This window comes from Lemur catta, chromosome 1 (genome assembly GCF_020740605.2).
Source record: "Lemur catta isolate mLemCat1 chromosome 1, mLemCat1.pri, whole genome shotgun sequence".
NCBI classification, from domain to species: Eukaryota; Metazoa; Chordata; class Mammalia; order Primates; family Lemuridae; genus Lemur; species Lemur catta.
In genome coordinates, this window is record NC_059128.1 from 121,860,982 (window position 1) to 121,964,544 (window position 103,563).

At 39.2% G+C, this 103,563-nt stretch overlaps 1 protein-coding gene across 1 annotated transcript; it reads left to right on the forward strand.

Moving 5' to 3' along the window:
- The first annotated feature begins 12,410 nt into the window (after window positions 1–12,410).
- On the forward strand, window positions 12,411–58,219 carry KIF5B (kinesin family member 5B). The gene is made up of 26 exons (XM_045554111.1): window positions 12,411–12,970; window positions 20,948–21,035; window positions 28,690–28,763; window positions 29,576–29,680; window positions 30,171–30,219; window positions 31,075–31,130; window positions 31,227–31,314; window positions 31,482–31,606; window positions 33,095–33,199; window positions 33,512–33,657; window positions 34,298–34,446; window positions 36,328–36,521; window positions 37,326–37,394; window positions 39,498–39,704; window positions 42,614–42,757; window positions 46,856–47,044; window positions 47,692–47,809; window positions 48,344–48,405; window positions 48,503–48,612; window positions 49,405–49,506; window positions 51,126–51,186; window positions 51,296–51,367; window positions 51,545–51,649; window positions 52,563–52,779; window positions 53,295–53,445; window positions 55,696–58,219. Exons 1-25 carry the CDS (start codon window positions 12,845–12,847, stop codon window positions 53,423–53,425), a joined length of 2,892 nt encoding a protein of 963 aa, XP_045410067.1. The 5' UTR covers window positions 12,411–12,844; the 3' UTR covers window positions 53,426–53,445; window positions 55,696–58,219.
- The last annotated feature ends 45,344 nt before the right edge of the window (window positions 58,220–103,563 follow it).

The following is a 103,563-nucleotide window of genomic DNA, read 5'->3' on the forward strand; positions in this document are numbered from 1 at the left end:
GGATTCCCGTGATCTGTGTTGTTGCCAAGGTTTGCAGGAAAGAGCCAGGCGGCTGAGACCTGAGTCCACCCTCTTCTCTGCTCCTTCTTAGCTGAGCTAAGCAGCTATCACACTGTCGATTGCAAATAAGCAAACTTGATGAGTGCTGGCAGTTGTCCTAGACTACTCAGTGGCTGGCAGAGCTCCCTTGAAGACTTGCTTGTAAACTCAGACTTGCTTTGGCTGTTTGCTCTTCCTAAGGTGGTAACAAATGGGATAGGGAAACAGGGTTTGAAGAGGGATAAGAAATACTGATGTAGAAATAAATGATAGACCCCAGTTGCAGATTATATACACATATAGTATATATTACATATAGATGTATTATAGATACGTGTCTAATATATGTTACACATATATATGTGTATGCGTGAATGTGTGCATGTGTGTGTACATAAAAAGATAGCAAAAATGTTTTACTATGAGCTTAGTCAGATCTTATACACATTTTCCTTATAGCCCTGAAAAAGGAGAGCAAATTATTTCACAATGAATCAAATTTGGCAAAAGGCACTTTGAACTACTTTCACATATTGATTTGAAGATTTTGTAGTCAGGACACACATTGTACTTTGATTCTGGTAAATCATGTGCTTATTCTCAGCACACCAATCATAAAGTGAAAAGGCTGCATTTGAATTATACGTAGCATACTTAGAGTTACTGTTTTGACTGCTAAATCAATCATAGTGTTTTGTTCCATTTTACCATCAACATTGATATATACATTTTAATATAGTTGAACATTTTTTTACATCTGCCAAATCTTAAAAGACAAAGGGCTAAATTAATTAAGGTGCTTTATAGATCTTTAGTTTTCCTCTAGTATAAAATAAATACTATAATATAAAGTGGAAACTTAGCAAACATTCTATGTATTACTGTGTATTATATAGACTCTGTTACATAAACAACTAATATAAAAATGTATGCTTTCCGCAAAAAGAACAGGAGCCCACTTTGCCTTTGCTTAGATAAGCCATAAATGTAGCATTTTATTTAAATACATAAATTCAAATATTTTTAGAATAAATCAAAGCAGATGAAGTGTGACCCATAAAAGAAATGCCTAACAACAAAGATTCTTCCCACCTAAAATCTGTGTTTTTATTGTTGATCTAAATGAAATATTAATAACACATTTTCCTTCTAGTGGTTTCCTTATTCATCAATAGTAAAGTTGGCTCTTTAATCTTATGAACATTAGAACTACTAACTGCAGACAGGCTGAGTACAATCATTTTCAGAACCATTGAACATTCGCATCCATTTTAATGTTGTGAATAAAAGATATGATGCCTAACAGCTTCATCTAGCAAGCAAACCATCATAACACTCTTTTACTGCCAGCTCTATTCAAGTACCACCCATAAATAATATGTTAATATTTATAGTTCCAGAACCCTTACAAAAATTGTGTTTATACATCTTTGCCGTAGTAAATAACTTAATGGTTACTTTGGGTATTTGTATAGCTAAAACTAAGGTGTGAGGCTTTGGTTGTTTTAATTAAGGTAGTACACTCCTGCAAAAGGCTGCATTAGAATAGACATGCTACAACATGCTTATGGTTAGGATGAGAGAAACTTCACCATCTTGACTTAAAGAGTCTGTTTTAATCCTTTCTATAACAAAGATGTCTACAATAATATATCAGACTGCACTTTGACATCACACTTCAGGGCCTCCAAAATAAGAAAGAAATTTTCATTGCCTTTCTAAACAGGCTTTGTCCTGATTCCTAAACTTGTAGAGTGACAGTAAGAAACAGATCTGAAAGGGAGGTGGTCAGTGGTGACACATTGATGCTCAGGGTTCCAAAGGTTCTTCAACATGAAGAAACACACTTAGAAGGAGTTTACCATGCCTACCAGTCAGAAAAACTAGAAGTACCTGAACTCTGGGAAGGTGTTCGCTGAAAATGAATTTCAAGTTGTCTGCTTTTCAATAAAGCTATTCAGCTGCTTGGTTTTGGTTTTGTTTCGTTTTTGATAAAGAAAGAGCAGTTGATGCAAGGGCATAGACTGATGGTTCTTACTACATTAAAAATCAAGCGTTTGCAGAAATAGACAATACAAAATTTTCCGGGCCAGGCTCAGTGGCTCATGCCTGTAATCCCAGCACTTTGGGAGGCCAAGGTGAGAGGATGTCTTGAGGCCAGAAGTTTGAGACAAGCCTGGGCAACATAGTGAGACCCTGTCTCTACAAAAAAAATTTTTTTTAATTAGGCAGGCATGGTGGCACATGTCTGCAGCCCCAGCTACTTGGGGGGCTGAGGTGGGAGGATCCCTTGAACCTAGAAGTTTGAGGGTGCAGGGAGCTACGATCACAACATTGCACTTCAGCCCAAGTGACAGAACAAGACCCTATCTCTAAAAAAACTAACTTCCTAAGTGTCCTGCCCTGCAACATTGGTGTAGTAGATGCTTTGATGTGCCACCCAAGCTCCCAAATCCCCCGCTTATGACCGAAGCTGGTGGAGGCTCACAGCCTCCCTGGGAATTGCCTTCCACAAAAGGGAGCTGCCTCACCAAAAATTATGCGCCTTCCCCAGGAGCAGCAGCCTCCAATGATTAGCCCTTTGTCTCCATCAGAACAGCCAGCCCTGCTGCAGAGCTTCCCCATAAGATCAGCAGGGGCTTCCATTCCAGCTGCATCATAGTCCACCTTCTCTGCGTACTCCTGCTTCCCTCATTCCTTTGTAGATGGTGTTGTTGACAGCTCTCCCCAGTTAACCTCCTGCAAGCAAATTTCTGAACTCTGGGAAGGTGTCACTGAAAATGATGTTCAAGTGTCTGCTTTTCAATGAAGCTATCCAGCTGCTTGGTTTTGATTTTGTTTCATTTTTGATAAAGAAAAGAGCAGTGGATGGAAGGACACAGACCAACAGTTCCTGCTACATTAAAAATAAAGTCTTCACAGCAATAGACAATATAAAATCTTCTAGGCCAGGGAAAAAGAGACTTTTCCCCATGAAACCCAATCTAAGACATATGGCAAAATTCTTTGGTACAGTTAAACATATCATAAACTATGTATGACAGTGTAGATTAGTGGCTCTGTTAATTTGGTTTGAATGAATGGACTGGTTGCAATAAAATAATTCCTGCCAGTTTTTCCTGTGGATCAGTCTACTTAATCCAAGTACAGACTTGGATGTATATATGTTAATTTAAACAGTGTGAAAAAAAAGTAAAATGTTTTCAAGTCCGTTTTTTAAAAAATACAATTAATAAGCTTGCCAAATCACAGTAAATATATTAATAAATAGGAGATACTCTTTAGTTTCTATTTTCTCAATTACGTCCATTCTCCTTATAATGTAATTAATTGTTACTACTGGGTGACTTGCTGAGTAAGAATGAACCTTGGTTATAGAAGCATAGGGAGAGCTGCTACGCCGGGTCGAGTCACAGCACGTCCCAATGTTCCGCGTACAACAGGCAGAGTTTGAGAAAGATCTTGACAGTCATCCATAGTATCACCTTCAAATGGCTGGAAAGTTTCCCCAAAATATTCATTCTCTGAGCTCTCATGGCACTGCTTTTGTAGAACCTATCCCCGTGATTTATACCCATTCTAAGTCCCCGGCTAGAGTCCTGGCCTTCTTCAGTGGGAAGCTGCTCACATTTGTATCCCAGCCTTCTTCAGTGGGAAGCTGCTCACATTTGTATCCCACCGTCTTTGAGCAGATCACAATAATTAATAGGTACTCATTGAATTCCAGTTTCAATCAGTAAAGAAGATTTATTAGCACTTACAAGACCCTGAGGGCTGAGCTAAACATTGTTGGAGAAAATGACTCACAGTGACTGCCTTCAAGGAACTTACTGTATTCATGAGGAGACAATATCCTTAAACAACTGGAGACCAAGACATAAACTGTGGCTGATTAAATATAGCAGACTGAATATTTACATTTATTTTGATCCCCCCCCCACAGCACCACTAAAATAACAGTAAAGAAATACAAAAGTCCTAAAGCCACAAGCGTAAAGAAAATTTGAATGAAGAACTTCAGCAAACAGGGTTTTAGCAAAATGTTGGAAATGTGTAACTGCCTAAATAGGCTGGGGCATGCTAAAACCTAAGCTTGCAGGGCAGGATGTCAAGAAGTCAGTCAATTCTCTATATGGAACACCAGAAAGCCTCAGGAAATGTAGACACCAGGAGGCAGGAGTACAGGATAGAGCTGAAATTAGGAAAGTTTAGTTAAAAGTTTATATAAGGAGCTGTTAAAATGCAATTCCCCCACCAAAAGTGCCAGAAGATTGCCCCTGCGCCAAGCACAACAGAAGGGAGGAAGCTCGCTGTCTACAGGAAGTGAACCAGAGAGGCTGTGGACTCAGGGACACATCTGAAGAGAGGGGTGTGTTGCCTTACTGCAAACGGTGAAATACGGTCTACAAATAGAATGTTGCGATCACCCAACCCCACTCACTTCAAAGGAAACAGGCACCGTGCAAGAAATTAGAAAATTCCTCCTTGGGGAAACTAATAAGTCCAAAAGAAATGTTATAAAATGACATTTAGGTCTATACTACCCAAAGCAATCTGCAGATTCAATGCAATCCCTATCAAAACACCCATGATATTCTTCACAGATAGAAAAAACAATCCAAAAATTCACATGAGCTGGGTGGTGGGGTGGTATGTACCTGTAGTCCCAGCTACTCGGGAGGCTGAGGTGGAAGGACTACGTAAGCCCAGGAGCTCTGGGCTGTAGCGTGCCATGCCAAGCCTCTGTGTGTCCGCACTAAGTCCAGCATCAATATGGCGATCTCCCAGGATGGAGGAACCACCAGGTTGCCTAAGGAGGGATGAACTCATCGAGGCTGGAAACGGAGCAGGTCAAAACTCTCATGCTAATCAGTAGTGGGATTGCACCTGTGACTAGCCACTGTACTCCAGCCTGGGCAACACAGTGAGACCCCACTTCTTAAAAAAAAATTCATGTGGAACTACAAAAGCCTCCACATAGCCAAAGCAATCTTGAAAATGAAGAATAAAGCTATAGGCATCACACTACATAACTTCAAAATACACTGCAAAGCTGTGGCAACCAAAACAGTGTGATACTGGCATAAAAACAGATACATAGACCAGTGAAATAGAATAGAAGCCCAGAAATAAATCCATGCATTTACAGCCAACTGATTTTCAACAAAGGTGCCAACAACACACAATGGGGAAAAAACAGTCTCTTCAATAAATAGCACTGGGAAAACTGGATATCCATATGCAAAAGAATGAAATTAGACCCTATCTCACACCATGTACAAAAATCAACTCAACATGGATTAAAGAATTTGGCCAGGCGTGGTGATACTCTGGGAGGCTGAGGCGGGAAGATCACTCGAGGTCAGGAGTTCGAGACCAGCCTGAGCAAGAGCGAGACCCTGTGTCTACTAAAAATAGAAAGAAATTATCTGGACAACTAAAAAATATATATAGAAAAAATTAGCCGGGCATGGTGGCTCATGCCTGTATTCCCAGCTACTTGGGAGGCTGAGGCAGAGGGATTGCTTAAGCCCAGGAGTTTGAGGTTGCTATGAGGTTGCTCTGATGCCACGACACTCTAGCCCGGGCAACAGAGCGAGGCTCTGTCTCAAAAAGAAAAAAAGAAAAAAAAAAAGATAATTAAATGTAAGACATGAAACTATGAAACTACTAGTAGAAAACATAAGAAAACAGCTCCGTGACATTAGCTGGGGCAATGATTTTTTAGCTATAACTCCAAAAGCATAGACAACACAAGCAAAAATAGACAAATGGAATATATCAAACTAAAAAGCTTCTGCACAGCAAACAATCAACAGAATGAAGAGATAAGTGACGGAATGGGAGAAAATATTTGCAAACTATACATCTGATAAAGAGTTAATATCCAAAATCTACAAGGAACTCAAACAACTCAATAGCAAGGAAACAACTCAGGTAAAAAATGGGCAAAGAATCTGAGTAGACATTTTCAAAAAAAGACATACAATGACAAATAGGTATATGAAAAAAATGCACAACATCATTGATTATCAGGGAAATGCTAATTAAGACCACAATGAAATACCTCACATTTGTTAGAATGGCTATTATCAAAAAGGCAAAAGATAAGAAGTGTTGGACAGGATGTGGAGAAAAGGGAACCTTTGCACACTATTGGTGGTAGTGTAAATTAGTACAGCCATTAGGGAAAGCAGTAAGGAGAGTCATCAAAAAATTAAAAACTACCATATTTAGCAATTCTCTTTTTGGGATTTGTTTGTTTGTTTGTTTGTTTTTTGTTTTGGACACAGGGTCTTGCCCGGGCAAGAGTGCAGTAGAGTACAGTGGCATCATCATAGCTCACTGCAACCTTGAACTCCTGGACTTAAGTGATCCTCCTGCCTCGGCCTCCCAAGTAGCTGGGACTACAGGTGTGCTCCACCATACCTGGTTAATATTTCTATTTTGGGGGTTCTCGAACTCCTGGCCTCAAGTAGTCCTCCCACCTTGGTCTCCAAAGTGCTGGGATTACAGGTGTGAGACACCATGCCCGTTCATGATCTAGCAGTTCTGAATGAAATGCAGAAGATGGAACTGACAAAAAATGGATAGGATTTGGACAAGCATAAGGTACATACATGGTGAGATCAGCATGACTACGAAATTAGCAAATGATAAGGAGGGAAAGTGAAAAGGCCAGTTTCCAGGAGTTCAGAAAGTAAGCTGTGCAGCAGTGGAACCCCCTACGTACGTAAGGGGAAGTCAGGTGATAGAAGGCCTTGGAATGCAAGCAGAGGAATTGGAACTTGTTTGAATAGGAAAAAAGGGAGTTGTGGGTTCTTGAGCAATGAAATGATGTAATAAAAGCAGCGTTTTAGGAAAGTTAATCTGAAACTTGCAGGCAAAATAGTGGACATGGGAGGAATTATTTAGTTTTTTCACAATTGTATCCCCAGCAGCTAACTCAGTACCTGGCCCATAGTGATAACTCAATCCATATTTACTGAATGATCAAATGGGAAAGAAGATGAGAGCTTTTATGCTCTAGGGCTAAAGTAGTGAAGCCCTGGACTGGGAAGGGTTAGTGGAAATGGAAAGCAACAGGTGTGTCTTTACACGTTTGAAAAAGAAAGATGCTATAACTTCCTATTCTAAAAGAACATTTTAAAAAAGTCATTTCACATGAAATATAAAACAAATTTTCTCACGCTAATAATGTTATCAATAGTGGTTATGTTCTTAGATCCCCTCCAACTATTTAATTTATAATTAATCTAGAATATAATACAATCTAAGTACATTATGCATAAGTAACATTTCATAGGATTATTTCCAGGAGATGAATTTTAGGTTCCAAGTTTTAGGTTATTATTCCAGGGAGCTCCTGATAGCTAACAAATTATTCAAAACCGAGCAGCTTAAAACAATAACCCTTTTATTATAATCTCATGATTTTGTGAGTCAGAAATTTGAGCAGGCCTCAGCTGGGTGATTCTTCTGCTCCAAGAGTGTTAATTGAGATTACTCACTGGTGTTCAACTGCTGGGTATGCTGGGGTTCAAGAAGGCTTCACTAACAAGTCTGTTCCCTGGGTGGGGATGGCTGGAAGGCTGGAATCAGCTAGGGCTACTGCCTAGTGCCTACATATGGCCTTTCCAGGGTGCTTGGTCATCTTGCCAGTTCAGAGCTCCTAGAAAGAGTGTTCCAAGAGACCAGGGTGGAAGCTTCAAGGCTTCTTTTGACCAAGTCTCAGATAGCATGTATTGTCACACTTCTGCCACATTATACATGTTACAAGTGAGCTATAGGGCCAAGATCCAAGGAGAGAGGCTACACACAGGTGTGAATCCAGGGAGGCATGGTTCGTTGGTGGACAGTCACTGGATACGAAGTTCCAATTAATGTTCTTAATCTGTATAGGTGAAAGCACCACTCACATTTTCATAAGAAAAAGTTATGTTAATGAGTCTCAAACTGTACTGCCAAGGAAACCTACTGTTTCACTGCTAATGTTGAATAATGACAGTCTGTTCTATATTTGGAAGAAAAACTAGGATTAACCAGGGCTTTTTTTTTAATTCAATCTTTTGTTTCCCCATGAAATTGTTTCTTAAACTCTTGCTGCCTGATACCATTATTCCTTAGTGGTAAGATAGGACACGTTTTAGAAATATTTTGTTTTTCCCACAGCATTTTTCTCCTTCCTGGTTTTGTGATGACAGTCAGGCTGTTTGTGTTCCCTTGCCCAGGTCTGAAAGCAGAAGGCTCTTGCAGACACTTCCCTTTCTGGCTTTTATTTTCATGAAGCCTGCACTTCCAGAATCTTTTGTGTAGGAGGATAGGATGGAAGAGGCAAGAGTTGAAAGGCAACAGAAGTTAGCCAGTGCCTTGAGCAGGTAGGTTTCCAGAGCTTTGCTCCACCTCCTTTCCATCTACTTCCTTTCCCTCCCCATACTCATGGAGTCTCCCAAAGCCACCTCTTTGGAATCTCTGTTTCTGTGGAGAATAATTTGAAAATCATTGCTCTAGATCAGTCATTCCTCAGCTCCTCTGAGTTGGGAAACATAGGGGAATGGCAGAAGTTGGGGAACTTCAGATACAGACGACCATGTTTCTCTTTTGCATGTGTAGGGGATAAAGAAAATAGTAGAGTTAAAGGTGATTGCAACTTTTTTAGCCTGGACATATGGAAGAACGCGGATATTTGAAATACCAGCGAGTAATCTTGCTGCTATTCAACTGGTGTCATGGAAACTGGAGAGCTGAGTATTCACTCTTGAATATTAAATATTGGCAGGGAGTGAAGAATAATTAATTTCATTTCTGTAATACTAAGTTTGAGGTTATGTTACAACACCCTAAACAAGGTAGCTGATAAGCAGCTGGAGAGATGGAATGACACACAGATGAAAAGGTCCGAGATGTAGATGAGAGATTCCAGCCACTGCTGAAGAAGTGAGCACAGAGATAAGAGAGCAGAGACTGAGGACAGAGGCTTTAAGACATCCTGCAAAGGTTGAAAACTGGGGGCCCACCTGCTCCAGCCAGTGCACAGGCATGTTTTACTTCGTTTAAACATTGCTTAAATTATTTTTAAATTAATGGTTAATTTAACTTAATATAAAAACTGGGAGTTTTAATGAAATCTGGATGCCTTTTCTGGAAAATAGGAAGACTTGACAGTGTTGGGCCCACATTCTCCTGTGGCGAGAGTTCAGTGGCCTCTGCTGTGTCAGATGGCACTGCCTCTGAGTGGTCAGACACAGTCCCTCTAGTCAACTTCACCCATTTAACGGCAGCAAGAAGTGACAAAGATTCTCTCCCTGACCAAACTCTAGCCAGGCTCCTATGAACCCTTTCTCAACTAGGCCTCAAACTTGGCCCATAAAGACTTGAACAAACACTAACATAGTTTCTAACAGCTTAAGACCACATCCCTGGGATGACCCCAGCCTCCTTTAAAGTGCCTTAATGAGAAAAGTCAAGATCACCAAAAAAACACCGTTTATTCCAGCCAAACCTGAAGATAAGATTCCAGCCTCCCAGCCTCCTGGGAGGGCAGGTACCTAACATCCATTAGTGCCAGTCAACAAGCCCAGATGGGTTTCACATGGACCAACCTCTCCCCCACTTCTCTCTTTTTGTAATTTTTCACTTCCCTGGCTCTACTGGGTCCCAGTTCATCCCCCTCTGCATCCCTTTCTCCCTTTTTCAACATCCAGTTATCTCTGTACAAATCAATGCTGAGTTAAGTCCACTCTGGGCTCTCTTCCCCCTTGCAATACTTTCTTATGATTAAAATCTGTCCTTACCACTTGACTGGTGTCTGGCTCTGTTTGTTTTTGACAGAAGGCTGCTAGTCAACCGAAACCAATGAAGGGGTTAGGATTCGTTGTTGTTTTAAAGATGAGGAGGCGGAGCATATTTGTTTCCTTTTTTTGCCTTCCAGGAAGCTGAGAAAATGGAGAAATCAAAGGTGTAAAAAGATGTTGACCGTTGATAGGGTCCAGGTATTGGATGAAGTTGGTAAGAATTCCAAAGGTAACTGAAAAATCAGTTATAGAGAGGGAGAGAGCTGTCTTCTTCTGAAATTAGAGATAATGATGACAGGATGTAGATATGATGAAGAAACCAGATGAAGAATAATAAGACTGAAGGAGTGAGAAGGTAACCTACCCTTCATTCATCAGACTGGAATATAACAGCCACAGATAAAGTCAGTTACAAAGTAAGCAGGAAAAAGTATTTCTTTCAAGGACATGCTACATCCATAAAGTGTCACAACAGCCTTCTTTGAGTGACTACTGATTTCTTACTCACGGAGAAACTTGGTTCTGTAAAATCATAGAATGTTAGAAATGGCTCCTTGAGATTGTATCATTACGAATAAATAATCCCACTCTTGCCTGAAGGATCTGAGACTTAGAAAAGAAGCCTGGATTTCCAAGGCAAGTGAAGAGTTCAGAAAAAGGGGTTTCTGAAGACATTTCACATCTATCTTAATTTTGTAGTATTCAAGGAAATAGGACCTGGGGTCTCGTGTAGTCCAGACATGACGTTGATGCCTTTACTCACAGATCTGCTTTGCTTGGAGCTGCTTAAAACACTGCTTCATTTAAATTTTCCCAAAACTCCACACTTCCCCTAAAACCCTGAGATAACTCAATCTTTTCCTTTGGTGAGATCCTCCAGTTTTTCTGGTATGAGCTCTTTCTCATTGCAGTGGATCTTTATTAAACCTGAATCTGTCGAACTGTGGATTTGTTTCTGGAGGTTATTACAATGACTGGGTGGGAGGGGGGAGGCATTGGAGGTTTTCATAGCCCAATCTTTCATTTTACAAACAAAAACTGGGGACTAGAAGAAAGGTTCCCAATTGTCATTGTGATACTGGTGCAGACCACCACCTACCCTGGCAGAGAGGGATCTTGACCTCCACACAGAAAGGAATTCAAATGCAGGCGCACAGTGAGAGAAAAGAGTTCAGACACGAGATAGGAGTGAAAGCAGAGAGGTTTATTGAAAGCAAAGTACACTCTTACAGAAAAGAGCTGAGTGGACTGACCCACAAAGGAGCAGTGTCCCCTAGGGTTAAGGTCCGTTTTTTTTTTTTTTTTTTTTTTTGTGGAATCTTAATGCTTTGCTAAACCGTGGGCAGAATATTAATGGATTTTCTGGGAAAGGGGTGGACAGTTCTTCGAACTTTTTTCCTCCATATAGGGTAATTTCTAGGGGTTGCCATGGCATTTGTAAACTGTCATGGTGCTGGTAGGTGTGTTTTTTTATTATGCTAACGAATCTAGTTCATTCAGGGACAAGTGGCCTCCAGGTGCACATGCTCCAATTAAAGGAATTCCCCCTTTTACCTTAAAGATGTTATGGCTAAAGTAAAACAACTATTGGTTACATTTATCTTAGCTAAGCATATTCACATTCTTGTGACTTTCTTTTCCCGTTGGCCTTCTTCTGACCCCTCCCCTCCTTGCCCGCAGGGTATCTGACTCCTGTCTCAATTGCAGTTCTCCTTACCCCAGACCCACTTCCACGCGAAGAATTTTCATGGTACCCATCTTCTAAAAATATACGCTGAAGTCAACTATGGAGTGGTTTTCCTTAAACATGTAATCCACAAATCTATCTAGGCCTTTTAAGACCATCTTTAGCCCCAGGTCAGTCATTCCTGCGGTATCGAGACTGATGAGTTCCACGTGTTCATCATCGGGAGGTGAGACCTCTGAGTTCCCGCGAGTGCAGGGCTGGGATGCCAGGCCAAGGCAGCTGAGGATGACAGCGAGGACACAGGGGTTCTCCTCCCACCTCCCCCTACTGTGCCACATCTCTCCAGCAACCTTCTTCACTCCTTAGGAGAAACTTCCTTTCACTTTCTTATTCCTGTCTCCCCAACCCACTCTCTCAGGAAGGCGCCACCGGTTCGACTGGAGAGCCACGTCCCACCTGTCATTCAGATCCTCCTTTTTTGCAAACCTGCTCTAAATACGTGGGCCCGGATTGATTCCGCACCCCCGCCCCCTACCAAACTGAAAGCACACACTTCCTTATAGGAATATAGCAGTTTATTTAAACGAACTACAACATTAAGAAGTTACAACAAACTCCTTCTCCCCCAAAGAAAAGAAAGCTAAGCGCGTCCGCCTTAGCTCTGGGGAATCGTCCGGCGGCTCAGGATGGTGGCGGGGAGCGACCGCGCCGAGGCCGAAGGCACCGCCGCTAACCTCAGTCCGGTAAAACTTGAATCTGCTACTCGGGGCGAGGAGCTGCCGCCGAACCGACGCCTGCCGAACCGACGGCGGCCCGGCGTGCGCGCTGATTGGTCGTCCGGCCGCCCGGACCCATGCGCCTGCGCAGTCCTCCTCCCGCGCCGCCCAGCCCGCCGCCCTGCCGCGGGTCTGCAGTCTCAGGAGAGACCGGGCGGTAGCCGGCAAGCGGGCAGCAAAGCGGACGGACGGGTGGGCCCGCCCTGCTCTTTACGAGGAGGAAGGAGGGGGCCCCTTTCCCGGCCCCCAGAATCTCCCCAGCCCCTTGCAGCCTGCGAGGCCGGCGAGGGAGAAGGTGAGGAGCTGCAGACGCTCTACCCGGTGCCGCCGCCGCCATGGCTGCCATGATGGGTCGGAAGTGAGCCTCAGGGCGACGGCTGCCGGCGCTTGGAGTCCCCGGTCCCCGGCCGCCTTCGCCCGGGGAATCGCGGCCCGCCGACTGCTGACTCGCACGACCTCGCGACTCCAGGCTCTCAGCGCCGGCCCCCTTCTTCCGAGACTGAGAGGCGGGGAGTGGTTCCCGGCTGCCGGCCCCGGCCCCGAGGAAGATGGCGGACCCGGCCGAGTGCAACATCAAAGTGATGTGTCGCTTCAGACCTCTCAACGACTCCGAGGTGAACCGCGGCGATAAGTACATCGCCAAGTTTCAGGGGGAAGACACGGTCATGATAGCGGTGAGTGACCCTTACCACCTTTGCCCACCCCCGTTTCGCTCCTTCGGGCCTGGCTGGGCCGGGAGTTTAGGGAAGTAGCGGGTGCAGAATCGAGAGGCAGCGGTGGTGTCCCCAACCTTCCCTCGCGGGGTTTGCCGGCTCGGATAACCCAGGGGAGGGAGACTGCGCGGCTCCACGGGCGTTCCTGGATCGCCCCCACCCCGGTCTCCAGGGCCGTGAGACAGGAAGCACCACTCGCAGGCTGGGACACTCCCCCACCTGGGGCACTGGAGGAACCGTCCGGGAAGCAAGTTTAGTGCCTGTCTGTCTGTGTTTATGTGTGTGCAGTTACGGTTGCTGATGCTTTTGGTGTTTTGGACTACCCTCACGTTTATCTACTCATAAGATAAGGGAGAATAATTTCAAGTTCAGCTGGGAACATTGAGCTCTGAGACCAGCCCTACTATACCTTAAATAGTAAAGATACTTAGTTTTATGGAAACACAGAACTAGGTGTTGAACCATATTGTTTTCCCCGGGGAGAAGAAAAAGCCACCAAATAACTGCAGCTATGCTAATACCTCAAGTGTTCACCCACTCGCCTTTTGAATGATGAATGACTTCTCATGTTAACAAATGGCAAATCGAGGACTGTAAAAAGAAGTAGTTGAGTTTTCTTGTGAAATGGGAATGATCAACTTTGTTTAATCTTCTAGCAGTTCTGACTGATTCTGACTGGGTCAGTCAGTAAGTGCTCAGAAAGATACAGAATCTCCAGTCTTACTGGGTTTTATGGGATAACAGCTTAGGAAAAAGTGTTAACTTTTTGTGTATCAGACAGAAAGTATTATAAGAGCAAGCTTACAAAAAAGATAAAAATTGACCAGTATTAGATTCATACTTACACAATTAAGACTTACCTTGAAGAATATTGATTTTGATAATCCTAAGAATAGTGAGATATTGTTCTTTTGTAGTGTCAGACTTAACCAGAGTTGGCTGATCATTGTCAGGGAGACCAGAATGTGAGGATTTTTGAGGTCTAATCTCTGGTATTGAAAGGACTCTGAATATAACACTCCCTGGTTCAAGGAGATTAAAAAATAGGTAGTAAGATACTGCATACAGAACAGTGAACTATGACTAAAAATTAAATTCACCTTTGCTGGTAATGCCGTATGGCAGAAGTTTTTTACGTTGTTGTCATGGTACAAAATTTTAATGTGCTAATTTTCCCTCTAATTGCATTCTATATCTAGTACTATATGGTTAGGGCCATTTAATTTGGAAATAGGGCAGAGGGGTCACAGGAGATGGGACATTGAGGACTGAAAGCATTGAGATCTAAGACCAGACTAAAGTTCTTTAGGATTTTAATGTAAAGGTTTCCAAAATTCACCTCTAGAAAATGAATATCTTAGCTCCACATCGCGCTTGGTAGGCTTTTGGCAGGCAAGTTATTAGGTCCCTAAGAACTGCCAGCTGCTACTACTGTGTGAAGACTGTCAGGCAGGTTCTTTGTTAACAAATCCACAAGAAAAACTCTTCGCTATAAATGATGTCATATTGAGGCAGAGGTGGAGACGTTAAGGGTAGTAATCCTTTTCCTTTAAGATGGCTTATTTTGCATGGAATCATGAAGAAAGAGCTAAAAGAAAACAAATAATTACCACAGTAACAAATTTATTCTAGGTTTCCATTGGAGAAAATTATTTGTAAGTTCTGTTTCAAAATTTCTTCAGTGGTGTAAATACATTTAAATTATATTGGAAGTAATGGACAGGTGATTGGTTTGTGAATCGGCAATGAACAGTTAGTTGTTAGTTGGCCTTTAGGTAAACTGATAAACATTTTAGTCTGTTTTTTTAAAGTGTAAGCAAAAATACATTACAACTGAATAACATAGCCTTAAAAATGTAAGGCAACATGTTCATGTTTAGTTCGTTGTTTTCAGGCACTGGTTTCTTGTATATAGTGACTAATTACTCTGAGGGTTTTTTTTTCCAATTTTTTAAAATGAATTATTTTATTTTTTAAAAGCTTGTTTGGGAATTTATAAGGGCAGCTGGGAGGATCGGAATTAGAAAATCTCTAGGTAAAGTCATCTCTTAATTTGTTTTGTTCATTTTCCTGGATCCTGATTCATAATAAATAGAGAATTGCTACAATGAAGCATTTAAAACTAAATTTTTAAAATATGATTTAAGAACATTTGTATACAGTCTTCTATTTAAGTCAAAATTTAAAGAATAGTTTATGATGTTACTGAGTTAAAAACATAATCAGTGCTCATGGAGAAAATAATTTTTAAGGAGCCTGATTTTCTTCTGATTCAGTTTTTAATACTTTGTCCAAGAAAAAGTACTTTGTCTAAATTTTTTCCCTGTCACTCATGTAATCAGTGATTTTTAATATAATATGACCCCGTGACAGTCAAGTCTTTCAATTTTATGGTGTTTCTCTGTGTGTTGTGCAGCCTTTAATACAGATTTATTTATAATGGGGTGGCGCTTAGTGAAGTGCTAACATATCGAATGAAATAAATGGATTATTTTACAAAAACTTTTAAGTGATACAGATATAACCTAAACCTACTTGCTTTAAATTAGAGAACTTGTTATCCACAAAACAGGGAGAACAAAGGAAACAACCACTTAAGGTTAAATGAACTTGCTGAAACTACTAGGAAAAAAGGAATAGAAAAAATTACTTCTACATCTGTTTATGCATTATGAAAGTAGAACGTGCTCGTTTGCATTGTTGAGTATCTTTACTAATCATAGAAATTAGAAGAGAATAAAACTAATTAATCTTTCCCAGTTCCTTGCCTAAAGCAAAACATGATTTTCCTTTTCATTTGAGTGATGATTTGGTGTTTGAACCTCTTTGATTACCTTCAAGAGTGAAAATTAAAAGAGAAATACCTTTACACTTGTGGAATGTTAGCCCACAAGCAGTGACTAAGGAAAATCTAATATAATACCATCCCATGTGATCTGAAAAGATTACTATTCAAAATTGCGGAGAAAGGCATATCCCTGCCAGAAAGGTGTCCTTCGTAACTAAATTTGGTGTTCAGCCTGGTCTGTTCAGACTCAAATAGGAATCACTTCACTTATGAAATCTAAGGTATGGTTGCAGCTCAGATAATGTATTCCTATTTGGTTTGTCCCCTTGAAGCCTAAGTCAAAAGTGAATGCATTTTGTGACTTGGAGTTAGTAAAATTGAAGTTTGAAACTTGGAATATATTTGAAGATACATAGAATAAAAGGCTGCATGATGTACATTTCAAGGCTAAGAACCAGGTGTTTAAAATATAGGTGTCCAGATATTGAGTTTTCCTTTGTTTAATTTATTTGAAAGATAGAGATAGAAATAATGCCTTAGTTATAGAACATTAGAAATTTTTATGTTTCACGGAGTCATGATATTTATCCCAGGAAGCCAGGGTCAGTTGGTAACTTAGGGCTAGATCTTTAATCAAAACATTTACCTTATTTAATATACTGAATTATGATTTTTTTTTTTTTTTAAACAGAGTCTCACTTTGTTGCCCGGGCTAGAGTGAGTGCCAGAGTGAGTGCCTTGGCGTCAGCCTCGCTCACAGCAACCTCAAACTCCTGGGCTTAAGCGATCCTACTGCCTCAGCCTCCTGAGTAGCTGGGACTACAGGCATGCACCACCATGCCCGGCTAATTTTTTCTATATATATTTTTAGTTGTCCAGATAATTTTTATTTCTATTTTTAGTAGAGACGGGGTTTCGCTCAGGCTGGTCTTGAACTCCTGACCTCGAGCGATCCACCCACCTCGGCCTCCCAGAGGGCAAGGATTACTGGCGTGAGCCACCACGCCCGGCCTATGATTTGGTTTTGCAGTCAAAATAAGGAGACTTTTGTAAACTTGATGCCAGGTACTTCTATTAATTTTTTATTTAACAATGTTATAACTTCTACAAAAATACTCACTCTCAAGTTAGGTATTTTCATGTTTGTGTGGTGCCTTTTAATAATTGCCATTTATATTATTTTAGTAAGGTTGTAGTGATAGTTTTCGTATTTGCTGTAAGATGATGCTAGAGTAAACAGCTGCCCATAAAGTATTAAGGCAGGCTTTATTATATTATTTTTGGCATATCTCTTTGTAAATGGTTTAGGAGCACTATTTTCCATTGATGTAAAAATCGAAATATGATTCAAAGCTCAGTATTGTTCTTTCTATTCTTTTTTTTTTTTTTTTGAGACAGAGTCTCACTTTGTTGCCCTGGCTAGAGTGAGTGCTGTGGCATCAGCCTAGCTCACAGCAACCTCAAACTCCTGGGCTTAAGCGATCCTTCTGCCTCAGCCGCCCGAGTAGCTGGGACTACAGGCATGCGCCACCATGCCCGGCTAATTTTTTCTATATATATTTTAGTTGGCCAGATACTTTCTTTCTATTGTTTAGTAGAGACAGGGTCTCACTCTTGCTCAGGCTGGTCTCGAACTCCTGAGCTCAGAAGATTCACCCGCCTCGGCCTCCCAGAGTGCTAGGATTACAGGCGTGAGCCACCGTGCCCGGCTGTTCTTTCTATTCTTTAAATGTGTATTTTAGTAATATCATTAGACTTATTTTGTAGGGATGCATTTGTCTTCATACTTTTACCTGTTTTCTATTGAGTAACTTGTTTCTTCCAAGCAAAATTAGAATTAATAATTTTTTTGCTTTTGTATTATTTTTACACATTCATTAATATATATTTGGGCTAGTTACCATCTCTTCTCGACTTCTTTACCAGATTATGAGTTCTTTAAGGCTAGAGGCTGCCTCGATTTCAATTCATTGACATTGTCACTTGTATTAGATCTTAGTATATAGCTTCTTAGCTTAGTATTCAAGACTTTACTCTGCCTTATCCTCTATTACTGTTTGAACCCTACAGCCTGAAATGATATTTAATGATTTTAGAAATATTAGTAAGATTAATTAAATGGTCTGTACTAACTAAAATATTTATAAAATGATAAATGAATGTGTTATTCATCTATAATATCTGATACAGTTGCTAAATAAATGTTTGCTATATAAATAAAGAGAAAATTACTTTCTTTTTGCATAGAAAAAGAGTATGGTTTATTTCTGGGTGGTGATTGTTAACTTTGTACTTGTATATGTTTTTACAGTTATTCACCATTAATATACCTTGGATCATCAGTAAAATAATAGATTACGGGTTTTTTTAGCCACACTTATAGAATTGATTGTTAATATCTCAGCATCTGAGTAAAAAGATACTTTCATGTTTGTCATAGCTAAAGAATAATCAGATGTTGATGCCTCTTTTAAATTGATGCCAAGGTGAGGTCATCTTAGTATATCTGTCAGGAATGTTTTCAGCTTCATAGGGATAACAAACAGTTAGTAGTGGCTTAAATAAACTAGAAGTTGTTTTTCTCATATAACAAAAAGCCTGGAAATAGGTCCTACTACTACTACTTCAAGGACCCTAACTCTGTTACACTCTGTCATCCTTAGCTGTTGACTTTTCATCATCATATTTGTCATGTTTGCAAGATGGATACTACAGCTCCAGGCATTCATCCCAGGAAGGAGAAGGGGCAGTTTCAGCTGAGATGGTCCCTTTTATCAGGAAAATAACACCCTTCTCAAACACCTCCTAGCAGACCACCACTTCATGTTATCCAGAACTTGGTCATCTGACCACTAGTTGCAAGGAGACTAGGCTAGCAGGCATTTGGCTTTCCAGCTTATTCAGTGGGAGGTAGCAAGGCAAAGGGGAACTGGGAGTGGCTTTGGATAGCCTTTCAGGAGTATCTGCTTTATTATTGCTGCTATTCCAAGCTTTGGGTGGGGCAAGATTGTGAGGTATAGTATCTAAAAGGTAGACCTTTTTCGGCTAAGACCTGGGAAGTATTCTATAATATTAAGGTGTTGTTTTGTTTTTTAAGGCCCAGCTGCTTTCCTTTCCTTTAGAAGAAACTAGAGAACAGGCAGATACTTGCAAATACCTAGAGTCTCCTTGCCTTGCTTATCTTCAGATGCTCATTCTGTCTCCCAGATTATCTTTCTTTCTTTCTTTTTCCTTTTCTTTCTTTTTTTCTTTTGAAACAGAGTCTCGCTCTATCGCCCCAGGTAGAGTGCAGTGTGTCATTGTAACTCACTACAACCTCCAGCTCCTGGGCTCAAGCGATCCATCTGCCTCAGCCTCCCAAGTAGCTGAGACTACAGGTGCACCCAGCTAATTTTTTTCTATTTTTAATAGGGGTGGGGTCTTGCTCTTGCTCTGGCTGGTCTTGAAGTCCTGAGCTCAAGCAATCCTCCCACCTTGGCCTCGCAGAGTGCTAGGATTACAGGCGTGAGCCACCGCGCCTGGCCTCACCTATCTTTAAAACAAAAAAATCTTTCTTGGATCCAAAGCCAAATTTTCTGCTCTACTTGGTTACCTACCATTATGTTTCCAACCCATTCCAGTCTTACTTTTGTCATTGGATATTTTTCAGTTCTGTCTTGACCTCACATAATCACTCCCTTCCTGAAAATTTTTTCCTTGACTGGCATGGACACTATATTCTGATTTTTTTTCATTCAACGCCTCTGGCTCCTCCTTGGACTATATTAGCATTTCTCCAAAAGTGGTCCATGGAGTCCCCAAGATCATTTGAGGGGTCTACAGGGTCAAAACTTTTCAAAATAAGATGCTATTTGTCTTTTACGCTATTGACATTTGCATTTGATCCTTGCTCCTTGTATTAATACATTAAGCTTAACAGCTTCTTTTGGTTTCTTGAATGCTGTAAGCATCCTAGTCCCAACATCTAGACTACTTTCCCACATTAAACCTCCCTCCCCCTTCATGACTAATATTGAAAGAGTTGATATTGAGCTAGGTGCTATTCCTTAGTTCTTAAATATCCCTTAACCTTAAACATCCCTTCTCTGAGAGTGTTTCTCTGACATACTTCCGGTCTCCCCTAGACTCAGGTTCTCTTCTTATATGCACTCTGCAATTTTCATAGCACTGAGTTGCATGAATTAGAATTCTATTCACCTAATTGTCTAACGTCTACTCCTCTGTTACTGAGGTCCACTAAAGCAGAGAGTGACTCTGTCTTGGTCATCATTCTAGCATGGCGCTTTACATTCCATAAATATTTGTTAGACGAAAGAATGACTGGAAGGCTGTTGCAGGCCAGGCACAGTGGGTCATGCCTGTAAACCTGGCTCTTTGGGAGGCCAGGACAGGAAGATCACTTGAGGCCAGAAGTTCAAGACCACCCGGAGCAACATAGCAAGACCTAAAAGTTTTTTTAAAAATTATCTGGGCATGGTGGTGCACACCTGTAGTCCCAGCTACTTGGGAGGCTGAGGCAGGAGGGTTGCTTGAGCTCAGCAGTTTGAAGGGACAGGGAGCTGTGATCATGCCACTGCACTCTAACCCAGGCAACAGAGCAAGACCCTGTGTCAAAACAAACCAACAACAAAGAAAACAAGAAGGAAACGCTGTTGCAGTAAATTGAAAAGCTAACTGGAGTAGTGGAAAGAGGCCTGAACTGATGATCTGGGTTTGAATTTTAATTTAGTTTTGTCATTAACAACTTTTGTACCTTTTAAGATTCTGGGTTCTTTTTTCCCCACAAAATTGTATTAGTATTGAAAATAGAGTCTCGATACCTACCAGAGTAGACACTTATTTTTAAAAAATTTCCTTGGCGGTATTTGAGTGGCTGACATAGTAGTGCTGTTTATAATTACTATGCTACCTCGGAGAATACAGCAAAGACTGAGACAGAATTCTTGTTTTCCTGGAGTTTATAGTAGTTGATTTGTACATGATGACCCTCTAAGGTCCTTTCTACTCAAAAGATTCAATGACATGAAGTAATGCATGTTAGGTATACTATTTTGAAGATTAAATATGTGACGGTATCTGTAAAGAAGCTTAGAAATGTCTGTTTACCTTTAATTTGTGTAGTTGAAATATTTTTGTTTTTGTATTTTTAGTCCAAGCCTTATGCATTTGATCGGGTGTTCCAGTCAAGCACATCTCAAGAGCAAGTGTATAATGACTGTGCAAAGAAGATTGTTAAAGGTAAATATATTTAACCTGCTGAGTTATCCCAGCAGTAAGTAAAATTTTGTGATCTTTACCACTCATTCAACATTTTCTTTTTCATTTTAATGCCCCTTTCTTCTAAGTTAATTGCAGAAGAAAATTGTTTAATAAAAAGGTCAAATACAATTAGTAAACATAACTATCTCACTCAAATTCCATAACCTAATTATATACAGTACCTGGTGAAGGACATTATAAGAATTATGTTACACACTTATTCTTGAAAGATAATTTCTATTAGATATTCCCGGGAGTTTCCAGGGTGGCAATTCTAGAAATTGAACACCATGAGAATGAAAACAAAATGGCTAGACAAGTTTCTAAAATGTAGTAGAAAATGGCAGCCTGTCACTCTTCCATTCCACTGTCATTCTCTCCCCAAAGACTTATCAGAGACTCTCTTGAGAAATTTAACACGGGTTGCCGAGGGTGAGAAAAATGTGTGTATTCCAGTTAATACTATTAACTTAGACTACGGTATTATCAATTTTATATTTTCTAAAACCATAGAACTCCAGAGCTGAGAGGGTGCTAAGTGATTATCTGGAGTTAATTCCACTCACTATGCAAATGCCTTTTATCAAAGGAATCTTAACAGTTAAATGGCTGTTACTTTGTGATATGATTTATTCATTTTTTGACAGCTCTAGCTGTTAAAAAGTGCTTCTTATTAGACTGAGACAAAATCTGTCTTGTGGCATTCACCAGATTAGAGGGGTTGGGATCCAGTATAAAAGTGGACGGGTTAGGATAATATAGGAGCACAGACAGTTCAACCTAGTAACAGGAGAGGGAGAATTATAGAAGCAGGTTTATAGATGTGATGGAGGGGAGATGTAGACGTTCTCTTTGTGTTAATTCTGTCTTGTCTAATATAGGGAATAAAGTCATCACAGAGATTGAGGAATGGGGAAGAAGTTCTAGGAAAAGGCATGAAATGGATAGATTCAGGAAATGTGACAGTATTGCTGGGATGTATTAAGGGCCCACTTGAGGGTAGCTGCTGGAAGAAATGAATTTGCCCATTTGGAGTTTTGCCATGGAAGTATGAAAGAGGGAGAGAAGGGCAAGAGAATTGAGAATATTGTCAAGGGAGTGATTATAATGGTGGACCATGGAATCTAAGGTGGGTAAGTTATAGGAAGGAGGACATGAGGAAGGCTGAAAGATAGTGGGAAAAGGTGCTAAGATTAGTGGGTTATAGATCTCTGTAGGGTCAAAGGTTTTTGGAATTAGTGTGAGAAGAAGTAATAGAAGGTGGATAGACAGTCTCCAACTTAGGATATTTCAGTTTAAAAATTTTTGACTTTACAATGGTGCAGAAGTGATGTACATTCACTAAAAACCATACTTGGAGTACCCATACAACCAGTTTTTCACTCTCAGTACGATATTCAATAAATTACATGAAACTTTCAACACTTTATTATAAAACAGGCTTTGTGTTAGATGGTTTTGCCCAACTGTAGGCTTATGTAAGTGTTCTGAGCACATTTAGGGTGGCCTAGTCAGTGCCATGATGTTCAGTAGGTTAGGTGTATTTAATACATTTTCACCTTATGATTCATTGGGATGTAGCCCCACTGTAAGTCAAGGAGCATCTTCCTTACACTTGAGATTATTTATGGAGGCAATGCAGTTAGCAATGAAAAGGTCAGGGTATTACCATGGAGTTGGCATCTGAAGTAGTAAAGGATACGATTGTGGAGAAAAGTAGATTAAAGATCTGAGAGAACAGGGTATTTTAGTGGGGTTATCTGCTACATGGATGTTAAAACCACCAAGAATTGCAACGGGAGTGGTGTTGGTGAGAGATAGTGAACTGGGTCTGAAATCTTTATAAAATGAGGGAGAATTAACTTGTGATTCTGTAAGTGACTACAACAAAGAGGAACAGGCAGTGTCATCTTAGGTTGTAAGCATCAAATAGTTTTCTGTATGAATCTATCATAGAGTCCAATTATATTACATTCTTTGATTATGGTATACTTTTGTCACCTGTTTATAATTATGGATTACCTTTGCTTTTTAAATAATAAAGAGTTATTGATTCATGAACTCATGGGCAATTTAAATGTACATACAGGTCTTTCTCATATCTGTTGCAGTCAGCCTTAAACCCCATGCCATGCTTGGGCTTTGGAGTGCAAGCATTTAACATGCAGATTCTGTTTTGTTCATTTTAGCTCTTGATCATGTTTTAACGTTTGTTTTTTGGTTTTTTTTTTATAATTATCTTACTAGAGATCCACTAAGTTGGCTTGCAGCATATTTGATGAGTTGATTAGTATCAAAGACATTGAGGTGTGAAAAATACTCTTCTAAGTCATTTATAAAATGTTTAATGGGCCATGATCCTTAGCTTAATCTTCTAAAAACTGAATAAGATTGTTGGCAATTAATTAAATCCCACAGTTGGGTATTCAACCAATTCAGAGCCTCTTACCTGTGCAGTTATCTAGTTCTTAGTTTGTCAACACGCCCAGAAGAATATGATGAGAAACTTGAATATTTTTATGATACCATGGTGCATGACTCTGGTCTTTGACCAGAGTACCAGTTGAATGACCCTGTACAAACAGGAATTGAAGTTAGATCAACCGTAGTTTTTCCTTAGTGAAATTTTAATATACTTATTCCCATAATCTATCATTTTTCCCTTTTTGAAAATGAGATAACAGTTGCAAGTTACTCACCTTCTTTTTGTTACCTTTGTTCTCTCTGACTTTTAAAACTTAACCTATAGTAGCTGTGAGATTTTTCCCTGGAATGCAGTTCTTTTATAACTAGAAACTTGGACTAATTTAAAACCATTCTTTTGCTGTTGTCCTACCCACATAAACACTCAACAGTGTTTATTCTGTCTGTTGGTCTGTTGTGAGGATCATGTTTGTGGAAAATGATGTGGATGATGTCTTAATATTGTCAGTTAATATTTTATCATCTTTTCTAGGCAATGCAAGTTTATTCGTTATTTTTCTGAATATGACTTTAAAAGTTCTTTTTAGGGCCTTAGTTTTGATTTTGTTTTGCTTTTATAAGACTTATTTATCCTAGGCTTTTACCTTTCTCCTACTATTCTAGAGGAGTTTTATCTGATTTTTATACATCTTTGGTTATAAATAGTCTCTAATTATAGGCTCATACCCACCTTTTTCAGCACTTTTTGAAATCTATTGTCCTGACGTCTAGGATATGTATATTTACTACTTTTGTTCTATTTTATTACTATTCACAATTCTAAGATGAAATAATTCATTTCCTGAAATTTCCCTCTTTTTCTCAAAATTTCAGTCCCTTCTTCTCCAGCATGTTTCCTGCTTTATTTTTTGGAACCGCGTGCAGGATAATAGTTCCTTTCTTTGCAGCGTGGTAAGAGTATAGTCTTTGCAATCATACAGATCTAGACTGAAGCCTAGTGTCTAGTAGTGTGACTTTTGGCAAGTTAACTAACCTGAGTCTCCATTTCTTCTTCTGCAAAATAGGAGGTATCAGGAGTATTTAAGCACACATAGATATTAGTCATTAATTGTTTCTTCTTTCTTCTGAGAGAGGAAATCATTTTCTTAATTTAATCAACCACAGTTATGCTTGAGATAAACTCATAGTCTAAGATATTTCCACTGTGTAAAATTAGACTTCCAGTAAGTGTTAGAATAGAAAGTTTCTGTCACTATCTCTTTCCTCTTCTCTGCCAGCTTTGCAATTTATATTATGTCAGTATCACCTGGCTGTGACTTTTTCCTTTTTTCTTCACCCAAATGCTTTCTACCATTTTATGTAGTAGCTGGGGGGACTTGCCCTGGACAAGGATATGAATGTGACAGCGTTACCAATAGATACATAGATTTAAGGAGAGAGTTGGTGTGGGGGTAGGTGGTGGGTGTCTAGTGAGGTGAGAGGACAGGAAACCAATTAAATACATGGCAGGTTGGACTTGGGACAATCATTAATAAACAGATTAGGTGGGAATCCATGGTTAGAAACTGTTGGTAGGCAAGGATCAGCAGAATGATGGGCCAGCTGGGATCTCTTTTGAGATATGGATTTGATGAGCAAGCTTCCAGGAATGACCTGAAAGCAGATAATATTCTCTGGGCCCCTGCCAGTTCATTGAGGTTGCATTGGTTTCTAAATTTCTGTACAAGTGTGTAACTGTATTATGTATAGGGCTGTCACCCTTCCCTTTTTGTAGATTCATCAGATAGAATTGTTTCCTTTGCACAAGGTTCACCCACTTGTGTTCTCTTGAATTCCAAATCTAAGTGATTTCTGTAAGTTTGTTTCCTCTGTGTTGTGTGTGTTTATTCAGTGCCTACTGTATGCCAGGCATCATATCAAGCCTTCGTAGATTTCCTAGTTTCCACCATGGCTTCCTGACCTGAACTGTCTACCATAGTGTCACCTTTGGAGGAGGATACTTTGGTTTTTCCAGATGTGGACTGTCATATATTTATTTTTGTTCCCAGGAATATAGTACAGTGGTTAAGAGCATGTCTTGTGCCAAGACAGTGTTTGCGTCCCAGCTTCATCTTACTAGCTGTGGAACTATAGGCAGGTTATTTAACCTCTCTTTGCCTTAGTTTTCTCATCTGTAAAATGGAACTGCTAATAGTACCTTGCATAGAGTTTTGTGGTGACTAAATACAATAATATATGAAAAGTGTTTATAGCCTGGCACATAAGCTCTCAAATAATAATTTTATGTGATATTTCTGATTCTCACAGCCTTCCCCTAAGCAGACAGATATTTTGCTGATGAGAAAGCTGAAGTTCAGAGAGATTAAGTGACTTTTAGAAGGTGATGTGCTCACTAGCCAAATATATTTTTCCTGTTTGTAGAAAGAAGTAATCCTTATCCATAGTTGTTTACTTGTCTGTTTCTCATAAGAATGACAAAAGTATAATTAAGAGGGGGAGGGAGGCTTTAGAAAGGTGCTGTGTATTAGTGATGGTAATGATCATTCAGCAAACATTCGAGTTCCTACTGAGTGGCAGGCACTGTGCTGAGAGTTAAACGCAGTCCTGATCTCAGTAAGTTGACTGGCTGGTGAGGGAAGCAGACCAATAAATTGACAGAATGCTCAGTGATGAGTATTTTTATTAAATGCAGATATTATAAGAACACATAGAATGAAACTTTAACCCAGATTTGTTTGTGGTGGGTTATTTGTGGAGCTGAGTTAGAGGAAGAAATAAAGCCAGAGCACAAAGGATGCACAAAAAGTAGCAAAAAGGGAGGGCATGTCTTCCAGGCACAGAGATGACACCTGGGCAAAGGCATGCTCACATGCGAAGGGTGTATTACATGTGTGAGGAGCAGCATACATTATGGTATAACTGTGGGGTTGAACCATATGAAATCATTAGACTTGACTATCAACAAAAACAGCAATGTGAGGACAGAGATTATGGGGGATGGAGCTGAAAAAGAAAGGAGAGCCAGGTCAAAAAGTGCCTGATTTTATCTGATTACAGATGCCCACTCACTAGGTTTTTCATACTCACTAGGCTTTTCAGAATATTCAAAAATGATTATTATTCATATTTAGAAGATCCATGCTATGATATCTGCATTTCATTGTACATTTCACCTCAGAGGAAAAATATAAAATACTGAATTCTAGTTAATGATATATACATGGTGAAGGATGTAGGTGGAAATGTACTGATATCTACAATTTACTTTGACATTTATTTTTAAAAAGATGGATGAATAGAGGGATGGATAGATATAGATACATGATTAAAATAATAAAATGATAAAATGTTAGGGGTAGAATCTTTGTAATTACAGGAGTGTTTACTGTAAAATTCACTCAATTTTTCTCTACACTTATATCTTTTAATAATAGAGTTTAGGGGTGATTTCACTATGGAAAGCAGTCAAGAATAGATTTGAAGATAGGGGAAAAGTGATTATGTTTCTAGTTGATAAAAATGTTACTGCTGTAGTTATGCATGGCATACCCAGAAATCACCTGATCAGTTGTATCCCTTGCACCCAGAGCAGAGCATAGATCATAGCAGGTGGTCAGTAAATATTTTAATGTTGAATATTCCATAATCTCTGTAATCATATGAAAATTTTAAAGTTATGTGGCAGTAAATATTTTAATGTTGAATATTCCATAATCTCTGTAATCATATGAAAATTTTAAAGTTCTGCTTGAAGTCCCTAACATGTTACATACATGCATTTATTCTGGGAGCTCTCATATACTGTATATTAATAGTTTCACATGGTGCAGATGTACCTGTTGTGGTAGTAGCTACATAATTGAATCATATCATGGATCGTATGTTTTAAAGATCTGACAGAAATTTGAATTTTGTGCTTAGATTTTATGTGCTTGATTAAAAGGTCTTAAGTAGGGGCCGTGACATAGACATATTGAGAATGATTGTATGTAAAGGAAGGGCATTTGAATGGGCCTAGTGCTTTTTTCCCCAGACGATTTCTTCTTCAGAATTGTAGACAGAAGTGCTACAATCCCATCTGTTGGAAATGTGATTTATGAAATGATTTTGCTTCCCTTCCTAAAAATGAGAAGATTTTGAAGGAAAGTTTCAAATGTTTGGAGTCTCTTAAGATCTTAAAATCTTCCCCGGAAAATAAGTACTGATGGCTTCTTTTTCTCATTAATAAATGTTTCTGTAAGAAAGCTATTATCTAGTTAATTGTGTCCAGTGTTGGGTTTTTTGTTTCTTTTTTCTTTTTTAAATAATCTGTAAAAACAAGGATTGGCTTGCTTACTGCTTTACTTACTGTTATCTACTGTTGCCAGCAGAGCCTTCTCTTTTTAAATTGGCTTCCTCTAGAATGGAAATTGATTTCATTGTACCTTTCTTGTCACCTTGTTTGCCCACATTCTTTTATTTTTCCCTTTGACCTAATTAAAGGCATATACTTAAATGTTAATGACAAATCTTGGGGGTACACTGAGGGCTAGAAAAGATTTTTTCTTTAATTTCATAAGAACTTTCTGAATAATTGATTTTGAGGTAGGACTGAGCATGGGATAAAGAGGAAGGTAGGGGTTTGTGAGGTTTAACCACCAGTTAACCACCAATTAGTCCTGTTTCTAAAATCTTAATTCATGTCTATACGTAAATTGGCAAGCGATTTTTTCTTTTAGGTCACATAAAGCTTTGGAATACAAATGTAATGACATTTGAGATGTAGACTGATACAAGAGATTATTGATTATAAGCAGTGGAATTTAAAATTTCTTAATTAACCACGGAAAGCAATCTGGGTCCAAGAGAAAGTAATGCTTAGATGGATGGATCATCACTAAGAAAATTACTATAAAATATTAATATATTGTTTCCTTTAATGTCTTTATAAATCCTTTATGTACTAAACTTTGACCTTAATGGATCTTTCATATTAGTGTAAAGAAAATCTGAATCTTTGTCACCATTCTTTGCACAAATACTTAATTATGCAGAATTGAGTATGCATGGATTAGGAATAGGGTTGTGTGTGTGTGAATTTATTTTAGAGTTTTTTCCTGCATCACTAAGGATAAACATATGATGTTTTCCTATAACATTCTTTAAGTAATTTCTTATGAATTTTAAGGAAAAAATTCTCTGAAGTTTAAAATCTCTTATTTTCTCCTAGATGTACTTGAGGGATACAATGGGACAATATTTGCATATGGGCAAACATCATCTGGAAAGACACATACAATGGAGGTAATAATGTTGTATAATCTGTATTTTGATGTAGTATATTCATTCATTTGTGAAATTATTTTACCATGCTGAAACATCTTTACTCTTTATTGCGTTTTCTCATACAAATAATATACAGGTGACATCATCAGATAACATCATTGTTAGAGTCTAACCAGTTCCTGAGTTTGAATAGTAAGGGATACCTATGTTTGAGATTATATATAGCTTTGTTTTATTAGTTAATAAGCACAAAATAATGGACATTTTAGAGTTAAACATGAACTTTCTGTGACCCTGTTATATGGGAAATTTTTGAATGCTTATGTGTTATTGCTTGTATTCAGAATGATTAATTTTTTCCTTTTCTTGGCTCCTCCCAAAAATACCTGCACTCTTCTCTAATAAGAATATTGCCACAGTTATTGGTGTTGCTGTTAATCCATGTGGACCTGCTCTAGCTTTTCTTCTAGAAAACAACCCGTGATGATCTTCCACTACTACAGAAGAAAATAACTGCTTATTTTAGCGTGATTTGTATTACTCATTTTCACAGTTTCAGAGAACAAGGACATTGTTGGCATTTGCCTGAATTTTACATGAAATGGAAGGAACAATGTAGCTTTATATGGAAAGAAACTCAAACTTTTTTGAATATGTTCATATATATGTCATCGTTGAATTGAGTTTTTAGGCATTTGTCAGCCATTGCCACAAAAAATAAGAATTAAAATTCCTATCCTTTATTGACTGTAAATTGTAGATGGGAAGTTTTTGTTTTTAGTTCATATTTTATAATTTGTTCAAGAAATCTAGTTTTGTTTCCTGTTTAGGGTAAACTTCATGATCCAGAAGGCATGGGAATTATTCCAAGAATAGTACAAGATATTTTTAATTATATTTACTCCATGGACGAAAATTTGGAATTTCACATTAAGGTAAATATTGTATTTTATTTTACAACTAGAATAATTAAATGCTAGTTTCTTAAAGTAATTTTAAAAATTATTTTTATGGACAAGCATAGTTGAAAGATCGTTAGAATTAGTAAACTTGGATTCTTGTTCATCTGCCATTAGATGACCTTAAATAAGTTAGCTAAGTTTTTCTTGCTTTTAGCCTCCTTCTCCGTAAAATAAAGGAGTTTGCTTTACTACAGAACACGAAGGTTCCTACTCTAACTATTCTGATTCATTTTAGATGAGGATGTATGATGGAAATGACTTTTAATTTTAGTTATTTAAGGAGTTTTGCTAATTTTTGTCTTGCCATTAGAATGTGAGCTATGGCTGGTATGTTGATAACTCTGTCCTCCTAGTATAGACAGTACCTGGCACTTAGACCTCAATAAATATTTAATGAATAAATGCATGGGCTGTTTTGTAATTTTAATTGGTTGACCTTTTTTCCTTTTTTATTGCCGTTTAGGTTTCATATTTTGAAATATATTTGGATAAGATAAGGGACCTATTAGATGGTAAGTTAAATTCTTACTTTTCGATCAGTTTTGACTAGCACCTGTTACTTCTTTTTTTAGAGACAGTGTGTAGCTTGTTGCCCTGGCTAGAGTACAGTGGCATGATCATAGTTCACTGCAACCTCAAACTCCTGGGCTCAAGCCATTCTCCTGCCTCAGCCTTCCAAGTAATTGGAACTACAGGCATGCACTGCCATGCCCAGCTGATTTTTCTATGTTGCTCAGGCTGGTCTTGAACTCCTGGGCTCAAGTGGTCCTCCTGCCTCAGCTTCCCAGAGTGCTAGGATTATAGGCATGAGCCACTGCCCCTGGCCCCGTTCTTCATTTTTAATTGTAGATGTGAGACCATTTTTGGTAACCTATATGAAATTGTCTTAAACCATAGGAAACAGACATTTAAAATTTTATATTTTAAAGTTTTAGATGACTGCTTTTTGATATGTAGAATAACTTGTTTAAAGCACACATTATGAATACTTGTTTTAAGTAGTTATTAGAGCATTGCATTGGAAGTTAGAGAACCTGAGCCCTGAGTTCTAGTCTTCTGTCATGTGTCAGTTGGATATATTGTCCTTGGGCAAACCATGAACCACTCAGTCTTAATGCTCTTATTTATAAAATGTGGGTAGTAGAGGTTGGAGTAGACTTAAAATTTATGTGTTCTTGCATTGGTTTCTGTTTAAATCTCCTACTACGTCTACAAGGTCTGCTTTAAAAAGCAATGTTTCTATTTTTCTTTAAAGTTCACTTACTGCTGTTAGGCTGCTTGGGAAGTCTTTCAGTTGAATTATTTATTTCACAGCCAGTATTATAGTTTAGGAGAAGTTGCTAATAGTATTTATTTTTCTTTTTCAGTTTCAAAGACGAACCTTTCAGTCCATGAAGACAAAAACCGAGTTCCCTATGTAAAGGTACTTTTAAAATAATATATTAATAGCTGTTAAGAAAAGCCATGTAATAAGTTTTTTAAAAGATATCAACGTAATTTTTTAAAAATTATTTCACAGGGGTGCACAGAGCGTTTTGTATGTAGTCCAGATGAAGTTATGGATACCATAGATGAAGGAAAATCGAACAGACATGTAGCAGTTACAAGTAAGTAGAGTATTTAACACTGGGGCTAGGGTATAAAACAACCTTAAAATATTCTTATCCAGTTGATTAATTATAAGTTTTTTATTTATGTAAATTAATGCTGCAGGAAAATTGTTAGTAAAGGAAAGCCATGTTTGTTTATAGTTGTTTGTGTAATTTCATTGCAGATATGAATGAACATAGCTCTAGGAGTCACAGTATATTTCTTATTAATGTAAAACAAGAGAACACGCAAACGGAACAAAAGCTGAGTGGAAAACTTTATCTGGTCGATTTAGCTGGTAGTGAAAAGGTAAATCTTTATACATTTTGATAAATATTTAAATATTTTTATAAACTTTAGCTTGAATTGTGACTCATGAAGGATTCATTGTTACATCTTGAAAATTTACCAAATTGGGTTTGGTAATCTGAGAATTTACAACTATTGATACCAGTGCTTTGTGATTATATAAACTGAATAATCAGTTCTAAATTACTGTTATTTGACCATAGTCCAGTTCAGCCAATACGTGCTACCTTTTATTTAAGATGTATATTTTTATTGAGCATTTGTTTGTCATATGTCATTAAAAATTTCATTAGGTATCCCTTTCTTAATTTTTGCTATCTATTTTATCCATATTGCAGTGGGCTCCCTGTTACAACTGGTAAATATCCGTCAATCCTTTCTGGTTTGGTTGTACTTAATTCTTTCCTTTAGATGATTATTTCGTTTTTATAGTTCTACACAGTCTGATTCTAGTTTATATTGAAATCAGAATATTCTCATTCAGAAGTCTGTTTTAATGTGGACTTCTGTGACCATTTTTGTTGTTCTGCTAATTTTGTTTCTTCTGCAAGAATGATGTACCTAGGCCAGGCGCGGTGGTTCACGCCTGTAATCCTAGCACTCTGGGAGGCCGAGGCGGGTGGATTACTGGAGCTCAGGAGTTCGAGACCAGCCTGAGCAAGAGCGAGACCCCGTCTCTACTAAAAAAAAAATAGAAAGAAATTATCTGGCCAACTAAAATATATATATAGAAAAAATTAGCTGGGCATGGTGGTGCATGCCTGTAGTCCCAGCTACTCGGGAGGCTGAGGCAGTAGGATTGTGTAAGCCCAGGACTTTGAGGTTGCTGTAAGCTAGGCTGACGCCACGGCACTCACTCTAGCCCGGGCAACAAAGCGAGACTCTGTCTCAAAAAAAAGAATGATGTACCTATTTCATTTTACTCAAAAGTCTTATACACGTCTTTCAAAGATCATCTCTAATCTTGTGAATTCTTAGAAGCCATCTCTTCTGCCAACATTGCTTATTTATTTGTCTAACCTATCTTTAACATAGGTATTTATACATCTTATATTTTTAAAAAAGAAACAAGTTTGCTTATGTGTTTAAACTCAGTCTCCGTTTTCTAACAATTATATCAACATTATGTGTTTGCAAGTTTTAGATTTCTCTCTTCTAATGTAGCAAAAGAGGACTACAGAATTAATGAACTACAAAATTTACATGTAAATTGGTTATTTTAAAGAACACCCACAAATTAAAAATAAGATTTGATGTCTCTTTAATCATAATCTTGTCATATAACTAGTTGCTTGACCAAGTTCTTAGAAGAATAGTACTCAAGAAATAGTGGTACCGTAGAGTAAATGCTTGGCAGATAACATCATGAAGCTTTTCATGTTTTTCTTTCTTTTTTACTGGTTATCAATGATGTGTGAACTTTTTAGAAAACTCAACGTTATCTTAAACTTGTAATTTTGTTTCATTCTTTTAAAATATTATGTATAGGTTAGTAAAACTGGAGCTGAAGGTGCTGTGCTGGATGAAGCTAAGAACATCAACAAGTCACTTTCTGCTCTTGGAAATGTCATTTCTGCTTTGGCTGAGGGTAGTGTGAGTATACATGTCTTCTATTTCCCCATTATCTTATGGGAAATTATTTAAATACAAATGTATATGTATGCATGAATGTGTGTGCACACTCATGAGAGAGAGATTCGCTGTGTTTGAATCAGTATGTGTAAATTAGTTGTCATTTAGGAGTTTATTTTATAGTATTAGTACATATATCCTACTTCGCACCTGAACATCAAGCAGTTAAAATAACTGAAATAATTTTTTATTTAAAGTAGCATATTTATATAATAAATTTTATTATCCAGAAACCCACTGATCCTTCTATGTTTTCTTTGTTTTTTTATGCAGACATATGTTCCATATCGAGATAGTAAAATGACAAGAATCCTTCAAGATTCACTAGGTGGCAACTGTAGAACCACTATTGTAATTTGCTGCTCTCCATCATCATACAATGAGTCTGAAACAAAATCTACACTCTTATTTGGTCAAAGGTTTGTTAAGAAAATACAAAGCCTAAATGTAGATGGCCTTTTATTTATTAAATCTAAGAAAATGTCAGGTAGTTGTTATTCAAATCAGTGTATGTTGTTAGTTTGCTAGACACTCGTTTTTAATTGAAAGATAATACAAGCAAGGTCCATTTTTTTAGGCTGCTTGGTTTAAGTTTCAGTATATATTAAAGTCGGATGTTAATTTAGGCAAATTTTTGTGGCAGTCTTTAATATTAAAGAATATAAGTATTTGAATCAGATGATAAAGTAAAAGCCTAGCAAAAACAATCCTGTTGACATAACTGACAGGTTCAAATTCTATGAGATGGTTAGCCTAGGAAAGTCAATAATTTATCTTTGGCTTTCAACAATAATTTCTTAATTTAGACTTGCAAATGAATAGGAAAAATATAGGCCTTTTTTTTTTTATTTTCAGTGGGTTGTTCCTTTTTTTTTAATTCAGATTTTGGGGGCTGACTCAAATTTAGTTGAATTGTGAAAAAGCACTATTTTTAGTATTTAACAGATAACTGGACAAGAATAGTTAAATTATGTAGCCCTATATACGTATGTTACATAGGATGTCAGTTAAAAATAATTTTAGTCACATCTTTTTTTCCCCTCCAATTACGTCTCTTAGGGCCAAAACAATTAAGAACACAGTTTGTGTCAATGTAGAGTTAACTGCAGAACAGTGGAAAAAGAAGTATGAGAAAGAAAAAGAAAAGAATAAGATCCTGCGGAACACCATTCAGTGGCTTGAAAATGAACTCAACCGATGGCGTAATGGTAATAACTTAAGAATTTGTCATCTTAGGTTTGTTGGATACAGAGTTGAGCTAATTTTTAAATTTGAGATTTTGACATGATTATAAATGAAAATAACAGGCCAGGTGCAGTGGCTCATTCCTATAATCCTAGTACTTTGGGAAGCCAAGGTGGGAGGATTGCTTGAGGCCACGAGTTCTAGATTAGTTTGAACAACGTAGTGAGACCCCCATATCTACAAAAAAATTCTTGAAAGTAGCCTGGTGTGTTGTCCTAGCTGTAGTCCTAGCTACTTGGGAGGCTGAGATGGGAAAATCTCTTGAGCCCAGAAGTTTGAGGTTATAGTGAGCTATGGTTGTGCCACTGCACTCCAACTTGGGTAACAGAGTGAGACCGTGTCTCTGAAAAAAAGGAATGAAAAGGAAAAGAGTGGGTGCAGTGGCTCACACCTGTAATCCCAGCACTCTGGGAGGCTGAGATGGGAGGACTGCTTAAACTCAGGAGTTTGAGACAGCCCGAGCAAGAATGAGACCCCATCTCTACAAAAAATAGAAAAAATTAGCTGGGCGTGGTGGCGTGCACCTGTAGTCCCAGTTACTCAGGAGGCTGAGGCAGGAGAATCACTTGAGCCACCAGGAGTTTGAGGTTGCTATGAGCTAGGCTGATGCCACAGCATTCTAGCCCAGGCAACAGAGTGAGACTCTGTCTCAAAAAAAAAAAAAAAGAAAAGAACAAAGCATATCCATTGTTACTTTTTATGCACTTATGCATTTAGGGATCATCAAAAATGAATAAAATCTTTTATATTAAATTTTGATTTTACCTGAAATAACAAGTATAGAGGCCCAGAGGCCAATTAGAAAGTCACAAGATGGTAGGGTGGTAGAATAGGATTCTCTAGAGATCACACCATGCAGAAACATCTATTTGAATAACTAATCCACACAGAAAAATACCTTTGGAAGAGCCAGGAAAACCAGGCGAGCAGTCATAGTACCTGGTTGTGGCACAATAATAAGAAAAGATACATTGAAAAGGGTAGGAAGGATAGTTTTACACTACCCACATTACCTCTCTGCCAACTCCAGGCAGCACAGCATGGAGAGAGATAATGTCCACTTTGGGGAAAAAGGGAAGTGAGCACAGGACTTTGCCTTGGAGCCCACCACTGGGCCCACCACAGTAAAACCCAGCATCACTGGGAGCCTGCAGTTCCAGGGTTGAGGCCTGCAAGGCAGACTTTATCTTAGACTTCAGTGGCCCTGGACTTCTGGCCTGTTCAGCACTGTACCACTGCAGTGGCCCTGGGCTTCAGAACCATACCAGATGGCCTGCCTAGAATCTTTGGATGGGCTGACTATTGAAGGGCTTCTTCAGACAAAGCCAGTCTGTGAAGACTGGAATAAGTACTTAGGTCTTCAAATGTGCAGACATCGACACAAGCCACAATGTTAAAGGACAGTCAGGGAAGCATGACATCACCAAAGGGATAAAATAAAGTGCCAGCATGGACTCTGAAGAAATGGAAATGTGTGCACTACCTGACAAAGAATATGAAAAGCTTTTAAGGGAGCTCAGTAAACTTCAAGAAGATACATAGAAACAGTACAATGAAATGAGGAAAACAATAAATGACCAGAGCAAGAAATTTAACAGAGACATTGAAATTATTTTTAAAAATCAAACAGAAATCCTGGAGCTGACAAATACAATGAACAAAATGAAAAATATAGTAGAGAGCATCAGCAGCAGAATTGATCAAGCAGAAGAAAGAATCTGTGGACTTGAAGACAGGTTATTTGGAAACATACAATCAGAGAAGAAAAATGAAAAAAAGGAAACTAATTAAAATTAGTTTTAGACATGGAGATTTCTATTAACCAGTCTGTGGTCTTATTTTAGGGGAGAAAGTGCCCATTGATGAACAGTTCGACAAAGAGAAAGCCAACTTGGAAGCTTTTACAGTGGATAAGGATATTACTATTACCAATGATAAACCAGCAACCACAATTGGAGTTACAGGGAATTTTACTGATGCTGAAAAAAGAAAGTGTGAAGAAGAAATTGCTAAATTATACAAACAACTTGATGACAAGGTAGGTATTGTTTGTTTTAGGTCTGTTTTGAGAATATTATTGATATAGTTGCTTTTTTCTAATTAATTTCAGTATTGTGGGTACTATGGTTATACATCTTCTTTGGTTTCTGTTAACCTTTTAAAAATCACTGTATTAACAGAAAATGTAAAATAATTTCAGTTTCTGTGTGTACACTGTATATGAGGGCATATCCTTTTATTCCCTCTTTTTTAAGCTAATAGAACTTTCTAAAGAAAATTTGGCATTAAAGAGCCTTAATGATATGACCTCCTAAAATCAGATCTGAGGACCCTCTCAAAAGATGAGGAGACAAAAGACTAGGGGAACACAACAGCATGGAAATCATACGCTGCTTTGCTCACGTCAGTAATGTTAGTAGTGTGGAAAAAATTATGAACAGAAGACAGGGACAAGAGCAAAAAAGAGACAAGAGAAAAATCATTTTTTTTTAAGTTGATATTTTTAGTATTTTAATTGGAGATGGCAGGTACTGAGTAGTTACATGACCATTATTTTCAATATTAGCCTTAAACATGTTATTTTTTAGCATTTAAAGTATTTAATGAATGAATGGCTTTCATAAACATAAGCCTTTTGTCTTATTGTGTGAAAAATAAGTTACACTTACTGATAATTCCTTCTGTTTTGTCATTTACTTAAGAAAGATTAAAATACCTATATTGAATTTGGAGAAACGGGTTTGAAGTATCTCTGGGGGAGTAGTGGTCTTACAACTTGCATTAGGAAACAATTAGAACCAGGTTGTGGGCTACATTGTTAACTGGGTATTAAAAATTCTAGGATGAAGAAATTAACCAGCAGAGTCAACTGGTAGAAAAACTGAAGACACAAATGTTGGATCAGGAAGAGGTGAGTTAAATAGCTTTCATATTGCTTCCAGAAAAGCTTTATAGTTTATCATTATGATTTAAGCATAAACGATGAAGGAATCTATAGTGCTCAGAATGTGCTGTTATATTTTAAAAAATTTTAAATATCTTCCTGCTTTATTGTGGATATCCTATGAGATCTAGTGGATTGAAGCAAAGATTGTTTCTTTTTTATTTTTTTGAGACAGGGTCTTTGTCATTCAGGCTGGAATGCAGTGGCGCTGTTGTAGCTCACTGCAGCTTTGAACTCCTGAGCTCGAGCCTGCCTCAGCCTCCCTAGTAGCTGGGACTACTACGGGTGTCACGCACCACCATGCCTGGCTGTGTTTTTGTCTTTTTTTTTTAAGAGATGGTGTCTCACTATGTTGCCCAGGCTGGTCTTAAACTCCTGGTCTCAAGTGATCTTCCTACCTTGGCCTCCCAAAGTGCTGGGATTGTAGGTATGAGCCATCATGCCTGGCCCCTGATTGTTTCTTTTTGAAGTTTGAGTTTCTTCTAATCCAAAGGGGAGAAAAACTTTTAATTTTATTTACCTATTTCAAAGTACAATGTTGTATATCACCTTATTCTCCCCTAAACATTTTTTATTCATCTGTGGGCTGAAGCAATCTTAGATTTTCCCTCCCTCAATGAAAAGTATTTACATATGGATATGAGGGAAGAAATATGAAAACATAAGTTTTTGTGTTTGCTTAAATCCAAGATGTAGGTCTAAAGGATTATAAAGAAAGAAGATACTGGTTTCTAAATCCCATTGACTTTGTCTTTAATAATTGTCTTATATAATTTCGTGTATGACTTTTTATGAGAATGAGAATTTCTTCTTAGTTCTTACACATTTGTCTTCTTCTCACCTACTTTAGACCCTTATTTTTATCTCCCTGGGCACAGCATGGGGATAATCAGTCCTTTGTTTAAGGTATTTTGGGGGGTGGGGGAGTGGAGACAAAGACTATAAAGCTTTAGTAGGAAAGAATTACTATCAGTGAAATTAATCTTGATAAAATTATCTTTATACTTATGTCAGCAATAGCATTGTTTTTCAGAGGGGCACCGTTGACATTTTGGGTTGGATAATTATGTTCTGTCCTGTGTGTTATAGAACCTTTAGCATCCCTGGCCCCTACTCCTAAATGCTGTTAGCATCCCACCCCATTTACAACTCTCACACCCATTTCCAAATATCTCTATTGAAGAGACACTGGCCTGGATGATTGCAGTATCCTAATCAGTCTCTTGGCTTCCCTCCAGTTCAGATTTTGTGTTTTTCTGAGGCATAGCACAGATGCCATCACTTCTTGCCATAGCAGATCTAAACTTTTAAGCACCTCTTCTACACATCTAATTTCATGGTTCTATACACACCATTCATGGGCCTAGAATGCCATGTTCTTCTATCACATTAGTTTACACATGACTAAATCTATCTGACCAACTTCTCCATGAATATTCTCCAGAAATATCCTCCTTTCTTATACTGCTAAGCACTTTGTCTCGTCCCTCTTTTGTGGCTCTTACATTCCATCTTGTATTGCACTTACTTATGTACCTGTCTTCTCTTTGACTTCGGTTCCTTGAACATAAAGTCTTAACTGGGCGCGGCGCCTCACATCTGTAATCCTAGCACTCTGGGACACCGAGGTGGGAGGATTATGTGAAGTCAGAAGTTCGAGACCAGCTGGAGCAAGATTGGGACCCTGTCTGTACACAATAATAGAAAAATTAGCTGGGTGTGGTGGTGCACGCCTGTATCTACTTGGGAGGCTGAGGCAGGAGGATTACTGGAGCCCAGGAGTTTGAGGTTGCAGTGAGCTATGATGATGACACTACTGTAGCTGGGGTGAGAGTAAGACTCTGTCTTCAAAAAAAAGCAAAGTCTTTGACTTCGTTATTGTCTTTCAGCATCCAGCACTGTGCCTGCATATAGTAGGCATTCAGTAAATCTGTTGAGTAAATGTTGCCACACTTAATGGTATCCACATTTCACTCTCTTTGTGCTTAGCAAATGGTGAAACTTCATTGATGTTTTTTAAAAACCTGTATACTTTTGATGAAAATAAATATTTTATACTCTTTCTTACAGCTTCTGGCATCTACCAGAAGGGATCAAGACAATATGCAAGCTGAGCTGAATCGCCTTCAAGCAGAAAATGATGCCTCTAAAGAAGAAGTAAAAGAAGTTTTACAGGCCTTAGAGGAACTTGCTGTCAATTATGACCAGAAGTCTCAGGAAGTTGAAGACAAAACTAAGGAGTATGAATTGCTTAGTGATGAACTGAATCAGAAATCGGTAGGATATAGTTTTGTTTCCTTTCTTAATACTTTAGTACAAGTATTCTTAATTTAAAATTTACTTGTTACTTCTTTCTGTATAAGCCCAAGAGTGATAGTATTAATTCTCCAGGGACTGGGGTCTCAATTTCCATTCCTTCTGTATATGAAGCCTTAGAGATGAAGGAAGACAAGTTATCTTTTTAGTTCCTAAAGATCGTTAATTATCTAATTTAAATGCTATTTTAAAAGATGTTACCATTCCTGATGTTAAAGAGAAAAAAATTAAAAGTTCAACCTTTGGTTGCTCAGTAAAGCTGAGTTGGATCATCTCTAGTTAGATGATTTTTCAAACTATAAATTAATAAACATGAACCGAAAAATAAAAATGTTGTTTGATCAACTACGTGAATTATTTGGAATAGCCATAAGGATGTATAACTTTATATACTTTGTGTTTTGTTTACTGTTTATTCCCACCACCTGAAACAGTGCCTTCCTGGCAAAATGCAGTAGGGTCTTCCTTGTGGTTCCCTGCTAGATGGGGATTTTTACTTTTTATCGTTGCTGTAGGACAGGGATTGTAAACCAACAATGATGCCAGAGATAGTATAGAGCTACGATTGTTTCAACACTGTCATTTTATTTATTTATTTATTTATTTATTTATTTTTATTTTTTTTTTTTATTTATTTTTTTTTTTTTTGAGGCAGAGTCCCGCTCTGTCACCCTGGCTAGAGTGTCGTGGCGTCAGCCTAGCTTACAGCAACCTCAGACTCCTCGGATCAAGCCATCCTCCTGCCTCAGCCTCCCAAGTAGCTGGGACTACAGGCATGCGTCACCATGCCCGGCTAATTTTTTCTATATATTTTTAGTTGTCCAGCTAATTTCTTTCTATTTTTTAGTAGAGACGGGGGTCTCACTCTTGCTCAGGCTGGTTTCGAACTCCTGAGTTCAAACGATCCGCCTGCCTCGGCCTCCCAGGGTGCTAGGATTACAGGCGTGAGCCACTGCACCCGGCCTCAACACTGTCATGAATGAGCTGTCTTCTTTTGGTTTTGTTGTTAATGTTAGCTGCTTCTTTAGAGATCAGTACCTAGACTTGCACTCAGGATCTGTGCCCACCACTTACTTACCTATCCATGCTCATTTGTATGAAGGAAAGCAGTCAACAGTATGAAATAGCATTTGCAAAAGATTTACTGTACCTGATGGGTTGACTTTCCCTTTTTAATCTACAAAGATACAGTTAGCTTGAAGTTAAAATTTAATACCCTGGAGATCCAAGACACTGTTACAACTCTTACTGAGTTGCATTATTAGCAAACCTATTTGCTGCTTGGAAAAGCAACAAGACTTTCTTACAACTCTATGGGTTGGTCCTTGGCCACTTATTTTAGTCTTTTTTTTTTTTTTTTTTGAGACAGATTCTCACTTTGTCACCCAGGCTAGAGTGCAGTGGTATCATCGTAGCTTACTGCAACCTCAAACTCCTGGGTTCAAAGGATCCTCCTGCCTCAGCCTCCCCGAGTAGTGGGGACTACAGGTGCATGCCACCACACCAGGCTAATTTTTCTATTTTTTATAGAGATGAGGTCTCACTCTTGCTCAGGCTGGTCTTGAATTCCTGAGCTCAAGGGATCCTCCCACCTTGGCCTCCCAGAGTGCTAGGATTATAGGCGTGAACCATCTTGCCCAGCTGATTTCAGTCTTCAAGATAGTTAACATTTGTTGTCTCAGTTGTGGAGCTGAAATTTATCAGCATTACATTGATAATAGGAGTTAGAAACCCCTAGTGTTTAGCATCTTTTCATATGCTTAAACAGTGTTGCTATTCATTTCTTAGAGAAAATGTGTGCTAATTTAAACATTTATGGTAGAAGGATGCTACATTATTAGACTTGCAAGATAATTGGTGTCATATCGTAGATTAACCTGGGTGAACATATACTCTACTGATACTCAGAAACTGAAGGAAATGACCAACCACCAGAAGAAAGAGTAGTTGAATGATGGCACCGTTATTAAAATATAATGACTAAAAGTCAATAAGTTGCATTAAAAATGCACTACAGGTTGAGTATCCCTTATACTCAACTTCTGGTCCCAGGCATTTCAGATTTTGGAATATTTGCGTTATACTTAATGGTTGAGTATTTCTAATCCGAAATCTGAAATGCTTTAATGAGCATTTTCTTTGAGCATCATGTAAGCACTCAAAAAGTTCCAGATTTTGGAGCATTTTGGATTAGGGATGTTCAACCTGTGTCTGATCCAAGATACAATGAACAGTTTTAAAAGTGGCCAGATTGGGTTTGACTTTTCAAAATTTGGTGACTTTATAGCTAGTAAACCAGCTATTATTTTAAATTTATAATTATAGTAATTAAACCCAGATAGTAATACTACTTTTATCATTAGCTCCTGGATAATTGCTTGTATCATAGTATGAAAAACAGTGATAATTATCATCAAGTAGATTTTCAGTAAGTATATAGAAAGTAGATGAAGAAAGCATGTAACCATCTAGAAACTGTCAGTTCCATTCTAACATGAATTATCTCAGACTCAACTTTCAAAGATAAGTGATAATATAGTAATAAATGATAAATTTAATTAATTTTAAAGTTTCCCATTTCTAGGCAGAAACATTATTCAGTCTCAAAAATTTAGTGGAATAATACAAGCTGCCTGCTCTTAATGGAATACAGTATGGCTACTTTTACCATAGCTGATGAGGTCTAAAATATTTTTTAAGTTTGAGCTGGGAGCTAGTCCAGAACTCAGTAGATAATTCAAGAAAAGGAAAGCAGGAAATAACATGGTTTTGTGTGGGCTGGGTAAAAAACTTGAAATGCCTATGAATATTTGAATTGAGTTTTTATTTAGTAGATTTAACTATATACTTTTTGTTTTGGGTTATGTTAGGCAACTTTAGCAAGTATAGATGCCGAGCTTCAGAAACTTAAGGAAATGACCAACCACCAGAAAAAACGAGCAGCTGAGATGATGGCATCGTTATTAAAAGACCTTGCAGAAATAGGAATTGCTGTGGGAAATAATGATGTAAAGGTAAATATAATAAGATTTTAAGTATAATTGCCTGTATGCAGCTTGCACTTTTGTTTGCTACTTATTTTTTTTTCAAAGTTCTTCCTACCAGTTACCTCAACTTCACAACAGCCATGTGTGGTAGATGATATTAACTCCATTTTGAATAGATGAGGGGGGAGGGTGAGAATAAGGAGCACCAATATAGACGTATTCAGTAAGTAGCATTTATTGAACTTTTTTTTGATTTTTTACAATGTAAAGATTTCACACTTAGAAATTATCTTAATAAATTACCATACATGAAAGTATGTGATTGTACCAATAGTGGAGATTAGCTCAGCAAGTAAACTCATAAATGATTTAGCCTGTTGTTGCTTTAAGTGTTAAATAAAGGTAAAAGAAAGATGAGCACTACTTAATTCCTTTTTTAATTTTGCATGAAAAATTTCAAACATACAGTATTAGAGAGAATAATGAACTCCAAAATATTGCCGTACTTACTTTATTTTGTGCCTTTTTCTTACAGTCTTTTTAAGGACACTAATATTGATCATATTAACATTAGGTATGTGACCTGGGAGACTTAGAAATTCAGACCAAAATGCAAACTGAGATTCTTAACTGCAAAAACATCACATATACATGAAAGATTTCTATGTTGCATTAGCTATTTGTTTGGACTTTACCTTTCGATATAAGCCTAATTATAGTAACAGAGAAGAAACTTATACTTGGGTTTATAGTGAAAGCCTGCTGAGAAGCCCAGTTTAACAAGAGTTGGAAATGAAATAAAAGTTTTCAATATTGAGCACACATTCCTTCTGTCCAGTGTGTTGTTGAAAGTTGCTCTTTGTTGGTGGAGGCAAGGATTCTTATTACTCTTCTCATATGTCATTTCCTTATGTTGACTCACCTCATTGAAACAAAGGAAAAGTGTTATTTTTAAATACCAGGTGACTTGACTTTCTGTCTTACACCATCTGTCTGAACATTATGCCCTATCCTGTTTATTCTGGTGAAGCAACATGAGATGCAGAGATGTGGGGATCTTCTAGGATGGGAAAGTAGATTTATTTCATATCACTGAACCCTAGAAAGGTATTGTTCAAAATTAGCTTTATAGATTTTTCAACTTTTTTAAGAAAAATCTTTCCCTTTCATTTTCTTTTTTTGAGACAAGAGTCTTCTCTGTTTCCCAGGCTAGAGTGCCATGGCGTCAGCCTAGCTCACAGCAACCTCAAACTCCTGGGCTTAAGCAATCCTCCTGCCTCAGCCTCCCGAGTAGGTGGGCCTACAGGCATGCGCCACCATGCCCGGCTAATTTTTTTTTATATATTTTTAGTTGTCCATATAATTTCTTTCTATTTTTTAGTAGAGACGGGGTCTCGCTCTTGCTCAGGCTGGTTTCAAACTCCTGAGCTCAAACCATCCACCTGCCTCGGCCTCCCAGAGTGCTAGGATTACAGGTGTGAGCCACCACGCCCGGCCTTCATTTTCAAATAATCATAATTTAAGTGAAAAGTGGTAAAGATAGAGAAAATAAAGAGTGGAAATGGCTAGTGGCAGAACCAGACATAGAATACAGGTTCCAAGACTCCTAGACTGCTTTTTTCAATATATCATTATAACATTTTGAAAATAAGTCAGCCTTGCAAATAGGTAATTTAAAAAAACAAAAAGATCCTTGGTAGTTTTGTCATTTACACATAATTCTTTTCATCAGTAAGCACTGTTTGAGTTCCACTTCTTTTTATTTTTACATTGCAGTTCATTCTTTGTGTTTTATAGGTGTATAGATTTTTTAAAATGCATAATATTGTAGATTCATCATTACGATATCTTTTAGAGTAGTTTTACCATCCTAACGTACTCCCTGTACTTTATCTATTTATCCCTACTCTGTGAACCTCTGGCAGCTGTTGTTTTTACTACTATCTCTATAAATTTGCTTTTTCCAAAATTTTATATGGTTGGAATCATACAAATATGTAGCCTTTTTAGACTAGCTTCTTTCACTTAACAATATGCATTTAAGGTTCTTCGATGTCTTTTTGTGGCTTGATAATTCATTTCTTTTATCACTAAATGATATTCTGTTGTATGAATGTGTATGACAATTCATTTTATCCTTTCACCTACTTGATTACTTCCAGTTTTTGACAATTTTGAATAAGGCTCCTATAAACATTCATGTGTAATTTTTTTAGTGGACATAAATTTTCAATTCAGTTGGGTAAAATACCTAGGAGTGTGATTGCTAGATCATATGTTAAGACTATGTTAGCTTTGTGAGAGCCTCTCAAGCTGTCTTCCAAAGTAGCAGAAGCATTTTGCATTCCTGTCAGCCATGAATGAGAGTTCTTGTTGCTCTGCATCCTTGTCAGCATTTGGTGGTGTCAGTTTTTTATTTTAGCAGTTCTACTACATTAGTAGTGTTATCTCATATTGAATTTGTGTTTGGGTTGTTTATTTTCTTCTTGTTAAGTTTTGAGAGTTCTTTGTGTATTTTGGATGTAAGTCCTTTATCAAGTAGTGTCTTGCAATATTTTTCCCAGTCTGTGGCTTGCTTATCTTTCTGTTCTCTTAACAGGGTCTTTTGCAAAGCAGAAATTTTTAATTTTAATGAGGTCTGCTTTGCCAATTTTTTTCATTCATGGATTGTGTTTTTGGTATTGTATTTAAAAACTCATCACCAAACCCAAGGTCACTTAGATTTTCTCCTATGTTACCTTCTAAAAATTTTTTAGTTTTGCGTCTATGTTTGGGTCTGCGATTCATTAATATTTCTGAAAGGTCTGTGTCAGGATTCATTGTTTTTCATGTGGTTGTCCAGTTGTTCTAGCACCATTTGTTGAAAAGACTATCCTTTCTCCATTCAGTTGCCTTTTCCCCTTTGTCAGAAATCAGTTGACTATATTTATGTAGATCTATTCCTGAGCTCTCTGTTCTGTTGACTTATTTGTCTGTTCTTTTCCAATACTATACAGTCTTGATTATTGTGGCTTTACAATAAGTCTTAAAAGTTGTATAGTGTCAGTCCTACAACTTTGTTCTTTAGTATTGTGTTGGCTATTCAGGATCTTTTGCCTCTGTGTATAAACTTTAGAATCAGTTTATTGATATCCACAAAATAAGTTGCTGCTATCTCGATTGGGATTATATTCTTTCATTAGTGTTTTGGTGTTTCTTCCTATAGATCATGTACATATTATGTTAGATTTATAAATAAATATGTCTGTCTTCTTTTTTTTTTTTTTGGTTCTAATATATATGACATTGTGTTTTTTTTGAGACAGGGTCTTTCTCTTTTGCCTAGGTTGGAGTGCAGTGGCTCACGATCATAGCTCACTGCAACCTTGAACTCCTGGCCTCAAATGACCCTCCCACCTCAGCCTCACAAAGTGCTGGGATTATAGGCATGAACCACCATACTGGGCTGGCACTGTGTTTTTAATTTTGAATTCCAATTGTTCATTGTTGGCATGTAGGAAGTGGTTGAGTTTTGTATATTAATCTTGCATCTTGCAACCTTGTTGTAATGGCTTTATTAGTTCCAGTAGTTTTTTTTAAACAATCATACCATCTGAAAACAAAGACAGTTTTCTTTCTTCCCAAGCTCTGCTTAATTTTGACACTGAGTATTGTACTGGAATTTTGTAATGAAACCTATGAAAGTTAAGGCATGTACAGTAACCACAGTTCCTCTTGTTAAAAATCATTCTTTCCCTGCCACATAAACATCCTTTTACTTGTTAAGTTTTAAACTGAGCTTCTACACAATTAGTAATGAATTTACTGAAGGGGTCTTGTAAGGAAGAAGTATAAAAATTGAAAGAGGCAGAATTCATCTGTTTGTTTTTGTTTTTTTAGGTTTACATATATTTTCCTTATAGGCATATATTAACATTTTATGTTTTAAAAGGTGGGGAATGCAAAAAGTAAGCTCTATTTATTTACCCGTTGTTGAAAAGAGTAATAAAAGAAAAAGTAAATTCCAGACTTCTTATGGATTTTGAGTCATATTAAAATATATTTTGTTATAAGATTTTAAAGTCTAATTGGAAAACACTCTGAACATTTTGGGCTTTAATTTTTTATTTCACTTTTTTCTCACAGCAACCTGAGGGAACTGGCATGATAGATGAAGAGTTCACTGTTGCAAGGCTCTACATTAGCAAAATGAAGTCAGAAGTAAAAACAATGGTGAAACGTTGCAAACAGTTAGAAAGTACACAAACTGAGAGCAACAAAAAAATGGAAGAAAATGAAAAGGAGTTAGCAGCATGTCAGCTTCGTATCTCTCAAGTATGTTATATTACAAAGTTTCTTCGTTTTTTCAACCGTCCACATACAAATTTTATTTATTATAAAAGTTTTCATAAAAATGAGTTTCTGTAGGTTATTTTGAGTAACATAATAAAAAGGCTAATTTAGTCAGTTGCTTTTCCTTATCTAGCTACAATATAATAACTTGGATGATTGAACTGGGTTATCTTTGCTAACGTGTATACGGGTTACATACAGAAATTTACTAGAAAGATGTGACTGATGCTGCCTATTGACAGTTCTAGAAGAATTCCAGAATGGGCAAAACTGCAGGGGACCAGTTTTCTGGCTTTCACAAATGAACTAATGGGGCCATTCATCAAGATAGGAATTTCACAGGGAAGGGAGGGTTACATTGGTTGAAAATAACTATAAGAATATTATTTCATATTTCAGTCTTCAGTGCCTTAGTTTGCAAGTGGTATAAGCTATACAGATGGCCTTTTAAAATTGATTAAATTCTTTAACATTTTAAATCTGGCTCCTGAACATTTTAGGTTTAAATATCTTCAAGTTTATCATATAGTTAGATGTATCAGTAAAACTCGCTAGCTTTCAAATATTCTTAACAAAATATGTGTATGAGATATTTTTTCCATTTCATATCATTATATTTTTTCCAAAAGCATGAAGCCAAAATCAAGTCATTGACTGAATACCTTCAGAATGTGGAGCAAAAGAAAAGACAGCTGGAGGAATCTGTCGATTCCCTCAGTGAAGAACTAGTCCAGCTTCGAGCACAAGGTATTAGTTTCCAACTATTTACTATATATTAATTCTTTCTTATTTTAATGTAATTATGATAAGCTTACATTCACACTGATGGAGAATAGTGGGAATATGGATAACTTGAAGTGGTAAACAAATCATACATTTTAATGTCGCTTTAGAACATGTTGTTTCAGATTGTGTTTGAATGTGAAAATGGCCAATCTGGGAATTTCCCATAGTTAGGAAGGGAGCTGTTTGTGTAAATCTTAACACGGGACGTAGAAGCTATCTTGCTTCCCTACCATGCCTTTATCCCATCTGTTCTGGGATTAGGCAAAGAAAATACATAAAAGAATCCATAATATCAACACAAGGGATATAACTAAGTGTGCTAGTCACCATGTCATTTAGCTAAGAGAGAGAGCAAGATTTACTTTTTGACATTTGGATAATTTAAAGTCAAGTAGTGCTAAGGGACCATACTTCATAAAATTCTTTTGCTCCTTGGTTACATGAGGAAACTTAAGACTTATCTCACTCTTCTGTTTTCTCTCCTTACCCAAACAGAGAAAGTGCATGAAATGGAAAAGGAACACTTAAATAAGGTTCAGACTGCAAATGAAGTTAAGGCAAGTATGATGTTGCATTGGACTCGAATGACTTTAGCCCATTGTTATTAATTTTTATTAGTCTGGCTTTAATATCCTTTTCCCCTCAAAATTTTAGCAAGCTGTTGAGCAACAGATCCAGAGCCACAGAGAAACTCACCAAAAACAAATCAGTAGTTTGAGAGATGAAGTAGAGGCAAAAGAAAAACTTATTACTGATCTTCAGGAGTAAGTATTACACTTTTCTTTTAGATATTAGAAACTGAGAAAGGTGGACTATTTAGACAGGAGGAAATAATAGGTTATACTGATGGACAGTATGTCCTTATGAGAAACCTGTAGTTTTCATTGAAATTATAATTTTTGACTTGGAAATAAAGAATTTTATCATTTATGAATAAAACTTAGAAGTTCATGTCAAATTTTTGAATATTTTTCTTAGGTCTTTTGACCTAAATATTCACTAAAAAGAAAAAAAAACACAACTTATTATTGTAAATAGCAGTCTCCTCCAAATCTTTTATTTAAAAGTTTCTTAACTGAGAAAAATTTTATTCAAAATTGTGGGTTTTAAAAGTTTTTTTTCCAATGGAAGTTGTCATGTTAATTTATCTAGAAGACATTTTTCTTACTTCTGTAATCATGTGCACATACATAGAATTTATAGATATTGGAGCCTGCGACAATTTGAGTAGGAACCAGAGGAGAGTAACAAAACAACAGAAATGATGAAGTTTGGGTCATGGTCTTATTACTACCTAATAGAAGTAGGAATAAGGATTCAGGAAGGTAAAAGACATAGCAGAATAAAATCATGATTTCAAACCAAAATATGAAAAATACTGTATGGCTGAAAGTAATCAGGCCCCCTCCACTCTTCTCCCATGGGGCACAGGATAACAAAGGAGGCCATGGGTATTTGAAAGATGAAATTATAGAATTTAAGAACTTGAAGCATTTTAACAACAAAATTCAGAAAACTATGATGTTGATAACGTGTTATGATTTTTTCTCTTTCAGCCAAAACCAGAAAATGATGTTAGAGCAGGAACGTCTAAGAGTAGAACATGAGAAGTTGAAAGCTACAGATCAGGAAAAGAGTAGAAAACTACATGAGCTTACGTGAGTAATTGTTGTGATGAAAGTTTAAAAATAAAAACTATATTAGAGGATTGCAGGCATTAGCCTTGGATATATCCAGTGGGTACGTTTTTAACTTTGTATGGGCTAAAGCAGCGGTCCCTAACCTTTTTGGCACCAGGGATGGATTTCATGGAAGGCAGTTTCCCGCTGACTGGGGATGGGGCTCATGTGGTGATACGAGCGACGGGTAGTGGCTATGTAGATGAAGCTTTGCTCGTTTGCCTGCTGCTCACGTGCTGTCTGGCCCCCAGGTTCCCAAGTTTCATGGAAGACAATTTTTCCACACATAGGGGCAGGGAGCTCGGCAGCCTGGTCCCTAACAGGCCGAGACTAGTACCGGGGGTTGGGGACCTCAGGGCTAAAGGGTGTTTTTCTTAAATCTTCTGAGTTTGATTTGTATCTAAAAACTTGAAATATATGCTTGTATTTTAGTGAAAGCAAGGTCTTATATTTCATTGGTTGTCAAGATTTAAATTCCCATCTTGTCAGCCTACTTGTTGTTTTACCATATTACTTTAAAAATCAGCCTAAAACATGACATTAAGTAATTTAGAAGATTTTCAGTAATTTAGAAGATAGAAGTTTTTCTATCACAAAAACTGAATTTTTGTCAAATTTGATCTTGCATAAAAGAACATTATTGTTTTAGCCTTTGCCTTTTTGAACAGAGGGTTTCACTGTTTACTCATTCTCATTTACTGAGTCAGTACTTGGTTTTCTAGAATATGAGTAGATAGAATACTCGTGATTATAATTTTTCACATCCCCTGAATTTGTGAGACAATTTGCAAATGAACTCTATTATTGGGATAGTTAGACCAGCAGGACCAGTTCAGAGTTGATGTTATAAAGATTGTGCTGAATTGCAGCCATAATTTTGTATAGAATAATTTTAATGTAAAATATTTTCATCTTTGACAATTTATAATCTCTGTAATCCTCAGTTAATCACTATCATTTTGGCCAGGTGTGGTGGCTCACACCTGTAGTCCCAGCACTTTGAGAGGCTGAAACGGCAGGATTGCTTGAGGTCAGGAGTTTGAGACCAGCCTGAGCAAAGAGCGAGACCCAGTCTCTGCTAAAAACAGAAAAATTAGCCGGGCATGGTGGCGCATGCCTGTAGTCCCAGCTATTCAGGATGCTGAGGCAGGAGGATCACTTGAACCCAGGACTTTGAGGTTGCTCTGAGTTAGGCTGACACCACGGCACTGTAGCCTAGGTGATAGAGTGAGACTCCGTCTCAAAAAAAAAAAAAAAAATCAGTATCATTTTGTATAGATAGCAATAGATACATATGTGGCATATTTTAAAATATAAATTAGAACCATTTCTTAATATTTGAATTGTGCCACATTTTATTTCATCTCTTCCTTCCTATGAAGTGGGGATTTTTTGGTAATAAACTAGATTTAGAAGGAGATTACAGGGCATAAAAATTCCTTGAAAGGCAATACAGGTAAACTATTTTAAAATAAGCAACTCTCATTTATTTAAATTATTGATCCTTTCAGATAAAGTATTAAACTCCTGTGCTAAATAAAACTAGAATTTTATGGGATCAAAGTTGAAAATATATGTGTATATTCTTCTCTTGATAGGGTCATGCAAGATAGACGAGAACAAGCAAGACAAGACTTGAAGGGTTTGGAAGAGACAGTGGTAAGAAAAACATGAAAATAAATAGGGTGGGGGAGTATTTTGTGGGTTTCTTCCACTCTGTCCTAAATTTGAAGTCTGAATTCCAAAAATATTGCTGTTCTAATTCAAGGCAAAAGAACTTCAGACTTTACACAACTTGCGCAAGCTCTTTGTTCAGGACCTGGCTACCAGAGTTAAAAAGGTAATATAAGTATACTGAGGTGTGGGTATTTGTATAGATGGCACTTGCTGCGTGTAATTCTTTGTTTTCATAAATGAAGTAATTTTACATTATCATGTCAATTTTTGTATAGTCTTTTGTATAGATCTTTTTTGATTTTTAAATGTTTTACAGTATTCATCAACCTTCTTTTCTCAGAGTGCCGAGATTGATTCTGATGATACTGGAGGCAGTGCTGCTCAGAAGCAAAAAATCTCCTTTCTTGAAAATAATCTTGAACAACTCACTAAAGTGCACAAACAGGTAATAAAGAGTATATTTTGTGATAGCTGCAACATTGTAAGAATCAAAAATTGAATGGCAAGTATTTTAATCTTTCAGAGTTCTAAGGAATTTTTATACCTGAATCTATTTCAATATTTTATCAAGCAATTACATACAAATACCACTAGTTACTTTTAGAGGAGTTAATATTTTTAACAACTTTATTATCAAAAGGGGCAATAAAAACATGCATTCTTACTTTCTCTTTAGGGTATTCAGGACTGTCCATTTTGTTGATTTATTCATGGTAATTTTTAAATCTCCAGTAGACAAGTCTTTGCAGTTAAAATACAGTCTTTTTTGGGAAGTCTTTTTACATTTAATGCCCAGTATATGAAATATATGATGAGGCATTTCATTTTTTCTTTTAAATAATGCTTACTAGGTTTTTTTTTGCTTATTCTGTATTACTACTTGTAAATGATTTAGGTTACTGATAAAAAAGTTTAACACACTTGACTCTTCTATATCTTTGTTAATGTAAACACATTATTTGCACTAGAGTAAGGCTAAAGACATTTTGGCTCTTCAGCACTTACTGAGGGGCTTCCTAAGTTTGTTTACTTGTGTACTTAGTTTATATAAAGGGATATTCATTCCCTAGATTAGTTATCTTGTCGAAGAAACCTAGCACTGTGTTGTAATTTATTGTCTTTGCCTAGCAGGGGAAAGAACAATCCACCTTAACAAATTAAATTATATCTTTATGAGAAATGTGTGTATGTATAATATAGATGGATGGATGTATTTTCAGTGGGTTTCTTCCTACATTAGCTAAATGAAAAGCTTTTGGTACAAATGATTCTTTTCTAAAGAGCAATTATGAAATGTTGAGACTTTCTCAAATCCTCTTGTTAAAGCTAGAATCCTTGTTTTCTTTGTGTACCTTTAGTTGGTACGTGATAATGCGGATCTTCGCTGCGAACTTCCTAAATTGGAAAAGCGACTTCGAGCTACAGCCGAGAGAGTGAAAGCTCTGGAGTCAGCACTGAAGGAAGCCAAAGAAAACGCATCTCGTGATCGCAAACGCTATCAGCAAGAAGTTGATCGCATAAAGGAAGCAGTCAGGTCAAAGAATATGGCCAGAAGAGGGCATTCTGCACAGATTGGTTAGTAGAACACATTAAAACCTGTACACCTTGCTCAGCTTGAATGCTTTCCTTTAGTTGAAAACATTATCTGAGTTTTATAATGTGTTGTGAAGGTGTGTCTGTCTTTACTTTCTAACTTACCAAACAGTGGCATTGTTGGGAAGGAAAAGAGAAACTGAGAAATAACCACATTAACAGAACAAGAAGATAAATAAGAACTGGAGACATAAACGAGAATGGTCAGGGATAGTAGAAACTATAGAGCAATATTGTTAAAGCAAAGGAAAGAATTGCAAGAAAGTAAGTCATCAGCAATTATTTCATGTTTCAGAATAGTCATTGGGGGAGGAAGATTTTTAAGAGGCTAGAGAAAGGGGGGATGTAACTGAAAAGAAAAAGAGAGAAACAAAAGCAAAGAGAAACAAAACATTTGGGAATTTGGAATGAATAAAGAGAAGAGACCTAGACCGTCAGTGATTACAGTCTCACATGTTAAGCTTTATTCTAAAGTCAGCCTTTGTCTTTCATACTAGCTAAACCTATTCGTCCTGGGCAACATCCAGCAGCTTCTCCAACTCATCCAAGTGCAATTCGTGGAGGAGGTGCATTTGTTCAGAACAGCCAGCCAGTGGCAGTACGAGGTGGAGGAGGCAAACAAGCGTAAATATTTACATATACCCACAGGTTTGTCATTTATATCTGGCTTTTCATAGGTATATGTAGAAAAGTTGAGCCATTGATCATTAAATAGGTTTTTGGACTTTTTTGATTCTCACATTGGTGTCATAATTTTTTTAAATATAAGTGATTATGAAAGTAACTTAGAGCCAGGCACAGTAGCTCACGCCTGTAATCCTAGCACTCTGGGAGGCCAAGGTAGGAGAATTGCTTGTGGTCAGGAGTTCAAGACCAACCTGAGCAAGAGCAAGAGCAAGAGACCTCCATCTCTACAAAATGTAGAAAAGTTTTCTGAGCATGGTGGCACACGCCTCTAGTCCCAGCTACTTGGGAGGCTGAGGCAGGGGGATTGCTTGAGCCCAGGAGTTGGAGGTTGCAGTGAACTGTGATGACACCACTGCATTTTAGTGGAGGGACAGAGTGAGACTCTGTCTCAAAAAAAAAAAAACTAATGACTACTTCTAGTGCTTTTTATAGTTCAGATCATACTACATATTAAAATTTCTGTTACTGTTTATAAACCTAACATTTTGGATCATTTGTAATAGCTTTTGGTGTTCTGTCTAATGGATATACCATGGCTTATAGCCATCCCTTTTTACTGGACATTTAATTACATTAATTTTTCCGATATTTGCGGTTTCCATATATGAAATTTGAAATGTGAAACATTTTTTATACTCCCTCACCTTTTAGATTATTTCCAGAAGAGTCCCAGAAATGCAATCACAAGGAGGTGTGAACATTTTTCAGGCTCTTGCTACATATTACCACATTGCTTTCTAGAAAGACTGCACCAAATTGCATATTAGCCAAAGATACTATTTTGTTATATCTTTGCCAGCATTGAGTGTTAATCAATTTTATGTTTCTAATTTAATTGGCCAGAAATAGCATTTTATTGATTTATTATTGAAAATGGATTTTTAAATATATTTATTGGCCCATTTATGTTTTTTTTTTTTAATGAATTATCTCTCTGTGTCCTCTCTTACCTATTGTGGGTGATTTTTCTAATGGATTTCTGAGTTTTATTTGTTTATTTTTAATTATATAAGTAAAATCTCTTCCTTTTAGGGGATAAAAAATATCACAAAGTAGGCCAGGGACAGTGGTTCACACGTGCAACCCCAGTACTTTGGGAGGCCAAGACAGGAGGATCACTTGAGCCCAGGAATGCAAGACCAGCCTGAACAATGTAGTGAGACCCCATCTCAACAAAAAAAATTTTTTTTAATTAGCCGGGTGTGGTGGCATGTGCCTGTAGTCCCAGCTACTCGGGAGGCTGAGGCAGGAGGATCGCTTGAGCCCAGGAGTTTGAGGTTGCTGTGAGCTAGGCTGATTCCACTGCACTCTAGCCCGGGCAACAGAGAGAAACTCTGTCTCAGGACAAAAAAAAAAAAAGATAGCTAAACCAGCTAAACTAGGTTTTCAAGACTTGAAAATTATAATATAAAAGTATTTTGTTTACAGGTTTGTTTCATTGCTGGTCCAAAGGATAGCAGATCTTATTTTTTAAACTCTTCAATCAATCTTAAACCATGATTGGGAAATACATAATCTACTTACATGATAAATTGTTGAAAAGTTAAATACTTTGCAGTTAAGAAAAACATTTCCAAACACTGGTTTTATTTTTGGAAAGGATGACAATGTGTGAATAATACTGATACCTTTAGTTCCCAGTTCTTCTGGCTTGCGTAATAGTTCACACAGGTTGAGTTTTTCTAAATGCATAGGTAAGTAGGCAGTTAATCTAAGGATGGCTCCAGGTAACAGCTGCTGGAATTGTTTCTTCCACTGTTTCTTTTGCTATTTATCCCTATTCCTCCACTGTTTTTCACCTTCCCTTTTGTAACTACTAGTTGCTAGTTAGTTGTCCTTGGTTTAAGAATGTTACTGACCAGTCTGCTGGTTAAAAGATTAGCCTTCCTTTTCTTTTTTAAACAAATATTATGAAAGTATCAGCTCACCTATGGCTTTATTATGGAGAATAAAAACATATTAAGGACTAGCCTCCTAGTCCTTGCTCATAAGTAGTTCTGAGTAGAGGAGGTAAACAAAAGGAGAAGAAATTGAATCATTTAATATTGTGATTTCTTTAATTTTGGGGAAAGTGGTCAGAGCTGTTAGCTAGAATATTTATAAATTATTGGCATATTTTATTTCCTTGTTTCGTTCTTCTTCATGATTACCTCAAACATGAGTTTTGTAAAACTAAATGTATTTTCTCTTTATGTTTTCTCCCATTTTCAGATGTTGAAAAGCAACTCAAGTATGAAGAGGACATAGTATCAGTCAGTCAGTCATTCAGTGACTAACCTCTACCCCCTTGGAATTGTAGAATTATAACTTTTCTTTTAATGTATAAATTATACCTGGCCTGTACAGCTGTTTCCTGCCCACTCTTCTTGTAAACTCTGCTGCTTCCCAACACAACTAGAGTGCAATTTTGGCATCTTAGGAGGGAAAAATGACAGTTTACAACTGCGGCCCTATTTATTACACGGCTTCTCTTTTTTGTCTTAAATTTAGTCTTTACTGTGCCAAGCTAACTGTACCTTATAGGATTGTGCTTTTTGTATTTGTTTTTTTGTGTATATTTTTAAATCTCAGTTTAAATTACCTAGCTGCTACTGCTTCTTCTTTTTCTTTTCCTATTAAAATGTCTTCCTTTTTTTTTTTGGATAAATGGAACATTTAGGTTAAATGTCTTAAATTTTACCACTTATAACACTACATGCCCACAAAATATATCAGGTCAGTACTGTATTTTAAAATCCCATGAAATGATATCAGGGCTAAAATTATTTGTATCATTTCTGAAGGTTGCTTCTGAAAACTACTGTTTGAGCACTGAAACCTTACAACTGCCTAATTAGGCATTTGAGACTGAGCAAGGCTACTCAGTTGTTATCTCATGAAAAGCCTATTGCTGAGTTGTTTTGAATTGAAATATTTTACAATATCAAAAGCAGATCTCAGTTTAAGAGAGTTTGGAAAAGGAATTGTATTTCTCTTCTTCCTGATTCTGTATTCAACATAGCTTGATGGAATGAAAATACCCTGCTTCATTCTGGTGAGCCTGCTAGCTGATATAAGAATTAGGCAGATACTAATTTGTTGTCTTTAATTAATATAGTGAAATGAATTAAGATATTATAGGAATAAACATAATTTTATCTTGTTAGTACTTTATTGGCTGATCTAAATTTATAGCCTATGGAAACTGAGAAAAATGTGAAGAAACAGGACAGATACATGGTGGATTTTTTAAAAAATATGTAGATAAATTTTGATCTGAAATCCCTGAGATGTTTTTTACCTGCTACAGTAAATCATACACTATAATTTATTTCTTTAGTCTAAAAATAGCAAATTATTTGCAAGTTGCTAATCCTCAAATTATTTTGTTGGCTATAGCCCATAATTTTGTAGTCAGTACTAAAAGTGTACCTATTTTTGCCACTTTTTCCTCAGATGATTAAACTAAGTCAACAGTTTATTTTAGGAAAGTATAAAAGTAATAGGGAAAGAGATTTCAATATTTGCTTCATCAGTGATGGGTGGGAGGTGACTGCAACTGTATTAGCAGAAATATGCAGAGAATGGGGATTTAAGGTAATTCGGTCAGTAGAGAAACTTGGAAAGTTCTGTGTTAAGATCTGGCTGGCAGAATTAACTTTTTGAAGAAGTTTTATACACAGGTATTTGTATTATTAAATTTGGAGCCATGGTCAGAAGACTCAGATCATAATTGGCTTATTTTTCTATTTCCTTAACTATCGTAATTTCCACTTTTATAATAATTTTGATTTTAAAAGATAAATTTATTTATTTATTTTTTTAACAGTTGATCTTTGCTGTTGTAGTCTGCAACCTCTAAAATGATTGTGTTGCCTTAGGATTGATCAAAAGAAACACTCCAAAAATTGAGATGAAACCTTGGTGTGCAGCAAGATACAAGTAACGCAGTAAACAAAAAAAGTGCTACAGCCTCTTTATGGTGATAGTTTTCTAAATGGAGAAACATTTGGCTGCATTCACATAGACATTTACATTTTGTTTTCACGTGGAAACTTGCTTCTTTGGCAATATTCACAAATGAAGCAAATTTTTTTTCTCTTTTGTCTGAATATGTTAGTTTCATTCTTGTAAGATGTATCATGGGTATTGGTGCTGTGTAACAAACAATGAATTGTAACTAGCATGTGATTCAGAGTATACAATATTGGGTTTTTAAAAATATCTTACTGGTTCTTTTCTATTTATAATTTCAAACTTTCTTAAAGTGTACCAAGAATTTCATAAATTTGTTTTCAGCGAACTGCTCTTTTTGCTATGGTAGGTCATTAAACACAGCACTTACTCTTACAGATGAAAATGTCCGATCGTCTAGAATATTGACCTTCAATTTGCAGTGTCTTTTTGACTGGGTATATTAATGTTCCTCTGAATGGTATTGATAAATGGTTCAGAAGAGAAACTCAATGAAATAAGAGAATAATATTTATTCATGGTGATCAATTAAATTATTTGCCTAACTTAAGAAAACTAACTACTGTGCATAACTCTGGGTTTGTACTTAATTCAACTCAACTGACGTGAGGTTACAGAAGAGAATCAGAGCCTACCTGTGGAATATGTTGGTTTATTTTCAGTGCTTGAAGACACATTCAAAGATACTTGGTTTGGGAAGACGCCATATAATTTTAAGTTAACCTGCATGCTGTAAATGTGTTTTATGTTTAAATAAAGAGTAAAAATTTTTTGAAATGTATTGGCTTTCTTAAAACTTACTTGATGAAGTATAAGGGTGATTTTATATAACTGAGTGGCCTTCTGTTTTGATAGAATAGTGACTAATACGTAATTATATTCATGGATATTGTGTTTTCTAATGTGTTGGCAGGCTTTTGGACAGGAGTTATTAAATAGGTAGGCTGAAGAGCTAGAAATGAATTACCAGTCTCACCCATTATTTTTTTATTTTAAAATATTAATTAAGAAGGTACAGTGTTTTTGTTACATGGATACCTTGTATAATGATTAAGTCAGGCGTTTTGGTGTGCCTGTCATCAGAATAGTGTTCATTGTACCCAGTGGGTAAGTTTTTATCCCATACCCCCTTCCACTTTGCTCCCGCTCACCTCTTATTTTACTGTAGTATTGTAGTCTGCATTATCTCAATCTGATTGTTTTATTAACCAGTGTAAGAAGAATACTGTCAAAGTTTGTTTTTCAGATACTTCCTCAGATATTGAAAAAAGACTTCCTAAATTCAAGTGGTGATTCATTTCTTTTTTGTTGGGGGTGTTGATTTATATCTTCTTAAATTATCATGGAAACAATTGTACATAAAAACGGACAATACATAATGAAACCCCAAGTAACAGTCATTCAGTCTCAACCATTATCAATTCATGGCTAATCTAGTTTAATCCATCGTCCACTCATGCCCCCCCCCCCATATTATTTCAAAGCATTCCCACAGAACATATGCTTCTTTTGTAAATATTTCAGTATGTATCTTTAAAAGATAAAATACATACTTAAAACAGAAGTGCCATTATCACGTCAAAAAGTTAATCTCGTAATAAATTTAAATTTTAGTTCTTATAAGTAATGTTTCATATCAAGATCCAATTAAAGTCCATATATTACAAAGAGTCCCAATCCATGTTATCTCTTTTTTTCTTTGCAATTAATTTATGAAGAAAACAAGTTATTTGCACTGTAGAGTTTCCCACATTTTGCTGATCTCATCCCTTTGGTATGAGCATATTTGTCTGGCTTTTGTGTATGTTTTGTTGGGGGGGGACAGTATTATTGAATAGGTGGTGGTATTCTTCCATCAGTGGCACATAAGGTCCACTTGTCTCATTGGGTTATTAGTTGGCATTAATGATCAGTGCCTAGATCCATCAGTTGGGGGTTACACAATGGCGGTATTAATAATTATATCATCCTCTATTTGTTAGCTGCAATAGAGATTCTTTCCCTCTTCTATTTGGTTACCCAGTGATGTAGTTTGTGTAGGAAAGACAGGATAAAAGCTTGACTCTTTCCCCTTTTTGAAAGTTTGAAAATAATGAGTTACTTCACTATCATCTATGAATGGTGACCAGGTAGTTGTGCATTTCCTTTTTGTTTTTTATTTGATTATCTTTTAAGTGTGCTCTATAAGCCTGAAAATCATTTTTTCTTTTCCTGGAGAAATTTGAATGGAAACAGGGTTTTTCACCAACTAAAAAGGGAAAAAAAAAAAATCACAGCACATCTAAGGAATGGGACACAAAAGGAATAAAGTTTATGAAGTAAAGAAACCAGTTTGAATTTAGGCACAGGCAGGTAAACATAAGAGGATGGACATGAATATATTACCATAATTGATACGGCCAGAGAAGTTACCATTTCTTGTTATAATCAGGTGTTTGTGCAATAGAGAACTCCTCTAGGGGTTCTACCACTTTTGAGGCAATGGTCATTAATAACAAAACATCCAAATCAGATTCATCAGAATCCATGTACTGTCTAGTTGCAGAATTCTACAGCTGCAGCCAAGAGGAGTTTACATTGCTCTTTGGGCAAAGACCAGGCAGTAACTTTCTTCACTTTGGTGAAAGAGGTAATTATTTTTCATATTAAAATATAATTGGTTAGGGGGGAGAAATTTACATAATTACATAAAGAAGTGGTCGCTGCTGGTACCAATCATACTGAAACTGTTCCAAGAGATAGAGGAAGGAATCCTTCCTAACTCATTCTACAAAGCCAGTATCACGCTGATACCAAAGCCAGGAAAGGACGCAACAAAATGAAGAAAACCTACAGAGCCAGGCATGGTGGCTCACACCTGTAAGCCCAGTACTTTGGGAGGCTGAGGCAGGAGGATTGCTTGAGGCCAGGAGTTTGAGACCAGCCTGGGCAACATTGTGAGACCCTGTTTCTACAAAGAAAAATACAGACCAATCCCTAATGAACATAGATGCAAAAATCCTGAACAGAAATACTAGCAAACTGAATCCAGCAGCACATCAAAAAGATAATACACCATGATCAAGTGGATTTTATCCCAGGAACACAAGGGTAGTTCAACTTACGCAAGTCAATAAATGTGATTTACCACATTAGCAGAATTTAAAACAAAAGCCATATCTTTATAGATGCAGAAAATGTATTTGATTAAATCCAGCATCCCTTCATGATAAAAATACCTCAACAAACTAGGCATAAAAGGAATGTTTTCTGCAATTTTCTCTAATTTTCTGCAGTTTGAATATAATATGCCTAGGTAGAGGGGGTTTTTTGGTATTTATCCTGCTTAGTGGACTCTGGGCTTCCTGGATCTATGGTTTGGAATCTGTCAATTTTGGGAAATTCTCAGTTATTTTATTGCTTCAAAATATTTTTTTTCGTTTCTCCAATTTTGGATATTCGATCCCATCTTTTTCATTCTTTTTTTTCTTTGCATTTCAGTTGTGGAAGTTTCTGTTGACATATCTTCAAGCTCACTGATTGTTCTCCTCAGCCTTGTGCACTCTATTGAGCCCATCCAAGGCATTCTTCATTTTTGTTAGTGTTTTTTATTCTAGTACTTCCTTTTGATTCTTAGAGTTTACACTTCTCTGCTTACATTACCCATCTGTTCTTGCATGTTGTCTACATTTTCCCATTAGAAATCTTAGCATATTAGTCACAGTTATTTTTGAATACCTGGTCTGATGATGATAATTCCAAACTCTCTGCCACTGTCTGAGTGGGATTGTGATGCTTGTTCTGTTTCTTCAATGTCTCGTGATTTTTTGTTGAAAGCTGGACATAATGTGCTGGGTAAAGGGAACTCAGTTCTGGCTCCAGCAGTGGGCCTATGGGCTCTTAAATCATCTGGGCTTCTGCTCCAGTAAGCTTGGATTCTCTATTCACCTGTCTCCACTTTTGGGGACAGTGGTTTGCCCTGTGACCTCAATTTTCTGATAGATCTAAGAAGAGCTGTTGGTTTTCTTTTTGGCTTTTTCTTGTGAGGATGGGAGTGATGACTTCCAAACTCTGTATGTTGGACTGGAAACCAGAAGTCTTCCTTTGCCACTGTTACTCAAGACCACACTGGAGTGAGGCTGCAGTCCATGTATGGCTTGAATCTACATCCCAAGCCAACTTGTCCAGGAAAGAAACTTGGGCTTTTTCCTCCAACAGCTCATCACAATGGCTCCCCACATGCTGGAGGTGTGAGTGAGAGCAGAGCTGTTGCAGTAGGGGTGGGTGACAGTGGGGATCCAGCAGCCTGCTCTTGCAGCTGGCTTGTGCCCTCTGGGTTTGCCCACACTTAGTCCTGGATAGACTACTGACCTTTTCACATGGCAGGTTTGACAAAACCCAGCTCTTTTTTTTTTTTTTTTTTTTGAGACAGAGTCTCGCTGTGTTACCGGGGCTAGAGTGAGTGCCGTGGCGTCAGCCTAGCTCACAGCAACCTCAAACTCCTGGGCTTAAGCGATCCTACTGCCTCAGCCTCCCGAGTAGCTGGGACTACAGGCATGCGTCACCATGCCCGGCTAATTTTTTTCTATATATATATTTTTAGTTGGCCAGATAATTTCTTTCTATTTTTTTTTAGTAGAGACGGGGGGTCTCGTTCTTGCTGAGGCTGGTCTCGAACTCCTGACCTCGAGCGATCCACCCGCCTCGGCCTCCCAGAGTGCTAGGATTACAGGCGTGAGCCACCGCGCCTGGCCAAAACCCAGCTCTTGATGGCAGTTCCAAGTGCACGGTCACTAGGTTCTGTGGGAATATGTGGACAACAGGTGCTCTATCTCTACTAGGGTCCAGAACTAGAAATTATTTTCCCAAAGGCATAGAATTCACTGCAGATGTCACAGCCTTGCTCCGGAACCTCAGGAGCTCCCGTTGGGATTTACCATAGGGGATCATCACAGCCACACTCGACATCTTTTTCCACCACAATTACTAATGCCTCTAGTAACAGGGCCACTTGCACCTCTGCTCGCATTTGCTGCACAGCCCTGTCCTAGTCCAGACCCCGCCTAAAACCAGCAGCATTTTCTATCCACTGGCACAGGGGCTAAGCAGTATTGCCGGATGTGGAATATGCTGTTACCAGAATCCAGAGGCACACCAGACTTTTTGCTTCATGTAGGAGCAACGAGAAGCAAGCATTTGTCTTTTACTGTTCTTTGGAGAGCATATTTTAGCACATCCTGACTACCGGATTCATAAAAATCCTATTGCTGTGGATGGTGCCTGAGTCTCCGTAAGGTTTATCCCCTATGCTCTGGACCACGTGTGTCTTAACAGGGCCTCCAGCATGCTGGCCCCCTCGGGCTGATCCAGCTCCATGAGCTTAACAGCATTGATGTGACATTCTGCGGGACGCCCACATATCTACAGACCATATTACGTCAGAGAGTTAGCATAGCCCTGGGGCAAAATTGTACACATGTGCTGTTGCTGCTGCGTGTGATTCTGAACTGCTTCTGGTCTTCTGATCTGAAAAGAGAAAATTATTTGCTATTTTGGCCAACGAAGGTAGGAAGAGCAAGCACAGCCGTTTCAGCGGTTTCTGTTTGGCCTTCGTTACCACACGGGATGGCCTGTGTCCACGGGCCAAAGATGTAACGTCAGGGTTCACGCCAATTGCTGAGTATGTCAATTCCAGCTACATGTACAGAAATAAGGAAATGACCACCAGATAGATCCACAGAGCACGTGCATTTTTTTTTCTTTTTCTTTTTTTTCTTTTTATTAGAGACAAGCTCTCACTCTGTTGCCCAGACCAGAGTGCAGTGGTAAGATCATAGCTCACCGTAGCCTCCAACTCCTGGGCTCAAGTGATCCTCCTGCCTCAGCCTCCCCAGTGTAGCTGGGACTACAAGTGTCTGCCACCATGCATGCCCAGCTAATTTTTTTTTTTTTTTTTGAGACAGAATCTCACTCTGTTGCCCAGGCTAGAGTGCCGTGGCATCAGCCTAGCTCACAGCAACCTCAGACTCCTGGGGGCTCAAGTGATCCTCCTGCCTCAGCCTCCCGAGTAGCTGGGACTACAGGCATGCGCCACCATGCCCGGCTAACTTTTTCTATATATATTTTTGGTTGGCCAGATAATTTCTATCTATTTTTAGTAGAGACGGGGTCTCGCTCAGGCTGGTCTTGAACTCCTGACCTCAAACGACCCACCCGCCTCGGCCTCCCAGAGGGCAAGGATTACAGGCATCAGCCACCGTGCCCGGCCCCAGCTAATTTTTAAAAAAATTTTTTTGTAGAGACTGTGTCTTGTTGTGTTGCCCGGGCTGAGTGTGCAGCCACAATGTGAGCACTTGCATGTTACCTATACGTTTGCACCTCGGCCAGCACCCCCTGCCCCCACATGCTCCTGCCACAACAATGCTTCAGGAGGTGTGGCTGTCAACTCAGACCTTGCATCCAGTGGCCCTCAGAATAGTTGGGTGTTCGCCTTTCTCCAGTCTCCAGTGACCTGAGTAAATAGCCATAATTCTTTGGGGGCAGGACTGGGGGAATTGCACACTCTGTGCTCGCTTTGCTGTTGCAAGGTCCTTTCTCCTGGGGACCCAACCCGATGACCCCTGAAATCAGGTTCAAGTGCAGTCATCAGGGTGGGCCATAATCCAGTATGACTAGTGTCCTCATGTGACGGAAATCTGAACACGGAGCCACGCATGGAGGGGGATGTCATGAAGAGACAAAGGAGAAGATGGCCATCCACGAGCTGAGGAGAGGAGCCTGGAACAGAGCCTTCCCTCAGCCCTCAGAAGGAATCCATCTTGCCAAGACCTTACTTTCGGACTTCCAGCTTCCAGGACTAAGACGATCAAGTTCTGTTGCTGGGGCCGCCCGGCCTGTTCCTCACAGCGGCGCTCACCAACCCATGCAGGTGCCTGCTCTGCGGTGCTGGGGCAGGGCCCTCTCGTTTCCTCCTTGGCATGGTCAAGTGCGAGAGAAAGGGGCGTCTCTTCTTGGCTCCGGCATGCTTCAGCTGGCTGTTTCTTATCACCATCCAGTTGTCAGTGGCACAGTGGGGGGACATCCAGTGGGGCTCGGCCCCACCCGTGACCCAGGCCCCGAAATCCGTCAGGGAGCCTTGGGCCCAGACCCGGGACTGACCTGGCTGGCAGGTGGCTCCCGGAGCCCTGAGCCCTCAGCCTGGCCCTGAGCCTCAGCTCACAGACGCCCCAGAGGCGTTTCGCCTGCGCCCCGCTCACCTGCGCCCGCTCGGCCGCCCGCACCGGCGCTGCTTCCTTCTTGCCGGTCCCAGCCCCGGTGTCCCGCCTGCCGGCGTCCCGATGCATCCACAGGGAGGTGTCCCGCTTGCCAGGCGACTGTGCCCTCGCCTGGGGCGATCAGCGAACTGCCCTGCCACCTAGGAGGGGGCTGTGACCACACCTTCTCCAGAGGCTCCGAGTCCTGACTTGGGGAGCGAGAGCCCTTCCCAGGTTTATTCCCACCTTGGTTTCTCTTCCCCAGCCACGGGGTGTCCTTTAAGGTTCTCTGTATCCATTTGCAGGCGGTCCCCTGGCACCTTGACTGACACAGAGGGTAATTGGAAAGTGTAAACTTAAATAATTATTCACTTAAATAAATATTCAGAATATTTAAAACCAGCCCTTTCCTCCTCCTCGCCTCTTGCACCCTGGCAGCCAGGCTTCTGCTCCCAGCCAGGAGATGAAGAGATTCTGCTGTGAAAAATCTGACGGCTGATATCGGAGGTCCCTAGGGAAGCAGCAGTTTCAGAGACGCCACAGTCAGAAAATCCTAGTCGCATGCACAGGCCGCTTCCAGTCCACTTCTCTGTGGACCCCAATGACACAAGGCCGGCCAGAGCCACCAGGCACTGGGACCGCTCTGGGGCCAAAGGTGGGATCAAAACAACCAAATAAAACAAACAAAAACAAAACTCCACGAGCCAGCATGGAAGAAAGTGGGACTCTGCAGGGGGAAGAAAACATTGTTACAGAACTGCCACTAATATCTGCAAATTTTGAAATAGTAAAAAAATTTTTCTCCATTAAAAAAAGGAATATTCAGAAAATGAAATCTTGAAAATGAAATTAAAAACTCAACAGAATGGTTAGAAGATGAAGTTGAGGAAATCACTCACTCACCAAGTTGTACAAAAAGAACAGTTGGAAAGTAGGAAAGAAAAGACCAGAAAAAAAGGCCTCGTCTGAATAACAAGCAGCCCACAAAGAGAGAACAGAAGCAACAGAGGAGAGGAAATCATTAGTGAAATAATCCAAGAAAATTTAACTGAAAACCACCAGTTTCCAATGCCCGGCACAACAGAAGAAAATAGACCCACACTAAGGTAGGTTATTGTGAGTTTCAGTACAAAGAATACCTTAAAATAAAAGCAAAAACAAAAAAAAATTCATATGAAGGACTGAGTCTGAATGCATCAAATAACAACACCAGAAATTAGAAAAAAGTAGACCAATGCCTTTAAAATTCTGAGGGAAAATTATCTCCAGCCTCAATTGGTGTAAGGGTAGGTAGAATAAAAAGGTTTCCAGACCTATCAGTTTTCAAAAATTTCTTTTTACGTACCCTCTATGGGGAAGCTTTTATTCAACCAAACTGAGGGGTTAAACTGAGGAAGAGGAAGACGGGGGCCATGACAGGAGGGCTCAGGACTCCTTGAGCAGCAGCAGGACCGCAGGCACAGCCTGGGCAACGGTGAGACTGTCTCGAAAAAAAGAAAAGAAAAATGAAGGGTCCAACAAAAGAAGGGAGTCACCGAGGTGACAGCATAAAGGGGAACCAGTCCAGACGGGAGCCCATCGGGCCACCAGAGACGTGTTTCCAAGACACAGTGGGCAGAGCAGTTGACATATCTGAACACTAACAAAAATTACTGATTCAAAAAAGAATCATAAGCAAGAAAAGTTGTACAGGCTCAGCTGTGATTGGCGTGTCATCATCACAGCAATGCATTAGCTAGATCGTGATGCAACCTCGCTGGGAGGGAGGTGGCAGGGGTGTGTGGTGACGCTGGGGGAGAGATTCCGTCCTCTTCTCCCGCCTGGTGACTGACAACGCCTCCACATGCACCACTGAGGGGTACAGAGATGTGGAGGCCGAAACGACAGTGGCTGCTTCCGTGGATGGTCCAGCGGGGAGGTGGGACAGAGGACCACCGGGCTTTGAAACAAGTTTTCTAGAGCTCGTTTGACTTCTTAGGCCTTGCACTGTATTTGGCCACCACGTGGCTCCCCTTTGAATGTGGTGTCGGGGGCCGTCTGGGTTCTTGACCTAACCTGGAATTCAACTTGCTCATTCATAGAACAGCGAAGTGTCATTCGAAAATCTCAAGGTGACTTTTAGGTCTCTTGCTGCCCTCTTATTCTGTGATGCTGAGTAATCTTTTCTAGAGTTATAGACTCTGAAGGATTTTTTTTTTTAAGTTAAGCCTTCACAATCACTGACTTTATATGAAAACAAGCCCACAATTTCTCTCAAACTTAAATAAGCCATCGTTGCAAGCACAGTTGGCCTCCGAATCTGCAAGTTCCGCCCCTGTGGATTCAACCAATTGAAGATTAAAAATATCTGGGCTGGGGGGAGGAAACAATAAAAAATAACACACCAATAAAAAAATAAAATGCAAGTACAGATAATAATTCACATAGCATTCGAACTGTATTAGGTATCACACGCAATCTAGAGACGATTTGAAGCGCACAGGAGGACGTGTGTGCTACATGCAAACGCCGCACCATTTCATCTCAGGCACTTGACACCGTGGGTTTTGGCGTCTGCAGAGGGTCTCAGAACCAAGTCCCCCTTGGACACTGAGGGACAACTACACCTTCTTCATCAAATGAATGCTTCCAGGTTTTGCAGATTTGGAAGGGAAGTATTTTTTTTTAATTGTGGTAAAATACACACAACAAAATTTACCATCTTGACCACTTTTTTTTTTTTTGAGACAGAGTCTCACTTTGTTGCCCAGGCTAGAGTGAGTGCCCTGGTGTCAGCCTAGCTCACAGCAACCTCAGACTCCTCGGCTTAAGCGATCCTCCTACCTCAGCCTCCCGAGTAGCTGGGACTAAAGGCATGCGCCACTATGCCCGGCTAATTTTTTCTATATAGATTTTTAGTTGTCCATATAATTTCTTTCTATTTTTAGTAGAGACGGGGTCTCGCTCTTGCTCAGGCTGGTCTTGAACTCCTGACCTCGAGTGATCCACCCGCCTCAGCCTGCCAGAGTGCTAGGATTACAGGCGTGAGCCACCGCACCTGGCCTCATCTTGACCACTTTTAAGTGTGCAGTTCAGTAGTGTTGGAAGAGAAGCAATTTTTTTTTTTTAAGAAAATGTACACAGAAATTAGTGCTACGATCTTTTGCTATGAGTATTCGTTTTATGATCTACACTGAAATAGTGGTTTAATGTTCTTCATATTAGCTTTCCAGAATAATGTTAACTTGTAAAACTTTCAAATGTTTCCATTGTAGGTAAAATTAGAACCTATGATAACTATTTAAAATATTCAAGAAATTAACTCATTTTTTCACCCACTTAACAGTTCAGAGCCATTTGAAATGAAATATAAAGTAGTGTAACTAAATCTAAGCAATCTCAAATAAATGCCCATTGTTTCCCAAGAGAAAGACAAGACATCACCAGTGTGAGTGTCAGGAAAACACCCACATTACCGTCGTGGGTATGCTGTCTTCCCTCTGGACGGAGAGCCAGGCACGTGGCTTTTCCCTGCAACGCTGGGGGTGTGCACGGCTGCCTCCGCATTGCTCTGAAGTGAGTTTTTGTTTTGTGCAGATGTAGGCGAATTAGAATGAACAAAAGCCACATTTTCAGGCTGAGAACATGCAATTGAAAATGGAAAACGGATTTTTCTTCTGTAAGACAGGAGACTAAATGTAAATGCTTTGCTGCAGGCAGATGTCTCTGAGTCGTCTTCTCTCTGAAAGTGGACGCTGCTGGCGGTACTTTCTGAACGCGGTTAAGGCTCCTGCCATGGCCCGTCTAAAGGGATGAACAGGAAGGAAGAAATCCTCTTTCTGGCAAAGAGGGCAAGGCTCTTCCCACACTCTTGTAGTAGCCGGGCAACTAAAAATAGAAAACAAATCAGCCAGGCATGGTGGCGCATGCCTGTAGTCCCAGCTCCTCAGGAGGCTGAGGCAGGAGGATCACTTGAGCCCAGGAGTTGGAGGCTGCAGTGAGCTATGATCATGTCACTGCACTCCAGCCTGGGTGACAGAGCCTGTCTCAAAAATAAAATTGTCAATAGTCTAAAACAAGGTGACATAATAGTGATTTGGAGGAGCATGCAGGAAGCAGCTGCATTTAAGCAGGGAACTGAGGGAGGGAAAGGGCCAGGCTTGGGAAGCTGTAGACTGTAGGCAGCAGGAAGAGAGTGTGCAGAGACCCTGAAGGGGACGTCCCTTGGCATGTGTGAAAAGCAGAAAGGCCCATGCGCTGGAGGACAGTGAGCAGAGGGAGTGTGTCAAGGGTAAACGTGGAGGGGATTTCACATTGCAGTTAATCTCTCAGAAACTACTATTTGTCAGGCTTTGGTGTGGTATCAAAGAATATATCTAGTTATCTGCCCTGCTAATTTCTTTCTATTTTTAGTAGCGGTGGGGCCTCGCTCTTTCTGAGGCTGGTCTCGAACTGCTGATCTCAAGCGATCCTCCCACCTCGGTCTCCCAGAGTGCTAGGATTACAGGCATGAGCCACTGCGCCCGGCCTGCAAATCTCTTTCATATTTGCTTTAACAGAACGCTCAATTCAATGCATTCAGTGTGTTGAAATATCTTGTTTTGGCTGAAGATAACCTAGCCTTATATATTAATAGATGTGGAGTCGAAGAAGGGAGACATACCTTTTTCAGATAACTAGATATATTCTTCCTTGATACCACACCAAAGCCTGACAAATAGTAGTGTCTGAAAGATTAACTGCAATGTGGAATCTATCAATGAGCACTATGTATCCCCTTATGTGAAAATCCCTTGTTGATTTATATTTTGGTTGAATCTTTTACCCATGCATAATATTTATCTTGCAGACCCCTGGTCTTGGGGATCCCCTGGGGCCCATGGACCCCACTTTGAGAAATGATAATTTATTTACTTGTTTAAAGTTGGCTTCTCCCAACCCTACCCTATAGAAATTAAACTTCACAGGAGCAGGAGTCTTGTTTATCTTGTATCCCCTGCACTTAGAACAGCACCCCACTCACTGCGGGCACCCAAGTCATTACTAGTTCAATGAATGGGCCCCGGTGACTCTACAAGAGGTGTCCTGTGAAGTCACCCTATCATTTCATGCAGGTGCTTAACGGTTCTACATGACATTGACACTACATCAACTTATTTTCCCAGGTTTTTAAAAAATCAACATCATACAGGTATAACTTAAAACTAGCTTTGAAATTTGCAAATTTTGCCCTTAAGAAACAGATTGTGACTTTAAATGACAAATATTTATTTCAATAAATATTCAATAAAATATAAGATAACACAACATCAAGTACCCTTTATGAAATCTCTGGCACAAAATTCTGTAGGAGAAACAGGTCTATTGAACCAAAGCTTTATGAAGCAATTCTCCTTTCTTTAGGAGTACAGTATTACGGAGAAAGAACAGCAAATGAGATTAGGCTAAAGGATGCTACAATAAAAAAACTGAAGGGCTGGGTGCAGTGGCTCACACCTGTAATCCCACACTCTGGGAGCCCGATGCAGAAGGGTCGCTTGAGGCCAGGAGTTTAAGACCAGCCTGGGCAACATAAGTGACACCCCATCTCTATGAAAGATTTAAAAAATTAGCTGGATGTGGTGGCACGCGCCTGTCGTCCCAGCTCCTTGGGAGGCTGAGGCGGGAGAATTGCTTGAGCCCAAAAGTTCCAGCCTGGGCAACAGGGTGAGACCTTGCCTCTAAAATAAATAAATAAATAAATACGTAAATAAAACGATGAAAACAAAGACTAAAAAGAAAAAATTACACGGCATCTTTCAAGGACATCCGTACTATTCATGTATGCTTGTGCATATATGTATTCCGTCTACTTCCAAAACAATCCAAGATATCTTTATAAATAGAACTTTGACTTCGTTAAGCCATCTAGACTCTTGCTACTCACAGCGCGAGCCCGGCACCTGCAACACGGGTATCACCTGGAAGTTAGAAATGACGAAGGAGCCTCAGGCCCCTCCAGACCTACTGTGGCATATGGTATTTTCCAGATGTGGCACAATGCCATGTGCGAAGCGGGCACTCCTTCCATTAGGTGATGGGTCAATCCCCCTCCCCCTTAAACCTAGGCAGATCTGCATGGCTGCCCTGCCCGAAGTGGTGCTATGTGACTTCCGAGGCTAGGTCGCAAAGAGGCCATGTACTTCCACCTTGCTCTGCTGGGACACGTGGGGAACCCAGCCACCAAGTCGTGAGGTCAAGAGACCCCACCACCACCCTCGACTGAGCTGAGCCTTCGGATGACTTCAGCTCCCAGACATCCAGTTCCCGTCGGGACCAGACTTTCCCAGGGAGCCACGTGTGGGGCAAGCTATGCCCTCCACACCCTGCCCGGATTGTGGGTTTGAGAGCAAAATAATCACTTCATGGGCTGCTTCAAGGCATCAGCGTGGGAGTATCTGTTGTGCGGCCGAATACATCCAGAACACCGACTGAATCATTACCTGCACCTTATCAAGGTCCCTCAGCGGCTCATGTGCACATTAAAATGGGAGAAGCATGGATTTAAAGTAAAATTGTGTAACATTTAATTTTCCTACTGGCCTTAACAACACTGATTGAAAATTATGAGATGCTGCGTAACAAGTAAAAATCACATTTAGAGGGATTGTTTCAAGAAAGCTGAGTAACTGTTGCTTAAATGTGTTGTGTTCTCTTAGGTGTTAGGACTTGTCCAAATCTCGGGTCAGACTCCCATTTGCAGGGTATCTTTTCCATGAGAGAGGGAAAACTGGCACAATAATTTGGGAGGCAAGCTAAGAGATTTCAGAAGTTGACACTCCTGAAATATTATACAGGTGAAAACTGAGGACATGTGACTACTATCTGGTAAGCTTACTTGTATCAAAGCAGTAATAATTTTAATAACCGATGGTGCAAAGAAAACTTTTGAAAAGTTGTCATGCTACCAAAATTAAATACAGATGAATACGTGCATGTGTCTGCTATTGTTAAAGCATAACAACAAAGCTGTAATTCATATTGCTCTCCTGGGGTCAAGTCTTAAAAGTGAAAAGCTATAGGCCTATGGTCTCATATTGCAAAATATAGGAGTAGCTTTCATACCTACTAGTTAGTACATGTGTGGTTAATTAGTACTATGCTTAAGGTCTTTGTTCATTTTAGTTTAACATTTCCCTCACCGTATTCTAAATTCTAAATAAATTCAAATCACAAAAATCAAAGAATAACAATCATCGGATGTCGCATCGTATCAAACAACTGTATACCTGGGAACATTTAAAACTAAAAATTAATTAATCAATGTTTAATTAATGTGATGCATTTTTCCAGTTTCCAACCAGATGTTTGGCATCCTGTGGCCACAGCCAGGTTGTTTAGCATTTCTTCCTCACCCTCTTAGCCTTGCCCGGGTTTAGACCACCCCTGCAAAGAATGGCTCCATAGCTGCTGTTACCTGAAGTGCTCCTGCTTTATTTATTTGCCAGTTATTAAAAATAACTTATTAGTAAGAATTTTTGGTTGCAATTAGCAAAATAGATTCCGCCAAACTTAAGCAGAGAAGGACTGACCGACCTGTTGGTTCATGAGCTAAGAGGGGCTCATGAGCACAGTAGGAGAAAGACCAGTCTTGGGAAAGGGCAGGGAGCAAGGAAGTCCCCTAGAGTCCAGAAGCTGTGAGCGGGTCACAAAATCAGCCCCACGCACTTCCCCACCCGCAGTGCTGCCAGGCCACGAGGCTGTCCTGCGAAAACCCACCGTTCCTGCAGTGCTGCCCTGGAGCCGGAGCCTCTTGGCTTCCATAAGTGAGAGGCGGAGGTGAGATTGGGAGCCCAAGATGGCCCTCGTCCCGGAGGGAGGGTTATTGCCAGTAAGAAAACAGAACACTAAGGAAGTGGGACGATGCCGGACACCCGAAACTCCATGTCTGTCTATATAGATAGCAGACATACAGATAATACATAGGGTTCGTTCAAATCATAAAATAATGCATGCTTATTGTGAAAAATACATAGTATAGTCTTCCTATTTTTTCTAAAATTGGGATTATATTGTATATACTCTTCATAACCAACTTTTTTTCACCTAACAATACACTGTGATCATTTTTCCATGTTATTAACTGTTCATCTGCAACATGATTTTTAATGGTGATACAGTATTTCTTCTCTTTATTTTAAATCACTTACATAATTTCCATTAATATTTTACTTTTACTTTTTACCAATGTAAATAATGCTGAGCTGGGTGCGGTGGCTCACGCCTGTAGTCCCAGCTACTTAGGAGGCTGAGGTGGGAGGATCGCTTGAGCCCAGGAGTTTGAGGCCAGTCTGGCCAACATTAGTGAGACCTGTCTCAAAAAACCAACCAAAACAAAAAAGTAAATAATGCTGAGCTGAACATATACTTCTTTGTGTGTGTGTGTGAGACAGAGTCTCACTCTGTGCCTTGGGCTAGACTGCAGTGGCATCAGCCTAGCTCACTGCAGCCTCAAACTCCTGGGCTTAAGCGATCCTCCTGCCTCAGCCTCCCGAGTAGCTGGCACTACAGGCATGTGCCACCATGCCCGGCTAATTCTTCTATTTTTAGTAGAGACGGGGTCTCACTCTTGCTCAGGCGGGTCTCGAACTCCTGGCATCAAGCAATCCTGCCGCCTCGGCCACGGAGTGCTAGGATTGCAGGCGTGAGCCCGGCCTGCACAAACTCTTCTTATCTCATTTCCTCCTGGCAGTATCCCTGTGAGGTACATGCTGTGACGGTCCCCATAGATGGACGAGGAGCCTGCTGAGTGAACGACTCACTGAGATCACACAGCTGCTGATGGCCACTAATGCCCCTGCAGGTCACACATCTAGCAGGTGGCAGAACCGGCTTCAGTGTAAACGGGCTTGTCGTGATGGGCTGGCTGCTCGGGTTCTGAATCTCTTAACTTCCTTCTCAAGTGGAAATGCGGGGATAATCCACGAATACTTCTTCAGGTACATCAGAAGTGGAATTGAGGGAGCGAAGGTCTTTGGCACACGCTGTCAGCACCCTGCAGAGAGTCTGCGCCCACACATGCCGCCCCCGAGTGCACTACGGCACCCATTTCCCACACCTTGCCCAGGCTGCTGGGCACTGTCTTCATCAGAGGATCTTTGCCAACCTAGCTGGTGAAAAAAGTGTGTTGGCTTTTGCATTTTGCATGCTTTGGACTATATTATGATGCTCGCTACCTTCTGTGATGTTGCTGTGCGTTAGGACGATGGAAGCCCTGAGAGGAAGGAGACTGTTGTCTGTGTTGCTCACTGCGATACCCCCAGCATCCGGCACAGTGCCTGGCACACCGTAGTCACTCAGTACAAATTTGCTGAGTAATTGAGTGAATAAGTGAATGTGCCAGGCACTGAGGTCAACACTTTACACAGATGATCGCGTATGGTCCTCACGACACTGTGCGCCTTAGCCAGTGTTAGCACCATGCACGAAGCTCGTCTCGACCCACAGGCACCCCCAGAGTCTCACTTTAACCCTCAGGTTCAGCTGCCCCACAGAAGGACCACCTGTCTCCCTTGGTGTGCCAGGGATCCCCCCAAACAAATTCTTCGTACAACACACAGCTTGTACTTTAATTCAGATAACCCCACCTATACTTCCAAATTCAGTGAAAATATGCCCATCCACTTTCCCATGATGTAGTAGCAGAAAGAAATTTAATTTTTTTATAAGGCTTTTGGTTTTTTATTATTCAGACAAGCCTCATTTTTTAATTTAGCTTTGTGGCTCTGTGCCTGAGCCTTCAACACTTTCCCGTGACTTTCTGTTCTCAGTAAGAAAAGCACACTTGGTCTTGTCATGGACACACTTACCGCACATGGAGCACAGGCCCTGCTGACATGTTTTCTTTGTTCTAGAAAACCTCGTAAGCACTTTGGTTCTTACAGAACGGATCCCTTGGGGCACAGGCCACATGCAGACTTTGTGCGGTTCCAGTCTTCTCGGTATCAGGTAAACAATCCTGTTACCAGCAGCTCGGGCCAGCCTAGTTTTGTCAGTTGCTGAGTTGCAGGATGGCCTGCAGCGGTATGTCACGCTCTGGACTGTTCTGAATGCCTCTAAACACTATCCGCAGAAAAGGAAAAATAAATAGAAACTTAATTTTATTTATAGAGATTGAAAAGAACTCTATATTAAAAGTGTTAACTCTAATCCTTTGTTATATAGTTCTCAAATATCTTCTATTATTTTCACTTGCCTTTTAATTCTATTTATGCTTTTTTTTTTTAACCTGCAGATGTTTTACCTTTTTTGTAGTGAAATTGATCAGTCTTCCCCTTTATGGCTTCTCCTTTGCTACTGTACATAGAGGTCAGTGGGCCGATGGCCACAGGCAGTCCCCGTTTCGCCGTGGAAGGAGCTGCAGCTGGAACGCAAACCCGCCTTCCGCCGTGGCGACACAGGGTGGCGCAGAAGCGCCCCATTGCCACGCAGGCACCAGGGGAGCTCTGAACCTGCTCTGGGCTGACTGAACCATGCAGGCCACAGTGTCAACATGCTCGATTCTGGGAGAAAAAATGGGGGCATCAATTCTGTTTCTTCTCCAGGACCTACAGGCCAGCACCATGCTCTCTGCAAAACACCCAGCACAAATCACTGTGGGGGCCCTGGGGTCTACGCTGCGGGCTTTACCTGGACCTGCAGGAATACGGACATGTGTTTGCACTGTACGAACGTGTGTCTGTTCATTCATTTAGTTTTCCTCCCAAGGCTTCCATGGATTGAACAAAAACTAGCTTCAAAACAGTCCTTTACAGCAGAAAATTATCTACGGATGGAAAAAAAAATTAAAAACTCAACCAAATGTCAAAATATGGAATTTCCCATGCACGTGAGTGAGCATGAGCTAAGATGACAGCATTTGCAACACACAGATTTGACCCTACAGGAGCAGCAAACGCAGCGCTGCTCCCTGTGCCGCACAGGTGTCAAAAGTGCCTGCAGAACTTGCCGGAGCCTCCCCCTGTCCAATCAGAAAAAGATACAAAGATCAAACAGCAGCACCTTGATGTGTGATGACAAGGTGAATGGTAATTAGTTCCTAATTAGGATTTTCTGATATATTAGGGCAAGCATCACAGGAAAATCCTGCTCAGTGCTGTATGTAAGCTAAAAACGCCCCAGGGTAGCTACTCATTTCTGCAAGTTAACCGACATTTCTGTTACCTACTCAGTTTTCAGAGGTTACAAGTTGGTATTTTTTGTGGAGCTACATCAGTCCAGCATCCATATCCAGATGATGTGATTTATAAATTTAAAAATATCTCTTTATTGTAAAGCTGCTGTCCAAGACAAGGCAAATTTTAAAGAAATTTGGTGTTAATAAATACTTTTTTTCATACTGGATGATTGGATTCAGTCCTCTTTCTTTTTCCCTAGGAGATTTCTTTCCTTTTCATCAGGGAGAGGCACTTGGGCAACCTACAAACAGAAACAGACCTCAGAGACAAAGCCACACGGGTCCTACATGGACCTTTACTCCATGGCGATGCATTCTAGATCTTTAAATAGTCACAGGAAACTTGGCAAAATGATTCCTTTAACCTCAAATTACAGTTGAAAACCTCATTTGAACCAGCAAAAAATTAGAGAAGAAATCTAGAAGACAGCCAAATAATGTACCCTAGACTTTAGCTACAAAATGCTCTAAGTCCTGTATGTTGATTTAAGATTTCTATTTAATAAGATGCAATGTAGCTACTACGTACTGAGTCATTAATGGATAAAAAATAATGCCCAACAGTTTCATCTGAGTGAGGAGAAACTTACATTTCTTCACATTCAACACAGAACATATTTAAACATTTGACAAAAATTTCATATGACATTTAAGCAGATTTGTTTGGCTGATACTATATAGTTTTGTTTTCTTTTTTTTTTTTTGAGATGGGGTCTCGCCTCTGTTGCTTGGGCTAGAGTGCGGTGGCGTCAGTCTAACCCACTGCAACCTCAAACTCCTGGGCTGAAGTGATCCTCCTGCCTCAGTCTCCTGAGTAGCTGGGACTACAGGCGTGCACCAACATGCCCAGCTAATTTTTCATAGAGATGGGGTCTTGCTATGTTGCCCAGGCTGGTCTCAAACTCCTGGCCTCAAGTGATCCTCCACCTTGGCCTGCCAAAGTGCTGGGATTACGGGCATGAGCCAACCTGCCTGGCTGATCCTGTATATATTGAACTTTTTTGGGTCATTTGTATTTATACATAGGAACATAATTATTACCATATTGTACCAACCCCAGTGTATTAGTTGTCTATTGCTGTAACAAATTGCTCTAAAACTTAAGTGCCTCACAAAAACAAAAATGTATGCTCTCTCAGACTTTGTGGGTCAGGAATCTGGGAACAGCTTTCCTGGGTGCCTCTGGCCCTAGGTGTCTGAGAGGGTGCAGCTGAGCTGTCAGCCAGGTCTGTGGTCTCATCTGAAGGCTACAGTGGGGCGGATCTCCTTCCACGCTTGCTTGCGTGGGCCTGTCCCCAGGACCGACTCAGCATGGTGGCTGGCTTGCCCCAGAGGAACCACTCAAGACAAAGCCAGAAAGAGCATCTGAGACAGAACCTGGCGTCTTTCACAACCTCATCTCAGGAGTGACCCATAGCCTTCCTCAGACGTCAGTCAGTCCTCGCACCTTGAAAAGGAAGGGACCACACACAGGTACAAATGCCAGGGGCAGAGGCCGTACGGGGTCATTGTGGAGGCTGCCGCCACACTGACCCGTCTACGATGATTTTATACAGGGGAAGCAGCTAGTTGTTTTTTTTGTCTGCGCACCATTTATCTGGGAAACGACGCCCCCTGTGTCCTCGGTCTGTGTGGTTCTGGGAAGCTGGCGGCTCCTCTCAGCCCGGCTCTCAGGTAGGTGTGGAGTCCTTGGTGAGGCCACAGTGAGCGAGCGAGCTATGACCATTCCAAGTCCTTTCTCAGGAGGTGACACTGCTGCTGGGGGAAGAAAAGCATCTCCTAAGAGCACAGGTGCTGTGGAACACGGACGACTGGAATCTCCTCTGTCTCCCATCCTTACACATAGACCGTCTCTGCTCCATGTGACAGGAAGTCGTACAGTGGGCCAGCGCGGTGTAAGCCCAGCACTCTGGGAGGCCGGGGCAGGAGGATCACTCGAGGTCAGGAGTTTGAGCCCAGCCTGAGCAAGAGCGAGACCCCGTCTCTACTAAAAAAATGGAGAGAAATCATCTGGCCAACTAAAAATATATATAGAAAAAATTAGCCGGGCATGGTGGCGCATGCCTGTAGTCCCAGCTACTCGGGAGGCTGAGGCAGGAGGATCGCTTAAGCCCAGGAGTCTGAGGTTGCTGTGAGCGAGGCTGACGCCACGGCACTCACTCTAGCCCGGGCAATAGAGGGAGGCTCTGTCTCCAAAAAAACCCCCCAAACCATACAATGAAACCAGCACAGAATAAAACACAGCCGAGAGACGGCGTGGCTGGGCTACACCACGTTTGCAGGGCCTTCTTTGCTGTCCTGTGCCAGCTACGCCTGAGGCCAGGCTGACCTGTTTCCTTTCCTTTTCTTTGTTTTTTTTAGTCTTCATTTATGTTACTTGCAACAAAAGTGGTCCTGGCTAATAAATCCAGGTGTTAAGAATATAGCCCCAAATAGTTTCCCTTAACAAAACCATTACAGCATTGCCTTTTATGAAATTATCTAAATATGTCGAGTACGTTTATAATTTTCAGCCTTATCAGCTTAACCCTGGAGAACTCAGCTCCATGTGTTTCCTATTGTGCAAACTATTTCCCTAAATTTACTTTCCTCAAGACTCAGGAAACATCTTCTTGTTCCATTAAGTCCCCTAAGGGCAGGGAGAAATGCCTTTTTAATTGTCACAACGCTCCGCGACCTGTCGCGCGGTTTCTGCTCACACAGTATACCCTCAATAACTGTTTAATGAATGAATGAGCACATGAATCTTCTAAGTGAAATTTAGATGATTTCCCCCTAAGTTTAGTGTCTTATTTTTGCCCAGTTTGGCAAAATGGGTCTTATTTGAAGACCAGTTCAATACTTTCTGCTTGTTCACGCAGCCTCACACTAACTTGAGGCTACTCCCGTACACTTGGGCTCTTCATAAGCAGAACTCAGTGTCATTGTGCCTTCTCAGCTCAACATATGACACAAAACTAGTCACAGAGCATGCCAGTGTTTACATTCCTTCCTCCAAGAAGTGCCCTTTTATCCTAAACTATTGTTCCCTGTCTCTGCGCAGCTTCCCTGTGCATTATACCCGTCCTCATCATAGCATGATGACTCAAGTTTTAAAACAGTCTTTTGTGTGGAACTTTGTGAAAGGCTTTTTGAAAACATAAATAGACGCCATTCATGAGCTTTTGTCCATATGCATATGTGCCTCCTAAAAGAGCTTCAGTGCATTGACGAGGCCAGATTTCCCTTTATTGAAACCATGCATTCTCCTCCAGCGCCTTCCTGGACGCACCCAGTTGTGCTGGCATGCAATTATCTTTTGGGGGAGAGGGCTCAGCCCTTCCCTGTCGATCTGCTTTGACTGAGTCTTTAGTCCTTGTCAAGTATCGCAGAAAAATGTAAGGTTAAGACTGCTCAAATTAAACTGTCCTAAAATAGACTAGTAACTGTGGTTAAGTTAGCATGTTGAGGTCAGAAAAGGGAAAGACTGACCCAGGCATGGTAAACGTGGGCCTAAAAATGGAAGTAAGGTTAGAAATACAGGAGGTTGGTGGTTGCCAATCAAGAGTCAGGAATGTTTAGGTTCTTTAGGAACTGACATAGTTATTGATTTCCCTTTTATTTTATTTTACATTTTTTAGAGATGGGGGTCTCATTCTGTCACCCAGGCTGGAGTGCAGTGGTGCGATCATAGCTCACTGCAACCTCAGCTCACTGCAACCTCAAACTCCTAGGCTTTAGCAAGCCTCCTGCCTCAGCCTCCCAAGTAGCTGGGACTATACGTGCGCTCCACCACACTCTGCTAAATTTTTCTATTTTTTGTAGAGATGGGGTCTTGCTATATTGCCCAGGCTGATCTTGTACTCCTGGCCTCAAGTGATCCTCCTGCCTCGCCCTCCCAAAGTGCTGGGATTACAGGCATGAGCTACCACACCCAGCCTGATTTCCCTTTTCTTTAAATTCTCCCTTCTTTTGATTTCCTCAACACCATGCTCTCATCCTTCCTTGGTGGACACTCCTTCTCAGATTCTTTCCTGGATGCTCTTCTTTCTGTCTCTTTAATGTGTTTTTATTCCAGGTTCCATCCTTGGTTTTATTTCTGTCTCCCTGTATATGTTCTCTGCTGTCAGTTTTATATACTATCACAGATTTAGGTAGGGCCTATTGGTGGATAGGACAAAAATGTGAATTTGGGGCACATATCTGTTCTCTGAGCTTCAGATAAGTCTATTCACCTGCCCAGTGGACATTTCCACATTGATATCCCACAGACTCCAAACTTAATGTGTCCAAAATCAAATGCGTCATCTCTGCATAAGTTAAGGCCTTTTTCATTTTATGTGACAAAAGCCTGTATTTCATGGAATCTAACGGGAAGCAAAACAGCACAGGTTTATAGCTAGGCTCAGAAACCACTGGAACCAGGACCTAGAAAACTCAATTTATTTCTCCAAATTATGTATTTACTTTCTTTTGTATGTCTGTTTCCTTTCTCCTTGTTGCAGACAGGTAATTTCTGCTTATCAGTCTGCATTGTGGCAAACACAAAGACTTCCATGTTCCAGCTTCAGCCACCCAGAGTGAGACTAGCTTGATTCATGCTGGTCCTAAATTCAAAATCCCAAGGAAGAAACTCCCTGGCCCAGCCATGGTCCAGGTGTCCACCCACGGATCAATCTACTTTGGCCTCAGATACAGCATATGCAGCCTGAAGCCCACTGATGCTCTGGTCATTTTGCTTTCAACCTTTTTCTGTTTCATTTCAGATAGTTTTTATTGCTACCTATTCAACTTTACTACTCATTTCTTCTATATTATCTAACCTCCTGTCAATCCTATCCAATATATTTTTCACCACAGATATTGTATTTCATATCTAGAAGTTCAGTTTGTGCAATCTTTCCTTTAGATTCTTAAACATATGGAATATAGTTATTGAAAGGGGCGAGACTTACTAGGTGCTCACCGTGGGTTGGAGAAGGAATTCTCACACAGAGTTTAGGACAGAAAGAAGTACAAAGTTTCTTTATTTTCCCAAGAAAGAAAGAAAGAGAGAGAGAGTGAGAGGGAGGGAGTGGCCATGGCACACAGAAAAAGGAGTGAAAATGCCAGGCAGTTGAGGAAAATGACTGGTGTTTTAAAGAGTAAAGATGGCTTTTCCCCCCTCTGCTTAGTAGACTGACAACAGGAACAGCTGCAGAACAGTGGTGTTTGCTTTTTCTATTTTCTTTCCCTTTCTCTGTGAAGCCAACTTATCTGAGTCCTTGAAATGTGTTTCTTGTAGGAACTGAGGCAGAGAGTTGGGCAGCGAGTCCACACTCCTACTGTCTCCTTAGGGCTCTTCAAGGGTGAGAAAACAAAGTCTTAGCGATCACGAGTTAGACCACAGGTGTTTTATTTTTTTTTTTTTTTTTTTTTTTTTTTTTTTTGAGACAGAGTGTCACTTTGTTGCCCGGGCTAGAGTGAGTGCCGTGGCATCAGCCTAGCTCACAGCAACCTCAGACTCCTGGGCTTAAGCGATCCTACTGCCTCAGCCTCCCGAGTAGCTGGGACTACAGGCATGAGCCACCATGCCCGGCTAATTTTTTTGTATATATATTTTTAGTTGGCCAGATAATTTCTTTCTATTTTTAGTAGAGACGGGGTCTCACTCTTGCTCAGGCTGGCCTCGAACTCCTGACCTCGAGCGATCCACCCGCCTCGGCCTCCCAGAGCTAGGATTACAGGCGTGAGCCACCGCGCCCGGCCACAGGTGTTTTAATTAAACAAAACAAAAGGGGTAGTTGTGGCTTTTATTCAAAGGGGCAATTATGTGCTGTGAGTTTATTTCTCTGACTTTCTGTTTGATAGTTTATTTTCATGTGTTAGATGGGTTATTAGTAAGACCATCTTTCAGTTATAACTGTTTTTAATGTTTTTGTCTAATTTAATGTCTGTGTCATTTCTGGGTTCTGTTGATTGACTTTTCTCATTATTATTGATCATATGTTTCCTGCTTGTTTGTATGCCTGGTAATTTTTTTATTGGATGGTAGATATCATGAATTTTACCTTCTTAGGTGTTGGATAGTTTTCTGTTCCTATAAATATTTTTTGAGCTTTATTCTGGGAAGTGGTTACATTACATGGAAACAGTTTAATCTTATCTTTTTTATTCTTATTTCAGCATATTGCAGGGGTACAAAAGTTTAGGTTACGTATATTGCCCTTGCCCCCCCAGCCCCCCAAGTCAGAGCTTTATGTGCTGCTGAAGCGAGCACAGTTTAATCTTTTTGAAGCTTTTTTCAAGCTTTCTTAGGTAGGATAAAGTAGTGTTTATTCAAGAGCTAATTTTGCCACCCTACTGAGGAAGTGTTCTTTGAGTACTCTACCTGATGCCCTGTGAATTACAAGGCTTCTCATTCAAAGATTATTCTGTTCCAATCCAGTGGTTCTTTCTTGAGCCTTGAGTAGTTTCCACACCCTCATATGCTGATCAGTTCTCAGCTGAAGAGTCGAGGGGGCCCCTCTGAAGACCTCTGGAGCTCTTTCTCCACGCGCTGTCTCCTCTAGGAACTCTGCCCTATGAACTCAAGGTGGCCTGCCTGGCTGTGCAGGCTCCACACGGCCCGCCCGGCCCCACACTGCTCCCTGGAAGCTCTCTCCAGACAGTTAGCTCAGATAATCACAGGACTCCCTTCATCTGTTTCCCTGTTGTCTGTCACCTGGTGTGTGCTGTCTGCAATCTGTTGTTCCACAAGTTTTTTCTGTTTTTTCAGTTGTTTAGATTGGAGGGTAAATCTAGTCCCTATCAATCCATTTTGGCCAGATGCAGAAGTCCAGTTTAGTCTTTTGGAGCTATTTGAAATTATTTAAATTCTAGGCTCTTGCATGTCTCTGTGCTTTCATGTCAGTTTGAAATGTCTTTCCCTTCCATCCTGTCCACCTCACAAAACTCAATTCCAGCATTATCTCCTCCTAAACCTGCCCAGCACCCCATCCTCACATCAGAACCCCTCCCCGTGCTCCCTGGCATCATACACACAACACAGAGCCTGGTTCCTCTCATCAAACTCTAAGCTCTTTTGTGCACAGATCATAGTTTATTCAGTATTTAAATTTTTTTTATTTTTTATCCTTTTTTAGAGACAATGTCTTGCTCTGTCACCCAGGCTGCAATGGCATGATCATAGCTCACTGCAACTTCAAACTCCTGGGCTCAAGGGATCCTCCTGCCTCAGCCTTCTGAGTAGCTGGGACTACAGGTGCATACCATGATGCCTGGCTAATTAAAAAAAAATTTTTTTTTTTTTGTAGAGACAGGGTCTCACCATGTTGCCCAGGCTGGTCTTGAACTCCTGGCCTCAAGCAGTCTTCCTGTCTCAGCCTCCTAAAGCACTGGGATTATAGACAGAAACCACCACAGCTGGCCTCATCTAAAGATTTAGAGGGTGGGATATTAGCAAGATGATGGAATAGGAGCCCTTCTTCCCCCAGGAAGACACAAACTTAACAACAATATATAGATTACATTGCCTTTGTGAGAATACCAGAAGACAGGAAGAGGAAGAGGCCACAGCACCCAGGCAAGTGCAAAGCCAAGAAGAGTTGCATCAAAGCAGGCAGGAGAGTTTGTTGCATTTTGCCTGACCTCATTCCTTCTCCTTCCCAATGCAGTGTAGTGCAATTGGGAGAAAACTCCCAACATTCACCTTCTCCCTTGGGGAAAAAAATGGAATGTGCATCTAATGTTTTAGAAGAACTACCAAAGGGAATGCTGTCCATCTTGCCTGACTCAGACCATGATGAGGACTGTGGCATGGTTTGGTTGCCAGGTCAGAGGCCACTGAAAACAAAGGTGAGTACTGCAGAACTCTACAGCATCAGAGAGACCAAAAAACCACAGACAGACACCAGAGGGAAAAAGAGATTACAGGCTCATGACAAGACACAAGGGCAATCCTCTTTAACTGGGAAATTACAAGCACAAACCCAGAGAATACACATTCCAAGAAAAAATTTGAGAGGTCCAAGAATTTCTTGGGCTGATTGGTGAAGGTCTATCCATGTATAAAGCCAGTCTGTAAAGATTGAAAGAGGTGACTGTTTTCTCAAATGCTCAAATTTCAATAACAACAACAAAGTCACAAGTCATACAAAGAAACAGGGATACATGGCTAAATCAACAAACAAACTATTTCCAAAAATCTACCTGAAGGAGATGGAAATCTACAAATTACCCAAGAAATAATTGAAAATAACCATCTAAAAAGTGAATGAGCTAAAAGAGAACACAGACAATTAAGTCAGGAAAATGACTCATGAGCAAAAGGACAATACAACAAAGAGGAGCAATAAAAAAGAATCAAACAGAAATTCTGAAACTGAAGAATATAATAACTGAATTGGAAAATTCACTAGAGGAACTCAGCAGCAGACTTGATTAAGCAGAAGAAAGAATGAGTAAACTTGAAGACAGGTCATTTGAAATTATCAAGTCAGATAAGCAAAAAGAAAAAAGAAAGAGGAAAACTGAAGAGAGACTAAGGGACTTGGAGGATACCATCCGCCAGACCAGTATATGTATTATGAGAGTCACAAAATGAGAAGAAAAAGAGAAAAGGGTAGAGAGCTCATGGAAAGAAATAATGACCAAAAACTTCCCAAATTTGAAGGCAGAAATATACATACAAATTCAAGAAGTTCAACAAACTCCAATTAAGATAAGCCCATGAAGACCCACACTGAGACACATTACAATCAAACTGTCAGAAGTCACAAAGAGAAAATCTTGAAAGCAGCAAAAAGATAAGCCACTTGTCACATGTAAGAGAACTTCTATAATAGTATCAGTGGAAATTCTCAGCAGAATCCTTGCAGGTCAGAAGGAAGTGGGATGATATACTGAAAGGGCTGAAAGGAAAAAAAAAAACACCAACCAAGAATACCATAACTGGCAAAACTGTCCTTCAAAAATGAAGGAAGAATTAAGACTTTCCCAGATAAACAAAAGCTGAGGGAGTCCATCACCACTAGACCTGCCCTATGAGAAATGCTAAAGGGAGTCCTTCAAGATGAAGTGAAAGGGCGCTACAATAGCAACATGAAACCATATGAAAATATAAAGTAAATTTAAATATAGAATCCTGCAGTATTGTAATGTTGTTACATAAATCACATTTAATTCTTACACAGAATTTAAAAGACAAAGGCATCAATATAAAGAGATGTAATTTGTGACATCAACAACATGAAGTGGGTCAGGGTAGAGATGTGAAGAAGTAGATTTTTGCATGTGATTGAAGTTAAGTTGTTACCAGTTTAATATCAGTCTTAATAACATTAATATATTTTATATGATCCCCATGGTAACCACAAAGAAAATATCTACAGATGATGCACAAAAGGAAATGAGGGACAACAATTTCTGGTCCAGCATCTGAGCAGCTTAGAGGTTGCCACTCTGTCTTGAAAATAAGTAGAAAGCTGAACAAACTTTTTATTTTTTTGAGATAGCATTTCACTCTGTTGCCCAGGCTGGAGTGCAGTGGCATCATCATAGCTCACTGCAGCCTCAATCTCCTGGGCTCCAGTGATCCTCTTGCCTCAGCCTCCCAAGTAGCTGGGACTACAGGTACATGCTACCATGCCCAGCTAATTTTTGTATTTTTTGTAGAGACAGGGTCTCACTATGTGGCTCAAGTTGGTCTTGAACTCCTGGCCTCAATGATCCTTCCACCTCGGTCTCCCAAAGTGCTGGGTTTGTGTGCACCATGCCCAGCCAGACATAAAAATCAACAATTCTTCTTAGATCCACCAGAGAAGTGAGAACATGAGGCAAACTGCTGCCCTCAAAACTGAAGAGACAAATCAGCACATACAGACAATCACAATTTAGTGGAGCAGAAACTCACAAGCAGAAATCTCAGCAGAAACCAGTGTCTGGGGTAGGAAAACCTAAAGGGTAATTGATGATTTGCTAGAGGCTCAGTGTGGGCTAGTTTGAGTGTTAAAGACTCTAGGGGGATCCAATCACAGAGAGGCCCCAGGGTTTTGTGAGCCTTATTGGGTCCTCAGAGTAAAAGTTTGATTCTGGCAAGGGGAAGGGAAAAGTCATTTTGAAACACACCAGTGCATTCTGTTCCTAACAAATCTGTCCTCAGGTCAGACTATTTTAGTTTCTGTGGTTTTATCATAGCCTAATTGACCTGGGGAAGGAAAATACCCAATTCCAGACAGATCTAGTCTTTCATGTGGGGAAAAAGAAATATCCAACTTGTTCCCCCTCTAACCATTCTGTCCCAAGGGAAGGGGGACTTAGAAGCACTGCTGAAGTCCACAAACCAGGTGCACAAGGTCACCAAAAGACTGAGACCAAATCACAGAATTATAGAAGGCTTCCCCTTCCTGACACCTGACCACTATATTATTAAAAGCCTATTTACTGCATTTCCTTTTACCCAGTATATCTTGCTTTCAACAAAAAAAAATACAAGGCATACTAAAAGGAAAAAATATAGTTTGGAGAGAATGAACAAGCTTCAGAACCAGAGTCATGTATTGCAGGAATGTTGCAATTATTAGATCAGGATTTTTTTTTTTAACTATGACTAACATGCTAAGAGTTTTAATGGAAAAAGTAGAAAACATGCAAGAACAGATGAATAAAGTAAACAGAGAGATGGTATATTCTAAGAAAAAACTAAAAAAGAAATGCTAGAGATAAACACTGTAAGAGAAATGAAGAATGCCTCTGATGGACTCATCAATAAACTGGACAAAGCTGAGGAAAGAATTTCTAAGATTGAAGATATGGCAATAGAAACTTCCAAAACTGAAAAGCAAAGAGAAAAAATGATGAAGTGAGGGAACACATCAGAATATCTGAGAACTGTGGGACAACTACAAAAGGTATAGTAGTTGTACAATACCTTTTGTACAAGTACAAAAGGTATATTCTCATACCTGTAATGAGAATATAAGTAAAAGAAAGAGAAAAGGAAAGAAAAGAAATATTTGAAGAAATAATGACTGAGAATATCCTCAAAATAATGTCAGATACCAAACTACAGATCCAGGAAGCTCAGAAAACATCAAGCAGTATAAATGCGAATGAACCAGTCTATACCTAGGTATATCATATTAAAACTGCAAAAAATCAAAGAAAAAGAAAAAATTCTTGAAGGAAGCTAGGGGAATAAAACACGTTAACTATAGAGGAGCAAAGATAATAATTACAGTTAATGTCTCAAAAACTGTGCAAGCATCCCATCAAAATATCACAGGATTAGAAAAAAACTATTCTAAAATCCAGGTGGAACCAAAAAAGAGCCTGAATAAACCAAAGCAATCCTAAGCAAAAAGGAAAAAGTTGGAGGCATCACATTACCTGACTACAAAGCTATAGTAACCCAAACAGCATGATACTAATATAAAAGTACATAGAGAAATTAATGGAACAGAATAGAGAACCCAGAAATAAAGCCACATATTTACAGCCAACTGATATTTGACAAAATTGACAAGAACATACACTGGCAAAAGGACACCCTTTCAATAAATGGTGATGGGAAAATTGGATTGCCATATGCAGAAGAATGCAGCTGGACCCCTATCTCTCACCACACAAAAAGATAAACTAAAGAAGGACTGAAGGACTTAAGTGTTATAACTGAAACCATAAAATTACTGGAAGAAAACATAGGGAAAATTCTTCTGGACATTGGTCTAGACAAAGAATTCATGACTAAGACCTCAAAAGCCAGGACAACAAAAACAAAAATAGAAAAATTAGACTTAATTAAACTACAAAGCTTCTGCACAGCAAAAGAAATCATCAAAAGAGTGAACAGACAGCCTGTAGAATGGCAGTGAATTTTGTATACTATGTATCCAATAGGGGATTAATATCCAGAATTTACAAGGAACTCAATGCAACAAAAAAACTACAAATAATCTCATTTAAAAGTGGGCAAGGATATGAATAGACATTTTTCAAAAGCAAAAGACATATGAATCGCCAACATGTATATGAAAAAATTCTCGATATCACTAATCATCAGAGAAATGCACATTACAACCACAATTAGATATCTCTTACACGAGTCAGAATGGTTATTATTAAAATGACAAAAAATAACATGTTGATGAGAATTTGGAAAAGAGGGAACTCTTATACACTGTTGGTAGGAATATAAATTAGTACAACCTCTATGGAAAACAGCATGGAGATTTCTCAAAAAACTAAACACAGAACTACCATTTGATCCAGCAATCCCACCACTGAGTATCCACCCAAAGGAAAAGAAATCATTATATCAAAAAGACACCTGCACTTGTATGTTTCTCACAGCACTATTCACAACAGCAAAGAAATAAAATGAACCTAAGTGTCCATGAATAGATGATTAGATAAAGAAATGTGGTATAAATACACAATGGAATACTATTCAGCCATAAAAAAGAATGGAATCATGTCTTTTGCAGCAGGATAGATGGAACTTGAAGCCATTATCTTAAGTAAAACAATACAGGCACACCAAGACAAATACTGTGTGTTCTCACTTATAAGTGGGAGTTAAGTAATGTGTACATGTGGATGTAAAGTGTGGAATGACTGACAATGGAGAATTGGAAGGGTAAGGGAGTTGGAGGGGGGTAGATGATGACAGATTACTTAATGGGTACGATGCATGTTATTTGGCTGATGGATACCCTATAAGCTCTGACTTCATTACTATGCAATCTATGCATGTAACAAAATTACACTTGTATCCTATAAATTGGAAATAAAAAGAACATGCAAGCAAGAAGAGAACAGATTAAAATATTTAAAGTGTTGAAATAAAAAAATCTCACCATCTTAGTTAGTTTGTGCTGCTATAATGGAAATACTATAGACTCGGTGGCTTAAACAAAAAACATTTATTTCTCACCATTCTACAGGGTGGGAAGTACAAGATCAAGGTACCAGCAGATCTGGGTCTGGTGAGGACCCACAAGTATGTGATTATCAGTTCTCACCTGAATACCTGCAGTTCTGTGGAGCTGTCTTTCTGTATAGTTCTTTCCTCTCCAGTGTCCTGCCCACTAATTCTAATAACCTTCCCCTCAATTCTGTCATTTTCAACTCCATTTCATCAACTCAGGGAATCCATTGGGCTCTATTTGGGTTTTGCCCTCCATGACCTATGACCTAGACACTCTCCAGACAGTAAGCTGGGACAACAGCAGGGCTCACCTCATTTGTTTTCCTTCTCTAGGGCACATTGTCTTGAGCTTCATATTGTCTAATGTCTGCAAACCAGTGTTTCATATATTTTGTTCAGTTTCCTGGGTAAGGCAGGAAGGTAAATCCAATTCTTCTTGTTCCATCATGGCCAGAAACAGAGACCACTTGATGTTTCTTGACCCTACTGAATGACCTTGCTCATAGCCTGACATCTATTAATAAGGCAACCAAGCCTGTAATTGGAGTAATGCACTCAGTTGAGTATCCACTGTGAATCAGTGACCTTTCACATTATGTGTTGACAAAGAATTACTCCTCTCTTGAAAGTTTTTAAAAAGACCATTCTCTTCAATTGTTCCCCCCCAACATTTTATATTGAAAAATGTGAAACTTATGTAAAAATTTAAAATATTGAACAATGAGCACACATAAGCCCTTTGTCTAGATTCATCAATTATTAGTATTTTGCCACATATGCTTTAGCTCTCTTTTTATAGTTTTCTACCAAATAAAAATAAGTTTCAGGGCAGGTGTGGTGGCTCCCATCTGTAATCCTAGCACTCTGGGAGGCTGAGGATGGAGGATTGCTTGAAGTCAGGAGTTTGAGACCAGCCTGAGCAAGAGTGAGATCCCTCTTTACTAAAAATAGAAAAAATTAGCTGAGCGTAGTGGTGCACCTGTAGTCCCAGCTACCCAGGAGGCTGAGGCAGGAGGATTGCTTGAGCCCAGGAGTTTGAGGTGGCTGTGGGCTGCGATGTCTCCACTGCACTCCAGCTCAGGTGACAGAGTGAGACCCTGTCTCAAAAAAACAAAAAAAACAATGTAAGTTCCAAACCTAAATATTCATCCTATATCTCCCAAGAAGAGGACATTCTCTTACATAAACACAACAGCATTATTCTACCTAAGAAATTTAATATTGATATAATATTTGCTAATATATAGCCCATATTCAAATTTCTCCAGTTATCCTTTATAGCTTTTCTTTTTCTAGATTCACAGTTCAATCAAGTGTTTGGTAATTATGTCTCATTCATCTCTTTTTATCTGGAACAGTCCCTGCCATGGTCTAAATGTTTGTCACCCCCCAAAATTCATATGTTAAAATCCTAAACCCCAAAGTGAGCCCTCATAAATCACATTAGTGCCCTTATGAAACAGGTACAAGAGAGCTCATTTGCCCCTGTCACCACTGGAGGACACAGCTTGAAGGTGCCATCTAGGAAGCAGAAAGCAGTCCCCGAACAGACTCTGGATCTGCTGGCACCTTGACCTTGGACTTTCCAGACTACAGAACAGCGTGAAATACATTTCAGTTGCTGCTAAGCCACCCAGCGTATGGTATTTTGTTACAACAGCTCCCATGGGCTAAGAAAATCGTCCTGCCTTTCTTGTCTTTTACAGTGTTGACAGTTTTGTGAAGCTGCAGCCTGCTATCTTGTTTAATTCAGATTTCAAAGAATTGTGATAGTGTTAGTAAATTTGATGACAATTTGGGAAAGAAAACTACTCATTATTTTGGACTTATATTCATCCTGTCACTTTGAAAACTATGCTTTGAATGGGAACAAATCTCATTTTAAGAACTAATATACCCTAAAATTGCTCAATGACTCAAGTGTGCTATTACAGAACTTAGAAATAGAAAATATCTAATATTGCATTTTTTCCCTGGTGAAGGGAGAAGCATTTGAGATATTTTAGCTCTATTTTGTTTTGTCATTTTTGTTTTATGATGACAGGATTCCTTAAAAATGTGGCCTAACTTTTTACCAGCACTGTTCTTGTGTGGTCTACACAGAAAGTCAGTTCTCTCATCTGCCAGCAGCCGACTTGCTGTGTGCTTCCCCACGGGAAAGGGAACGAACAACGCTTGTCACTTTAGAACAACAGAACGTGCACCAGAAAAGTAAACGCATTTTTCCCCTGATGAAAACTACTTCAAGTCACTTCCAGAATTTCAAAACTACCATCTGGTCATCAACCCTGTTTTCCGCCAGGTGGCGCCACCTACGGTGGGGCGAGTCCGGGGCGGGGTGGCCGGGTGACCGCGGACCGCAAGGAGCCACGTCACTCACCGCCGATTTATTAGCGCAAAATGCGAGAGCAAAAGGGTTGCGCCATTTGTTACTTTCTTTTTTCCTTTGGTTTTCAGAATCCTGTAGTATCGAACAGCTGATAGAGTGAAGACATTGTTGATATTCAAGTAGAATTAATCAGATTCAGTACCCAAAAGATATCGTATGTTCCTGACAGACGTGACAGATTCAGAGAGAGTATTTTAGGAAAAAAGAGGGGGACAGGAACCGGCTGAACTGCTGACGGGAGCTTCAGGCCGCTTCTCTGCCCTCCACCGGGCTGTGACAAGGGGCCCTGCTGACACTCCGCCTCTCCTCCCAAATCTGTGGGACTCAGTTTACCAGCTGGTACCACACAAACCCAACCCAGCGCGGCTCCAGCTCATGCAAATAATTCACAGTGAGCTACAGTTCAAAATTGTTACACGATTCTGTTTTTTTGACAGGTTTATGTAAAAGGACTTTTCCTCCCCGTTAATTATCTGTCATTTTCTCTTGCCCTGGGTTCTTTTCTCTAAGAACTGGGTATCCCTCTGATAAAAGTCATGCTGTTCTTTTTGAAAAACAAATAGTATCCAATTTTATCCTTTTTTTTTTTAACCATTTTCCTTACTTTCTTTTTGAAAAATAACAATATGGTCATTTAATTAAATTTTAAAAGTAAGTTCTAACTTGTCAGATACAGATTAGAATTTTAAATAGAGTTCAGAGTAAACCAGGAAGAATCTAAACAAAGTTGTTTATGAGGTCATATTCTTAAAAAACTTCTAAGGAAATTGTTAGGAACATTTCCTTTTGTTTTGGTAAGTAGATCAATTATCTTTTTAATATAGGTAAAGATGTGCAGAAAACAAAAACACAAAGATAACAGTGACAAAAGCTGGGATCTAGGGAATTCAGATTTTCTTTAGACAATATTTTTTAAAAGAGGACTATAATGAAAAATATTGTTTTTATCCACTCTCTCCCTCTCTCTTTTTTCACATTCTTGTCTTCATTATAAATGTGCTAAGAGATCAACATAAAAATATTGAAAATACGGAAAAGTAAAAAGAAGAGTTACCAATCTGAAAACAGCTAGTATTAACATTTTATTGTATTTTCTTCTCTGGTTTTTTTCTCCTAAAAATAAATGTTTTTTCATCTTTTAAAAAAACCTGTTTATTTTCATGAGTGTTTCCTAATTTTCATGATCTGATTTCTCACATTACATGATGACATAAGTATTTTCCTATGTGATTAGAACACACTTCATAAAATAATTTTAATTGCTCCACAATGCTTTGGTAGAATGAGCCACACTTTAATGTATTGTTGGACATCTGTTTAGTTTCTCCTTTGCCATTACAAATAGCACACTGTGATAAATGCTTTAGTGTATACAAAATATTTTCCATATTTAGACTTGCTTAGAATGGATTCCTAAAGGTGAAATTACTAGTTCAAAAAGCATAAAGATTTTTGTATCACTGTCAATTTTCTTTTTAACACACCTGAATCCATTTACATTGCTGCTAACACTGTGCAACAAAGCAGCTCCCACTCTGATACCCTTGCTGCATAATATCCTAAAATCAACCAGCCAAACACTTTGGGAAATGCCCTCTCATTGGTGTTTTAATTTCATAACTTTGATTACTAGTGAGATGGAACCTTTTCCCACTGTTTGATACACAACTGAATTTCCTCTTTTGTGAATTGTCTACTTTGTCCTTTGTTCATCTCTTGGGGTGTTTGTTATCTCTGTTTACATAGGGAACAAGCAGAGCCCAGAGAAAGGGTTTTGGTATGGAATTCTCTCCCTTTTAAGTTATTCCAGACTCAGCATTCAAACAGCTATGTGAGGGGAAACCAGGAAGAGCAAGAAGATAAGTGATATATGTTTCTCTGCTGTACAAATGAAATAAATGTTGCTACAGAAAAATGGCTCTCTGTTCCTTTACCTAGCCAGTACTCATTTTAACACTGCAGATTATAAATTGTGACTACTTTTCAAACAACTCACTGTATGTTATATAACACCAGGAGAGCATCTCAGCATGAGTCACTGCGAAGCCACGGTGGTTCCACAAAACGTTGACCTGCCAGGCTTATCTTAGTTAGGTGGGATTTAATTGAATTTAACTTGATGGAGTGTCATCTTTATTCCACAGCCACTTCCCGAAAGGTTGGCACATCCATGTTTGATTTTTCTTCTGGGTACAATGAGAGCAAGTACAAAGAGGGGACATAAATACAGAGTCCCTGGCTCTGAAGCGAGGGTGGATCAGCTGAACTGTTCTCATTCTCTGTACTGCGGAGTGACCAGACCCAAGCTCAGGAACATGCCTGCCACTGGCAATGGCAGCTTCGGACCAGTAAATAGGACTCAAATGTCAATCATGACTTCAAGGCTGTCACTTGGTCAATTACGGAACCTTTCTCAATTTCCCGATCAGAAGAATGGGGACCATAATAGTTCTTCTTCCTAACCAAGATATATTTTACAGATTATAGAGAACGATATTTGAGGATGAAAGGAATAATGCTAAGTCTTATCATATTATAGTAAATGTTATTTTAAAATGAAAGTCAAGAATCTAAAAATGACTTCCTTTGTCAAATATCTTGAGACCATAAAGAGAATCAAAGAATATTGGGGCTGAATAGGATCTTAGAATCATCCAAGTCAAACCTCTCATTTCACAGAGGAGGAAACTGAGGCTCTGAGAGGTAACATCCAAGATAATCCTTGTCCAGGATGACAGTGCTAATCAATGGCACAGCAGGAATGCTGAGAAGCCCTAAATCCTCTCAAGGAATCTTTCTGCTGCCCCCTCCTCCATCCAGTGAATAGAGTTACCAAACACCATCAAGTAAAGAATTCCATATTATTTCCTTATCATCTTTCACAGAAACTATTTTCAGCACTCTCCCTTTATTCTATGTTCTTAGTAAAAAAATTACTACTTTAAATAGGCTAAAACACGTAAAGTTTCCTGACAAAAGAATGTGAATTTACATAAATTTAAAACATTATATGTCTACAAGTTTAAGAAGCAAGTATCAAAGAGTAGATTTTAATCAAACTGAAGCTTCTTTTTCGAGTCATACCTGCAATGCATCAGGTATGCATCTCCGTCAGCCAATGCAGGGAGCACTGCAAACACACGGGGGAACAAAGGTCACCACAATGAAGTGGAACCAGTTTGACAGAGAGTCGCAATCTCGTTTCAATAGATTGGTTAATACGAGAAGAAATAAATTTATTAGCCACTAAGGAGGAGAGCTCTGGAATCTGTGATTTAAGAGCAGCACACCACAAAGGAAAATCTACCCTTTGTTTTCTGTTAACCATGTAAGTGAAGGTCTGTAGAAATCGCTACAAAAATAATGTGGATTTTGCAATAAGGAAATTCAATATCGACACATTAGAGAATCTCATTCATAAATGATTAGGAAAACAGGCAGCAAGGTGGATTATTTGTGTGAAGCTATGGGAAACTGTATTAGTAAATACTTTTGCATGGTTAGGTGTTCAAAAATACAATTTTAAGTCGTGCTAGTGAAGCTACATGCTCAGATGGAGTGCCAACACACAATTTGTCAAACTCCAAGGGGCTTTTTCCTCCCCCCCCCCAATTTCTTTAACTATTACACAACTTTTGCTTTCTTTCATATATTTCCCCCCAACCTAATGGGACTGAATAGATATTAATTATGCAAAATTCTCTCTCTTTCACTCTACACATACACACACCCACACACCCTCCCGCACATGTACACACAAAAGAAAGTTAATCAAACAAAAAATGGTAAGAAAGTTCTACATGGCAAGAACTTTTCTGGTGTTTTTCCAAAGGGCCCGTATGATTTGCCTATTTATAACCCTGTTGTTAAAGTAAATCTTTTGAATTTGGCACACTGTGGATACTGAATAGATGTTTCAAAGTCATAAGATGGTTTACTAAGATTTCACAGATTATACAGACTGCAAAGCATAGGAGCTTTACCGCACCTCTAGATTGGAACTCAGTAGTTCTGAAAATTCTAGATTCTGTGATGTTACACCAGGAAATGAAGGCTAAAAATATCTCATTTTAGTCATTACTTTCAATCTCTAACTAACCTTTCTCTCACTAACCTTCAAACAAAACCAGTAAGGCAGTAAAAAGAAATGTACCAAGTTTTACCTTCTCACTGACCTTACACCCCAAAGATGAAAGTGAAGACTGTTGTGATTTGCTTAAAAGACAAAAAGAAGAGAAATAAAGGCTCCATATTAGTCACAAAGTGAAAATTTGTCTCAAAAATCAATGAAAATAGACTTTCCGGGAATATTTAACGAAGCCAATACTTTTCTCTTGTGGAAATTGTCAAAGATCATGTAGTGGCTGCATTTTGTATATCAGAATGGTGTCTCTAGCAATGCTGAGTGAGAGCATTGGTATTTTCCTGACTCATAAGGGACAGGACTGTGCCACCCCGCTGAGTCACCCTCCTGGCTTCCTGGGGTGTTCCTGGATGTTCCAAGACACCAATGCAGGATTAAATTATGGTTGCTATGACAGCTACCTAAATGCTGTCATGATAATATCAACAGATGTAGCACAGTGTTCCCTGAAAGCTGAATTTTTTATTTTAATAATAAAAACCTCAATAATTTTAATAATTAAAAGTCTTCAATAACTATGCAAAGTTGATCTACGGATTTGGTAATGTCCTTTTTTTCCGTAACTAGATAGGTTGTTATATTAAGATACAACTTATCTCTTTCCATGAGATTTATTCCTTCTAGTGAATGGTAATTGACATATAATGTTGCCTATTGTATTTTAGAAGGTAAAATGAATATCAAAGTTGAAATAAATATAAAAAGTCTTAACAATATATTAAAAGTTATGGAAGGTCAAATTTGAGGAAACAAATCTGAATACCTTAAGCATTAGCCAGGATCTTGTGGTAAAGGGGCTGGTTTTATGTGTGCCAGTGTTTACACAAACCATCACAGGTGAGAACCCACCATGGTGAGAGGATGTCCCTTTCCTCCTGCCCTTCTGATGAATTGAGCCACCAGCGAGCCAAGGCCAGGGGAAGAGGTTTCTAGCAAATCTGTATTTTTATTTCAAAAATCTCACTCTTGGGAGGTTTATAAGAACTTTTAGGAGGATAACCCTGCAGCCACAAGTACGAAGCAGCACTTGAAGTCATCAAAATGAACATGACACAAAGTCCAGTGACCTTGAGGGTTATTGAAATGCCTTTACCAAATGTTTTCAAACTGGGCCAGTTTTGAGCCTTTGTTACTCTTTGTTACACTGTGTTTTTCTCTTTTCCTTTCACTTGCCCTTAGGATGTTGGCTATAACTTTTTTTGCTGAGGGAGTCCTTGGAATTCTTCTAATTTTAGTTGCACAAACATTTATCAAAGACTGGGTTATGTTCCTAAGCAGTTAACCAAGTCAGGGTCTTCTCAGGAGAAAGTCCACTCAGATGAATTTAACTCAAGTGAATGTAAAGGTGGCCTATTCCCAGAGGTGTGGGTAGCGTCAGGGGACCAGTCAGGGAGGGTGAGGTGCCCAGAGACTGGCACAGCCAGGAGACAGTCTCATCTCCAGGCCTCCAGATGGAAGAGGGGTGACAGTGTTCCAGAGCCTGAGCGGGCAGGCGCATGGAAGAAGGGGGCAGGAAGTGCGCTTGTGGAGGGAGCAGCTGCTTCCAGAACTGTGGGAACCCGGGGGCCGCCTCTCTCTCCTTCCACCCTCTGTCCCCTGTCAGTACCTCCAGCCAAAAGCCACAGAGGCAGGCAGGCCTGGTGGATGCAGTTCCAGGGCACAGAGGAGGACAGAGAAGGGTGGAGAATGGCGTTGGGGACGGTGGTAGGGCAAATGGAGAATAACCAGCTGCTTGAATTCAGCAGAATTTTGGATCAAGTAAAAGTTTTGTGTGGACTGTGTTCCGCCTGAGCTCCAGCCATCTGCCACCTCCACTTTTCCCTATTCTTCAGTTCTCAGTTATTTGGACAGTCTATACTGCTGTGTATCTGACTTGTAGTTGACCCCCCTTAAAGTTTTATAGTCATATCATCATATTTGGATTCATACTGGGAAATGACAAAGTTATACTTTATGTAGCAATAAAGATGACCAGTGTGCATTTTAATATTCTAATATTTTTAATATCATTCTGAGCACACAAAACCAAATGTTTCTTCCTAAGTGTAGAATAGAGAAAATTTTCCAAGATTGACTCCTCCAAGCAACCTTATGCACAACCATCAGGGCGAACTGGCAGCACACACGCTGCGAGCCCTGTAAACACCACGTCCTCCACTTCAGGGGTGGGGAGCGCCCCTGCTACTGTGGAGCTGGAACGGTCACTCAGCATTTTCGGGAAAATACAGCTATGATAGCTGGCTCCAGCCTGCACATGTATTTTCAAAATCCCACAGAGTCAGGGTGGTATTTGAGCTTAGGGCTGCTAAACTGTATTGGAAAATAGAGGTTAATCTCTCTCTGCTCCCAGAATTTCCCTAGTGGGATAAGCTCCAGTTGCCCACACCGTTTTTATTCTGCCTTCTTCTATTTCACTTCCTTACTCCCCTGGTGTTCTTTCACCTCCCAGATAAATTTCTTGCACTCTCATCCTGGCCTCAAGGTCAGCTTCTGGAGGAATGCAAACTGAGAAAGAGGTATATTTTTTTATCTCCTGTGTAAATCTGTAAAAGTCTATCTTCTACTACTTTATAACAAATTATTCTTTTGCTAAGAGTTGGAAAAAATCCACAGAACTTCAACTTTATCATTTACTGACCACCTCCCATGTGCCAGGTTTTGCTTCTGAAACTATTTTTCATAGAATCCCCTTAACAATTTCTTCCTAAAATGGGAAGACAAAAAGGAAACTGTGCCCTGATAGGAATGTGCTGATGTATTATCTCATTTAATCCTGAATATATAAATCATATGGATTTTCATAATGTGATTTATTTGGATATTTTACCTACTCTACCAAATTCTATACATTTATACAAAGATTTTTCTACAAATTTACTTATTGTCAGACACTTGCTAGGACCTCCAATAGAATGTTGACTAGAAGTGGCAAAAGCAGCTATCTTTGCCTTGTTCCCAGTGTAAGAAAAGCACTTTTATTTTTTAATCAAGAAATATTATTTTTTTAAGAGACAGGGTCTCACTCTTGTCACCCAGGCTGGAGTGCAGTGGTGTGATCATAGCTTTTACTGTAACTTTGAATTTCTGGTTTCAAGCCATCCTCTCTCTCACCTCAGCCTCCCAAGTAGCTAGGACTACAGGTGCATACCACCATGCCTACCTATTTTTTTAATTTTTGTTTTTGTAGAGGTGGGGTCTCGCTTTGTTGCCCAGGCTGGTCTTGAACTCCTGGCCTCAAGTAATATTTCTGCCTCAGCCTCACAAAGTGCTGGGATTACCAAAGAAATATTATTTCCATCTTAGCTGTGTTTCACATAGAAACATTATATTTCTTACAGCCTACTTGTGACAAACAGCAAATGTTTTTCATACAGTGTAAATAGGCTTAAATAATGAATTACTGATTGCTAATTTTTGTCAATTTTAGGGTCATTTTCTTAGTGTCTATATCTGAGTAAAACTGAGCGCATATTTAATTTAAAGCATATAAGCAGAACCAATTATCAATTAAAATATATCTGAATTATTGATTGGCTGATTACATAGCTTAAATTTGAAGGCTAACTACCAATTTTCTTGTATTAGGCAGCCTGGGCTATATAATTTTCAAAAAGAGCTCCAGGTGGCAATTCATCTATTAGACTTTTAGTATGTTGAAGTCAAAAAAAATATATAGACATACCTCTAAATTAAGCATTTTATTTGGGAATCACAGAATTGCAATTCAGGGCATACATGCAGACTGGAGAGGCTTTCCAGAGGCCCAGCTGGAAAATCCCAAAGTCAATTTTAGGTTAAAAACACTTAAATTAGAATTCGGTTTTGAGGAAGTCTGTCAAAGATGTTAAAAGGCTTAAAACATTTAATTAAAGTAGAATTACATGCCACTGAAAAGTAATAGTCATTTATTTAATCAGAGTGATAAATGAAAGACTTCAAAATCAAATATAAAGAGTTACCTAGTTGAAAGAAAAAAACCCTCAGACCTGTATTGATAATGACTTATTAAGTTTTCCAAAGTGGCCAAAACCTAATAAAGAGCCAGGCGCAGTGGCTCATGCCTGTAATCCCAGTGACTCAGGAGGCTGAGGTGAGAGGTTCCCTTGAGTCCAGGAGTTTGAGACTAGCCTGGGCAACAGTGAGATCCTGTCTCTAAAAATATGAAAAAAATAATTAGCTGGCAAGGTGGTGTATACCTATAGTCCCAGCTATTTGAGAGGCTGAAGCAGGAAGATTCCTTGAGTCCAGGAGTTTGAGGATGCAGGGAAGTATGATCATGCCACTGCACTCCAGCCTAGGCAACAGAGTAAGACTCCCCCGTCTCTAAAAAGAAAAACCTAATAAAAACAGCATAAAGCATAAAAAACTATCTTAGAACATAAAATATCTGTTTTTCAGGCCAATCAATTAAAAGGTAAAGAAAAACCTCTTGTAGTTTGACGGTTTCTCTTTATGAGCAGCCTATTTGGATAACCTGGAAGCTGAACCTCATGAGAAGGTACTTGAACTTCATTAGATCCTGGGAGAGCATGTGTCTAAGGTTATGAGCACACACCACGGTACAGGAGAATAATGAATGTAAACAAGGGAATGTATGGCTTTGGAACTTGCTGGTTACACAGAGCAACTTAGACTCACCAAGAAAAGCCAGGAGTACAGAATGAAGTAATACTGGAGGCAACACTGTTCTCTTTTCTTGGCATCAGGCCATAGCAGCAGAGTCAGAACTGGAAAAAAAGCTACAGAAACTGATGAAAAAGTTGAGATAGAAAGTCACCACTTTAGTTAAGCAAACAGATGTATCTTTTTAAGGAGAGAAGGAAGAAGAGCAGAAGGCAAGGACACATGACTTGCAAATCACATGTAGTGAGATGCATGAAAAGCCAAACCCTTGAGAGATGAATCTGAAAAGCCTTAAGAGGAAAACTCTCCTTCTGACTATCATATAAATGGAGAAGACGGAGCTTCCAACTTGAAATTAGGTAGAAACTATAAAACAGGAAAAAGCTGCAGTTTGGAAGGTGATTGAAAATTTAAAGAAACAGATTTCAGAATTAAAATCAAAACCTCTTCCAATTTTTTACTAAGAGCAGATCAACATTCCAAGAGAAGCGCCCTGTTTCAGACATAGACCATATTCCAGTCCTGTATCAGTGCACCCTGACAATAATGCTCAATTTTTAGAAAAACTTATAAACAATTTCCTTCCAATCCCCACCAAGCTGATCACACACAAAACTCCCTTCAAAAGACCTCCTTCCATAAGCCCTCCATGACTTGTTTAAATCTTCTATCATTTTCTTAAACCCCCAATCTTAGTCCTATATTAAAAAAAATATTGTAACAAACCAATCATTTAACCTTAGAACAAAAATTTATTTATTTCTTTTTAACAATTATACCTAGGCCGGGCGCGGTGGCTCACACTTGTAATCCTAGCCCTGTGGGAGGCCGAGGCGGGTGGATCGCTCGAGGTCAGGAGTTCGAGACCAGCCTGAGCGAGACCCCGTCTCTACTAAAAATAGAAATAAAAATTATCTGGACAACTAAAAATATATATAGAAAAAGCTAGCCAGGCATGGTGGCGCATGCCTGTAGTCCCAGCTACTCGGGAGGCTGAGGCAGGAGGATCACTTAAGCCCAGGAGTTTGAGGTTGCTGTGAGCTAGGCTGACGCCATGGCACTCATTCTAGCCCAGGCAACAGAGGGAGGCTCTGTCTCAAAAAAAAAAAAAAAAAAAAAAAAAAAAAATTATACCTAGATTACCAATGAAAGCTGAGACATGAGACAGAGGAGTTATCATCTTAAGTTATTTTTCTGTTAAAAAAAATTCTAAAAGTTAAATCATTGTGCTTGACATACAGGAAACAATGGACACTGCACTGTACTTTCATTTGTACCTTTGTTTTTAGGTCAAAGTCATACTCTTAGGATGTTAAAACATCTACCGGAGACAAATATAATCCTATCTAGCCAGCAAATCAAGGCACAGCCCCCCACAAATATGCGCTAACAATTTTGAAGACATCTATCTGTCTATCTATCTAGACAGGGTCCCACTCTTTTGCCCTGGCTAGAGTACAGTGGCATGATCACAGCCGGCTGCGGCTTTGAATCCAACTCCTGGGATCAAGCAATCTCCTCACCTCAGCCTCCCAAGCAGCTAGGACTACAGCCACATGCCACTATGCCCCACTAACCTTTTTATTTTTTGGAGAGCTCTGTTGCCCAGGCTGGTCTTGAACTCCTTGCCTCAAGCAATCCTTCTGCCTCAGCTTCCCAAAGTCTGGGATTACAAACATGAGCCACCACACCTGGCCCATTTTATTTTATTAACAAATTTAAAATCAGCCTATCTATAAAAAAATGTACTTGTCATGTGAACTAAAAAAAAATTTTGCAATAGTTACTATATTTTTGATAAGATATTTAAGTGCTTAATTTTTCTTTTTAAGTCAAGTAATTAGAGCTCTTTTATACATTTTTGGTAGAAAATTATCATCTATATAAAACATACAGACATAAAAAATAAAAACTTACAATGAAAAACAAAGACCTTATAGTTTCCTTATAATTTTTATTGAAAATATATTTGTGAGTAAAACATAGTAATATAAATTCATTGGTTTATAAAAAGAATGTTGGATACAAATTACATTTCCAACAAAATAGGATAATGGGATAAGACTAAACTGTAAATTTTTTTCCCCCTCTAATAGGTAATCTCATAAAGGCTGTGGACCAAATTTTGGGTAAAACAGTTTTAGTCAAGTACCAATATCCTGGATTGGACAAAGAATAGTTAACTGTGCAAACATGACTGTATTATGTGAGGCAACCCAAAAGATAAGAGTTATTTCAACAAGGTCTATATGGTATTTTCTTGCCCTCAATTACTTATCCTTGAAGATAATAGTATTGTCTCTCCTTTTAGTACAGGGAGGTTGTCTTTTACCTGGAAATTTCATACTTTGGTTTTAAGAAACAACATGATGGTCAAAGCAATTTTCTTTGGTATCTGCTGGTTTTCAAGCGTCTTTAACAGTTAGCATGACAGACTAGCTGAGGAGTTTTAGGAAAAAGAGAGTTTAGCCTGGAGAAGGATAAAGAGGAGGTGTAGGAAGGGGAGGGAAAGGCTTTGGAGTCTCAGCAAGCTTTGCAACAGTATTTTTCAGGGAGGCAATCTTTGAGTACTGAATGTGTTTTGGAGCCCCAAAATACCAATTGAGATATGCATCCTATTTGAACTAGATGATTTCATAGCCATGGTCCTTTAGTTTAAATAAAAACAGACTGTTTGAATGATCCCCATGTTTGAACATGTCACCAGCTAGAATCCCAGACAGGGGAAGCTATGTTGGCATGCCTTTACATTTTGAGAGCCCATTTGTAAACAAATTTATCTAGGTGATTTATCTAGGCTGAATACATTAAAGCCATATTAAAGTCTAAGCATGCAAATGAATTGGAAAATAAAGTATGTACTTCCCGAGAAGAATGATAAGCCTTCTTTGACAAGAGAAAAAAATCCCTCTTAAACAGAAGACCTCATAACCAGGAAGAAAAAAATGTTCCTCTTAACCAGGTCTATAACCCAAAGTGAGAAAATCCCTGCTAAACAGAAGATCTTAGAACCAGGATGGGGAAAGACCCCTCCTAATCAATTCCCAAATAAAACTGAACTGAACCAAAAGAAAAAATAGGAGCTTGATCTGACAGAGACTCACCAGGGGGAAAAGAGATGACCTGCAGAAGTTTGCAGGTTCAAGGGGTAACTCATGCCATAGTTCCAAGGGCTGTTAATCTCCCTGAGGTGAGTCTGCTTTGGATCCCACTTCTGACACCAAGTATGTCCAAGTCATAATAAAATATAGAGATGAATCTCTAAATTAAATTTTACTTGGGAATCACAGAAGTGCAATTTGGGGCATACACACAGACTGGGGTGGCCTTCAGTAAGTCCAAAGAACAAAAATAAGGTTGGCAGTTTTATTAGAAAAAAGTGTCATGTATTGTTTTGAAAAAAAGCTTATTAGCACTAGAAAAGCTTTTGGGAACTGGCAAGCTTTGATTGGTGAGTGACGATGGTAGGTAAAACTAGTCTTAGAGTCATGGCAGGTCATTTCAGCAGCTACTAGATAAAACTGGTTTTCAGGTTGTTTCAACAGCTGGCCTTGCATAAAATTTGATTTTTGGTGCTGGTGCTGTGTGCCCTGAGTGTTTTTCCACCCTGGTCCCTGGACTCTAATTTAGTTGGGTATGACAAGAATGCCCTAATTT

Coding starts and splice junctions, on each gene's coding strand:
- KIF5B (XM_045554111.1), top strand. CDS start 12,845: ATGGCGGACCCGGCCGAGTGCAACATCAAAGTGATGTGTCGCTTCAGA. Junction 28,764..29,575: donor GAAAGACACATACAATGGAG/GTAATAATGTTG, acceptor TTTCCTGTTTAG/GGTAAACTTCATGATCCAGA. Junction 33,200..33,511: donor CTGCTTTGGCTGAGGGTAGT/GTGAGTATACAT, acceptor TTTTTTATGCAG/ACATATGTTCCATATCGAGA.